At 37.0% G+C, this 134,963-nt stretch overlaps 2 protein-coding genes across 4 annotated transcripts; both read right to left on the bottom strand.

Annotated features, from left to right (window-relative positions):
* Positions 1-38,523: 38,523 nt before the first annotated feature.
* Positions 38,524-112,872, bottom strand: slc6a9 (solute carrier family 6 member 9). 3 transcript variants are annotated; one of them, XM_028472197.1, is made up of 14 exons: positions 112,807-112,872; positions 103,058-103,350; positions 53,934-54,090; positions 50,733-50,864; positions 50,385-50,661; positions 47,281-47,413; positions 47,062-47,196; positions 46,851-46,954; positions 43,312-43,549; positions 43,097-43,231; positions 42,915-43,014; positions 41,662-41,762; positions 40,985-41,155; positions 38,524-39,042 (listed from the first exon to the last, which is right to left on the bottom strand). In XM_028472197.1, exons 2-14 carry the CDS (start codon positions 103,085-103,087, stop codon positions 38,767-38,769), a joined length of 1,989 nt encoding a protein of 662 aa, XP_028327998.1. In that variant the 5' UTR covers positions 103,088-103,350; positions 112,807-112,872; the 3' UTR covers positions 38,524-38,766. The 3 variants fall into 3 exon arrangements, with proteins under 3 accessions (XP_028327998.1, XP_028327996.1, XP_028327995.1); XM_028472195.1 differs by lacking the exon at positions 112,807-112,872 and adding an exon at positions 111,810-111,935; XM_028472194.1 differs by lacking the exons at positions 103,058-103,350; positions 112,807-112,872 and adding an exon at positions 82,690-82,918.
* Positions 112,873-122,190: 9,318 nt separating this feature from the next.
* On the bottom strand, positions 122,191-124,272 carry klf17 (Kruppel like factor 17). The gene is made up of 3 exons (XM_028472209.1): positions 124,081-124,272; positions 122,928-123,984; positions 122,191-122,824 (listed from the first exon to the last, which is right to left on the bottom strand). Exons 1-3 carry the CDS (start codon positions 124,132-124,134, stop codon positions 122,649-122,651), a joined length of 1,287 nt encoding a protein of 428 aa, XP_028328010.1. The 5' UTR covers positions 124,135-124,272; the 3' UTR covers positions 122,191-122,648.
* Positions 124,273-134,963: the final 10,691 nt, after the last annotated feature.

Below are 134,963 nucleotides of genomic sequence, written 5' to 3'. Positions count from 1 at the left end.
TCTGGGGGAGCCAATAAAGATAATTTGTTTTCGACCAGGCCAAGCACAATTTATCTCAGCCTTGAGTTCTCTGGGTCTCAGTATATCCAATATGGTGGCCATTAACTTCCAAGCTGGGCTGTCAACTTCTCCAAGTTAGATTCCATCCCGCGTAGAAGATCAAAAGTTGCTTGCATTTGAGTTTGTTTATTGCATGAGTCTGAGTATTAAGAGCCCTGCACACCCCATCAGTCATGACATGCAGCCTTCCCAAAACAACTGCCAGGGTAATCTGAACTTTGCGATAATCAGAAAACTGCCAGCTCCAATCAGCAGAACACCTTTTATCATAATTCCAATTACGTAGACTTCTTTAACATCTTCAACGGAAATAATAGACAGGCACATGATCCTCCACTCCTTCCAGCAGATCATTGTGTATCCGGCTACAAACGTTCCGTCAGGACAGGCAGGTTCTCCTCTGCCCATTCATTATGTTGAAAAAACTTTGTTGATTGCATTGAGAGACCAGCTGATCAATTTCATAATTTTGGTTTTGGGTAAAGATGCAGAGAGAGGCTACTATTAGATTCTGACAAAAGACAGTACAAGACAAAGGAGCAGCAAGCAAGGACAGATAAGGGCAGGAGGGAGCGAGAGAAAAAGCGTGAAGAGAAGTGATATATACATCTCCTTTTGTTGAGTGCCTATGATACCTTTTGTTTGTTTTCTTTTTGATTCTAACTCTTAAGTGGGAGTATTTGAAAAATATAAAATAAATTAAATATGGCTTATCAACACAGTACATCACAAAGTGTACACGTCTGCCAGATAAAGGCCTTTTTTTATGACTTGGAGTAGTTTTGATGAGTCATATTGTGATTTATCAGGCTTTGTTTAAACCTTGTTTAAGATTATTATTTATTATTTATTATTATTATTATTTATTATTTATTATTATTTTTATTATTATTATTTTTATTATTTTTATTTTTATTATTATTTTTTTTATTATTAATTATTATTAGTATTATTATTATTATTATTCAGGGCTGGAGTGTTCATTTTACTGTTAATGCCATATTATTTTTTAGTTAGCATGCTCCTTGTTTCTTTCTTTGTGTCTACCTGTGCTCGTTAGTTTCCTGTGCTTTCTTCAACTGTGTTCAGCAGGTGTTTCAGGTTGAACTAATTACCCTCTGCCTCTTTGTTTGCCAGTTTCACTTTAATGCATTTTGTCTTGTCAGTCTTGGTTTAAATCGTCTGTCAGTCGGTCAGCGCACTGTTCGATGGAGTGTTGTTGTTTGCTTGTTTGACTTTTTCCTAATGGAGAATTAAAATGATCTTAATTCAACCTGCCCTGGCTGAGGGTTTGTGCATTAATCTAATCGTTCTGCTTTGCTCTAGAGTAAAGGCTCTGCTACGGGGAAATTAGAAACTGATGCATGCCTGTTTTTTTATGGGCCACCAGCAGAATTATGCTTCATTTTAGTTCTTAAAAGCCTCACTTAAAAAAAAAAAAAAAAAACTTGTTCATTAATCTTTAATTTAATAAGTTGTTAGGCCGTGGCCAAAAGAGATGTAGCTGTTAGCAGAACAATAACAGCTGACGGTAATGCACTCTAATGACTGTTTGGTAATGATAATTAAAAAGGAGAGTGAACAAATAGATCAAAGGATAACACTAAGTCTTGCAAAATGGGTTTTGTTTAAAGCTGTTGAAATAGGCGTTCTAAAGTTCTTTTTTTAAAAAGTAATTGTTGGTTGTTAACTTGTTAAAATATGATTAGCTCTTGTTTTATGTCAATCCTCAACTTTTCATTTGTTTTTATTCTCCTTCTTTTTTTTGTCTGAATAAAAGAGTAAAAATCTATCTAATCATCATCTGTTGTACCAGCTGAGCATTGAAGCCCCGAGATATCATTGCTAACACAGAGACAGATGTAATGAGTCACACAATTCATAGTCCCACACTAACCCAAACTAACAACGTCATGGTGATACTGGTTGACAACAATGCCTAACAGCTAAAAGAAAGTGAAATCATGCCCTGCTATTTCTTACTTTGCACAGGTTTTCACAAAGTCCTTATCCATCCTTCCCATACTAATATCACACAATGACAGTCATTTTTATTCACAAATTGTTGAAAGAACTCTCAATTCGCTGAAAGTCCTGCTTTTCTCATCAGTGATTTACAAAATGTCCCCAAATTAAATAAAATATGTCACAAATTTGAGGAAATTTAAAGACACTATGCTGTAGAGACTGATACCTGCTACCCTTTGCTCTGATATTGTTAGTGCCTTATATACTTTATATATCATTGATATGTTAGTGCAAACTAGGGCACATTAATGCTGAAATTACTCATTTAGCCGCGTGATATCTGGTCCACTTAAGATCAAACTAGTCTGTATTTAACTCCTGAACTACAATGAGTTTGACAACTCTATTATAAACTATATCATTTGTTTGACATTTTAAAATAAATTAGTTTTTATGTGTATTTTTTGTTTGTTCTTTTATTTGTATTCTATTTATATATAAGGTAATGTCATTCCATTGAAACTGTTCAATTTAAATTCCTGTTAACTCACTCACTGCCAATGACGTTTAAATGTACGTAGTTTCAAATCCAAATTCAGGCTTGTACTATGATGTAGTGACCAACTGGTGCCATGTAGGAGGCAGCATCGCACCTTTGGATGAGAGATTAGCCATGATTATCACCATTGCTGGGGAGGGAGAAGCCAGGGAAATTGTGCTACGAAGGGATATTTTTGAAGTATCCAAGAGCTCACAACAGTTCACACTCAAGCAGAGCATTTGTGGAGCTAAGTGGGCTATTAAGGGTGTCGCGATCGTGAGAGAAAACGATCAACAAACCGGGCCAAGGAGGAGGAGGAAGTTGGAGGACGGCCAAAACACAGTAAGCAAACTTACAACTCTGTCCCAGACAGCAAAAATAATAATACATTTGCCATCAAAAGCCCGGTTTCAGTGTTGTTTTTGTTGTTTAATTGAAGGAAACTAATGTTATTAAGGTGTCCTTAAAGCAAAAAAAAAAAAAAAAAATGCTTGTAAGTCACTGACAGGTGACTTTGAAGCAAGCTGTTTTAGCTGTTGGAACAGCTCTTTCACAGTGAAAGTGACATAGAGGTTGATATGTGTGAGACAGAGTACTTTATAGTGAATAACCCCAAAACCTCAAAAAATCTGTCAAAATGCTCTAAAATGGCTGGCAGTGAGGGGGGCAACTGTTCTGAAAATGGCTGGCAGTGAATGAGTTTAATAATAAATAACAATACATATTCTTTAAAAGCATCTTTCAAGCGACCCAAGGACACTTTACAATAAACACAATACTGAAAAACAGTGCAATACAATATAAAACAGAGTAATACCAAAAAGAAAAGAAAAAGAATAATGTAGGAGAATTTATGGAATAAGATGAAACATTGAATTACAGAGAATATGCAGATTGGTTGACATGGGTGTTGAGTTGGGTTTCTGGAGTGAAATCCTTCTGAATAATCACTGAGACAACTTTAATCTTCTGAACTTTTGGTCATCAGTTACCAGGAGATTTTTTTTTGTTAATTAATATAAAGAAGGAATGGGCTATATGTACAGTGAGACGTGACGTATTTACGGTTGAAAATAAGACGATGTCTTTCCTGTTACGGCAACGCTAGCTTTCGGACAGTCAAAACATTGAGCCGTCACACTTTTGAAACGTGTTTTACACAGTTTTGTTGTTGTGCCTGTTTATGTGGTTGTGTGTCTACACAATGACATCCAAAAGAACAAGGTTGACCTTCCAAACAAGAGAAGATAGCACATCAAGATATCACTGTGTCTCTAAGTGTACAGCTTCAGCTAGATGTAACTCTGCTTTGAGTTTTTTACTTTCCCACAAGAGGATGGGCTGCAAAAAGTGGGTCATCAACATCCGGAGAGATACTTTTCCAATTACAAATCACACTAGGGTCTGGAGTAGTCATTTTTTGCCAGCTATATGAAGGAGCCATCAAATCCACCAGGGTGTCGGCATTTAAGAAGTGGAGCTACTGTATCCCCGCTCTTTTTGAATGGAATAATTACTCCCTTCCCACCCGTCGTTCTGGTGTTTGGGAGCAAAGAGAGTGATCAGACTCTCCCTCTGAAGACCCCGAGGAGGAAATGGATGTACCTTATCCTGACCACGACTACTGCTCCTCTGCTGAGCTGGGTGCATTGGACTTAGCCCTCAAAGTAATAGAGGAGGTCTGGGCAGCGAACACTGCGCTCTGGAGACAGATAGATCAGATGGCCATCAGCAACAAGTTTGGCTTGGAATGGTTTGTGGCTTCAGATGAGGACATTCGGTTTTATACAAGGTAAGAAATGCTATCAAAACATAGCTGTAGCTATTAAAGTAGCATTAGCGCCTAGAGAAACCCATCTTCATTAAGCTCTGTGGAGCCGAGCTAGATGAGCGTACAATCTGCTGTATGTCATTAATTGTTAGTTTGGAAAGTTCCAGCCAACAGCATGTAAACTCAAGAGACTCGGCCATTGTTATATAATCACAGCACTCCGCAATCGCCTCGTTGAAACGGAAGTTCTATCTCGGTCTTAACTCAAACGCGGAAGTGAAGCATGCATATAGAGGGTTTTCACCGACGTCATTTTCTGGGCAGTAACCCGGATGTTGGCTCGACATGTTGGAGGTAAACGGATGTTGGCACTATATGTTGGAGGCTCACAGAGGTGTACTCTGCAATCGATAAATCACTGAAAAGCTCCTCAAAATGCATTATTGACGCAAAGGCATACAGGGAAGTACTTTGTCTGCAGGAAAGGGCACAATATTTGGAAAAAATATGGTTTATTGGTGGTGTAGATCCATTAGAGTCGACTCTCTCGTCGTGGATCAATGACAACCCGGAGCGTCTTCCATCTATTACGTACCTTGATATCGTCAACTACTTGGATTTCACCAAGCCCATAAACAGCCCATACCCGCCAACTACATCCAGCGGTCTGCGAAGCAGCGGAGCCTCGTACCATCAGTGTCCGCCAGCGGAGGAGACGTTAAGCGGTGTGATCGGAAGCAGGAGCGGGGCTAGCAACTAAGCTAAAAGCTAATCCTCAGGAGAACAAATTGGACTAGCTGAAGCTGGATTTAAATGCAAGACGGTGTTTGCATATACACCAATAACAACTGGTGCAACAACAGTGAGCTTGTCTCATGTCACTGCTCTCCTGATGTAGAACTACTGACTATAAAATGCAGACATTGTTCTTCCTGATTTGTTATAACTTTTGGCAGTCTATAAAACGCCACGTTTTACACTTGACCGAATAGTACAGCCAAAAACACGGCAATAGTTTACCATTTCCTCTCAGAATTCTGGATTTGCTTGTGTGTGTGCTGTTTGTAAACCTGCTGTTCATCTCCAAAATGATGACTTCCGGGTTGATGACCTAGTTGATGACGCTCCGTGAAAACCCTCTAAAGCCCATTATTTGACTGTATAATCTCTTACACGATCTTGTGAATACCTGATCTTCCTTGGTTATTGGCTTGTTGCAACCAACTTGAATAGGTGCATATCGCCACCTACAGTACTAGAGTGTAAACTGTACTGAAGTGCGTAAACTCCTACATATATACTTCCACATTAAAGGATATTAACTCAATGTCTAAGTACCTGATTAGCAGGTAAAGTGCCCTTTATGACAGAAAACAAAGATGGTCACTGTGTTGTAAAATGGACATTGGTAATCTGTCTGTGATTTACTTTGCCTCAGTGATATTGTTGGGTAGTAAACAACACCAAAAAGAGAGAGCATGCAAGCCTCACCAAGAAAGAGACAGGAACTCTTTCAGTTTGAGGCAATGTTGATCACCATGCTGTCCTTTGGTAAACGTTGTTTTGTTTTTTTCAACAGGTTCCGTCAATCATAGACTCTTTATAGACTTATTATGGACAACTTTTTATATTAAAGGGAGGTCAGACTCATTACTGTGTCTTTTAACAGAAGTGACCACCAACCATTATCCCTTCAGATGCCTTGTAGCTCCCAAACCTACAGTAGTTTGACATTAAAAGAGCCCTCTGCTCACGTGCGTTCCTGCCTTTGATTATGACTTTGATTTGATCTCTCTCTCTCTCACACACACAGCAGTTAAAACCCACACTGACCCACATTTACTTTCACTTGATTAACATCATTGTGCCTGTCTATTCTGGGTGTGCTGAAGCGTGCACACGCTCCAGTTGCTGATGCATAGCCACATGTGAAAAAGATTCCATGCCCGAGCAGGTACTTTAGTCTGTGTCTAATTGGGTGTCTTTGTGATGTCGAGCGTGTGCCGCACTGTGTGCATTTGAGCTCAGATTCTAATGATCTCCTCACAACCCCCCTCTAGGTCAGCACTATTTCAACCTCCATCAGGATAATAATTATCACGCTCAAACGTGTGCAAGAGAACACAGCTCTTTCCTCACATCCTGCTTCTTTCCTAACTCTGCCTTTCGTGGCTCCAGGGAGCAGCAATAAATGTTGAATTACAACACACGAGCCATTTGTATGCAAGCAAAGCCCCATCTGCGTTTTATTTTCAACACAAACTGCCCCATAAAGTTTGCTAACAAGTTGTCTTTTCCTACATTAAAAGCCAAAAAGCGTCTCATTTAAGCAACCCCAGAGAACGACGCTTTGGATTGTAAGGTCACGGTTTGCCTGTTAAAATCCCCCAAATCTAGAGGGAAATCGTTTCCCTTTTCCCCTTATTCTGTGAAAACGCACTCAAACAAGTCGCACTTGCATTAGTGCAACTCTCAGACCGACCTCAGAAGATGGAGGTTTTTTCTTGGCTGTTTCCAGGTCTGTGCATCAGTGTGTGTGTATTTTCCTGTCTCTGAGTGTGTGTGTGTGTGTGTGTTTGGATAAAAAGCCTTCATCTCCCTGCTGCTATTCTCACAGGGTTTCGTTGTAATTAGGAAAGTTTTCTTTCTCAACTTCCCTTGTAAATGAAAACACCTCATTCTCTATCAAAAAGCAGCACAAAGCGCACCACAGACCTTTCCGCACCGACATCCTCACCTCTGGGTTTCAAATAGCCTTCCTTTGTTGCCATTTGCTCTCTTTTGTTGTCCGAAAACCTGAAGTGGCAAAACAGAATTACTACTCATGAGAAATGTTGAAATCAGAATACACTCAGACTAAAGGGAGGGAGGGAGGGAGGGAGGCGTAAGCTCTCGGCTTCTGTGAGAAATTGAATACAGCTATATATTGCTTTGTGACTATTACAGACAAAGTTTAAGATACGTCCAACAAGGCAACCGAAAATAACCTTTGACAACTTCATTTACATTCAATCTGGCAGATGGTGACAGAAACAAAAAATACTATTTTACTTCCAGAAAGCAGATACCGGTATTTTATGGATCTACACAGATGATTTCTATTTAATCCTCCTATTATCCTTGGGGACCCCATTCAATGTTCATCATTCAAAAAATAATAGCTGACTTCGTTTTTTTTTTTTTTTTGCTTCACATTTCATGGCTTTTCCTAATTTGTTGGGTACAATTGAATAAGCATAAAATCATCCTGATAATATTTTCTCAATGTGCTGAATGCATATTGCTTGCATTGGTGTTCCTCTGGGGTCAATTTGACCCCAAGCTGTTTTAGCTGTGTAAAAGTTGTCTGTCTGTATGTTGTGTTGATACATGACAATATCCTCATCTTGGAACAGCTCTTTCACAGTGAAAGTAAGAGAGTAGAGGATGACGTGTGTGAGACAGAGTACTTCATAGTGAATAACCCCAAATATGTTACAAAAAAGGAGATAAAAATAAGTAAATAAATATGTTGATGAGAGGAAATGGGGGTTTCCAACATCAATCAATATGGTTCATTTTGTGAGAGTCATGATTGTGAAGCCCAAAGTAGAAAATATTTTCAAGATACTCCAACTCTAAAACTGAAAGTTTGACCTGATTGTGGCACTGCAGGAAAGGTCATATCTTCACCACAACCAATAGGGTTCATACTCTTGCGGTCAGTAAATCTGACAAACTAATATTCAAGACAAACTAACACAAATTTAGAGAACAGGTCAACATTTCATTATTAAGAGGTTATTTATGTATTCAACAAATAAACAAAGTGCCTGACACAAAAACTAGGTCAACAATTTTCTGAAAATCATATTCTGGATACAAATATTCCTGGGGTCAGATTGACCCCACGGGTAAAATGTGTCAGTACTATTTGAGGATAATAGGAGGATTGAATTAGTAGGAATTATACAGAAAAAATGTTTTTATCTGTTTTTAAGGTTTGTTTGTGTTAAAATCCACGACATGCACAGACAGATGTTAGAGAGATAACACTGATTTAAAGCCGGACACCCCACCCCCAACCACACACGCACACACACACGCACACGCAATGAGATTATGTCACATTGAAAATCACGTCGGGCCACGAAAGCTTTACAAAGGGCCAGCAAAACAACAGCTGTAATGTGACAGGCAGACATTTGTTTCACTAAGCACTGTAAGGGATTGTGAAAAACAGGCAAATGGAGCTCAGGAGAGCCTTATATTATTAGGCCGTGCTGTGCATCGCCTCCACACGTACTTTGAATAAGTGCGTTGTCCATCATCCCACGGTTTGGCCTTCACACCTTGACAGCTGTCAGTGACGTTGACATGTGACAACACAGATTAACTGGATTAAACTGATCTGTGGGGGGGAAAAAAGAGGTGTGACCACAGGGGATAATAGCAAATGGTGCTGGTAATGTTTAGAAATAAAAAGTGTAGAAAAAGAGAAGGTGAAAAACGACTGCACATCTGGTTTATTTGGGCAACATCTGCCATTAGCAGCAGGGTTAGCCTATAAATTAATCTGCAAACGCACGTTTTTGGACACGATACAGGAAAATTACACGAGAGACTTTGTAAAAATCAGTTTTACATTGTTAACTGTGCACAAAAAAATAATGAGGTAATTTGGGTGCGAGACGTGAAATGGTAAAAGCTTGGTAAACACATAATGTAGTCGTCTACTGCATAGCAGAAGTATTAAAATTATAGCCATAATGATAATATTTTATCACATCAGAAGTTGAGCCATCACTTAACCTGTTTTGTCTCATGCAAATAAAAAATAACAGCTTTCAACAGAACAAAGGTTTATTGTAAACCCAACCATTAGCATCAGTGTTTATGGTTTCTCAGACTCAAAAAAGAGTCGGTTTTTCTGAGATGCCACCATTTCTTTTCCCTTTGACTTTTGGCTTTGAGTACAGGTTTAAAACATGGTTCATTAAGCTATATTAGCTTCCTCTCTGCATGTTAGTACAAAATATAACAGCCAGTGGAATTTATTTGTTGAGAGATAATCAAAATCTGTGGATTACACAGGCTTGCACTAATAACTGCTCAAACTAAAGTCAAATATTTGTTTAAAATTCCAAACAAATCTGGAGAAATTGGAACCAAAATACATTTAGGCAAAATTAAAACTATGAATTGAGGTAAAACCTTGAAACACCCTGAGCATAAAGTTCTGAAAAAAAATATTTTTACTTGATTTTCTTGTAAAACTGATTTTTAGTTGCATTAATCATGGTACATTTTGGTGACTCTTGATTAAAATATTGAAAAACATTCCATGTAAACAGGGAAAACAAGCTAGCTAAATAAAGTCAAGTCCCATGTCTGTTATATCAACAGGTTTTCATTTATTCTTTATATTGTAAAGAGCGTAGTGAGTTGAAATTAATAATGAATCCTCAAAAGAAAAAAACAATTAAAATACAAATAAAAGAAGACGCAGCAAAAGGAATTATTAATAAGGAACTTTTTGTGAGAAAAAAGTCCAAACAAAGAAATAACATAATACACAGTAAGTGAGTTTAAAGCAGAGATAGGCAACTTTTATCACAGGGCCACTTTGTTTTATCAAAGGGCCACATTATCAACATTCATGTCAGCATTTAGAATAATGACCAATCTGAGCATTAATACAGAAAAAAACAAAGAGTTTTATAGTAATTTTGTGTGATTTTTTGTCATGTTTGTTGTTGTATTGGACATTGTGAGACATTTTGTGCATTTGTGTTGTCCTTTTGTGTCATTTTCCTGTAAAATTTGTGCTGTCATTTTGCGTTTTTTTTTTTTTTTTTTTTGGAGTAATATTTATGTACTTCTGCTGTCGTTTCGAGTATTGTGGGTTTCCAGAGTTTCCAGTCATTTTCTGTAATTTTATATATTTTCCGAGTAATTTTGAGTATTACTGTTGTCCTTATGTTAATTTTTTTTGTAGTTTTTCCTGCAATGTTTAATGTATTTTTGCTTTTGTTTTGTGTATTTTTCTGTCATTTTGTACGTTTACTTTGGGGGCCGCATAAAATTAGTGTGTGGCCCCCGGACCGCCAGTTGCCTTTGCCTGTTTTAAAGTGTTGCCTGGCAGATACTGTATATACAGATTAAAATGATGACTGTCAGAAGGAAGGGTGTCTTCCTTGTTTTTGGATATTTTTGTCTGCGATTTTAGGAAGCCCATTGCTATTGCAGTCGGGTGTTGTGCTTCAGCACCAAAGATCAATACTCTTCCATTATGGTGATGAACGGTCTGTTTCTTCAATCGTCTGCAGTCAAGACAAATTCTCCGAACCCACTGATCCGAATCAGTCAATGTGGGCTTGACAGCCGAACACCTAGGAAATGTGAAAAGTAAAGGCTGAGTGACTGGTGAGACCTGAGCAAGTCCGTTAATCACACAGCCAACGCATAGCATGTACTATAAGCTCACACAGTTACACAATTCACTATCAACACCTACACAACACCCTTTAAAATATATACCACGCATTGACTAGTAAGAACTCACAGAGTCCGAAAATGATCTTCGCTAGCTTCTTGAAAAAAAATGATTGTCAACAGAATCAATTGAGAATTTTATCCAATATTTAGTTTCTGTTTGAACACAAGTGCACATAGTTGTAATATGTAAACATTTTTGCAATATTAATGCACTTATGTATCTGTGGTCGTGTTTATGTTCAACACTTTTGGGGGTTGTTCAGGGTATACGGAAGGTGTAGTGTTCAGGAAAAAAAAGTACGCAGGTATTATTAGTATGATTAGGATGGACCGCACCCACTGAAGTATACTTCTAAGTAGGAGTGTGACGATATCTCAATATGGCGATATATTGTGAGATTTTTTTTGCACGATCAATTATCAATATGCTTGCACTAAGTATCAATTTTATTATTTACTTTTTCAAAACCTTTTGTGCTTTTTCACTAAAATGTGCAGGTACGTCTTCACAGAAATGTTGTCACTGTTTGTTGAAGGAAACAATATATTGTTTACTGGAATATTGCACTATAATGGTGTCACTGGTAAGAGAGACCCTATTTTTTGTTTACAGAAAGCACTATTGAAGATACTTGTTTACATTGGTATGTTGACACTTATTTACAGAAATGTTGCACTAAAATAGTGTCACTGTTCATAGGACACTTTTTCAATTTATTGTCTTTCAGAGATAAAAAAATACAAATTTCACTTAATCTTTTTTTTCTTATGTCATAGATTATCGTAGATTGATTTCTGACCAATATATCAATAATCGCAGTATCATATCGAGAGATAATTGTTATCGTGAGCATTGTATCGCGTATCGTAAAAAAAGCATTAAAAACGAATGGAAAACAAGAAAAGATGCTTTTATTTTGAAAAGGCAATGTCTGATTTTTAGCTTGATGCCGGTCCTCAGGATGATTTTACATTCCACTCGCAATGCATCATGGGGCTGTTCAGTATGACTTGTGTGCCCACCGTGCACACTTCTAAAATGTTCTGATATAGTATACATCTGTGTACTCAATCTTTCCATACTATCCAATTGGAACGCACTATATACTCATTTTGACATCAGTCGTAGTATGAGTAGTACGTTCGGATGCCATTTGGAACACAGTCAAAGACATGAAAAATATTAACTAGGGTAAAGAACAACACAAATACAGGAAGTAAAAAAAACAGAAATGTTAAGAGCTAAGCGTTCATCAGAGTGCCTCTGACCAAGTTTGAACGCACAAGCCTTGGGTTGGAAAGAAGGGACGATAACAACATGTGCTGCTAACGAGCATAGATATAAAAAGAACAAGGCCCTTAATGTGCAACATGTTGTCAGCAATCCCATTCAATACACAAGTCGAGCCTTGACAATTTTTCAGGTATTTTTTTTTTTTTTTACCGGTAATTTAAAAATGCATTAAAGAAGCATATTTCAACAGATTGCAAAGGTGCAGTCTTGCCTTCAAAAACAAATGTGCTTGATTAATGTTAAATATCTCGCTCCTCAACTTGCTTCAGCCTGAAAAAAAATGGCCCTTGCTCTAAATTAATCAAATTTCCCTTCAGTAGAGTCGGGGTCGGTCACAGGGCCAGATTGATTAAAACATTAAAATGTCTATTTAAAAAAAATCACAAAGCTTTTCCCAGTGTGTGCTCTTTAAAGGTTTTAATAAGTCATTCATGTATTTTCTTTTCTCTCGCTCTCTCTCGTCTGCACATGCTGTCAAAGGCCAACGCTACAAGAAGTGCAATCTTCATTCATGTAGTTTCTAAGCTTTGCCATCCTATTCTGCTGTGAAAAATGTATGCCAATAACTACCGTAGATTAGTCCGTGAAACTGGGGACCCCCACTGTACCTGAAGGTGGTTGAACACAGACATGAACAGTCATGTGTAGACAGGACCATCTATAAGGGAGAATAAAGAGGAGAGATTTTTGGGGTCCATCCATAAAGTCAGCAAAATGATGATCTGTTGTTCTATGAATCTGTGATAATAACATTTATTTATTTATCTGAATAATATCCACTGTTATCCAGGGCGTTTTGTGCCATAGTATATAGTCATTTTAAAGATGTAAATCCTTGTTTTAATCAGAAACAAAATAGATTAAAATTGACCAGATTGTGGAAAAGGTGGTGAAAACCACAGAAATCGGTTCAAAGTTAGAAAAACTGTGTCAGGTTCTGTTTAGTTTTGTTATTTAGCCCTTTGGGTCCTTTCAGTTCTTCTGTCTTTGTTCTGTTTGAGTCTGAACTCTTGTCTGTGTTTCAGAGCGGTATTCCATAAATGAGGGTTAACAAACTCTGAGTCTATCCATAAACTCTGGGTCAACATACCCCGCGATGAGAAACTCTGGGTATCTGATTCTATTACACCTGTATGAAGTGGGTCAATCAACCCTGAGTATGTAAACCTCTGGTTACTGACGTGCACGATAAAAAGCCATCATCAATGGATCGAAGATGAGTCGAGCTGCCATGGCAACCACCCGGAAAATAGTGATTTATTCACCGTAATGGGTGAAATAAGCCGGTGTTTGAGGAATATGAGCCTGTTCTAAAGGTGCGTTCAGTCTTCAGTGATTATAGTGGCTTAAATCACCCAGAATTAGTCACTCTTTTTGGTCACTTCATCACTTTTTGGCTTCAGTGACGTGACGAGCGGTGAATAATATGAATAAAATGTGTCTGAGGAGACGTGTCAGCAGCATAGGATGTCTGCATAGAGAGCCCTCCTGTTACACTGGATATTAAGACAATAAATGCCACTTAATATTGCATCATTTATATAGATTTTTAATGTAATATTGTCGCCAGAGTCATCGCGACGTCCTAAAAAATGTCATAAAAAAACATTGAAGCGGGACGCGAACCCGCGACCTATCGCTTCTAAGAGCAACGTCACAATTCATTGCACCATCATATCTTCAAAGAGCTGTGATTTACATATTTAACTGTATAACAATATAAAACAACAATCGAGCCTTAAAAGTGGATTCATTTAAATGATCATCTCCTCCTTTATATTATCCTCAGGTTTTTATTCAGGGAACTTTACGACAGACGTCAGTAGATGTTTTAATGCAGATCAACTTCTCAGTGTGTTTCACTTAATGATCTACATCTACAATGTTAGAAAGAAAATTACCGTTATCACAAAAAAAAAAAAAAGACGTAAAGCAACACAACATTAGCAATGATGTGAACACGTCTGTGGTGTGTGATGTTACTAATGTGTTTCAGATAAAAGTGTTAAAGTTTATTAAAGTGTTCAGAAACGATGTTCAGGTGGGCGGAGCCAGGTAGAAACCCAGGGTTTCTTTGATAAAACCTGCCAGCGACCAGGTTTAGTTCACGGACAATGTTGCCGTGGTAACATACTCAGAGAAGAACATACCTCGCTTTTAGGAATGGGATACTCAGAGTTTAAAAGTGTCAATATTGGAACACTTAGTTTAAACTGGCAAATAATAAGCATGACAAATCATGAAAGTGGTTAAATTGTCAAAAACAAGATTGATTTATATGACAATAATGGGTCAACATGTGCAAGATTAGGTGGAAAGGGTTTATAAGTCCCCAAAATGTCTTAAAGTGGGGGGGGAAGTGCAGAAAAGGCATTGAAATTTGATGGAGAAGTGTCAGAAATGGGAGTAATGTCGGAAAAATGCATTAAAAGAAGCAAAAATATGGCAAGAAAAAGTGATGAAAATAGGTCAACATATGGCAGAAAAATTGTTAAAGTATATTTTCTTAGTTTCTTAAAGGGGACATATCATGGTTTTAAATCCTTCCTTTTTACATATAAATCATACAGTTGTGGTCTATATAAAGCGGAACTGCAATGCTTGGGTCTGAATTCCTCAATATTATAGCTCCACCCCTTTTCTACCCCTTTTCTGATGTGCTTCTGAGAGCAACTCGTTTTGGTGCGGTCTCTTTAAATGCAAATGAGACACTCCATACCCCGCCCCCTCTTCAGGTGACACTCGGTTCAACTCCACCCTGCTCGGCCATTTTTGTAGTTTGATAGAAGAGATACGGCTATGTAGCGGCGCATAAACTTTTTATTCAGAGGTTATTTACAAACTGTCAACAACAGAAGACTTGTCCATCCAGCCTTACATGTTCGAGCCAGAGTCTGACCCGGCGGAGCGAGATGAACAAGATGATGAACCTGCAGAACCCTAACAAGTGAACTAACACAAGCACCGAGCTAACGCTAGCGCCAAGCTAACGTCACGAAATGCATTTTAATACAGTCTTTTCAAAGACAAAAACGTCAAAATGAAATGACTAATGAAAACTTTAGACTTAAATTAAATCACGTAGGCCATATCATCAAGGATCTAAAACGAGCACACAGCGCTAACATATGAAGTACGGTGCAACTGCTAAGCAACTGCTAATGCTAACAAAACAATGACAGGGACGTGTTATCATCACACTTTTTAGCGTTATTTACAGCTTACCGAAGTGCTCTGTTCATCGTCTCCAAAGATAGAAGGAATTGAACCCTCAATCAGACAAAGTCTTTCAGCAAATCCTTCTTTATGCTGGCGGAGGTTGCTGAAGCAGTCATCCTTGAAGTGCTGCGCGCACACAAAAATGACCTTACCCACAGATGTGGGTACATTTCCGTGAAAAATAAAACTCAACCAGGCACTTTGAAAAGGTTCTGATGCTGGGAGACGGTGTAATGAAGCGTGTGGGTTACTACATCCAACAACCCAACATTTTGATTTCTCCTCTCGTAACTTCGGCATCCTTGAGCTTGGACTACAAAATAAAAGCAAGAAATAAAAATGGCGGATTGCTCGAAGTGTTGGACCTGGAGATGATGTACTAATTCGGCAGTTCCGCTGCAAATACTGTGACGTAATAGAGAATAGAAAAATCGAAACAGATTGAAAAATATGAGCAAAACAGAATATAAAGATATCTACAGAGCACCCGAAGAGACTAATTTGAACTTTTCTGTACTTCTAAGCACTCTAAATATACAACAAAATGCATTTAAGGGCTAAAAAAGTGGATTTAGCATGATATGTCCCCTTTAAAGGCATCTGGAGACCCCAAGGTTAAGAACTCCTGCTCTGGAGAACAGAAACCTCCTTACCGAGTTCTTCTGACACGGACATGTGAAGAGATGAAGCGTGCCTTACTGTGTTATTTTAATCAAACCATCCATTAGAGGTTGTACTCCACAATGTTTTCACAGGAGGAATGCAGAGTGGTTGAGCAATTACTGTGTGACTGACAGGCTCACAGCCTCCAACATCCAGCCCTTCCTAAACAATCTAATACGTGAAGCTTAGACAGAGCTCAGATCCCGTGGTGACAGAGAAACGTGGGCAATGCAGAGGAATAGTATTGATTGCTGCTTTACGTAGCAGAGGAATAAATGCAAACAGAGCAGGGCTGTGTGTCATTGGTACTGAGACTGTGGAGAAGCTAATTGCAAATGAAGTGGGACACAGTGGGTCAAAACATGAAAACGCTCTACATGCACTATTACGCATTTGTTTAGTCGCAGAAATTAAGTCATACACCTGTATTTATATACTGTATATACAGAGGTGAAAGTAACGGATTACAGTACTCACGTTACTGTAATTGAGTTGCTTTTAAGGGTACTTGTACGTTTTTTGAGTATAATTCTAAATCCGTAATTTTATTTGTATTGAAGTATGTTTTAAAATATTTAAAGTAATTCATTACATTTCTGCACCCAATCGTTACTGAGTAAATTATAATTGTTTTGTATTAAAATGATCAATGGACATTGTGAAACGACAAAAAATTAAATGACCAGACAACAATCAAATGCATCACATTATAGCTGAACAACCAGATTAAATGTAACAGTTCATAAATGTAGCTGTATTTAGAGCCTGATCATTTATTTTTATGTTTTTTAATTTAATTCATTGGTGTCATTTTATTTAAAAAAATAAAAATAAAAATAATTATACATTTTGTAAAACCTTTTATTTTATACAGATGCCTTTGTGGAAAATAAATTAAGTTCCAATTTTGTAGATTCCGTCTCTTCCTTTTTAAGTTTATACATGAGATGTTTTACTGTATGCAATGGAATCGTGGCAAGATTTATTACCAAAAACAAACATGGGGGGTGAAAGTAACTAGTGACTTATACTTTAAGTACTATTTAATTAAGCTACTTTTGACTTGTACTTGAGTATTTTATGCATGACTTACTTTCACTTGTACTTGAGTACAATTTCAAACAAGTAACAGTATTTTTATTTGAATAGAATATATCAGCACTGTTTATACCTATGTATATATGATGTAAATTACAGAATTAACACAGGTTAATGTTTTGTAATTTATAGCTTCAAATTGGCCATCATTTTTTTTTTTTTTTTGCTAACTGGCAGTTTTCCATTTGAACACTTTTTTTAATGTAAATTAAGAAAATTTAAGACCAAATACATAACTTGTTTGATTACAGTTTTTCTCAATTTGCCAATTTTTTTCTCAATTTATTTCGTTTTTTTTTTTTTTTTGCTGATTGTGTTTAATTACCGTATTTTTTGGACTATAAGACGCACTTAAAATCCTTTAATTTTCTCAAAAATCGACAGTGCGCCTTATAATCAGGTGCGTCTTATTTATGAAATGAACTACTGTGCTTCAACATACTGAACTGAAAAAGTGAGTGTATTGTTCTGTATTTTATGTGTTAAACCTGAACAATGTTGAGAATTATTGTTAATGAGTTATTTATTTATTTTTTATTTATTCAGTTTATTTCCGACATGGTTACATTCATTGAATAAAGTTTGACTTATCTGACTATTTTATTTTGCTTAATGTGTCTTAATAATAATAATAATAATAATTAAAGCCGCGAGCGGCGTCATAGGTTCCGATGAAGCGGCCGGGGGCGGTAACCCACGGTCACGTATACCACTGTTGGGGATTTGGGAATTGGCCTGGAGTTGTAAGCGTTTTCGTATAACGGCGTACTTATCGCGAAGGATTTTCCTGTGTCATGATAGGCCCCTCCCACTTTTCACAGCCTGCTCTATTTGCCATAGCAATGTGCTTCCATCTAATAAGATTCATCCTACAGTGTTTTGAAGTCAACACGACATATCGTCTGTCCGCTACAGCTGCTCGTGTAGGACGACCACAGAAGCGGCGCCCTCTGAGAACGCAAGGCATTGTGGGTAAATTGGTTATCGTTTGTTGTTTAGCTCCGGACAGTGATCGTGTGTATCAAATATGAAGCAGTTTGAACTTTGCATTCTGGAGTTGTAAGTGTTTTCGTATAACGGCGTAGTTATGACGAGGGATTTTTGTGTGTGATTATAGGCCCCTCCCACTGGCCATGATGGGTAATTTGGTCATCGAGCGTTGTTTATGGATGGACAATCATCGTGTGTATCAAATATGAAGCAGTTTGTACTTTGCATTGGAGCGTTATAAGCATTTTCCTATTACAGCGTGTTGATGGCGAAGAATTTTGCAGTGACATTTTAGGCCCCTCCCACTGACCACGGTCTGTTGTTTCTTCAATAGCAATTTGCTCCCCTCTGTGTAGGTTCATCCTACAGTGTTTTGAAGTCAACACGACATATCGACTGTCCGCTACAGCTGCTCGTGTAGGACGACCACAGAAGCGGCGCCCTCTGAGAACGCAAGGCATTGTGGGTAAATTGGTTATCGTTTGTTGTTTAGCTCTGGACAGTGATCGTGTGTATCAAATATGAAGCAGTTTGAACTTTGCACTCTAGAGTTATACGCGTTTTTGTATAACGGCGTAGTTATGGCGAGGGATTTTTGTGTGTCATTATAGGCCCCTCCCACTGGCCATGATGGGTAATTTGGTCATCGAGCGTTGTTTATGGATGGACAATCATCGTGTGTATCAAATATGAAGCAGTTTGAACTTTGCATTATGGAGTTGCAAGCGTTTTCGTATAACGGCGTAGTTATGGCGAAGGATTTTCCTGTGTCATTATAGGCCCCTCCCACTTTTCACAGCCTGCTCTATTTGCCATAGAAATGTGCTTCCATCCAATAAGATTCATCCTACAGTGTTTTGAAGTCAACACGACATATCGTCTGTCCGCTACAGCTGCTCGTGTTGGACGACCACAGAAGCGGCGCCCTCTGAGAACGCAAGGCATTATGGGTAAATTGGTTCTCGAGTTTTGTTTATGGCTGTACGGTCATCATGTGTATCAAATATGAAGCAGTTTGAACTTTGCATTCTAGAGTTATAAGCTTTTTCCTAGAACGGCGTCCTGTAAATGCTAACCGTGTACATGACCTTAAATGACACCGGTCAAAAACACAAGGCATGATGGGAAATGTTTCAAAGCAGTCATGACCAAGCTTGGGCACATGTCCTTTGTGTGAAATTTGAAGCTGATCGAAGTTTGTGTGTCAGAGTTATGGAGATTTGGAATTTTTTGCGTGCTAACGAAAATTAGCATTGCATTTTTGTGGCGGCGCCACGACCAAACCGTGACAGATACGAAAATTCTTTCGAAAACTTTTCATCTTCAATGGGTCCTTTGTGGTGTTGCCAAGTTTTAAGCGAATCGGATGAATCCCCTCAGACTAGTTAGCGCAGATGCGTTTCGAGGGCGAAACGCCATTTTTGACCTTTGACCCAAGATGGCTGACTTCCTGTTTGGTTTTGGGCGGGGTCACAATGTAACTTTTTGCTCATTCTGGGGCGAAGACTACATGTGGCGATTTTCGTGCAAATCGGTCAGACCTGGCGGTCGTGTGGTTCCATCGTTTGTTTTGGCGGCTAAAACGCACGCTACACGTGCGTTTTCTTTCTTTTTTTTTTTCACGCCACCAAATTATCAAATTTTTCGCCAGGCCTGAGGTGCGTGCAAATTTCGGTGAGTTTTCGGGCATTTTTAGGGGGTCGAATTAGCGATCAAAGGCGGGCGGGGTATAATAATAGGAAATAAAAGCGAAAACAATAGGTTCCTCTGTCCCATTCTGGGACATCGGAACCTAATAACAAACCGGTGCGCCGTATGTATGAAAATAGACCCAGTCAGACCCATTCATTGAGAATAGTCCGAAAAATACGTTAAGTGTTTTAGACACGGATGGTGTTTTAGGCCTACGTTTGTGCAGTGTTTTGTGTTTTTGCTGTTGGCTGTTTTGGAAAAGAATTCTTAATCTCCCCTTCCTCTATCCCTCCCAACTCCCTCTCCCTGGTTTCTCCCCCTCACTAGCAGAACATTGTCATGACGTAATGTCCTTGCTCTCGTTTCTTTTCTTCTTTATTTTGAGTTGGTTGAAGGTGCACGTTCCTCTCACTAACAATGTTTATTAGTTCAATGTTTCATTTAGATTGTTTGGGTGCTGATGTCATTTTGAGTAGCAGGTGAGGGCTCCACCTGTGACCAGTAGGCTATAAAGCCAGGCTGCTGGTCAGTCACAGGAAACACAGAGCTTCTTATTTTTTACACCAAAAATGGCTTGGTTTGAAATAATTGAATGCAAATTGAAAATAAAAAGGTTGTATCAACACTTATTTCTTCTCATGTAAAGGTTTTTCCCCCTCTCGTTCCTGTTTTTAGATTAAGAATGCAATGTCTTGTTCACCTTTGACAACAAAAAAGATTATTAATCTCAATGGGATTTTCCTGGTTAAATAAAGGTAAAATTAAAATACAAATAAAAAAAAATGAATGTCATCCAAAGAGCATCTACACAAGAGTATACACAAGGAATAATTCAATTTAAATAGCTGTCACCTCAAACGACAAACTCTTCCTCCATTATTTTATTCCCTCTGGTTGTGTTGTTAAATATGTTCGTAAGATTCATAATTAAAATATTTGTATTAAAATCTAATCTTTAATATCCTTTGAAGTTTTTCCCCATTACTTGTATATCTATGAATTTTCTATCCTTTTTAAAACATCTGATTGGTTATCAAGCCAGCATAGTTTTAGTTTGTGATATTATTATTTTTTTATTTATATATCTTAAGGTAGCAACTTTAGGAATAAAGAAACAAGTATTACTGTGGGAGTTTCTGTAAATGTTCAAATATCGTCTGTAGGTGGAAGGCAAGGTAAAGCTTTCAAGCATTGCTAATGTCATTTAAATTGCAGCTTCCACTGCAGTTGATTTATTATGTTTTTTTTTAAACCACATTCAAATTGTAGGTTTGTCTACCACGAGGATTAGGTTGAAGGTCCCGCTGCATCATCCATCACAAGCACAATAACACTGAGTGATGGCACTTATTGTAGATGTCATCTTGTAGAAAGCGTTTAAAAGAAAAGCATGTCAACCCTTAACCTCAGGCCTGACAGATTAATCTAACATCACACTGTCATTTACATTTGCCTGTCAGATCAAATCCCCGAAAGCAGTGGTTCTCAACCTTTTCAGCCCGTGACCCCCATAAAGATTTCAGAGAGCGGGGACCCCCACTGTACCTGAAGGTGGTTGAACACAGACATGAATATTGAAGAACAGTCATGTGGAGACAGGACCATCTATAAGAAGGAATAAAGGAGACAGATTTTTGGGTCCCATCCATAAAGTCAGTAAAATGATGGTCCATTGTTCTATGAATCTGTGATAACCACATTTATTTATTTATTTATTTATCTGAATAACATCCACTGTTATCCAGGAAGTTTATTATTTGTGCCATAGTGTATAGTCATCTTAAAGATGTAAGTCCTTAATCAGAAATGAAACGAGTTAAAAGTGACAAAAATGGTGGAAAAAGTGGTGAAATGGGATTTAAAAACCACAGAAATTGGTTAAAAGTGATTAAAAAAAAGGGTCCAAAGTGTCAATATTAGAACAAATAGTATGAACAATTACTTTAAATTGTGAAAGCGGTTAAATTGGCAAATATAAACATGAAAAATATTTTTCATTTGAAGCCCATTTTTGCTTATTTTAACACTTTTCTGTAACTACACCAAACTAGCCATATTTTAACCTATTTTCATAACTTTTTGCCATACTTTTGCTCCTTTTAATCAATTTTTGCTTCATTACTCCCATTTTCGCCACTTCTCCATCACATTTCCCTGCCTTTTCCGCACATTTCTTCCACTTTCAAGACATTTTCGGCACTTTTAAACCCTTTCCACCAGTTTTCGCACCTATTGTCATATATGTTGATCCATTGTCACTTTTAATCTCTTTTCACCATATTTCATACTTATTTTTGCCAATTTAACCACATTCATCATTTGTCATGCTCATTATTTCCCCATTTAAACTAATTGTTCACACTTCTAAGCCAATATTGACACTTTGAACCCTTTTTACCGCTTTTTCTGACTGTTTTTAGCCACTCTAATTTGCAACCTTTATGGAAACGGGTTTTAAAAATCTCATTTCAGCACTTTTTTCACCATTTTTGGTCACTTTGAACCCATTTTATTTCTGATTAAAACAAGGATTAACATCTTAAAATGAATGAAGAATGAATGAAGATATACTTCCTGGATAACGGTGAATATTAAATAGGTAAATAAATAAATTCATAAATGTGGTTATCACAGATTCATAGAACAATAGACCATCATTTTGTTGACTCTATGGATGAACCCCATAAATCTCTCCCCTTAATTCCCCCTTATAGATGGCCCTGTCTCTTCAATGTTCTTCAATGTTCACGTCTGTGTTCAACCATCTTCAGGTACAGTGGGGGTCCCTAGTCTTTGGAACCTTTATTTTGGTGGTCGAGGGCTGAAAAGGTTAAGAACCACTGCCCTAAAGAACCAAAAGATCATAAGGAGATTGTGAATGCAAGAATGCGAAGTTGTATTTAAAGTTAAGTTACGGTAAAGATTGCTGCTCAGGGTTAAAATGCTACCTTAAAATCAGTAAATCACAGCCGGATAATTGATCGTCTGACATGAGGGAGAGCGATATTGTTCATCTATTTCATTACTCCGCAGCTTGTGTTTGATGATGTGATTTACCCCTAGAGTCACTCTCGCTCTCCAACCTTGTGAGTGTAAAGTGAAAGTGTCACGGCCGTGGATGTGTTGTTTATTGCAGCTGACATGAAGTGAAGGTTGCCCGCTGTGACCCTGAGTGGAAGCTTGTATTTCACCTGCGGTTTAAAAGAGAGCGTGGTTTCCACACAAAGAGGAGTCACCTTTCAAACCCAACACAACGGTGGCAGCAAAATTACTTCCTGTCAAAAATGAATGAATAAACAAAGTGGAGAGAGTGTCCTTCAGCCAGCCTTGTCACGCAGGAACACGCCGCTGCACTGTTGTTCTACAGACTATCAGTGCTGGGAAGTGTAACGGATTACCGTATAAGGCGCGCTTAAAATCCTTTAATTTTCTCAAAAATCGACAGTGCGGCTTATAATCAGGTGCGCCTTATGTATGAAAATAATTTGTCAAAATGTTTTAGTACAACTTTGGTAAACTATGAAGCTGCACCACTTGATGGATTTTTGGTGCTTCAGGGCTACCGTAGTCAGACGCCTCGTGGAGTGATATGTACCTGTACTGTGCTTCAACATACTGAAGTGAAAAAGTGAGTGTAATGTTCTGTATTTTATGTGTTAAACCTGAACAATGTTGAGAATTATTGTTGAGTTGAATAAAGTTTGACTTATCAGACTATTTTGTTACTTAATGAGCCTTAATAATAATAATAATAATAATAATAATAACAATAATAATAACAAACCGGTGCACCTTATGTATGAAAATAGACCCAGTCAGACCCATTCATTGATAGTGCGCCTTATAATCCGATGCGCCTTATAGTCCGAAAAATACGGTACATGTAACGGCATTGTGTGATCAGATTACACATTATGAGTAACTATAATCTGTTACAGTTAAAATAGTTTGTAATCGGATTACAGTTACATTGTTAAAATTAATGGATTACATGACGTCACTTCTCAGTTTCGCAGGTTTATTCACTCAACGTGGCAACGCGATGCTTCTCCCAGAATGTCAATATAAAAAACCTATTTGCGTCGGTCACTCAATCTATAATGTAGAGTGTTTCCTTACAAACCAAGTCCTCCATGATGTGCTAACATGCTTTGTTGAATAGACTAGTGGACTGCACACTACATTTAAAACTGATTATAATGAGTATGTGTTTTTACCAGTGATGTGCTGTGAGCACTAGGGTTGGGTAGGCACCAATGTCAACACCAATGACAATTCCATATGTTTCTGCTGGCAAGTGTTAATCAAACAAAATCAACATCGTAAAACAACATTAAAAACAAACAATTATTTAATATAGCCTCCATACTCTCCCAACAAGAAATATCTCATGACACGGCAGCACATCCGTTGTTTGTGTTGGAAACACAGAAACACGGAGAAAATGACAACAACAACAACTTAGAACAGCCTCAGTGAGGAGCATCAACAAAGTCAATCCTTCCTTTTGTACCATTCACTGTGAAAAGTATGAAACATGTTCTGACCTTACCTTTGCTGAAGGTCTGGTAGCTCAGGTGTTGGTCTCCCATCTTTTAAAAGCTGTCGTTTTTACTCAAAAAAATTTTTTTTTATCTTCTCTAGCGCTGTCATCCTGACAGTAGTGTTATCCCGCCCACTAGCTAGAGAACGTAGCAGCGGCCACGCTGTATCAATTCACTAATGCACTGTGAACTTACGTATAGCATTTAGCATTGCACGGTTACGTCCAAAGGCAGCGTAGAGATCTGCCTTTGGACGTAAATGGTTGTCATCTTGGGGAACTGACTGCGCATGCGCAAACACATAAAAACACGCTAAGGGAACAGAGGCAGAGCAGCAATGTGCTTTTGGGAGGGGGTGTGGCCTTACAGCGGAGTGAGACTGTGCAGCGTCTCTGCTGTACCAGGAAATAACGATGTTTATTCATTTAGGCTATGAAACGCACAAAATGCTGACACTTTCAAACTTATATAGGTACTGTAGGCTATTTGAAATGAAAAAATAAATAATTTATAATTATATTATAATTAAAAGAAATAATCAAAATATCAATTCACCCTTGGGTAGGCACTGCCTACCCTGCCTACCCTGACTGCGCTTCACTCCTTATTACTGCGTAGTGTAATATCACCATCTGCACCTATAGAGGATGTTGTATTTACAATAGTCATTTATATTCTTCTCAATGATGGCTGCATTCCTACACTTAAAAAAATCTAATTTAATGTAGACGTAATCCAAGTAATCAGATTACAATCCTCAGATTGAGCAATCTAAGGGATTATATTGCAAATTCCATTTATGGGCATGTCATTTGTGATCAGTAATTGATTACATAACATTCCCAACACTGCAGACTATGTACGAACATTTAAAGGATTAGAGTCAGAAGTCACATCTCCACACCTGTCCTCTGTGACTTTAAAAGCGAGGGTGTTCTTAGGGTAGGGCAACCTTCGTCTCCTGCACACCTGGGCAATAATCATGCTATCTAATCAGCATCTTAATATGCCACACCTGTGAGGTGAGATTATTATTAAGTGCTCACTATCACAGATTTAGACAGATTTGAGAAATAGGTCTTTTGTGTATGTAGAACATGTTCTAGATCTTTGAGTTCAGCTCATGAAAAATGGAAGCAAAAACCAAAATGTTTATATTGGGAGGGTCAGAAAACCAGTCAGTTCCTGGTGACCATCATTTGCGACACATCTCCTTCCCATAGAGTCGACCAGGTTGTTGACTGTGGTCTGTGGAATGTTGGTCCACTCCTCTTCAATGCCTGTGCCAAGTTGCTGGATATTGGCAAGAACTGGAACATGCTGGCGTATACGCCGATCCATAGCGTCCCAAACATGCTCAATGGGTGAATGTCCGCTGAGTATGCTGGGATGTTTTTCAGCTTCCAGGATTTGTGTACAGATCCTTGCAACGTGGGGCCGTGCATTATCATGCTGCAACATGAGGAGATGGTCGCGGATGAATGGCACAACAATGGGCCTCAGAATCTCATCACAGTATCTCTGTGCATTCAAAATGCCATCAATAAAATGCACCTGTGTTCGTTGTCTATAACGTACACCTGACCATACCATAACCCCACCACCACCACCATGGGCCACTCCATCCACAACGTTGACATCAGCAAACCGCTCACCCACACAACGCCACACACACTGTGTGCCATCTGCCCTGAACAGTGAAAACCATGATTCATCCATGAAGAGATCACCTCTCCAACGTGCCAGACGCCATCGAATGTGAGCGTTCACCCACTCAAGTCAAATTCTTTGGTTATGCAAACCGATTGTTGGCGATCATGGAGGTGAACATGCTGGATGTGGAGGTCCTGGGCTGGTGTGGTTAGTTGCACGTGGTCTGTGGTCGTGAGGCTGGTTGGATGTACTGCCAAATTCTACTGCCTTTGGAGACGACTTATGGTAGAGAAATGATGAATCATGCTGTTTAATCAGCATCTTGATATGCCACACTTGTGAGGTGGGATGGTTTATCTCTGCAAAGGAGAAATGCTCACTAACACAGATTTAGACACATTTGTGAACAATTTTGTAATTGTGTATATACAAAATGTTTTAGAACTTTGAGTTCAGCTCATGAAAAATGGGAGCAAAAACAAAAGTGTGGCATTGTTCAGCATATATATATATATATATATATATTTTTTTTTTCAAAACTTTTCCTTTTTAACTCTAGTTTATATATAATCTTGCAATATAGATATATAATGAAAGATTCCCTGCTCTTCATCCTTTGTTTAAATGTAGTAATAGAAGTAAAAGTAACACATAACACTCATTTGTATTTATTTGTTGCTAACAGTTTTGTCCTTTTAGCTTTACCATTCATCCCAAAGTTCTATACCTCCATGTTAGAATTTGGGGTACACACAGGAAAAGACACTTGTCGATACATGATTCTCTTCTCTAATCATCAAGTAAAAATACATTTTCCTCCCAAATTCTACATGGAGCAATCTTTGGAAAAAGTCAGAAAACCAAAGTAACAGAAATTCAGGAATAGCCAAAGACAAACCATTACAACGAATAACAATAATGACTTTCTTATTCTGTTAGTGGAAGAAAGATGGAAAGCACACGAACATTTTGTCCTCGATTAAAGTTCAAATCAAGAACCATGAGCGAGTTTGAGGATTTGAGTGAGTTTGACACATTGCCAAAATGAGCTGGTTATGCGACGAGGTCAGAGCATCTTTGAAACCACAGCACTCCTCCGTCTGCAGTGGGCGGAATCCATTAAAAGCCATTAAGAGTAAGAAGAAAAAAAACTGAGCTACTGTAGCTGAAATTGCAGAAATAGTTATTATCAGTTCTGGTAGAAAGCTCATAATAGCTGTGGACCAGTCAGAAGTGGGGGTGGGGGGGTAGTTGAGTACTTTAACTTGAACCCAGAACAATTTCAGAAAGTGGCCTTTTCTGGTGACGCATTATGTCTTCTCAATCACATACTGTATATATAGCCAGGTATCCCATTGGAACTGGTTTTAGCTGACTGGTTCTGGGAGTACGATGGACATTTTAGGACAGGGGTCACCAACACGATGCCCGTGGGCACCAGGTAGCCCACATGGACCATGTGAGGGGCCCTCAGGAGCTCTAAAATCTGATTTAGTTTCCAGGATTCAAACTCACAAAGATAAATACAGAGGACAGATGTAGTTAGTACTTCGTAGAGTTAAATACTGCTGCATGTGATCAACTTTTGGTATTAAATTATCGTCTTTAAATGTTTATTTTCACTGTAACATTGTGACAAATGTTTTTAAGTGTTGCAGATTTGGTGTATGAGTTGTGGTATGTTATATATAATATAATATCTGTAAAATATGACTTAATTGTTACATTTTACAAATGTTGTATGTTATACAAACATTTTTGTTTGTAGCTAGTAAAATAGGAAGATGATCATTTTCTAAGAAATGTCATGAAAATGAAACAATTGCATAAATTAGGAGACGTTTCTTCAAAGAACCCCAACAACGTAGTATTTGAGGTTTATTTTCCCAAACTCACCTGTTTTTTAGAGTTTTAGCCTCTGTGACTCTCTGAGCAGTTCTAAAAACGGGCTGTTTTAAGGCCTGCTTATGCATATTCATGAGTAGGCGTGTCTGTAGAGGCAGAATTTATGCCTCGCTCTTCAGTGATCACCAAAGCAATTTTCTTTTGCTATCCATTCACTGCACATTACAGTAAAACACATGGCTATTTAAAGGTATAGAGGAGGATTATGAGCCATAGTTGTTGAAATTTCGTTGTCATTGGATCATCCAACTTGGTCCAGATTTAGCATATTTGGCCCAAAAATAGTTGTTGGATATAGTACTTCTCATTTGCGGTAAGTAGCTAAATGGTTTTAATGCTTTTATTTGGGCTCATTTGGACCATATTAGCAAAAAACAGGAATAAAAGATATTGCAACAACCAAATCTACAAATCCAATCCTGGTACAAGTTCACTACAAAGGTTCCCAGAATTAGTTATTACATTTTGAGAAGGTAACATCTAACACTTTTACTGTGGCTCAGTGGTATAATGGGTTGGGGGTTCGAATCCCACTCTATCTGAGCCATTGTTGTTGCGTCCCTGGGCAAGGCACTTAACCCTCCTTGCCTCATATGAGTGAGTATGAATCAGTGATGTGCCGTGAGCACTAGGGTTGGGTAGGCAGGGCGTTGCAAATCAAGACCACTAATGTCAACACCAGTGTCAATTCCCTATGTTTCTGCTGGCAAGTGTTAATCTAACAAAATCAACATCGTAAAACACCATTAAAGAAACATAAATATTTAATATAGCCTCCATACTCTCCCAACAAGATATATCTCATGACACGGCAGCGCATTTGTTGTTTGTGTTGGAAACACAGAAACATGGAGAAAATGACAACAACAACAACTCGGAACAGCCTCAGTGAGGAGCATCCACAAAGCCATACCTTCCTTTCACTGTGGAAAGTACCGACAATGTTCTGACCTTACCTTTGCTGAAGGTCTGGTAGCTCAGGTGTTGGTCTCCCATCTTTTAAAAGTTGTCGTTTTTCCTAAAAAAAAAGTTTCTTTATCATCTCTGGCGCTGTTATCCCGCTTTTAGCTAGAAAATGTAACAGCGGCCACGCTGTATCAATTCACTAATGCACTGTGAGCGTACGTATAGCATTTAGCATTGCACGGTTACATCCAAAGGCAGCGTAGTGATCTGTCTTTTTACGTAAATGGTTTTCATATTGGAAAACTGACTGCGCATGCGCAAACACATGCAGTATTAACACAGGCTGTGGAGCCAGAGGCAGAGCAGCAATGTGTCTTTGGGAGGGGGTGTGGCCTCCTTCTGTCTTACAACGGAGTGAGACTGTGCAGCGTCTCTGCTGTACCAGGAAATAGCGATGTTTAGTCATTTAGGCTATGAAACGCACAAAATGCTGACACTTTCAAACTTATAGGTACTGTAGGGTATCGGAAATTGAAAAATTATTTATAATTATATTATAATTAAAACAAATAATCAAAATATCAATTCACCCTTGGGTAGGCACTGCCTACCTTGCCTACCCTGCCTGCATGTCACTGCTTATTACTGTGTAGTGTGATATCACCATCTGCACCAATAGAGGATGTTGTATTTACAGTAGTCAATTTTATTCTTCTCAATGATGGCTGCATTCCTACACTTAAAAAAAATCAAATTGAATGTAGACATAATCCAAGTAATCAGATTACAATACTCAGATTGAGCAATTTATCTTACCACCACCGGTATGACTGGTGTGAGTGACTGGTGTGAATGAATAATGGTTTCTGTACGCGCTTTGAGACCTTTCAAAAAAGTGCTATATAAATCCGAAGTATTATTATTATTTTTATTATTCAATCAGTTAATTAACTAATTTACAAAATTCTAACAAAATTCATCATAAGACGTATGGCAAAGATGTCTTTTCAACTATATTTTGCTGCGTGGGTGGCCCTACCTCATGTAATGATTATATACTCTCCCTGTGACTAAAACAGGCTCATTTATTGGCGGCGTAAACTTTCTCAGGAATAAATTGTTACCATGGATACGGCAGAGTTGGTCGTATTTTTTCCCCCCCAGGAAAACACACATACCCATATGAGCCATGTGACATCAGGGGCTCATGATAATGAGGCATTTTCGTCATCTGAATAATTTGCAAATGTCACATATTGCTGCAGCTGAGTCATCTTCTTTTCACATAGCTTTCATTCAGAAGATTTGTTGGTTTGTTTGTGCAGAAAGCTTTAAAAAAAAAAAAAGAATCAATCAGCTTTTGTGCACGAGATTTTTACAACCAACACTGCAACAGTGAGATAACAAATGCTCAATGCTCACGCACAAGCCGGCAAATATTAGATAAAGGTCAAATGTGTTTTGTGGACTAAATATGCCAGCTGGATTTTGTTGTTCTGGTCTTTTAGATTTCTGGGTGTGTTCCCACTTTTGAAATCCCTCTTTGAAAATGTGAAAGGCTTGTTAATAAAAATAAAAAGGAAATAATATTCTGTGTCTGTGGAAAATATTTGACTTTCCTTTTTTAAAACGATAAAAAGATTTTTGTATAATTATCAAATTTACCTCCACTTAACCTTATAGACAAGGCACGTGTATTTGTATAGTGCATTTCATACACAAGGCCATTCAATGTGCTTTAATGATTAAAACAGAAAACATTAAATACTTAAATACTATACTTGTATTTATCTGTGTTGCATTTGTATATTTGCAAATTTGTATTATATTTTGCTGAAATATGTGCACTTTTATTTAATCCCTATTGAATTACCAGGTTTTTAAATTATTATTCATTACATGTTTTTATTTTTATTTTCTTTGTTTACCGTTTCTTCTTTTCATTCGAAATATTTCTGGAGCCTCTGTAAAGAAGTCATTTTCGCCTGGGATCAAGAAAGTATTTCTGATTCTGATAAACAGTTTAAAAACCAATGAAAGCATGAAACGTGAACTATGGTTTAAAATCAAGAACAAAAAACAAAAACAAAACATAAAATCAATAATAAAAGGTTTTAAAGTCTCCCTCTCAGGCATAAGCAGTAGAGAAAGAGTGCCTTTAACTTGGATTTAAAAAAAGTCAGTTTTACACTGCCATCTAACGGTGAAAAGCAATATTACAACTAAATTATGTATTTATTTGAAGTTAGAAATGTATTAAGAACATTGTTAAATGTTTTTATTAGGTACTTAACATTTAGCATTTGCTACATAGAAAAGGAAAAGAGAAAGAAGTAAATCATTTCACAAACTGTCGAATGGAGTCAATCTTTGTGTGTTTAAAGGACAATGTCAGTACAGTTTAAACAAACCTCAAGACAAAATTGCTTCTAACAGGAATTTAAATTAATAACATTTTGTGAAATATTTCACAGTCAAAACATCAATGGGATTTTTTTTAAATTTTTTTTAAGAAAGCTTTTATTGGTTTTATTATTCAGCAAAACATACAGTATGTACATTGTTAGACACCATAGTCATCCTTAAAACCCATTCTTAGGGCTCGGGTAAAAAAATCGATTAATCTATTTTCGGTTGAATGACCTGATATTGATTCATGGAATCCTAAAATCGATCTTATAATGCAGAGTTTTTCCAACCTTGGGGCCTCGTGATTGACAGCAGCTGACCTGCCCACTTTGCGTAATTTCTAAACATTTAGCTTTACACTTGGTGACCGATTTAACGTTTAGATTTAGATCTAAATTTTACATTTACATTTAGCTTTAACATTTACATTTAAATATAAATGTATCATTTAAAGATACATTTAAATGTTAGATTTATTTTTCATGTGTACACATTTTTAACAATGATATAGAACATGATGTTTTACATGAATTTCAGTCTCAAATGAAAGAAAGAAATTCATAGCTAAATGTTAGGGAAGAGAGCCTAAATGTACTCTTCCCTTGCAGTCATAACACCCCCTTTCACAATAATAGGACAAAAGTGATCTTTAAAATAGATTTTATTTACCATTCTTGTAATTCCAACAGTTTACGATATACAGCTGACAGGACTAAAGACATTTCAATGGATTTTGGCCCTAAAAGTTGAAGAACAAGAAGAACAGACGTTGGTTAGATTAGATAGATCGACGGATACATATGATAGAAGATACTAGAAGAACTGGCTACTCGTTTCACATTGTGCTTGTCCTCTCCACTCCTCCCATGTAACAGGGTTTTACATCGACAACAATATCACAATATCATTCAGCCACACCGCTGAAGGTATATATTCACATGATTTTTTAATGTTTTTTTTTCTTTCATTTTTTCAAACTGGAAGTGTGTATATATTTGATATATCCTGTTACTTATAAAAAACAAGTGATTTGTTTAAAGTGCCTGCGACATTGGGATACCGTGCTTTTACATGAGCAGTGCTATTGGAGAGGTAATGTTCGGTCATGGAACAAAGGCGGGAATCACAGTTTTCTTTTACTTTGGGTGACAGGTTTGTGCAGTGGCTTTATATACAAACAGGCTTTCAGTGTTGAGCTTCATGTTTGAGATGATACCTTGTGCAAACTATCAATCAATTGTGCCGCAAAAAACCTCAGCTGCCAGATAATTAAGACTCTAGAAATAGTATGAAATAATTGTCCTGAAATCTGACTTTAATGATGGTTTAAACCAGATAACAAGTGAGAAAACCTGGTGTTTTTGACGATGTTTGCTTAAAAATAGACAACCCCAACCTCCCAGCCAAACTAGCCCAGGCCATGGCACATTAAAAACACAGTGATATGATATGTAATGTATGAGCGTTGGCACTGTACTGTGAAACATACTGAGAAAGTTGTTACAATGCCTTTAAAAGACAAACAAGAAATACATGGTTAAGTGTGTGTAGCCGCTGACTACAACAGAGCTCACTGTAAAAACTACAAACTAATAATTCCTCGTAGTTCAAGTTTTGATCCAAAGTTTTTTTTGTTTGTTTGGCAATGCTTTTTTTTATTATTATTTATCATTAACTGGCTCGATTACTGTAACTATGACTACACCTTAAAAGGAAACCAAGAAGTGGTGTCACTAAACATGGATGAACATAGATTAACCCTCCTATTATCCTTGGGGTCAATTCGACCCCATTAAGTGTTTAGTATTAAAAAAATTGGGGGAGACAATATCCTTATTTTGGAACAGCTCTTTCACAGTGAGTTACTTTTGTTTTTGCTTCATATTTCATGACTTTTTCTAATTTGATTAGTACAATTGATTAAGCAAAACATTATCATGATGATAATTTTTGCAATCTGCTGAATGCATAATACAGGCATTGGTGATTCTCTGGGGTCAAGCTGTGTAAAAAGTGTCCGATAATTTTGAGTTGCGTGCCAAAGTAGAACTGATGTTTACTGCACTGTGGAGGGCGGGGTATTAAAATAAGTAAATTAATCTATTTATGAGAGGAAGGGTCACCGACATCAATCAATATGGTTAATTTTGTGAAAGTTGTGAATGTGTACTCCAAATTAGAAAAGATTTGGATGAAAGATTTTCAAGATACACTAACTCTTAAACTTTAACCTGATGGTGGCGCTGCAGTAAAGGTCATATCATCACCACAACCAATAGGGTCCATACTATTGTGGTCATTAATGTCAGTAAATTTAATGGTGGTGCTAGAGAACAGGTCAAGGTTTCATTATCGAGGGGTTATTTATGTATTCAACAATTTTCTGAAAATCATTTTCTGGAGGCAAATATCCCTGGGGTCAGTTTGACCCCAACAGCAAAAATGTGTTGGTAATATCTGCGGATAATAGGAGGGTTAAAAGCAGCAGATAAGGTGTGTGGTTTCCTTCTTCATTTAGTTTAAAAAAAAAGCAAGAACAAATGCATTTTTTCTTCTTCTTAAGGATTAGCAGAATAGGACTTTTCTAGTTCTGATGAATTAAAAGTACATGGACATCAATAGACAATACACCTGCTCTACATGCAGGCTACAGCAGTAAGAGCTACTCAACTACACACAGAGTACATGGTACACTTGACGTAATCCACGTCGCATTATGAGAAAAAGTCACAAATCAAAAACAACCGACACCCGCCCACCAAAAAAACATATGAACCCCTCGCCGCACACGAAAGTGAAGAGTAACAAACACTTACACACAGTCTGATTATATACTTGTTGTTTTTGCTTCTTTTTTTTTTTTTACATTACTGTACAAATGGGGAGGGGAGAGAGAGCAATGCAGGGCCAGCAGAGATTGGTGAGGTCTGAATATAGAATACAATAGCACGGAGGCATGGCAGCTAATCTTTACTTAGAACTACATGAGCGCACAAGACAGGATATTACAAACAGTTCCGAGCTAGCGGCTGTTCCAAGGTAGACTGCAAACATTACAATTCTCGCCATTCTCAATGTGAATAAACTCTCTAAAAAGACACAATACAGTAAATTTAATGAGAAAAATGTAGTAGTCCATTGTTTCATAGAGCAGCAATACTTGGATTCCAAACAGACTACAAGTTAAGGGGTAAGGATACACCACCAACGAGTACATTTGCATTATGTGCTTTTGATGAAACTGTGTGCTTCATTCACCATGTTCATTGTGCTTAGCTTGATTTACTACATCTTGGGCTCATGTGCAGAACAGCAGCCTCTTCACATTAAATACTGTGTGTTTGTCAGCCTGTTGATCTGTGTCAGTTTGGCTAATGCTACTATTGTGCTTTACCACTCCATCTTCATCTGGTGGAGCAATGTAGTAAGTTCAAAAATAAAAGCGGGTTCTCAAACTAAAGTTTGAGGGTCTATAAGGAGAAGTAGAAAATTAAAGAATAGAAGCGTAGGGATGTTAGGCATCGTTTGAATTTGAACGATTACGGTTCCGATTCCTCGTTTCGATTCCAGTCCTTTTGAGAGGCATTTGTACAATGTTCATGGTTGCGCAGTATTGCTTCTGGTGGATTCTTCTTCCGGTTGGCGGAATTTGTACCGAAAGTAAGAATCAAAATGTAAAAATTTTAACGACTCCGGGAGAATCAGAAAGTTAGTCCCCGCACCAATTTATACGTGATGCCCAACCCTAGTTTAGCTGTAGCTAGTATACTAACACATTATGTTTTAACAAGTAACTCAGTTACTGTTACTGTATGGCACATTACCACTTTTTTTTTTTTTACTACATATTGGCGAATTAATTAATTTGTGGCCGTGCAACAAAATGCGTTGTGCGCAAGTTTGTTTACGTTGAAAGAAAAAAGAACCCGGACTTTAGGTAACAAATGTGCTTAAGCATGGCACAGATTGCTTAGTCGTGTTAGTGCAAGCGAAGGCAAGTTCCTTCAACTTTAAATAATTTTAACTTTTTTTCTTTTGTTGAGAACAAAGAAAAACAATTGTTGTTAAATGTCAACAGTTTCTTGACTTAAAATGCTATTTTTCCTGCCAGAACAAAAAAAAATAAATCTCCAATCTGTAGACCTACCACTGAACTAGAAGCTAAAGGAGAACCGATGGATGCTAACGTACCATAATTTGAGCCACTTCATCCACTCAACAGCACAGCAGCTGGATTTGAACCCAGGGACAGGTTAGCAGCATGGCGTATGCTAAAGGGTGCATACAACTGATACATAACTCTTGTAACGCAATCATAATGACGATAAAGATGTGATGTAAATGCAAATGATTGGAAGCTGTAAAGTTGATCAACAGTTTGTATTATTGTCCCTACAGTAACAGTAGTGAAATGAAGGCTAGGAGGGCATTAGTTGGCAATTGAAATATTTTTTTTAAAGAAAAGCATTTCAAACATTACTCTTTGATTTCAATAATCAGCTTTGTAACTGAGTTACTTTTTCTTTTTACAAAGTAACTCGTTACATATTTTTGAGTAACTACAAGGATAGTATATACTTTAAATACTATACTTGTGGTGCAAGGAGGCTCACTAAACAAAAAGTTTGAGAACCACTATCTGTCTTGATTTGTGGGATAATAAAGTTTTTTCCCCATGCTTTAATGATGCTGTGCTTTAACATTGTTTCAAAATGTCTGTAGTATATTTATGTTTACACAATGGTTAAAGAATACACAAATGCAGTAGGCCTACATCATTAATTTGAACAGTGTGCTTATTGGATGTTGTGCAAAGGGAGATGCTGAATCACATCTACAAATTAGCAAAGCTTAATGACTGGGAACGGGAATAATCGCTAACATTTAGCTATAGCTCAAGATTAGCTAATATATTAGCAGGAAACAGGAATAATTGCTAAGGATTAGCCATAGCTAACGATTAGCTAACATATTAGCAGGAAGCAGAAATAATTGGTAATGATTAGCTATAGCTAACAATTAGCTAACATATTAGCAAATCAGCAGGTGAAATTGTCACCGTCCATGCAGCTGTTGTAATCTTTTGTGCTCTCACTGGTATATCCTAACTTTTTTTTGACTGCAAACTTAAAAAAACTTCAGCACACAATGCAAAACAGTGCAAAGTTTGATCTGATGCAGTTGCCCAAAGTCTGTCTTGCCCATGATAATAAAATTTAAAAAAAGAACACATACTTTGTCAAGTTAACAGGAGTTCAACAAACGATGTGAGAGTAACAACACAAAGCTGTTGAGAAAGTGGAAAACGAAAACCCTTCAACACGTGTTTGTTCTGTCCTTCACCAACAACGCTGGACTGAATGTTTTTGCTCGCAGACAATCCTGTAAACTAAAGAGGCCCCCGTTTTAATTTCTTCACACCCTCCAACAAAGAAAGAACAATAAGTCACAGTTGAGGAATGGAAAAGACGGTTAATAACGATCCTATATATTATTTGCACAAAATAAACATTATCTCATTTGTTATTTACTAAGTTACTTTACAGTAACGAGAGGTAAAAACGTAGACTTCTACTGATATAATACTATGTAGTTACATATAAACTACGGAGGTTAATAAAGTTTATTCAGTTTTCCAAGCAGCTTCTTCAGGCTGCTTTTCCTCTTTTGCTCAGTTCCATCACTGTAAACCTTTTTTAGTTTAAATACATGAAGGCTAGATTGGTAAGTTACACATGATAAAATAAACAGCAACTTTTCACAACAGACCACATTTAAGAAATGTATGTGAATTTTTTAATGTTACTTTTGACCAAAATTACAGCAATATTTGTGATATTTTTTTCTCGTAAAAATATAATCTAAATCTAAATGTTAAATTTACATTTAAATCTAAATGTTAAATGTAAATCTATTCTGTCTATCGTTCTGTCAATGAGCTTTTATTTTGGTACTTCCCGTGAATTTGCATATTAGCTAAATATTTTTTCACCTGTGACATTTAGATTTAACATTTAAGATTTATAACAAGATTTAAGATTGATATTTAAATGTAACATTTCACATTTAGATTTATTATTTAGATTTAACATTGACACTATACTTTTACAAAAAAAGTAAATATAACATTTCACAAATATTGCTGTAAATCTGGTGAAAAGTAACATAAAAAAATTTCACATACTTTTTTTTAAAAATGTGGTTTGTTGCAAAAAGTTGCTGTTTATTTTAGCATGTGCAACTTTACAATCGACGCCCCATATTCCTCTGTATACGCGGCTGACCCCCAAAAACATGGACAAGCCTCAGCTAACTTAGGTAATGCTTTTGGTAACATGTTGGAATGGAGCACACCACCATTATTACACACCCCATGGGTGACGCACACTGAAGAATAATCCTCTCAAACCCTGGTTCAACTATCTTAAGATGGATTTCATGAGAATATCTGGAAGACTTCACCATCGTGTACACCTCTGACACATGAAGTTGCATCACATAATTTTGTGTGCGATGGATAGATTTTCTACCAGTGAGAAAAACAATGCAGCTTCAGTCGCTGTGAATAGGTTAAGCTAACGTGGCTAATGTTCCCACAGACGAGGAACCGCAAACTTTACCTCCACACTGACCCTGAGAAATGGGCATTGGGACCTTGTCTATGAAAAACAAAGATCTTTGTTTGTGTGGATGCAAAGGCAGAGATTTACAGCACAGTTTGATGTTTCTCTGCCCATTTAAAGCAGCTTGAGTTGGGAGGAAAAGTTACTAAAAGAGGGAAAACTTCTGCCATAAATGTCTGTTGTTAAACATTTGTGCTGTGTAGATTTGTATTTTGAATAAAAACAGCAGCATAAGAAGAATAAGAACGGGCTAAGTTTACCTCGTGAGGTCACTGTGTGCTGCAAAGTTTACAGTGTGAATCAGTGTATTTCTAGCTAGATAATTATTAATATTTCCCCCCATCTTTCACTATGAGCTGACTGTAAATGGCCAGTACAGTTTCCTCTCACCAGCACCACAATGAGTCTCCAGCTGTCAAAGCTGCCACAGAGTCACCCATCCCTAACAGAACCAGTCGATGGATTAAGGGAGAACAGTGTGTGTCGATGCACGCATGCACAAAAACAAACACATGCAGCGTCACAATCCAATGGAACTGCATATGAAGATGACATTTACAAGTTTTACAAAAGAAAAAAATGAACGGAAAAGCAAACGGCATTATTAAATTATGTAGAAGAAGAAATTAACAACCCACCCATACACACGTATCAACATACATACAATGTTTGTTTTTTGTTTTGGAACTGACCAATTTCTTTTTTCTTTCTTCATCCGTTCAATCTTTTTTTTTTCTTCTTTGTTTATCTAAAGACAACACACTGATAGACAAGAGATGATTAGGAAAGATAATAATAAGCCCTTACAATATGTAAAGGTCTCCAGCGAGTGGGATCTCCCCCACAGATGGCTGTGGGAAAGAAAGGGTGAGGATGGAGGAAGAGGAGGAGATACTGGGGTTCAGGACCTCGGTGGCGCTGACGTGTGTGTGTGTGTGTGTGTGTGGTGCCGTCTATGCGCTGGGGTTGGGGCTGTTGTGTGTGTTGGTGGAACCGTTGCTCCCCTGGATGGTGACGCTGATCTCATCCTTCTCTTTTTCCTTTTCCTTCTCCTTTTCTTTATCTTTCTCTTCCTCCTTCTCTTTCTGCTCCTCTTTCAGCTCTTCTTTCTCCTTTAGCGGACGTGCTTCCAAGGTGTCGTCGGAGGCCATGGGTGCATAGCGGCCTATCCGGTGCTCCTGCAGGGCGGGGCCCCACTTTGGATGAGCTCGGCATGCGTACTTCAAACGCTGAGAGAAAAATGGACAGAAAAAAGAGGAAATCAGAGGGGAGGAACTCCAAAAATGTATAAGCACGAGCTCATGATTTGATGCGATAAACAATATTGGGCTCATGATAACGATACGGTTATCAATGACTATATATCTCGTGAAGTCGTTTTACAAGATACAGTATATCGTCTCACTTTTACTTATTGTTCTTGGTGGCAAGAACATTTATAATAATAACAATACATACATTTTATATAGCGCTTTTTTGGACACTCAAAGTCGCTTTACAGAATTAAGGGATAATAATTGATTCATGTCTTTTGTTGTAATCTCTGACTGAGCTCGGAGAATAATCACTTTGCAGACAAATGAAACCATTGGAATTTCAAAGTAAGGCTCCCGAAGACAAAGGAGGGATGGCTTACATTCAAAATCAATGTAAATGACGCAACATCAAGTGACTTCCCTTCAAGCAAAGCGACTCGCGTGAATCCAGCAACTCAGTCGCTTGAAAAGAGTTGCTGGAAGTCACTCAAAGTTGAAAATGTGGAAGTTTTCAAGTGACTTCAAGTGATGCTGTGTCGCGACATCCAGTCGCAATGAGTTTCACCTTACGTCACTCCCCGTTGTCATTGTCTGTAGAGCCAGAGGCTGCAGCGAGACGGCTATACATTTATTCAACTTACTGGGGCCAAAATGAAAGAGACATACTCCTTGAATAAGCCTTTTAAATTCTAAGTATATTTTGACTAAACTCATCCCTTAGTAACTGTAAGTTGATCATTTAAACCGTAAGTACAAGTGGCGCTGTCTATGATAAGTGCTGTAAACGTATGGCCTCTTGGTACAGCAGCCCTCTCAGTCCTGCCTCCCGTTTTGCAGACACGTACTATTCACCCGTCGTCACGCTACTGGAGCGATGAAGCGACCAATAAGCGCGACTATGTCTAAGCGACTCATCGTGGGTCGCTGAAGTCGCATTCGGTGTGAACGCACCTTAAGTCACACACCATAAAATACCTTTGCACTGGTCAAACTGACTTAAACACTTTAAATATGAAAATACATTTGAGGATCTTTAGGTAAAGTATGTTAATGAAGGATCTAGGGAGGGCTCAAAGTGTGTGATAGGTTCCTTGTAAACTGAATTAAAAAGAGGCAACGATAAGAGGAGAAAATTCCTCATCTTATTTTATACATTTTTTATAATTTTGATACTTATTATAAAATATTTATTGTTTTAAAAAAACTGTATGATATAAACTAATGTTGTGCCGATACTGATACTAGTTTCGGGAGAGGCCCCAATACGACACTAAACGGCGAGCATCGGTATCGACAAGTACTAACTTTTAACACACCGACACCGTGTTTTTCTCTCTCCCAACTCTCACTGCTGCCCTGATAGGGGTGTGGTACACAAAGTGAGTGAGCCAGACCAGTTGGGAGTGAAGTGAAGTGTCCATGTAGAAGGCCCGTCTGATTTGAGACCTGCCCATCCATAGAGCTGGCCAGCGGAGAGGGTAGATGGCGCACACGAGCATGCGGCACCATGGGCCCCAGGGACAGCAGCACAGTCAACAACCCACCCCGTGGCAACCCCCGAACCATGTAGGCCCCACGGAGCAAGGCACCCAAGGCATAGAGGGGCACCAGTCACACTCCCCAGCCACGCAGCAGAGAAGCCCGCACCAGGGCCAACGCAGGCCCGCACGGCCCCACAATACAACACCGTCCACAGGTAGGCAGCCCCGGCCCCCTCGATGAGAGAGGACGCCATCAACCGGCCAACCCGCCAGTCACAGACCGATAAGCAGGCGAACCCAAGCACCCCCAGCGGACGGGACAGGGAAACAGAGAGCAAGAGGAAAAAGTGGAAGAGAAACACGCAGGCCAACTCTCCAATTCTGAGAGAGTTGGTGGTTTGGTGGTCCTCTTGTTAACTTTATGGAGATTGTACCTCTCTGAATGTGGCTCCTGGTGACCGAGAGATCTTGTAAATGGCGTAAATGGGTATGCAGATCACAGAGGACAGAGCCATGCAGAAGCCAATGCCCAAGGACCATCCGGGGTACACGTAGTCATTGTAAGTGATGGGCTTGTACTGGATCACTGTGAAGATCAGGATAAACTGTGGGGAGACAATTAAACATTTAAAACATGTTTTTAATTCAAGGTTATTCAAACATTATCCACCCCATTGGTTTCACAGAGCAGGGATAGCCCTCAACAGGTAAAATCAGATACTATCACAACATAATCTAAATTAAAAGTTTAGTCCAAACCACTGTACTGGTTCCAGTATGAGCCCCGAAGGACTGATCATTCATATGAGTAGTGAAAAGAACAAAAGCTCTTAAAACCTGACCAGTAATCCACAACAAAGAATTTCTTGGTCGGGCCCAGCAGCTTAGTGGCCCAACACAACAGCACGGCAAATACCATTGATAGCAGCTGTGCACTTCTGTTTCCCAGTAAGAAAAGATTAGCTTTTCAAGATTTATATTGAAAACAAATCTGGCAAAACGGATTAGCGTTGATGGCAGCCAAAATGTAGGTCAGGTCCCTTACAATGAGTCAGCAGATTGTAAAAAACCCCTTTAATCAGCATAACTCAGCTGACGGATGGTAACTTACGGAGATGATGAGGGGGGAGATGAATCTCCAACAGACTTTGAAGAAAAGAGGAGGAGGGAAACCAAGCATCATCTCAACATCTTTGAAGTAGTTCGTGTGACCTGCATGAGGTGAAAAATAACTGTTTTAGCAATGATTACAAGAGTTGTTCCAATACAGATTTTTCCAGTCTGATCTGATACCGATAATGCAACCTTGGGCATTGGCCGATACCAATATTGAACCGATACGATATCATCACAATTTAATTAACAATAGCTGTGTTTCCATTACAGATTTTCACAAAATAAAAGTAATAATAATAATAATTGCAGAAAAAGTGTTTCCATGGCGCTTTTGCAATACATTTCAATATCAAAACTTCTGAAAAACCTGCCCATGAAAGCATAAAAACTGTTCAGCGATATTTAAGTTTTTTTTTTGAAATTCAGGGGTTTCCATTACCAGTTTTCATTGAGCGATAATGATTTTGCACATTTCCAAAGGCAGCTAATGATATTCAAATCATACATACTTTATATAGTCAGCAAATATAGGCATGAGAAAAACTGACATAAATGTTAACCTTAATCATAACAATATCATACAATTAAATAAAATTAAAAAAAACAATATAGAAGACCCTAATAAATAACACATAAAACAGTATTTCCCAAAATGTATAAGCCCATGTACCCCTTAGCCTTTATTTCTTATCATAAGGACCCCTTAGCTCATGTTATACGTTATTCAATTGTGTCTGCAGGCTTGTCTAAACTCAATCCTGTGTCTCATCCAACATTAACCTTGAATTTCCTTTTTATTCATTTAATCATTTCTGATGTTTTTCTCGTTTTAGAATTCGAATTTTACCTTTGGGTGTAATTAAAAAAGTTGTGCCATAAAATCTTATTGATGGATGACAAAAAAGTATGTGTGCATGTAAAAAAATGTGTACCTCGTGAGAGGTGTTCAAGTACCCCTCGGGGTACACGTACCCCAGTTTAGGAACCACTGACCTAAAATAAATGAGGTATAGGAGACTTTAGATGCAGGCCGATATATTCTTTTTTTTTTTGCTGATATCGGACCGATATGTTATCACTATCAGATCAGGACATCCCTGATTGCCAATACAAATTAAGTTGTTCCTTCTTCTACACATATATTGAATTTCTTTTTTAATGTTGCTTCACTGACACTAACTGAAGCCACCAAACCCCTTATAATATAAATATAAATAACTGAGACATGTTGAGTCTGTATCTTCTTACCATAGACATACATGACGCAGATGCACATGATACAAGAGATGATAACCAGTGAGAAACTAGCAGCGTAGTTGTCCATTAGAAGCAGCCAATAGATGCCCGCCTGTACACCATATAACACAGAGCGTTATTGTTAGAAAGCAGAATGAGCTCCGATGGATGATCTGTGCTGGTGTGGGACTTACTCGTGTAGTCAGTGGAACTCCCAGGAGAAAGCCAACGATGGCCACAGACAGTGTGACCACCGTTTTGTTTCTGATTATCCAGTCTGTGCCGATCTCATCCACGACAGCCGTTACCAAAGTCTCAAGCAGACAGAACTACAAGAGTAGGATGGAGAAAGATGAAGGATAAATCAATCACAGCTGCACTTTTTAAGCTCACAGATGTTCGTTCTCACCTGAGTTCCCAGTCCAAGAAGGATCAACATAAAGAAGAAGAGCAGTGACCACAGCGGAGAGATGGGCAGCAGAGTCAGAGCTTCTGGGTATGCCACGAACGCCAACCCAGGGCCGTGGTCAGCAACCTCTGACACGGGGACATTCAGGTGATGGGCCATGAAGCCCAGGATGGAGAAAATAACAAAGCCGGCGTACACGCTAGTAGCACAGTTGGTGATGCTGATGATGATGCTGTCTCTGTTTGTGGAGATAAGAAGGACAGTGTCAGTTGTACAGGCCATTATTACACTTTCTGCCCTAAAATACTTTTTAAAAACTGATAGTTTTATTTATGAATGAGAACGATGACTGGTGGAAAGAAGGACAAACAAAGACTGTAGCCTGGTGTTGAAGTGTTAAAGCTTTATGGGTTTTCATATTTTGTTTTAACAAAAACAATTACTTCCTGATTCCTATTAAATATCTATTTTCTGTCTATATGATAAATGCTCTGTATTTGAGCAGCGATCATCCATGATCGATTACAGCTGCAAGTTATTGTGTAGTCCTGCTTTTATGTTTCCACGGTGTCAGTTAGCATCTCACTACTGACAACATAAAATGTACTGTGTACATTCTAGAAGGCAACAGAATTATCCATCCATCCATCTTCATACCCGCTTATTCCCATTTAACAGGGTCGCGGGGGGCAACAGAATTAATTCATTAATAAAACACAAAAGAGAAAACCTCTAAACAAAAATTGTTGTTAAAATTAAACATTCAAATGCTGGGATGTTAATTTTAAAATCAAGGTAAAGGATCATTACAGTGAAAGAACATTTCATTCTGTCCAAATTCAAAAATGTATTTAATATTCTGCTGTGCTTTAAAGATTTTTTTTTTTTGATAATTGTGATTTTCATTCAAAATAAACACACAAAACAATAAAAATTAAAAATAACATAACGACGAGTAACAATTACTGCAAGTTATAGAAAACTAGCAGTGTGTTATCAAACAGGGTAACTGCCATTTGTTGATTTTAGTATCAAGATGCTTAGTAATGAACAGCCTTTTTGGATACCAGGAAAAACTCTTTACAGTGTGCTATCATTGAAAAGTCAGACTTATTCATGATCACAAATGTGTAGAATGTCTTTCATTGGGTCAAATTGCACTGCGACATGTTTTTATGTTGTTATATGTTTTTATGTACTATGTTTTATTGTGACTCCCCATATCTTTGCACTCTGAATCACCCCTATTCAGTGGTTATCATACGGTACACCCCTCATTGGCTAGTGTAGGTGACGTGATAGGTGCACCACGTGACTTAAAGTACCGTCAGTTTTATTTTAGCTCATATTTATTTTTAGCCATCCCACTAACAATTTTATTAACCCAAGAAATACCCTAAAATGTACATTTTTTTCATATATGTCTTTTTAAAGGTGAAATTTGCAGTGTTAAATATGTTAAAATGAAAAAATATATATGACAAAAGCGGGATTCGAACCCATGGCAGCGGAAGGAAGAATTCTGGAGTCAGCCATCCTGGCACGGTGATAACACAGGCACATTACGCTTATTTGTAAAAGATCCGGAATACGTATGTTTCCGTATGAATAGACACTTCGAATAAAGTTGATTGAATTACCTGTTTACAGGATGATTATATGTTGATATATGTATCTTCTTTTTTTTTTTAATCGATCCTTACAGATAACTGAGATGTATTTCTTAATTTTCCACATTTTTGACCTGGGAACTGGTGCACTTTGTTTTAATCATGCAGCTGAATGTCCTTCTTGGCTTATTGCGGTCTACAGTCTTAACGCTGCAGTTCCATGTTTTCACCAGTTGGTGGCGTTAAAGGAGAGTAGTTCACATCTCCACAGGGAAGGCACTGCAGAACACAAGCTGATTAGGCTGCAGTGCAGCTGTGTGCTCAGATAGCCCTACCTCCAGCTGCTGGCAGGAGAACAAATTCTATGTTCAGCCTCTGACTGTCCTTCACTCCATCAGTGCATGTGGACAAGTGTAAACGCGACGTTATCCTCTCTTTAATTCTCATCTACAGGGTTTTTCCTAATCAATTACATTCTCCTGGGCGTCTTGTTTCCTCCCTCGGTGGTAAAACACAGTGCAATCGCTCTCTTAACACAAATCCCAAACATGCATTATCTCTGTAAACCTCCTGTCACACCTTTCCCCCCATGTTCTCTTTTGAGGCCAAGTGCTAAGCATTCTTTATCACTTATGGTATTTTTTTCCCCCCATGACATACCATGTGTCCTTTAACTTTCTTTTACTGTTGATAAAAGTATAAACCAAATCTTAATATTACTCAGGTGTGGGTTTATGCTTATTTGAAGCAAAAAAAGAAAATATATGTCAAACGTAAAAGGCCCAGAATGCGCTTTGTTTTGCATGTTTGGTTTAAAGAAGGTGTAAATGTAAAACATAATAATATTTAAAAATAATATCATATACATTGTATACTTTTAATTATATTTTTACATTTCCCACACTATCAATAATTTAACCTCATCTTATACTCATTACTGGAGGTAATAAAACAAAGCCATGCTAATAATCTGTTAGCTTATGTTTAAGGCCTGGGATGATGTGAGCCAAAGTACAGAGAGAACAATCACGCTAGCACAAGGAGAACATGCAAACTCAGCACTGAAAGATAAAGGTCCACCAGGTTTATCCACTGTACATACTGGGTTTGAAGTATAGTAACTGATCAATGAAACTAATTAGGCTTTAAAATAGAGCTGAGCGATATATCAAGATTCAAGTCATGTCAAGTTTTCTATTTTGGCGATATAGAAAATTACAATATTTAAATGTACAATCGACATATTTACTAAGTGCAATATTACCCATTACTCATTGTAAAACAACACATTATTTATTATCTATTATTTATTGAATTTCCCCCCCTTAATTTTCCTTTTTTTTAATTTATAATTAGTTTTCTTGCTTGCTCTTTGTGTCTTTGGCCACTGTAATATGGTAAATTACCCACTGTTGGATAAAATAAAAAATAATCTAATCTAATCTTATTTTATATTAAAATACTTGTTTTAGGAGTCGCTATTTTCAGTACTTCTCAGAACAGCAGGAAAAGCACAGTTAAATGGATCACTGAGTGTGTCCTAACCCAGACCGTCCCCTAAACAAGCCACACTAAAGAACTCACTCACACGTGCTGTCCCTTATAGGAGAAAAAGCCAAAAGTGGTACATATTGTGCCGTTGTTTGTTAATATAAGTGCCTGTGTCACATTTTGCATTAACAGATTTAACCCTGAATTGTCTTTCTAGTAACACTTTATTTGAATTAAAATGATCCAGATTTATATTGTAGATCGCCATTTTGAGAAAAAATATTGAAATATGAGTTTTGGTCCATATCGCCCAGCACTACTTTAAATCTGTTATTATTTCAGTTGGATATGATAAAATAAAGCTTGTGAACTCAAATGAAAAATGAAGTAAAAAAGTAAAAAAGTCATTTTTCTTCATCCACTTTCTGGAAAGCCTACCTGAAACAGTTGTTGTGGAACTTATTGTATGAAGCCATGGTTATGAGACCACCCCAGGCACAACCCAGGGAGTAGAAGATCTGCGAGGCAGCGTCTCCCCAAACCTTCAAACACCATCGGAAAAAGAATCAGAGCAAGGAAGGAAAACACTGATCTCATCATTGTTTCCTTCCCTTTCCTCTATATTCACTCATCTATATATCATCCATACCTTTGCATCGAGAACCTTTTGCCACTGTGGAGTCAGGTAGTACTTAATGCCATTAATGGCTCCATCCAGAGTGATGCCACGGATGAAGAGGATGGTAAGAACAACGTAGGGGAACGTGGCTGTGAAGTAGACCACCTGCAGACACAAATTAAAATTCATCACGTGCAAAGTGGGTTTATGTAGTCCAACTATGTGTATGTGTGTGTGTACAAAGCTGACCTTTCCAGAGGATTTAACGCCCCTGATGAGACAGAGAAAGACGACAACCCAGGATATAGCCAAGCAGCCCAGGATGGGAAGCCGGACCTCTCCAAAATTTCCAATGTCATCAGAAATGTTCAACACATAGTGTCTGTAAGAAACACACGCATGCACGCACGCACACACGCACACGCACACACGCACACACACACACACGCACACAAGTTATATTTTATATTCCTAGTCTGATTTGAACAGATATTACTTCTAATTGGCTCATTTCATTTGACATCATAACACTAACTTTCCCATACTATAAAATGAGTAGTATTTAACCCCTTCGAACCCCACCCCCTTCTCCAAAAATCACATACCCATAACAAAAGTTTTTCAAAGCTTCTACATGACCTACATCGCTAATTTCTTTTTCAGATTGAAGTAGGACCCTTAGCGATTACAGATGATGTGAAATTTTGGAAATATATGATACTGAGTGAAAATAAATCATGGTTGGTTTTGGTGGTGACGGTGGCGTCACGAAGCTGCGGCGCTGCTCGTCACATCTAATATAAATATTTGAGTCCTGCAAACACGAGGGGCATGTTTGAGCCCACCTTATCTCACAGGTGCATGTCGATTTGGACCTGGGTGTCAAGCACTAAAACGGAGTCCAAAGAGGCTAACTTGTGTAACTTTGGCAAAACAAAACATGCTGCAAAATCATTCTTGGCATGACCACACTAAGGCACACACCTCTGAGTTAGAGATGTCACATGATTTTTCTATCTGATCTTCGAGCCAAAACAAAAGGATATCAAGCAGCCTTTTCCCCCCCATTACTAAGCACAATGAAATCTTCAATGTATTTTGGCAATTTGAGATTTTTCGTCACTTTAAAGGTTGACCTAGAGGACAAAACTCGATCCATCTGTCAGGTGGATTGTTCAGCTGTACGTATGTGAAGAAAAGTAACATATTGGCTTTCATTTATCAACTTTGCGTGAAAATGGGTGCATATTTGAGTGCACATTTGGTCGTATGACAGGACCAATGTGTGATTTATGAAAGAATGGTATTTGACTAATCCCAGCGTATAAATGATCGGGTGTTAAATAAATAAATCCGGCAGCTGAATTCAATCGTCATTAACTTGTTACACACTCCTGTTTCTGAAGCCCCGCCCACTGAGGTCAAATAAGAAAATAAACTTTTCCAAGATGAAAATAGGCATCTTTACATCTGAGGTGGAGCGAAACAAAGATTAGCTTTTTGAACGTGTGAAAACTGGACTTAAAGGAGTCTAATTAAACGCTGTTGAAAGAGGATCAGCTACCGAGCATGTGAAGTCTGCCCCCCTGTGTGCGCCAAGCAGAGATCCTGGAGAAACGCACAGAAATATTATGTTTATATCAACCTCAGGTGTAGGCCCTCTTGAGGCAATAAACATTATAGTAAAATATCACCATTTACCCCCAGGGATGCGCTGTATGGAGAAGATAGGACCTCATTCTCAAAGAGAGCAGCGCTGCGTCCCCTGTGTGTGTGCGTACTGGGTGAACCTATGCACTATGGTAGCAGAGTTTACCAGCAAATCAAATTTTATGCTGTTCCAGAAGCGGGTCCGCCCAGTCTCAGCCAATGAGATTAAACTTACTTTTTCTGATTTGTCACCAGTCCCAGTTGTTGATCAGCTTAAATATCTTGGTCTATGGCTAGACTCCTCACTGTCATTTAAAACTCATATACAAACTATTACAAACAAAATTTCTTATCGCTTAAAATTGCTTTATCAATCAGTTAATTGTTTTAGTTACTCAGTTAGAAAAAGGATAATTTTACAATTGATTCTTCCCATTATTGATTACAGTGATATTATTTATCAAAACACCACTGCCACGATTCTCCAACCACTTAATGTCACTTACAATAGTCTGTGTAGATTTATCCTCCGCTGTCCCTTCAGAACTCACCACTGCCAAATGTATAAACACTTGTCATGGCTCTCTCTGGCATCTAGACGACAGCTTCACTGGCTATTATTTATATTTAAATGTATTAATTTAAGTTTTCCTGATTATTTAAAACAATATATAATTCCTTTCAGATCGTCATACAGTTTGCGTCATGCTGATCAACCATATCTTGTAGTCCCTAGAGTCAAAAAAGTAGTCGGTAAATTTTCATTCAAATATAAAGCTCCATTTGACTGGAACATTCTCCCATTATCGATCCGCTCTCTAACCTCTGTGTCTCTGTTTAAAAATGCTCTTATCCTCCATCTCCAGAATATCTGTCAGTGTTTTTGATTATAGGCTATGTAACCGAAACCTTTTTTATTCATTTAATCTAATGAAAGTTTTTACTATCATTAGATAGCTACTATTAATGATTAATGATTTCACTATTATTACTTATTTATTTTTGTATAAAATATTTACTGTTTTGAGCAACTGTTAAATGTATACTGTGTGTGTGTAGGTGTGTATGTGTGTGTGTCTATTTATATTTTGTTGTATTTATTATGTTTGAAATATTGAATTTTTGTATTGTCTGCTCTGCTGTATCTGTCATTTTATGTAAGTTGAGGACCCCCTCGAAAACGAGATGTTCCATCTCAAGGGGCATATCCTCCAATAAATAAAAAAAAAAAATAAATAAAAAAAATTAAACCTGGGTTATATGATATTCCCTGAAAGGAAAATCAAAAAAGTGGTACCAGTAATAACGTAAAATTCCTTTTATTTTGTTTATATTCTTTTAATAATCCATTTAGATCTGTTCTGAATGTTTCTCTGCTTATGCTTAAATGACAGCTGAGACTTGTTTAATACTATATTTTCAGTCTCAGATTTTGCTGTGCTGCAGCACAAATCCACACATTCATATACGAGGTCAGACCTGACGTAAGATCTGATCATACCGTACACTCACGTCAAAAATGATATGCTTGATAAGCTTGCGTGAATTCGGTCGAACGCACGTTGTACACTCAGTTTTGAATGTATGAATGGTTGATAAATGAGGGCCAATGTGAGACAATTTTTTCGAGAAGAATCAAAGACTTAATATCACAACTTGAAAAACAAAGTTAACTTAAGAAGGGTTATGGTTGTGTTTCTTACTTCCAGTACTCCTCACTGGGGCTGGTTCTCTTGGAGCGATTGACCGCCTCGGACACTCCAGCCACGAGGCTACTGGTAACGTTAGCCAAGCTGCCGTTGAGCTGGGACCCTGAGCCGACAACCCCGCTGCAGTCTGGTGTGTTCCACGGGTTGTTGCAGTAAGTCCACGGCAGCAAACTCGTCATAGACATAAAAAAGTAGTAGAAGGCAATGCAGATGACCACGTTGTAGTAGATCCCGATGTATGTGGACACCACCATCATGCCATAGCCCACACCTGGGGTAAAAACAATGATACGGTTAAACAGTTTGCCTTACACATGGCCTTTAATACAGACAAACACTGACCTTTGAACATAGGGCTGATCTTCCACACACCCAAACATCCCAGACTGGCAAACTGACCAAAGGAAAGCTCAAGAAAGAAGAGAGGAATGCCGCAGAACACCAGCATGATGAAGTAGGGTAGCATGAAAGCACCTGGAGGAGGGAAAGCAACGATAAACGTCATCAGTAGGCAAAGGTGAAAGTAACTGATTACAAGTACTCACGTTACTGTAATTGGATACTTGTACTTCTTAAGTATATTTCTAAATCAGTAATTTTATTTGTACTTAAGTTTGTTTTAAAAGAAGTAATTTGTTACATTTCTATATCCAACCATACTGAGTAAATTATTAAGAAAACTGATACCTTAAACCACAGTACTGTACCGATTTCATGTCATCAGTTTATGAAAGCACTTAAAACATAATCCATTTGTACTACATTGTTGCAAACAACATCAGGTGGGATGTTTAAATAAGACTTGAGAAAATAAAGCCTCCAAATAAAAATAAATAAATAAATAAAGTAAAATAAAATACTCCATAAGTATTGCCATAACAAAAAAAATTAAAAAAAAGTCGAAGCTGATTGGTTCGGCGATTGTTTCCATTTGTATAAGGGTCTATAGGACGCAAGAGGGACTTATATACATTAATGTATAAGAATGACCACAGGCCGTAGACCATAGTAAAAAAACTAGTTCGGTATTTTTTCGTATTTTAAAAGAATCATACATAAACATAGATTTCTCAGAAACACTGGATATCAGTTTTAACAAGCTGATGTGAGCGAGTCCGAGCCTCATTTAAATATGTGTTTCACTTATTATTTACTCAGTAGTGGATCAAACTGTGGCTTTACGTTGGACATAGTATGAAAATAGTTGGACATCACTGTGACCAACGTGGACAGAAATGAGAATAAGTGTAAGGACAGATGTGAATGGGAACGCCCACATTTCAGGGCCACTCCACCCACAGTGCTTAACTGGGATGGAGGCGTGTAGTGACTGACTTAAGTACAGGGGGAGAATAGTGCGCAGCCCAAAACAGCGCCGATGCACAGCTTTTCAGACTTTCACGCATGGGAGAATAGACCTTAAAATATATATATATATATTTTTTTTTCACATTTATTACAAATGAACAAATAAAAAAATAGATGAAAATTAATTAACAAAACTCAACAGAAATCTCTATAACATTTTAAAACGTCAAGGGATAGGAAGAAGCCAAGGCTCGTCAAGTCCTACCCCATTAACAAATGCAAAATCTAATAAAATAAACTCAATGAACAATACAAATACATTTTTTTTCCTGAAATGCATGAACTGTAATATAATAAGCAGACAAATATTGAAGATCATCTGTGGTTATGAGCTTCTGTGAGTTAGCACAGAGGTCAGTGAATGGCCACCTGAGGCTGTTCAGTCTCTGGTGGGTCAAACTGGACAAGAAAACAGATACTCATCTACAGGGAATATACAAATGTGTGTGTGTGTGTGCGTGTGTGTGTGTTTTCACTATCTGTCCGTTTGTGAACTCGGCCGGCACAACCAGCTGATACGCTACAATACTAGAATCTTATCATTGCTTCTAAAGCTCGGTGCTGTGCTATCTGCAGCTGCTCTGGAGCTCATGTATGGGCGACATACTGGACACCCAGTCTCTGTATGGGAATCCAAATATTTGCACTGTAAACATCTGGAACTTGTTCCAAGGAAGTTTTTTTTTAAACTGCATAGTAAAGGGAACACATACAACTGTATGAATTTAGAGCACATTTGGCGACATCTAAAGGAATAAGTGCCATGACTGTTTGCTGCACATCAGCAGCACCTGGGTCCATTCTTCGTGCTCCGGCATATTTTGACAGCGTTCACAGCCCAATAAACAATGAAGCAGAACTGGATGCTTTCAATGGTTGTTCTGAGAACGTAGACACATGTACAAAGAGTGTGAAATGGTGCAACTTCTAATTGTGGAAGTTTGTCAAGCTAAGCCCCAAATATAGAAAAAATTTTTAGTTTTTCACGATGAGAAATGGAAATAAAACTTTTTTTCAGGTTCAGTATTTAAATTGATTGTTGGAATGAATTCCAGTAGTTCGGTTACTGCCTGTATGTTTGCCCAGTAATGTAGTGGTGACTTGATTAAGAAAAGCATGTTTAGACCAGTCATTTTTAGTGCACGTATCAAGCTCAAAACCCGGCCTTTTGCCTTAATAACTGTTTAAATTGCCAAATAATTCACTTGTAGATATCTCGGTAGGGCTGTGCAAAATGGACCAAAAATTCATATCTCGATATTTTTCTCAAAATGATGATATACGATATAAATATTGTTATTTTTAAATCTATGAAGTCTTACCAGGAAGAAAATTCTGGGTTAATTTTGCCGATGCAAAATGCCAAACAGACATATTTATTACAGCTGCACAATATAAGCCACTTTTCGGCTTTTTCTCCTCTAAGGGACAGCACATGTGAGTGAGTTCTGTAGTGTAGGAATGGGTTAGGACAAACTCAGTGATCCATGAAAATCGCAACTCCTAAAATGAGTATTTTAATACCAAACAAGCTATAAAATAAACATATATTGTTCTAGACGATATTGTAAATTTCTATATCGCCAAAATAGAAATCTCAATATATCTTGAATCTCGATATATTGCCCAGCCCTAATCTCGGTCATGCTAAAGTCATAAATTCATTGAAACTCCAGAATATTTGCAGTGGCTGCTATTTTTTTGAACACTCAAATTTTCTAAAATCCTGCAATTTCTCACAAACAATCCAACAAAATTCCAAAAAAAAAACCATTTGTGACAAAATGGAGATTTTTTTTTTTAGTTGAGATCCCACAGTCATACGTGGAAGTGAAAACTCGGGAACAATCACGTTGAACTTGATCTTGTTTTTTAACCCGAACTAGAAATTAAACTGCTCTGTATTGTTGCAAAATAATAATAGAAAAAATACATGTGAAAGAGTATCTTTAAAAAGCATAGAGGAATTAATATGCTAGGGTTTAATTTGTTCAGACAAAGCTTTCAGGCAAGGTAATTAGTATCAAATAAATTAAACTCTAACATACTATTCAAAAAGAAGACAAAATTAAGTTGCTGGAATTATATATAATAATTAAGTTGTGTTTTTGAGGGGAAAAAAACTACAATAATAGTGAAAATCACGATGAATTGATGACTCTTTGTGCAACGTACCTCCTCCATTTCTGTAGCAGAGGTAAGGAAACCTCCAGACGTTACCCAGGCCCACAGCGTAGCCCACACTGGTGAGGACAAACTCAATCTGGTTGCCCCAGTTTCCTCTTCGGGAGTTTTCATCCTTCTTCACCGACTCTCCTGGAACTGCTCCGTTCTGCAACAACAATCAGACAAACTATTAAGATAGTTTTTTTTTTTAACCTAGGGGTCATTGGGGTCACCTGGCAATAAAATGGGGCCACCTGAAAATTCTAGTAATAACGCGATAAAATAAAATACTGATTAGAATTATATTTCAAAATGTATTTATTTGTCTATTTTGCACAATTGAAAAACAATACAAAGTCGAACAGAAATAGATACAAAGCGCAGGAAGAGGCAGTACGCTAAAATAACTAATATTCCTTTTCAAATAAAAACACCACACACAATCTCAAACAACTGTATTCTAAACTTAATATAAATCTCGTTCAAATAAAATGCTGGATAAATAATAACTGAGCTGGCAAACCTTATCACTTTTTGCACTAATAGTGGCTACACTGTATTTGTAACCCAGTATAACAAACATTGTAGCAGAAATTTGGATTATAAAAATGGGGTCCCGACAAGAAAAAAGGTTGGGAACGACTGCTTTAAGGCGACTTAAACAGCAAAAGGTGTGAAACAAGAAAACCATTATGACTGAGAAGAGAATTTACACTCCGAATGACCTTCCTGAAGTTATTTATTAAACTATTACTTTCATGTAGTAGGAAACACCATCATAAAATGCAGGAATTGATTTAAGCTGATAAACATTTTTTAATGTTTTTTCTCCTCCAGATCAAACTTCAGCATAAGGTGGGCTTGCTGGAGCAGACTGGATGTAAAGTGAAATCAGCGCCTTAAGAACAGCCCATAAGCATTTGGTCGTGTCGTTCTGATTTCCAGCTTCTCCTTCTCTTCTTACCCTCCCTCCCTCCCTCCCTCCCTTCATCACTCCCTCCCTCCATCTGCTGGCATCAGATGGTTCCTCTCTCCTGACCTCCTCTCTAACCTGAGCTGTGTCTGTCTGTGTGTGTGTTTGTGGGCACACATGAATGCACTTGGGCCATCGCAGAAAAACCCTATTTAAGTAAAGCATGAACGAGAGGAGAGACACATGATCAGCTGCTCATTAGTAAGTCAAATATAAGCAAAGATCTGGGAACTTGAACATGTACATTAATTCAATGATAATCTCATTTAATGTAGCGTACACAGCAAAGGAAGCAATGATGCTAAAGTTTATCTGTAGGAATGACTGACCTTGTTTATAGTGATTAAATCCTATTAAATCCTATATTCCTCATGTAACCACTGAGGTTAAATAATTCAATGTTATTCAGTCAGAACGCTATGTGAACACTATATGACAGACAAGGGCAACTAGCGGCCCACGGGCCACATGTGGCCCTCAGTCTAATTTTGTGCGACCCCCAAAAAAATGCCCAAAAATTGTATTTCAAGAAGTTGGAAGGAATATAAAGCCCGACATAATACACAAAATGACTTCCAAAAGACAGAAATCGACAGCGAAATGCACAAAGTGCACAAAAAAATGTCCAAAAATACTCGAAATGACTACAAAAACACAAAAAACAACAACGCATTACAGAATAGCTCCAAAGACACACAAACTGTCAACAAATATGCAAAAAAATGACAGAAAAATACAGAAAACAACAACAAAAAATACAAAAAGTGAGCCTAAAAATGCACAAATCGACAACAAAAAAGCAGTAAATGACAGGAAAATCCACAAAATTACAGGAACAAAAAAATTACATGAATAAAAACTGACAAAACAACAACAAAACAGACCAAAAAAAAGACAAAACCCTTTTCCCCCCTTGTATTAATGCTCAGATTGGTCATTCTTCTAAATGTTGACATAAATATTGATAATGTGGCCCTCGGATTCGATTCAATCACATTCTTGTGGCCCCTGCTGTGATACAGTTGCCCATCCCTGCTATATGACATTGTTATATATAAATGTGCAAACTGTAAAAACACCATTTTTTATTTTGGGGACTTGGTGCCTACTTAATGAAGCTCGTAAAGTGAATGTGCAGCACTTTGGTTGAGATTAACATGAATATGCTGTTTCAAGCATGTGCAGACTGTGCACAGTGTCATGCATTTACGTGTTACCTTCATTCATCCATCCACGCTGTGTTATCTGTGTGTGGCAGAGGCTGCTTTCTCACTGATTGAACAGTCCTGTATTTTTAAGATGCTTCAAATCCGACAGGAAAAAATGGGGAATGCGAGTCTTAGAAAGGCTCCAGTTTAGCAGTGAAATATTAGAAAAATCAAAGATGGACTATAGAACACTCTGTTACTTGCTGATTAATTTCCAAGAAACTGTGTGTGTGAATAAAGTTTGTTTCTAAATACCTTAGTAGCCTTTATTAGGCCAGTATATTCAAGATATAATTGTAAATCTGTATTAAGATGATTTTTTTTTTTACAAATTAATATTAACTTTATCCTATGATGACCATTTTATTTATTTATTATTTTTTTATTTATTCAGTTCATTTCCGACATGGTTGCATTCACAGAAATTCATTTGACATTCAGAGCAAAATCACATCATTGTTTTTTTTCTTTTTTTTTTTTCTTTATGCCCAAATGGACATAAATAGGCAGCCTTGCCTCTGTCAGTCTGCCATAAGGCAGCTGTGGCTACAATAGTAGCTTACCACCACCGTGTGTGGAGTGAAAAAATAATGCACATCAATGTAAAGGGCTTTGAGTGTCTATGATAAAGCGCTATATAAAATCTGATGCATTATTATGATGATAAATTATTATAATGTCGTATCTTAATAAAATCTTAATTTTATGAGATTAAAGTAATAATATTTCAAGAAAAAAAAAAATTATGACATTAAAATCAAAATACATCTGTGTTGCGTCGCCGGTCACTCGTGCGTTACGGAGAATATGGAATATATTTAGTGAGATTATATTGGAGAGGTCGACTTCAGGGCTATCGGTATTAGTTGCGTTCACTTCAACAGGAAATCCTGAGTGCTATACCATTATGAGTTTAAATTATGACTCTATTCTCTAATCTATTCTTTAATCTTAAAACATTATGACTTTAATCTTGAAATATTACGACTTTAACCAATAAAAATTTTGACTTTATTCTCAAAAAATTATTAATTTATTCTCGAAATATTATGACTTTAATCTCATAGTGCTCAGATTTATTTTAACTTTAATGTGGGTCTAATACGCCCTTGTATGTATATACGACAGCGTATACCTTTAATACTTATTACTTATTTTCTAGTGTGGAATGTTATAAAAAGCTTAATCGAGTGATATTACTCAGATAACAATAGTCAGCAACAGTAGGTATGAGGAGAAACTGACCTATTTACAGAAAAAAATAAGACCCTGAGTAATAACTTTAATAAATTCAATAAAAAACAAAAATACATATTGTTAAAGTGCAACATAACCACTAGTTTAATTTGTAAAACAAGAGCCCCCATAGTGACAAATATCAGACCTCCTCAATGAATATGCTGCCTACAGGATAGAAGACACTTGTTGGACAAGAAAACAACCATCAGCCCAATTTGCGCTAAAGTTGTGCTGTTTGTCTTTGACTCTGGCTGTGAAAGAAAACAAAGAGCATTTCCTCGGTCATCCTCTTTCTCTGAGTCGGGCTAGAAGCTGCAGGTGGGGCCGAGCTTTGTTAGAGGGAATATGTTCAGGGTGAACTGAGACAAACACTGACCACAACATAGATTGTGCAAGAGACGACCCCCCCCCCCCCCCGACACACACACACACACACACACACACACCACAGTGAGGCCGGATCGCTGCAGGGTCACACGTCACGACATCTTAGCCTGGAACTGTCTTTTGAAGGAAAAAGGCGCAATGGGGACAGAATGCAGCTGTGTGTGTGTGTGTGTGTGTGCGTGCGTGCGTGTATATGTGCATGTGTGTATCAACACAAAAGTGTGCTCAACCAGTCAAGGAGAAGATTGATTTCTTGGAATAGCAATCCTTTTTGCACACACACATACGCACACACGAATGCTGCCTCACAGCTAGAAGAATGTGAGCGTTTCTTTGCAGGAAATGCAATTTTGATGGAGAAAATAATTTTGAGCATATCAAAAATTTAAGTCGAAATGTCGAGAATAAAGTTGAAATATAATGTCGGGATTAAAGTGGAAATTACGAAAATGAAATTACGTGATAAATTTGTCAAAGGTCTGCTAATGAAGTCAAATCTACGGAAGCTGGCGAGGGCCAATTCACCATATGACAACCAGCATTGGGAACGTTTACTTTAAAAAAGTAATTAGTTATTCACTACTTGTTCCAAAAAGTAACTGAGTTAGTAATTGAATTATTCTATAATAAAAGTAACTCATTACCAAGGAAAGTAACTATTTGCGTTACTGTTTTATCAAAAAAAAGTTGCTTTATGTCAAAGAATTCAGATTTTTTAGATGCGTGTGTCGTTGTGAGGTGCTTCATTAAATTCGAGTTGTTTACAACGGATGTCGACAAAGTCTTCACTCCTGGATATAATGTACACTTCACATGCATGTTCTTGCCTTTGACCACAATTAATTTAAAGTGTTTGTTTCATCACCTTTAAAAATGACAACTTTTCATCAGACTGCTCCACGCTCGCCATCTCTGCTGCTTCATCAAATCTGTAGTGGTTGTGTGTGTGGTGCATGTGCTGGCACATGTGTAAAAACACTGGCTCTGATTGGCTACCATGAAACATGACGCCGCCTTAGCCAATCATAATCGCTTGCCTTGTTTTTAACCCACCTCCTCACTACAGCTGCGTATAGAGCCAGGGGTGCTTTCGGATAACAGTTTACTCAATCAGTGCATGTAATACACCACATTGAACGTTAGTAACGTTAACGGCGTTGTAACGGCATAAAAAGTAATTAGCTAGATTAAAAAAAAAAAAAAAACAGTTACCTAACGCCGTTATTCCAAACACTGATGACAACAAACAGCAGATCGTGGCCGTACACAGAATGCAGTGTACCAATGTATGCGTTAAACTAACAAAATTGGGTTTTTTTACAGCTGATTCTTTTTTTTTTAGCTCACAAACATGGCAATGTAATCTCTTTAAGCACTTTGAAACCAGTCAAGTTAGGAAGAGGTGGAGTATTCAGTCCGTCTGTGGCTATTGAGGAGCTACAGACACAGATTAGAGACAGTTTTGATAGACTGTTGTCGTATATGGTGAATTGGTCCTAGTCGGCTTCCGTAGATTTGACTTTAACAGCAAATGTTGGACTTTTATCACAATATTGTATTTTGAGTTCATTTTCAAAATTTCAACTTTAATCCCGTCTTTTCAACTTTAATCTCAACATATCAACTTTATTCTTGATTGGCCCTAATCTGCTTCTGTATCTCCCTGAACCTGAGTGCAAGCCTGCACTTATCTCGTCAAAATCATGTAAATTCGATTATCATAACAATGAATTACTTTTCTGAGTGAACGAACATGCATGTAACTGTAACTGTATGTCTTTGATCCTTGCAAAGTGTTATGTCTGCATTCAATTCATAGTTATTACTATTTAGTCCAAGATGGATTTTGGAGTTCTATTGTCAGATTCATCCCAAATGCACATTTGTCACAAAATCAAAAAAAAATAAAAATGAATTGGCACAAACATGCTTGATGTTTCAAAACACTCCTCAACTTATATTTTATTTTAACCTGAGGCCATGTTTGTGTTGCCTCACATTAAGACTGTACTAACCCAAACATGCTGTTAAACGTGTATCTCATAACATGCGGCGAAGAGCACTTGTAAGACTTCTTTGACACTATTTGCATACAAGAAATGAACCACAGCAAACAAACCTTAGAAATAACCTTTACCAAGACAATGTTAAAAATGGCATACTCTGTACTATGGACTACAAACTCAATGAATATATATTGTCAAAGAAGATGAGGATGATGACCGTTCCCACTGAAGTATACGTCCAAGTTTCCCAAGATGCATTTCGAACCTACAAAGACAAAAACCTGAAGCACACTGAGGCTAAATATCTCTATTGATTCATCACCTTTAAAAGTTCTGAAAGCATTTTAAGTGAGAAAGTGACCAAGTAGAATATCAACATCTAGTCATTTGATCCATGAAACTTATGGAAACACATTTCATGGCGACATTTCTGAGATTTTTGGAGATTGTGATACTGACAAAACTTCCGGTTAAATTTAAAACAAGAGCCCTAGTTACAAAAACGTTATAAACTAAAGGAATACAAGAAGAGATGCTTTTGTTTTGAAAAGGGAATGTTTGACTTTTAGCTTGAAGCCGGTCCCAGGACAATTTTACATTCTGCTCGCAATGCATCATGGGGCAGTTGAGTTTACTAGTGTGCCCACTGTCCCGATATAGTATACATCGGGGTATTTCTCACATACTCAATCTTTTCATACTATCTAATGTGAATGCACTACATACTCATTTAGAAGTCAGACTTAGTATGAGTAGTACGTTAGTATATAATTTCGAACACAGACTTAGACCCCTAACAAACAATGAGTTTCAATGTAATTGTACATTTGCTAAAACATCTTTTCAGGCACTTTAAGCCTAAACCAAGTCAGAGTCATTGATTATTATTGTTATGAGCAAGAATTTTTTTTTTGGGACCAATCGTGAATCAATCGAAGTTGAACTCAATGCAAAGTGTGACCCATAAACCAGTGAAATGCTTGCCTCATAAAATCAATCAATCGGTGTATATATATCGTATGTGTATTTCTGATTGCTTCTCTGCTTGTGTCTGCTCTCTCTGTCCAGGTGTTGTAGCCTGTGGTGTTGGCTCCCAGTACCCCCTGGTCAGTCAGTCAGACAGACCCCACTCGTCTCTCTCTGTATCCCTTCATCCTTTTACTTTTTCATCACGTGCTTCACTGGGACCATCTGGGCTTTATATAAGACCACACACACATGCCTCCCCCACCCCTCGCTCTCCTACAACTTTTGCTTCTTTTTTTTTCTGTCTCTCTTTCCGGTGACTGCATTGACTTTACTAGCTTTCTGACTTCTATCACAGCTACAGAACTAAAATGAGACTAAAATGCGTCCAGTCATCTCTCTAATAAATCAAGGACGTTTTGCGTGCACGTGTGTGCGCATCTGTGTGTTTGTGGAGCAAATATCTCTCCAATGCCGTGTCTGTTCGATCTGAAACGTTTTTGACTGCTTCCACATAGGTTGAGTGTGTGCATGCATTATTTTGGACTTTTAATTTTATTTAGCCCAGATGGTACATTCATGTTTACCCAGAAGTGAAACCTATTCAGCTTTTGACCTCGGTGTGAGGGGGCGCAAGCGCACCGATCTGTTCATTTACAACCTCTAATAATCGGTAGAAGATGACCCTCCTCCAGTCCACAAAATAAGGTCGGTCTGTTTTTTTTTTTTCTTCTTCTCAAGTCTCACGCATTGGGTGTGAGACACACATTTCAACAACCTGTGATGGAGGATGCATGCACGCACACACACACGCACACACACACACACACCTCAAAACACGATCTCACCACACATACGGTATTTATAATAAAATATACTAAATGGGTAAAATACACCAAATGAAAAAAAAATATGAAAATGAATCAAAATACAGAAATTTTTTTTTATACAAAAAATACACAAAATGACAACAGAAATGCACAAAACTACAAAAAAAAAAACAAATTTATCATGTGCATGTCTCACAGAATTAAACCAGGGAAATCTCACACACTATTTTACTTTGCACCCACAAATAAACCCCTTTATAACACTACAGAGTATGCACACCTCTTTGTACCTCCAACCTTAAAACACATACTCATTTGGCCATAATTGACAACTCTACTTAAGCTCCCACTATATGAATACATACTTCCGACGGGCACTGTACTAACCTCTTATTCCTTTTCATCGATTTGATTGGATGATTGCTTAACCAATTGATGTATATATCGATCTTGGTCGATTTATCGTTACAACCCTAATAGGTAACCTTCTCACTTACAGATGTATGGTGTGCTAATTTTCACCTATTTCATCTCATATCTCAAATATGAAGTTGACTGACTTGTGTAATCCTCTTAATTCATCTTAATCTTCAAACTTTTGCTGATCGGATCTTATGATTGACTGAGAAAGGCAACATCAAATATTGAGATTAGAGCTGCTTGGTGTAGCACAGATCACAGTGTGGACGGAGCAAGCTTTGCATCCCCTGTATTCTCTTGCTTATAAACTATGTATGTTTGGATACATTAAAACATGCATAAAAAGGACAATGACTTTATTAAACGAACCAAACCAAATCAAACATTTCACGTTTCTTGTTTGCACGATCAGATATCAAAGTACAAATAAAATTCTGCATGTTTCATGCATGTTTTTTTCTTCTTGTTTTAATCAAAATATTCCTCATTTCCAGTACCTCTGTGCTAGGAAATGCACACCAGGCCAGTAATGAATTCCCCTGCATTTATAATCTTAAAGTCAACTGATTAGACAGACTGTTAAACTCCAACACACTCTAACAGTCTGTCAGCCAGTTGTTGACAACAATCTGAGTCTGTAACTGTGTTCTGTCAGGCTGACAGTAGAAAGACTGCCAGCTCAGTGCTGAATGCAAAGAGAACTGCTGATCTACAGTATGTTATACAGGCTCAGGTTCAAACTGGGGGTGATTTAAGGTGAGTTGCTCTATAAAAGGGCAAATGTAAGTCGAGGTAAATATATACTGTATGCCTTCCTGTTTGTCAGCAGCAATTGTTGTGGCCAAAAAAAAGTTTATGGTGCTTATAGGACTTCTCTTCTCTACAATGTACCTCATTGGTTTGACCTTAGATATTGTTTAGGGGAGTGGGATTAAAGTCGCTGCTTTTAATGCTTTTTTTAAAAGCAAAGAGTGCATCTAAACTTTAGAGAGGGATTGAGTATTTCCATACACTTTGGGGCTACTTTGACAGGCTGCAGCACAAACCTGACAGCTGCAGCCATGTCTGTAACAAATACTGTTCACTCAAGCAAAAACGTTTCCTGCAGGACTCCCTTTCTTTTCCTTTAGAAGATGCGTTTCCAATATTCATGGAAATGCGTAAAATCTAAATAACACAATAAAAACTGGAAAACTGCAAAAACCTGAATTAAAAAAAAAAAAAAAACACTCAAATAACACTGAAAGGTTTTGATGCTTTCATGAAGAGGTATTTCAGATGTTTTGATATTGAAATGAGTTGCAAAAGCGCCAAGGAAACACTTTTTCCGCAAATACACGTCACAGAATGTGATGTATCTAGTCACATGACGTGAGGTACCTGGTCACATGACCACTGCTCTCAGAGAAAACGCGGTACGTGTAAACAGAAGAGAAGACCGAGACATTTCTAAGCATTATACTTGAAATTTATTACTGCCACATTAGACGTGAAACAACAAAGGAATACAGAGTGTTATAAGGAGGTTCTGAGCATCCGTCTTTCTGGAGCGAAGTCTCGCGGGATGAGATTTCAAAGCGCAATTATACTTTGTCAAAATTTATAAATTTCCCTTAATTTTGCGGAAATCTGTAATGGAAACCCAGCTGGAGTCGCAAACATACATCAATTTTCAGGATAAAAAAAGAATATAACATCCGTTGCTAAACAAGTCAGAGTTTAGTGATGCGATGAGCTCTCATTGGTCTTATTGATATTCTACAACTGTTTAAGATGCATTTCATTTCCTACAGTGAGGAATCTTTAATGACGGCTTGATTATCCCGTCATCTTTTAGACAATTAACTGCAACTAATGTTAGGTAATAAATTGTAATGATTAATAACGGTATTAAACTGTTATGGCTTAGTAATGCATTAACTAACATTAATTAAGGGACCCTTATTGTAAAGTGTTACCATAAATTACTAACCTTATAAACCTTTTAAATAGTGACTGCTAACCTAGCAGGACATCCTTATTCATGAGTTGAACTTATAACAAAGACAGCCATTGTAACATTTCCCATTAGTTGAAGCCATCCAATACAGTATTGTTCCAATCAAATGGGATTTTTCCAAAAATCTCAATTCAAACAAAAAGATTGTTTGCATTTGCTTTGCTATGAAGTTGTATTTTCTTACAGTTTAAAACAGCTACTTCAACATTAAAAGTCTAGCTTCTAATGTTATTAGGGGTGTCCCGATCCATTATTGATATCGGTCTAATATCAGCCAAAAAAACAAATATCGGATTTTATCAGACTGCATCTAAAATCTCCAATATATATATTATATTTACTCCATTGTAGAATACTGTAGATATTATGTTGAAGGTTAAAATGTATGTAACCAATTGGTTAATAATAAATGGGTCAGTTTTTCTCATACCCACTGTTGCTTCTCTGTTTGAGTAATATCACTTGATCAAGCCTTTTCTAACATTCTCCACTACAAAATAAGTAATAAAATTATGTATGATTCGTGCTGATATCGTATCGGATCAGTATCGGTCAATACTCAAAGAGGCAATATCGGTATCGTATTAAAAGTGAAAAAGTAGTATCGGGATATCTCTAAATGTTATAATTAATGCAATTATTACATTTCCATCAAAATAAACAACGCAGTATATGAAGAATGTATAGTATCCCAGAGGCTGTATGTTTACTCATTGAGTGCATTCACGTCTATAGAAGTGAATTGTGTTTTTCGGCTGGGGTTGCTAGGAGACAGTGTGACAAAGCTCTCCGGTGAATATCTAACTTGTACCATGATGTAGTGACCAACTGGTGACATGTAGGTGGCAGCAGCACACCTTTGGATGAGCGATCACCCATGTTGGGCAGAGCTCAGAGGGAGAGGAAAGGAGTCTACAAGACACAAAATGGCGCTACAAGAGTTGATGTTGAAGTTCCCAGCAGCTCACACTCGACCAGATCATGCGTGGAACTAAGTGGACTATTGAGTGTGTCACGATGATGAGAGAAAACAATCAAAAAATGGGGCAAGCGCAGACACTCAGCATGTCTGGGAGGAGGAGGAAGTTGCGTGTGGGGAGAATGACGGGGGAGAGACTTGGAGGACAGCCAAAAATACAATAAGAAATCCATTCAACTCTGACATAGATAGCAAAATAATAATAATACTGTTGCCATCAAAAGCCTGGTCTCAGTGTTATGTAGTTTTATAGAAGGAAACCAATGTTGAGGTGTCACTAAAGCAAAAAAAAAAATTGCTTCAAAGTCACTAATAGGTTTTTTCAGAAAAAGCCATTTTCTCAGCTTTTTGTCACAAACTGGCGATTTGTGTGAAACTTGCCTCTATTCAACTGCTTAATACGGGAGAACGAAACAAGCTAGAAACAAAATTCTTTTTTCTGATTAAAGTAGAGACTATTCTTTCAGAATCAGCATTTTATGATTGTCATAGTACATAATATTCTGTGCGTCTTTAAAAATTTGTCAAAATGCTCTAAAACGGCTGGTAGAAATTTTAAAAATGGCTGGCACTGAATGAGTTAATTGCCTTATTTAACCTTAAATTGACTGCTGTGACACTCCAGATGTGTTTATTATTCCCACTTGTTGTGCAGCTGTGCCTTTGCAGATTCTCTTTCTGAGCTCAGGACATTCCGTCAGCACCGCTGCTTTAGAACAAACCCTGTGTTGTTCATCCTCTGGCTTATTTCTTTGTCTTTGAAAACATTCATCAAAGACAAACATGATGTGATGTTGGTGGACACTGACACTGACAGGAGTTCACAGCGGGACATTGTAGTCGGATGGCCACAATGAAGACCTCTCCTTTGTCCTATCATAAGACTTGTTAAAGGAAAACAATGGCTCTAACATTTTTAATCCCACTGTGCGGAAAGCTAATTTGTGTAATCTGGAGAAATAGGGAGACAACAATTGAACAACTGGCTTTTAACTGACCGTGAGATAACTTTTCACATTTTATGGTGAGAAAAAAAAGCTATTTTAATTTAAACCAGGGGTGTCAAACTCGTTTTAGTTCAGGGGCCGAATACGGAGCAGTTTGATATAAAGTGGGCCACAGATTGTATGCAGGAAAACTAGTCATTTCTACATTACTGCGCCATAGTTTGCACTTTACTGTATACATAAAATAGAAAATATGTAAGAATATAGAACATATCCAAGCAAGAAGTGATAAATATCAGTTCCAACAGGATTTCACTTATATATTGTGATCAATTTCTATTAAATTAACAGAAATATTATGTCATAATTTGAGATAAATCAAGGATTTTAACACTAAAAATTACTGCAATCATGTGATATAAGCACCGGGAAAACTGATGAGCCCCTGCAAATATTGTTGAGTTTCATTTACACAATGATTCAGATTTTCACTGTCATTTTTACTTTATCCTGCGGGCCAAATTGGATGCTCCAAAGAGCTGGTTTTGGGCCCCTGGGCCATGAGTTTGACACCTGATTGAAACCATCTTTAAGCTTTACTATGTATGAGATGTTGATAATGTTTTGAGTAATACACATAACTTATGTTTGATACCGTTGCAAAATGTCTTTCTCTGGTTACTCCACTTTCTCCACAATCAAAAACATGGTTGTAAGGACTTGTCATGGTTCGAGAACTGAGACTCAAATGCAACCTCTCAGGTCAATGCACAAATTCACTGCACACTTCTACCTATCACAATCTCAAATTTCATCATAATAGAATAAAATACACTAAACAAACTAAAAAAACAAAAACATCTGTCTGTTCTAGGGGTTACATTGTGGAATAATGTTGATAAAGAAATAACAATTAGTGACACTATTTATTTTTTTAAAAGAAAATGTCACAATTTATTTTAGAAAGTTATGTGAAGCAGTAGAAAAGAAAATACATGTATATATCTTTTTCTTTTTTTGAAAAAAGGCAACTCAAATGTTCTTGCTGAATGCTTACATTTCTTGTGTGCATTATTGAGAAAGGCAACTTGAATGTTATGATTTATGTTGGGCATATACTGTAAGCATTTTTGCTTCTGCCTGTTTCAGTCCTGTTATATATTTTTGAATTGTGATTTGCATTTGAATATTTTTTAGTTAGACTAAAACAAAGTTAACTCTTAAAAAAACAAGCCAGAAAACAAGCCAAAATGATCCCTTGACAAAAACAAAAAATCAACTGTCGGCATTTTATTTTTATTTTTTCATCTTTTCCATGCCAGCAATCATTCCCCCCCGGTTATTCCCAGTGACACACATAAGCTCCCCTTGCTCCACCTATGCAGAAGAGTTTAGTAAACATGTCTGTCTGCATTGACTGAATCCACTCGGCTATTATCAGACAAAATGCCCACCGGATCCCCCAAAAACAGCCCAGCTCAAAGCTCTCTTTATGAATGGGCTTTGAGGTGAGAGTAATAGGCCTAAAGACAGTGTGGACTGTGGCTTCTCAACCTGCTACCACTGAGGCCACATACCAAAAAGACGCCATTGGGCAGGGACTGAATAAATCGCCCTCCACGGCTGATTAATTGAAACCAATGGACGGGGTGTGAGGAGAAGGAGAGAAGAAGAGGAGGATGAGAGAAAGTCAAGTGCAGTCGGAATAACGGTGGAATAGAGGGGCCGCCCCAGAGCTACGGGTCACCTACACACTGTCATCTATGTATTGATAGATCCATTGTTTGTCACTGGGACCGACATCTGTGGTTCAAACAAAAGGGCTCGGCTACAGTTGCATTAAACCACTGTTGCATCCACGTACACAAAATAACTTTTAAGTACAATTGAAAAGTTTAAAGGGCCCATGTTATGCTAAATCAACTTTTCTGTGCTTTACACATCATTAAGTGCTATTTGGCCTTCATACACAAATAGCACTTGAGTGTTTTTTTCATTGATTCCTTCAATCGTTAGTTAGAGGGTGATTTGTTCCTTAATTACTGCAGGGCGAGCCCAAACATCTCGCTCCACTTTGATGACGCGTTCCCAATTTAATGACGAATCTGAGCTAGAGAAGCCGCACCTCCAGGAAGCTCTCTGCCATGATTGACATGTAAACAGACACGCTCACAAATGTGAGCATTTCAGCGTCCTTCGCGCAGTGCTATGTATGTATTTTCTACAGTCTATGTATTAACCGGTCAACGCCCCACCCCCACGCTCTGTCTCATGTTTATAAAGCAGCATGAGCTTGGCTACGGAGTGGGTGGGAGGAGGGCGGGCTGTCCTCTGGCCCTACGTCACCGTGCGGGGAGGAGGAAGTCAGTGTCCCGTCTATAGACACACCCACTCATGAATATGCATAAGTAGGCCGCAAATCAGCCTGTTTGTGTAGAAATGCTCAGAAAGTGACTTTTCAGAGGCTAAAACTCTGGAAAACAGGCGAGTTTGGAAAAATAAACCTCAAATACCATGTTTTTAGACTTCTTAGAACAAATGCAGATGGGTGAAAAATAGCATGACATGGGACCTTTAAGATAAGTTAGCAAGAGTGGTTAGTTACAACTAATTTAGCTCATGTTTGCCAGAGGGGACAGGGACATGAAAGCAAGATAAAAGATAAAAGCAAAACTAGTGGTTACCAAAGAGTTAGAATATCGGTAATGTTTGAGAGTTCTTTTAAGTCAGGCATCTGTAAATAACACTAATAAATTACAGCCAGGGATCTATACTGTTAGATATAAACAAATGCATTGCAGTACATTAAACTAGACATTGACAGTTCAAAAGATAAACAGAGCAAAAGGAAAAATACAGTGGCAAACTTGCATAATGCCTGTCTATGTAAGGAAGTGTACACAAATCCCAAAAGAGAATCTGAAAGAACAATCAAAAATTCAAAACTATATGTAAGGGTGCACAGCTAAATTTAACTTTTTACATTTTGACATGTGTCTTTAATTATTTCAGATTGAATGATATTTAATGCACTTTAGTTATAAACTAAATCGCTAAATTCTGATCAGAAATCAGAGCAGTTCTTCAGCCAGTTTGAAAATGCTTGGGAGCACTCGACTGCATCAAACATTTGTCAGAGTGACCAATGTAGTTGTTTTGTTTTCCCTGATTTTGACGTCAATGCTCTTGGCACTTGGCAACGATGAGGACACTCACTGTCTTGGTTGTCATTAAGTTGGCGCTCTATATTCCATACTGTCTGTGCAAAGACTGTTGATAAAGACATTCTGGTTTTGACTTCTTAGAGCATGTAACAACCAAAATTTACCAGAAAAACACAGTAAATGAACAAGAACGCTGAGAGTGCAAACCTCCACCAAGTTTAGAGGTACTGTAGCTACAATACCTTACGGATCATCCCCAAAATCAAACGTGTTCTTCCTTTTGACACTGTCAGCTCACCAAATTTCATTTAAATCCTTACAGAACTTTTTCCGATATCCTGCTAACAAACATCCACAACAGATGAACGGAGATACATATGGAAGGAACAGATCAGGCTGTCAATTTTAACCCTAGAGCACTATCGATGGCTGATTTTCACCAGTGCAAACATATTTATGCGGAGTTCCAGACATGACATGGTGAAAAAAAAAGTAATTTGTGGCCACAAATTAATCTATTTTTACCATATTATGCCTGGAGCTCTGTATATTTACACTATTTTAAATACTGTATGTTGCATTAATCTGTGTCATGGGTCTCTGAGTAGCATCGGAATCGTCTATGACGTCTTTGAGGGTGTGGGTGTTTGGCTACTCCAAATTATGCCACATTAAGATATTAATTTGCTATGGTGGTCTCAGTAGGTAACAGACAAAAGGAAATCTCAATAGCGATAAAAGGGGAAAAGTGGGGTGATTTTTATCTGATATAATAAGCCCATTTGTCATTTATTGTCATATTTTGATGGCAAGTACTTTTTATTATGTGTATTATATAGTGTAAAAATCAAGCGTTAGCGTAGAAAGCTAATGCTGTGTTGAATGCTAACGCTAATCTGTTCATTTCCCTGCTACAGCTTGAATTACTGAGACAATCCCTCCCTTTTCCCTGACAATTGTGCCCTCCAAAGAGTGCCTGAAATGGATTCAAGACAAAATTGACATACAATACAACATGTCCCTCCTCACTTAAACACACTGAAGCCTTAAACTTGTGGTCAAATGGGAGATGCACCAAAATGACAAGCAAAATACATTCTAAATATTCATGTTATCAACTATAATAAAAACATTTCTCTGGGTGTCCTGATTTCACTGTTTTAATTGGTATTTATTGTGTAGTTTCAGTTCTCTAATTTTACCTTGAAATAGTTTCCCATAGTGCGCAGCTTCAAATATCCCTAAAAGCATTACGAGTTCCTAACTCCTCGCTGTGATACTTATAGCCCCAGGGGTGCCACCATAGATTCCCTAAATGCCTCCAATGGGAAGAGGGCGAGTGTGATAGCTTTGTAAAAGGGGAGTGAGGATAGGTTGTTGGGGTGTCACTCCCCTGGGGTGAAATGTCATCTGGCTGTTTTATGAACTTGGATTTCAACTTCCTGCGCTAACAAAGTGAATGGCAGTGTGTGAGACAACAGATGTAACAGTTGTGTTTATGTTTTCATTCATTTAACAGATAATCTGAGCCACGTTTGATGGCATGTGATCAAGAGACAAAACCAAATCTCACTGACTTTACACGATCAATTTTATCCATCCTTTTAGTACCAAGAAATTCCAGAATATCAAACTTTGGGGCAGGTTTCTGAAACATCCGGAGGAAACATTGCCAGAGGAAAATGGCAAAATGCGCGCATGGCAAATGTTTTTGTATCCCTAAATAAACAAAACATGCACTTATTGACGCAGCTAGTGTGCTAGCTAAATAACTACCTGACTGATTTACTGCTTATCCCCAGACATCTAAAGTTCCATTCAAGTTATTTCAGAGTAAAGTGAGACAAGTGAGTCTTTTTCATTGTTCATTCATATTAGAGTATGTTGTTTAGGGTGACCATATTTTGATTTCCAAAAAAGAGGACACTTGGGCTGACCTCGACATACTGAAAAATTACTCAACGTTTTCTTGAATTTACCTTGTCATGGCAAAATCAAATATAGTAGATAAATATGTTGTTATTGTCCTTAAAAACTACATGATAGTGCCTGTAAAGAGTTCAAGCCCTGGGGTGGTGTTTGCAGGTTCTTCCCATTGGGCGTGGGTTTCCTCTGGGTACTCTGGCTTCCTCCCACAATACGAAAACATGACTGTTAGGTTGATTGGAGTCTCTAAATTGCGTGAATGCAAGTGTGAGTGGTTGTCGCTCTGTGTGTTGCCCTGCAATAGACTGGCACCCTGTCCAGGGTGTACCCCCATCTAGCACCCAGTGGGGGCCAGAGATAGGCACCGGCAGACCACCACCACCCTGAAAAACAGGAACAAGCGGGTCTGAAAATAGACAGACGGAGGGCTGTAAAGAGCAACTCTGTAGCTTTCAGAAACTGGTGGAAGTTCGCAGAAAAAGCAAATATTAGTGGTTATAGTGTTTTAAAATAATGTGACGTCACTGAGATTTTTTCGCTATGTTGTCGTGCCGTAAACAAGGGGGATTCAGGGACCATTGGAATGTTGTTTTTTTTTCTTCCAAAAAATTATATTCGGGGCTAGGGAGGCAAGGTTTATCGATATCAAATCACAATCCAGGTTTTAACTACTGCAATAACGTAACCTCGAGAGGCTGAGGTTTTTTTCTTCTGTCTTTGACATTGAGTGATGAATGATGAAGCCTTGCAATCTCAGGTTCAGCTGGAACAGATAAAAGGTCTGTTTCCATAAAGCAGATCCTAAAGTGTTACGCTCTGTGTTTCCTCCAGAGGAGGGCGCTGTCCACATAAAACCGAATACTTTTGAAAGTAGATTAATGTGTTTTGTTCTAATGTTTTTGAGCAAGAATATGTTGTTTGACAGTTTACAAGCAACATGACTTCCTTCACTCATCATTTTAGCAAATATGTATCAATGTATGAATCAGATATAAAGATCACAAATCGAATCGCAATCGTAATACTGGTCCAGAATATCTCAATTAGATTTTTAGTCAAAATCATGCAACCCTATTCGGGGCTAATTAAATATTATCTGGGGCTTTGGCCCTGAATAAAACAGCCTAGTGACGCCACTGCTTTGGGGGGTGACTGTGTAGTTCTAGTTTACAAATAAAAAAAAAAAAAACACTTTTCTATTTTTTTTTTTTTTTTAAGTAGGAGGTCATAATACTGTAAAAGCATAGGTGATCAAATTGAGGTAATGGAGAAGCGGGGAAGAAAAAAGACGACTACGATTGCAACAAATGCTGAGTGTCAGCGGAGGGGTGAGGTGCAGTAATGCCTGATGTGAGCAGACAGGCAGCCCAGGTTGAGCCATGTGCATCCATTCCTCACCCTCACCCTCCGCCCTGACTCACTTGTTCACTCATTTGTTTAACAAGTTCATTTGTGCATGGGCCCTCATTTGGTATGGCTGTCAAGTGATGCGCGAGACTGGCCTAGGGATCTGTTGGCCCTTGCAAGCTGTTCACCTGCATCCCCTACACCACCAAACCTCCCCCCCTCGCCCTCAACACACACACGCATGCACACACACACGTACACACAGCTATACAAGCGGTAGACACTGCCTGTCATGATGCCAACAGTGTGGCCTATTGCTGTGTAAATACTGGGATCAAGCTGCCAAATTTCCACATCAGCTGTGAAACAGACATTCACAATATATTTTTGGCTGGATATGTTCATCAACTTGATAGATTCTATATAAAATGAAGTTTTTCTGTCAAACTAACACTGACTGAATAAAAAAATAAAGTCGTAACAGATCTGACCATGGTTCTTTTAAACTTGTTATATAAGACGAATAAATATTTTACATTTTCTGGATTATTCTGATGATTTGGAATCCAGTTTTCACAGTGCAACGTCTGTCACGCAGTCTCAACATTGATCGTTAAAGGTAATGTCCGATTCCTACTTATCATGAACTGGTGATTGATTAGATTAATCACTTGACGTTTCAAGCTGTTTGGTTCATAGTATTTACAATGATCCGAATGTAGAAGACAACGTTAGGGTGTATTATTCTATTATATAATGTATTAAGGGCAGTATTAGTGTTACAAAAGATTGATTTCTTTTAAAGCAAAACTTTTTGTTTGTGGACATCGGACTAATTAACTGTACTTTTGCAGTTTATCCTTAAATATTATTATGTGGACCTATTGATAGAATTGGAAATATGCATGCACTGACTGCTTTCCACAATTGATTATTAAAACCTATTATTTCACCATTTTGAAAAATATCTGCTAAAATACAATAAACAACAAGTAATTTATCATTTTGTCCACAAATACAATTATTCACTCCAACATTATTTATAGCTTGTAAAATAAGCAATAGTGCATTCTTCCAATGTCCACTGTTTGTTTTGATTTTTTACTTATGGTGAAAGGATTTTTTTTTTTGTCATAAAAAGTAAATTAATCCTGTACCTGTAATGCCAAATAAGCTCCTCCTATTGAAATAGACAAAGTATTGCCACCGGAAACACTAAATACCAAAAAACGGACTAAAAAAGAACAGTAATTTAACTAATAGACAGAGACAAGTTTCCCTCCTGCAGCAGTACCACAACAGCCAGTTTGCATTGCTACATCTCTCCTAAAAAAAGCGGTGAATGGTTTTGCTTTTATGTTTGTTGAACTCATGCATTTTGCTAAAAATAATAAAGCTTTAAGGAGAAATTAAAAAAAATGAAGGAGCAAGGAGCTGCGTCTGACATATAAACAGCTTCAGACAGAATCACAGACTACTTCAAACAGGTGGTCTGGAGCTACGAGCCAAACCAAGTGTTGCTCAAAGGCAGTTGTCACTACCATCATCATCAGGTTTGAACTACATTTAGTTTAATTACTTTCCTATCCAATAGGAAGGGATAGACATTAGACTCTTTTATCAAACGGACGCATTTAATAAAGTGAGGATTCAATCTACGACAGCAATCAAGGTTTATGCTGTAATAAAACATTAGTGATCTACAATTATGTACAATGTAAATATTGTAAATCTAAAGAATGAATTTACTGTTTTAAGGTCAATTTAATTCAGATTTAGCGACAACAAATAGCATGAATAACAGTATTGAAAAACTATTTATTTATTTTTTTTAAGGAAAATGAATGGATGCAAAGAATGAAGGTGTATTCAAACATAACTTATCTAAGAGCTTGCATGAAACACAGCATTTGTCCTTTTTCAGTAACTAAAATTGATAAGTGTTGCATTGTAATTCTGTAGGTCCTCGGCAGTTTCCCCTCCTGGACCCTGACGTGACCTTTACATTCTTTCTTTAGATATTTTTTGCCAGTGGGTGGAAACCCAAGCAGTGCTACTTACGACTGTGTGACCCACCCACGTATGAGTAAAGTTTCACCATGCTATTCCTATATGAATGAACATGGTGAATGGAGGTTCTCTTCTGAACTTTGAACTTCTGACCCGTGTGTATTTGAGGTTTCAGTCTGGCTGTTTTCACTGACCTTCCAGATCGTCTGTAACTTTAACAAACAGGGATATAATGGTTACGTTTCCTTATTGTTGGGGCATCCATGTTTTCACAAAAACATTTCACTGATTTCTTACACGTTGCATATTCCTCACAACCAAATATAAGATTTTTTCTTTGAAACAAAGCTGATGCAGAGAACGAACACATCTGACCTTAACACATTTTTTAGACATGGGACTTTCTCATTGAGCACCCTGCCAGGGCCGGTCTCCAAGGGTCCACCTTTGGGAAAACCACCTATAACATTGGAAGCAGCATTTAAGATGTATAGTTATTTTTTATTTAGTAATAACATGGAAATCCTGATATAGGGACTTTGATAAAAACACGTGTATAATAAAATGTATCCATTCTAACAACTTCTATACTGAATTTTTGTAATCAACTATCTCATTGACCACCCTGCCGGGCCAGTCAACAAGGGTTCAACTTTGGGAAAACCACTTATACCTGTAATTGAAAATTGTATTTAAGGTGTATGGTGAGTTTTTTTTTTTTAATTCGTAATAACATGAAAATCCTGAGATAGTGACTTTAATAAAAAACATGTGTATAACATTAAAATGGGGCGATTCCTTACATGTGAATTTCTGTACCTTGGTGATATAGCTTTTGAGAATAAAAGAATAAAAAAATGAAAAGTTAGTGGCCATATTGCTAGTGGCAGGTAAAAAAGCCATCAACAGATGATGGTTGGGGGTGGATTCACTGACCATTAATGATTGGATCAATATTGTTCATAAAATTGACATTATAGAGAAACTGGTCATTTTCCCTCAGAGGGCAAAAGTTGAATACATTCTAGAATTATTCAACTTTTGCACTCTGAGGGAAAATGACCAGTTTCTCTATAATGTAAATTTTGGTAAAGATTTTGGTTCAAAATGATGGAATAAGCAGTAAGATCAGATTTTAATTGACAATATTTCTTTTTTTTCTTTCTGTTCATTTTATTCAATAAAAGACAATGGCGATAGGACCAAGGAAACTCTGTAAAGTTGAGTGAGAATGTGCTTATCCTTGTGTTTTCCAAATAAAAGTCAATAAAAATGAATAAATTATAATAATGCACCCATACCAATAACTTCTATGAATTTTCGTAATCAGGGTTAGCCTGTCCTAGCTTACTCAGATCAAAAAGGCATGTCCATCAGAGGGCTAATCAGAGGCCCACTTATAGCCTAGCATAAAAACTGTGACGAAACCTTTCTATACTCTTTGCAGTGAAGTGTCTTTTAATACACTTTTAATTTAGAGGAGAAAAAATCCTGGCTCCCCTTGCTTCCAAGCCTTTCTGTTGGGTGAAGATAACCAGAGACACTGTGTGCAGCTGATCTTAAAATGTGTGTTATTATAAAAATGTGGCTGAGCAAACATCTCAAGTATTCAAGCATTTTTATTCAGGAAGTCAAAAATCAGCATCCAATCGCAGGGCTTAGTATTGCAATTAACTGGCTATAAATCCACACAACAAGCCAGGTGTACACAAAGGAAAATACATATGTACAATTCCAAAGAAAAGTCCTAATACCATTATAATAGAAAACCAGATGTGCAAATACACATTCCAGCAATTTCTCTCCCTCGTAACTCATCTCCACCATCAGCTGATGAGCAAAAAACTCACCTTTTTACATCAATTTGCATCCATCATCACTCAAACACCTTATAATATAAGCGTTATCAGTTCACTATGGCATATACGTATGTGCCAGACATGCAAGGCAGGTGTTAGCCCCACAGCAGAAAGAGTGAACTTTTCCACCACAGGGGAAAAGAAAGAGGGCACACAAACAGACCCATAAATTCATCTATTTCTGACACTCTTTATCCATTATGTGTCTGTGCCCTGGCTTTGTGATGTAGGAAGTCAATGCAGCTACTTTGTATTTCTGCTCCATAAAGCACAACACCTGCTTCCAGAGCAACAAACTTTGTATGTGCCGTGCGTGTCGACAACAGAAAAAAAAAAAAAAACAGAGAAAGCATAAGTTCTGCATATTGACAATTAAAATACAAGGTATTCATAGATAACTATAGACAGATTTGACATCTCAGCCGCTCCATTGTGGTATGTACATGTTCATGGTAAAAACCCAAGGGAAATAGAAACTGGTAATTTTGAGTGCTGGAGAGTGCAGCAACAAAAGTCAACAACAAGGGTTCACAATTTCTGGAAAAAAAAAGGATGAACTTGTAGCACTGGTTTGTAACCTAGAACCAAAAGTTGCCAATGCTCCTTCAAAGCAAGAGCAGATGTACAACAACTTGCTGGTTATAGATGGCCTGAAACTGCCTGATCCCCATTGGGATCTCATTGACAGATTGTGGGTGAAAGGAATGTGCAGACACGGAAACAAAACCGTGGTGACGGTAGTTTGATAATGAGGATTTGGTAGACGTTTGTCTGAAAAAATCAATTTACCAAGATATCGTGATATTTCACCGCATGATTATCGTATCAATCCAAAAATGTAATCTGTTTTTTTTTTTTTTAACAAAGTTTTTTAACAAAAAAAACATTTAATTGCTCTAATAGCACGTAAACGCCCGGTCACTAGGTGTCAGTGAACCACATCAGACCTTGTTAAACTAACTCACTCCTCAATTTTTTTCATAAAACATACTGGGCACTTTTAGATATGGTTACTTTTTTTTCTCAACAATTCAAGAACTTAACAGAATCAGAATCTGTTGTAGAAGCAAAAGTTAAACTTTTTTTAAACTGTAATTTGATAAACATACCACTTGTTTTGATATTGGTATTTGAATTACAGTTGGTTACCAGTTCTCACAAGTTTGAAAAATAAAAATAAAATTGTATTTCATACCATTTTGTACTTTATTAGTAAAATTACTGATATTTTGTTATATCGCAATGGATATCGTATTGTTTAGTATCGGGATATATTATATCGTATCGTCAGATTCATGACAATGGACACCCGTAGTCTGAAGCAGTGTTCATTTTGTGACTAAAAATTTTCGTCATCATTGTCGTCAACTCCATTTTTTTATGTGACAAACTAGACAATGACTTAACTATAATGTTCACAAGGGACAAAATCCAATTAGAACTAAGTCTCTGTGTTGGAAGGTGTCGTATCTAAATTTTTTTGTTGTGCAGAAGGCGGGGCAAGCTAGAAAATTACCCAATAGGAAGATTGTGTTTGCTTGACGTGGTCTTATCAAATATGTCTGTGTATTTACAAATATTAACACCATCCAATATGAGATTGATAAATGGTGACTAATTATTTTTTAAAAAATGACTATCTCTGTAACAGATTTAGTCGACAAAAAAAAAATCTTAATGCTGTTTAATTGACTAAATCTAGACGATAACTGAAATAGCCCTGAGGACAACATTTTAGTCAAAAGCAGTGGCGGCTCCTGACACATTTCTCAGGGGGGGAAACTGTTCTGATGATGCCTAAGGTGACCCGTTATATGGGAAAATTAATCAGCAGCAAGACAATTGCCATATCTTATTTATTTTCTGGTCAACTTACATAGCAATACCAAATGTAACATCTGCATGGAAAAGTTATATCCAGGAGCGTTCAACAAATAAAATTAACTTACAAATGAAGATCAACAGAGAGATAAACAATGTTTGTGTGTGTGTGTGTGTGCAGACAGAATATATAACTTAATGTAGGCGGTCCTAAAGACATAAGGTATATGACACCATATAAACAAACAAATAAAAAAAGGTCTAACAGTCAAATAATGTTGCTACCTTGTTTAGTTACTGTCTGACATCCTTCATCAAACTGTGAAATCTTAGTATTTCAGACGTGTATATCAATAACTCATAATTCAATAACCTTGAAGTCGCTCAGTTTCAGAAATGTTGATGACCCCGGATCCTAAGCAACATTAGCAACTACACTTAAGGTCAGCTATTAGACAGTCAGATGGGCATCCACAGAAACAAATAAAGAAACCAAGAATTTAGAAAAAATCTGAAGTCTGATATCGATTTTATAAAATGGGAATGATTGCAGAATACAAATATTTTTGTCTATTTTCTAAATGATTGTTTTGTTTTTTTTACATTATTTAGTGTGTTTGTGAGTGAGTGTATTATGGTAAATGGTAAATGGACTTGATTTTATATAGCGCTTTATCACCACACTGAAGCAGTCTCAAAGCGCTTTACATATCAGCTCATTCACCCAATCACTCTCACATTCACACACCAGTGGGACAGGACTGCCATGCAAGGTGCTAGTCAACCACTGGGAGCAACTTAGGGTTCACTGTCTTGCCCAAGGACACTTCGACACATAGTCAGGTACTGGGATCGAACCCCCAACCTCTCGATCAGAAGACGACCCACTACCACCTGAGCCACGGTCGCCTTATCTGGCACTACACATCTTAGAAAGATCAATGAAATTGTACTGGGATTAGTAGATTATATCAATCAAAAGACTATAGAACTACAGAATAAAAGTTGAAATAGGAGCATTGTTACATATAGATAATATTCTAAAAGTCTGTCAAGTTAAATCAGTGACTGTACAATGATGTCATTTAAATAGTATTAATATATCAAATCGTATCCTCTTTAACAGTAGAAGGATGCCAAAGCTGATCAAATGCACTCGTCCAGCAATTACCAGATCCATTAGGACGCCTTATTACTCCAATTATTAGTGAAGCATGCCTTAAAATTACACGAGACCTCCGACTATTGTCCCGATCCAGCGAGGTCGATCTACCACTGAGAGGAGAGAAGTGACCCATGGAATAACAGAAGAAATTAAGGTGTGTGTGTGTGTGTGTGTGTGTGCGTGCGTGCGTGCGTGTTGGAGACAGAAGACCAAACTGCTTTTCAGCCAGAGTTATTATTGTTACAAATTAGAGAAATATGTGAAGACAGTGGTTGTGATTAATGGGAAATGACAGTGATGAAGGATGGGTGACAATTAAATTAAACATTTTAGATTAGAACAAGCCCCCTGTCACTTTTCCATTTGGGTCCAGTAAGTTAATTCTCAGAGGTCAAAGTTCAGTGTAACTGCCATTTTAGCCACACCCTCTTCTCATCCGTACCTGAGAATAACACAATTGATGCAGTGTTTATTACTAGTTCCTGTATTAAGATGCAAGATTTCAAACTTGACAAAATTGCATTACAGCATATTACACTTTGACGTTAATTTTGTAATATTTACGTCATAGTTTCCGTAGATCGCATTATTTCACGTGAATGAAAACGACATCAAAATGTCTTGATACTTTCATTATGTTCACTCAGGACTACTGTAAATCTAATCCAAACTAAGTGTATTTATTGAAAGCTATAGACTAGTTCCTTGGAAACCTTGGACAAGAAAGACGACCAGATGTGTGACAAATATTACATTTAACAATATAGAAGAAAAGACGGTACATATATTGTGTGGTGCGACTATCACCTTCAAAAAAATAACAAACTTGAAGCGGCCTCTGCAAATTTAAGTATTACATTTTATGCACCGACCGCTTCCGTTAAAACCTGTCAACATTATATCGTATTTTTTTCTCTTTATGTTCGTACAAAATCTGCTAATAGTGTTTTTTTAACCATAATTGGGATATTCCGTTGAATCAATGAACAGTGAATTTTCCTTAAAATAATATTTGAAAATATTTAAATATTTGATTGAACTAGGCATGGTGTCGAAGCAGCTTTGGAAAACAATTCAAAGTGATGCTAAATTATTGATAGTACACTTGTTCTATTGAGTTTGATTTTGGCACTAATGGCACTACTGCTTAAATAGTATGCATTTTGTTGCATACTATATCAATTATGTTCACATACTAAGGACATATGTCTGTATGTATTTCGAAACCCTAATGTTATTCCTATTAGATTGATAAATGTTCATTGAATCTTTTTTTATTTAAATAATTTAGCGATTCAGCATTCTACATAAAACCATTTTTGTGTAACTCCGGTGCTTAAAATTGTTATGTAGTTAGCCCATTTGTCCATTGTCTATTAGATTTTTGACAGAAAAGTCTGTGTACCATGCCAACCATACCAAACACTTGGTAAACAGACAATCTCAACCTTTCAACATCTGTTGCAAAAAAAGCACAACCCAGACCTCAAGTATTCAATTAAAAATGCCTGTTACTTAATTCCAGCCTGCTGTAGTTGTGTTTTAACACATTTTTCCCAAAGGTCCGAAGCAAAGGCCATAGTATGAGAATATGCTAGACCCTGATAAGCTTACTGTGTATCCCATACGCAGTAAATGTTTCTGAGGCGGATAAAAAAAAAAGTCACTTAAGGTGATGCCGGTTTAAACAGACCAATGTGGGGTTTCACTAAACACATTTATTTTGAAGAAACAAACTCACATTAGATCTGTGTTAAATAAAAAGTACCAGAGGACAAAAATAACCATAACTTCTACTCAGAGGTGTAAAGAGTACTGATATGTCCTACTCAAGTAGAAATACTGTTACTTGCTTGAAATTGTACTCAAGTACAAGTACAAGTAAGTCATAGATAAAATATTCAAGTATGAGTAAAAAGTAGCTCAATTAAATAGTACTCAAAGTAAAAGTTACTAGTTACTTTCACCCCCCATGTTTATTTTTGTTAAGAAATCTTGCCACGATTCTCTTGCATACAGTAAACATCTCACGTATAAACTTAAAAAAGGAAGAGAAAAATCTTGCACAATTGGAACTTAATTTATTTTCCAAAAAGGCATCTGTATACAATAAAGGGTTTGTCAAAATATACAATTATTTTTAAGATAAAATAACACCAATGATTTTAGTTCAAAATGAAAGAAAAAAAAAATCAGGCTGAAATAACTGGCATTCAATGTTATTTTGGCACGGTGTGTTACGTTTAATCTGGTTGGTCGGCTATGATGTGATGCATTTGTTGTCAATTTTGGTTTTTCACAATGTCCGTTGATCATGTTAAAACAAAAAATAACAATTTATTCAGTAACGATTGTGTGTTGAAATGTAACAAATGACTTCATTTGTTTTAAAATGTATTTAAGTACAAGTAAAATGACTGATTTAGAAATATACCCAAAAAAGTACAAGTACCCATAAAATCAACTCAATTACAGTAACATGAGTACTTGTAATCCGTTACTTTCACCTCTGCTTCTACTAAAGGTTAGTAGAGGTTGGGCTCATCCATGCTTTCTAAATCCACCATAAAAATGTGCATAATAGTTTGTGTTTGTGTGTGTTGTTGCCTACAAAACTATAGCGCGCTGACTCAGCCTTGACAGCAGCAGTCGGAAACAGGAGACAAGGACTTGGCTAACAAGGCAAGCCAGCAGCAGGGTTGGACGCACACACTCAGATAAACAAAAAAAGCCCCACCCCCCTTCACACATTCTTATACACACACCTTTTGCTGCTGCAATGGTAGAAAATAACGGTATATATAATTGCGAGGAGGAACTAATTGTTTCAAAGTATTTAAAAGTCAGCTGACAGGATGTCGGATGTATACGCCAAACAGTGGAAGAGAGTGGAGGAAAAGGGGGCATAAATATAAGCCTTTTCTGGACACCTCTGCTTTTCTTTTCTGTCACTCTTTTTTTCCACACACACACGGCGGACCAGCCCACTTCCTTACCAACAACCATCTCTCACGACGCTGCCCCGGACTTCCCACTGCAATTACTTATAAAACTTTTCAGGGCTTTCACACGTGGTCGGGTTTTTAAAGAGCTGCATCCCCCTCCTCACGTGGTCTGGGGGGTATTGAGTCGTCACAGACCCACTGAATGATCACCGAAAAATAAGGCGGCGGAGACAATAGCTCGTCTTGATGAATTCAATTCTTTCAAGACCCTTTACCGTTGTCCAGGCAGCTCCAAGCAAAACAATTGTTGCTTTGATAGTCCATTAAACACACACTCCCTGAATTGCTCTAAGAAACTCCCTTTAACTACTTCCGAATCAGGATCTAAAGATGATATACATCTGACCGGAACTTAGGATATTCTAATGCATTCTTATTGCAAAGAACTCCCCTGCGTGAGTCTCAGTAAGCCAATATGTAATACCCTTGAAGAAAGAAGAAACCGCACCACACTCACATCCATTGCAAGTAAAAACACTTACAAAAAAAGACAACGTGTAAAGCTGGAACTGACCTGGTCTGCAGTGGTAGCTGCAATGGTGTTCGGCTCGGACATGATTGAATGTTGTGACCCAGTGGTGCTTCTCTGCCGGCTACTTTAGGCTCCTTCATTCACACCTTGCCCTTCAGTTCCGCCACGAAAGAGGGGGGAGAAAACACAGTATACCCTCCCTTTTGCCCTGGCTTGATTAATGTCTGAATTACTTTCACCTCATTTCATCTGATGGAGCTCTGCTTCCTCTCCGCCTCTCTTGCTCATTCGGCATGGTAGCCCACTCTCTGCTGTCCCTCTTTCCCCCCTCCCTCTCTTTTCTGATTCCAGCTCTGCCTCCCCTCCATCCGTCCCTCGTTTGCTTTTGCACTCTTACTTTTTTACTCACCCCTCCCTCTGGTTCTCCTCCCAGTCCTGTACTTTCTCGTGTCTTTTTCGCCCGTCGTATTTCCCCATTTCAGGAATATGCTTCCGTCCGCTTGTTCACCTCAACATTTTTACCCAAGCTTTGCACAACAACTGTCCACCCTTCCTAAAAATAAAGGAGACACAGGAGTGTTCACCAGTCCTTCCACCTCTACAATGAATGGCTCGTTGTCAATCCAGCACCTAGGCTGAATACAGAGCAAGGAAGCGAGAGAGAGGGGGACCCATGGTGGTGGCGACAGGGACGGGGGGTGTTAAACTTTCAGTTGAGCTGGCTGGAGTAAAGTATGGGGGGGAGGCTTGGAGGACCTGTGAGTTTGAGCAAAGCTCTCTCTCTCTCTTTCTCTCCTATCTCTCTCTGTGTTTCTCCTACCGGATTAAAGCAAGAGGACCAACAATGTGAGGTACCCACAAGTGAAGGGCCCACATGGCCTCCACCGGACTCCCTGCCCCTTCCTTCTGTTTCTCTGTCTCTCTTATTTCTTCCGTTTGTTTTCAGGGGCTGCTACTGCAACTCTGCAGACCACCAACAACTTCCCTTTCAGGAGTACTTGACTCTTCCAAATCCTCGTTCGTCTCTACACCCTGACATTGCCAGCACCCACCACCAACCCCAACCACCCCCCTCCACCATGTCACACCAAGAACCACAGTGATCCTGAGCCCTCCTTCTTTTCCTGTTCCATGACAAGTTCACAGCTACACACTTTTAAATAGAAACTGTCTGAGCCACTGTTTTGATGCGTGCATTGTGCCACCTTTTTGGCAACAGATGGGTAATAGCTCCACACAACAGAAAAGGGGAAGGTGAAATAGAGAAAAACTGTAAAAGAACAAAACAAAACCTGTTTTCACAATAAGGGCTTGATTGAGAGGATCAACAACCCCATTACTAATGTGGCACTTTGTGTGACAGTGTCTTTCAGTGACTGCACGAGGTGTGAGTGATGTCTAAAGTTGACAGCTGACTGGCACACAGCCTAATGGTTGTTTGATAGCCGGGGACAATGGATGCTGCCGGTTGAGTGGAGGCCCTCCAGTTGTGTTTAACATGAGACAAGTGACACAGACAGGATGTCATTCATTTGTCTATCAATTCAATAGTACTGGCCTCTCACAGGAGAGGTAATAAAAGAGTGATTAGCATATACCCACACTATTCGCAGCTCTAAGACTGAGTACTAAGGACAAAGACAAGTGCTCAAAACAAATGCATGCGTTTGCAGATTTGACGGTCACAATTACTTAAGCAGCACTTTGCAGTTTGCCATTAGGTTTTTTTTTCATTTACAGTCACTTAAGTACTTGGACATTCTTACTTTTTTAGAAAGTGGGTACTTAATGTACTATATGGCAAATCCTAATTAATACCTTAATCCTTTATTTACCATATTTTTCTTTTGAGAAAACAAAATCTATTTTAACAGCACCTGCATTAACATAACACCCACATCTCCAGACAAAAACAAGTGAGTGGGTTGGTTTGACAGGTGCAGAACAATAATGAAGGCCGTTCTAGCTTAAACGAAAAGCACACCTGGCCTGTCCAACATGAAGAAGTGTGGCACTTTTCAAACATCATGTGCAGGTGGGCCCAACCTAGTAACTGTCGACCATGCTAATAAATATAACTATAAAAGCATCTGCTTAGGAAATTCTTTACACCCCAGATAGCAAACGGATGTGGGCCACATCTTGCAATGATCCAGCAATTTTGCCATTCTTTTGGCCCGTACAAAATAGATGTGAGCCAAAATTGGCCCACATATGAAGCTACAAATGTGGCCGAGTTATTTTGAAACATATTTGGGCCATTTTAGGCTGAATTATAGCGTTGACTAATCTGGATGTGAGCCAAAAGTGGCCCATATATAAGGTACCATATCTATTCGGTCTGTCCTTGGCCCACTGGGCCAGTTATGGACAAGAATAATTTTGCTATCTGGGCCTGTAGATTTGATGGTATCAAAAACATAGGAGTCTCTAAATTATTTGCAAAGAATTGATGTGATTGTTCCAAAATTCTGTACATGAAAAAACGTAAACAGAAAAATGAATGAATGAATGAATACCTGTCTGCTTTTTATAGATTGCAGTCAAGATTCATGCCTTGTTGAGCAGCAGAACTAGTTTTATTCAGCAATCCCAAAATCACAGAGAGCTGTGAAAAACGACTTTAACCTGTCAAGAACTGCACAATGTTCAGTAATAACTGCTTGCACTGACACCTGCTAAGTTAATGAGAGGCTCAGTGGTCTGGGAAATCTTCTCAGAACAATCTCTTCATCGTCCTCCAAAAACTAGAAAAGAAAATGGTAGAATTGAATCTTTCTGCTGCTAATTGCTGCTCCCTTTGCAGCAGTTATCAAGACATGACGAGCTGCAGGGTGTGTAATTAAAACACAATTCACTGCCTGACAATTTACCACCCACTTTGTCTATTGCCAGGGTTATCCTCTCAATGGGTAAAATTCTTGGACGAGACAAATATACTTCTGCAAGTCTAAAACACATACCGTATGAATGCTGCACACTTACACACACAATACAAACATATCAAACACATTATTAGTTGTATAACTTGATCTTTTAAACCCAATTATCCTGTGCAGAACTATTTTAATGTGCATTGTACTAGTTTTGTAGGGTGAGAAATAGTGCATCGATTACTTGGCTCTAACTAGAATGTAATGATGCTTCAACACCAGGATAGTCATTGGGTTATTTTGGTGGGAAAAGCTGAACATTTCAGCTGTTGTTTACTGTTGCTAATGAATGAATACCAATATGAATCCTGACCAGGAAGATGTCCAATAAAAGTTTTACAGATCAAGTATTCATTATCAAACATACCTTTTATTTGTGTAGTTTCTCGGCTGTTTTTTTTTTTTTTTACATCACATTGTGAAGCCAAGAAATGGTTGTAGACAGTAATAGAAAATAATGATCACAGTAATATTTTATTTCCAACTATATTGAAGTGTACTTAAATAAATGCATCTGAACATGTCCAGAATGCTATTATAACAATATATCTCTCTGTCCTGACCAAAAGCCATCTGTTGGTGTTCAAAGAGTTTATTAAATGAGTCCTCTCTCTGCAGCATAACTTTAATACTGTATTAGAGGGAGCTGTAGACATACTGCAAAAACACTTGTGTCAAGTTGAGGACTATTTTGTGCATCTTTAGTTATTCTGACCATCTTGTCTGTAACAACAGCAGCATGTCAGCGCTTTTAAGTCAGTTAGCATTTACTTTTTATCTAAGTTGTTTACTTGAAGAACACAATTATTTTAGTCCACTGAATCTTTTAAACATTACAAACTGATTAGTTTTCCACCAAGGCTCATGTCTAACTTCCCACATATTGATATAACAGGATCCAATCCATGCTAATTTATAGTGCAATTCAGGGTACACTATGAATAAGATGCTACGGTCTATCATTAGACTAACACAGAGAAACGGGCAAGGTAAGAGTCTATGACAAAGGCACATTGCCTACTATGAATGTGGTGTGTGCGTGAGTGTTGGTGGTGGTCGGAAAAGCCGAGGTAAGGCAGCCTTGTGTCCGTAAGTGGCTACGACTAGGCCTGGGCAATATATCAAGATTCAAGAGATGTTGTGATTTCTATTATGGCAATATAGAAAATTACAATATTGCCTATAGCAATATATTTTTATTTTATAGAATATTTTGTATTAAAACAGACCTTCCCCTAAACAAGCCACACCTTATGAGAAAAAATATTGAGATATGAATTTTGGTCCATATCGCCCAGCTCTAGCTACAATAGTAACTTACCACCATTGTGTGTGGAATGAAAGAATAATGCAATGTAAAGCGCTTTGAGTGTCTATGAAAGGTACAACATGAATCAAATGTATTAAAATCAAGTACTGTAAAGGATGTCATTATACAACAGATTCATGCAAAAGAACAACAACAATGTGTGTGTATTGTGTACCCACAGGGATATTGCTGCATTTAACTGGTTTTTCAGAGTGTGCACACAAATATGTTGAAGATGAGCGGTTTTCAATGCAACAGAAATATAGCCCAAGTACTTATGCAAATACATATATTTGTGTTTCTTTGAAAAGTGTTTTGTCCTCTCAGGGCCTCCTTCCTTCCTTCTACCATTGCACACCTGAGTGCAATCAGCACTCAGATAGAGGGAGGAGTATATAAGAGGGTGGGGCTTTCATTTCATTGTCCCATTTCACACTGCACACAGAGTCAGAGGCACTGGTGAGTAGTTCCCCTGTGCAGTGCCACAGCTAATATTGGTGAGGACCTTCTGCCTCCATTAGTTTTGGTTCACTCCTCATGCAGAACATGGGTGCTATGAATTGGTTGTGTTTTTGTAAGCCTGGGTTCACCTGTTCTTTAAGACACAACTTTTTTTTTTTTTGTTTATATAAACTGTACAGTGCCTGTCGGAAATATGTATTCATGGGGAAGCTTAAGTAGAGTTGTCAATTATGGCCAAATGAGTATGTGTTTGAAGGTTGGATGTACAAGAGGTGTACATACTCTGTACCCTGTAGTGTTATAAAGGGGTATATGTGTGGGTGCAAGGTAAAATAGTGTGTGTGATATCATGTGCATGTCCCTCTATGGGACATGCACATGATAAATTGATAAAGTTTGCACCAATGCGGCCAATTTTTATCAACCGATCTTCGCGTTTTTACGTGCATCGGCCGATGCAGGCTACTGCATTTGCCAATCCGCATTATTTACAGAGCAGAAATATTTTTTACTTGTTCTACATCTCCTGTTTTTAATGTTTAAGTATTTTTTACTTGTCGATCTACCTCAACTTTGTTCATTTCAATAAATGTTCATTTTTTAAAAAATTGAGACTCGTACCATCATCGTGTAATTTTTATGATGTAAATTGAGGGAGCAAAAGTAGTATCAGCTCCAAATACCGGCAGTGTGTATCGGCAGTAGTATTGGCTCCAAAAATCGGCCAAGGCTGATGGGGGAAAAAAAAAAAAACAAAAAAAAAATTGGCGTCGGCCCTAAAAAATCCACATTGTTCTGTCCCTAGTGTGGGACTCGCTACCTGTCCATCTCTCCTTCGTGGGCTCACTCACACACACACACGCACGCACTTCAGCCGCCCACATGCATGCACTGACTCACATCAGGTTGAAATGCGTGTCTCACACCCAATGCGTGAGACTTGAAAGCTTTGCTAGTACATCAGTGTGAGTGCGGCTACTTAGACGGCCCTCCCCCCTCTCTGGTCTAACCCTCCGTCCGGTGTAACCCGTGATGAAAGAAGTCCACAGGAGCTCAAAACTTGTGAAAGAGCCTTAAACTATCTTCCTCCCTCTCACTCGTGTGTCTGCTTCGCTGTGTGCGTGCACATCTGGTGCTACTCCAGGTCTTCAGCGATTGGTTATGGCCGTACACGTGACTCTCGCTCACCAAAGTGATTGACTCTCGCATGCAGCAGAGCTGTGCAGTGATTGGCTCTGCTTTGCTCACGGTAGATGATTTTATGAAATGATTCATTAAATGGACTATTTCAGTCCAAACAAATCCCACGTTCCACAGCGTTGAACTAATTTGTAGCTATGTAGCAAGTATGAGCTCTGTATGTCCCTGAACACCAGAGATATTTGAGGCACAGGCGCACAAAAACGCAGCGATTCCTTGCTTTAATAGGGAGATGCTACATTTGGCAGGTGTAAAAAAAAAAAAAGGGGAAATACATTCTTAAAGACAAAAAGCCTGCATCTAGATTTCTTTGTTTGTGAAACAGAGGGATATTTATTTGAGTAATTGCTGTATTATGTTTGGATGTTTAACACTAATTAAGCAAGAACAGATGTAGCTACTAACAAAAACAGGTTGTTTAAAGCCTTACTGTTTTTCCTCTGAAAAATATGATGGGTGGTGAAAAAAGGTTGACTATTGTAAAGCCAAAAAAAAATTATTCATATGTGAAACCATTCAGCCTAGTGTTAAATAGTTTTCCTATTACCTATTAATCGGTGCCAACTGCAGTTTCGAATAGAACCCAGGTGCCTTTTATTAAACAAGCAAATATTGATGACCATGAAGATAATAGGAAGCCATACATTGAAGGTCATACCTGAGTCTCTGATGGCAACATTTACTATATGTCACCCAAAGGCCAAACACAGATTGGGGTTAAGGAAGCAGGCTTGTAATCGGAGGGTCAGCAGTTCAAACCCAACCAGGGTCATCACTGTGGGATGTTGAGCAAGTCTCTTAACCGTAACTGCTTGTGTTGTACGTCACTTTGGATAAAAGCGACCATATCATGCATTTCCATAGTATTTTTCCTGTTAAACGGGTGGCTGAGGGTCGAGCAGTGTGGCTAACGTTACCCTTGTGACATAATCTTGTGTAATTTTATTTAAATTCTGTAAAGCAGTTGTTCCCAAACAGAGGGTACCCCTAGGGGTACAGGAGCACATTGCAGAGGGTAATCAGAAATAATTAAGGAATATTCCTAGTTGCTTTTTAGGCTATATTTTGGACACATTTACCACAAACTAACAGTACTGTTGCTCAATAGAATACTATGTTCTTGTTATTTATTGAAACAGGGTTATTTTATGCTGTAGATGCCATTTTTATCACACTTCTGACAATAGGAGACAACAATTAGCTACATTTTACAAAGGAAAATATATTTACTTTTAGTAATCACATAAAAGTTGTATTTAAACTTAATTCCACTTTCAATTCCACTAATTGTTTTGAATTTGTAGATTAAGCCTTAGGGAATTAATGTTTGAGGCACATTTAGAGGTTTAGGAGAGTTCACTGTTCTATAAATAAAAAACCATTTGAAATTATGGAGAGGGTACTTTTGTTATGAAGAGGGGGTACACATATTTTGATGTAAATGAGATACAAGGGACAAAATATTGGGAACCACTGCTTTAAAGCATATAAAATGTAAATTAAAAACAGCAGTTGCCTCCATTACCCTATTTACCACGTTTGGTATGATTTCAGAAATACTGAAAATATGATGGAATGGAGAAGTGTAGTGACGCAGACTTTATGAGGAAATGGGTAAACCCTAGGGCTGGGATAAACAATTTTTTTTTTTTTTTTTTAAACGATTAAGCTAGTGATTATTTTTTGATGCATCAATTAATTTGACATGTCATTTTTCCAGCTCAATTCGATTATCTCCCCATTAATTTACTAAAAGTAATTAATACATGTACTGGCGCCCTGTCCAGGGTGTACCAGCGCCCTATGACAGCCGGAGATTGGCACCGGCAGACCCCCGCGACCCTGATAAACGGGAATAAGTGGGTATGAAGATGGATGGATGGATGGAATTAATACATGTTGATTTACATATCTAAAATGAAATAAATAAAAATGCATGCATTCCTTAACAATGCAATTTGTGTATTGCTCTTCAACTCAAAATTCCAAAATTAAGTTCAGGAGGAATATAAAGTACAAAATAATGCATTCAGAGTCAGCGGGAGCATTCATTAAAAAAGAAAAAGGCAGTGGGAGCCGGCAGCCTGTCATGGCTTACTGAAAAAAGTGCATCTTAATTCTTTATTCACATGAAAATAACAACTTAAAGTAATACACTCTGCCACTCACATTATTCTTAAACTCAAAATTCCAAATGCTAATAGAGTGCCATTCCAACAAAAAATAAGACAAAAATTGGAAAATTAACAAATAAATATGGGGTTTTAAATGTTAATTTTTAGTTAAAAAAAAATAATCAAAATGATGAAAATGTAAATGATCTTGATTAGAACATGAATTGAAAATACAAGGGTCAATCTTGGTCCCACACTAGGGGGAGATGACACAAAATGATGAACTATAGAAATAAATTCAGGTTCCACTAAATACTGTTTTATTTACAAAATCTGATCCTTTAAAATATGTGCTGTCACTCATTCATTCCATCATTATGCTCTATATTAAAGTTTGGGAAACACTGGTGTAGAGCAACTTCTCACCCTGACTCAGGAAAATAGCAAAGCTTTTTTTATTCACATTTTAATGACGCATCTGCTGCTGCTGATGTCACGGTGGGTGTTTCCTCCTTGTCGCGTTGACACGCTGCCGTCCGGTCACACCCGGAATAAAGGACAAGGGTTACGGGGAACAGCTACCTTCGACGAATGAGTGCGTGCCTTCACTGCCTTGCGATTTTGAAACTCTGAGGAGCCACTCATGTTAGTTATTCTCCGGCGATGCCATCTTTGTTTTGGTCAGACGACGCATCGGCTCACACATGTTGTCCCGGCCCTAGTGAACCCCGAAACGCAGTTTGGGACATTTTGAAACGAAGGCCCTACTAAAGAAAGAGCCAACACTGTGGTCCAGTAAAAGTTGTTGCACATCTCTAATATAACTAGCTGCTGACTTACCAGTATACTATTCATCTTTAATTAACAATATACTGGTCTTGCCTGCTTGTACCAATCCCTCACATTACATTTATATCCAGTCAAGCTCCATATTTACTAAATTCCTTGTGCAAGATTAGGCAAGCCAGTGGGTCAGTGAATTATGACCTTAAGTTTCTAATTTTAAAATATACAAAGGTAAATTAATGATTACGTTCACCTTGTAGGTGATTAATAGTTACTGCAACAACCCAAGCCTTATTCATATTTTAAAAACGCTTCACAGCTATTGCGAATAACTTGTAAAGGAAATACATATAAGGTGTACACGTACTCAACAGGATTATTTGAGAAGGTCTTGTGTAAAAAGGATTATTTTTCTGGAATGTGTAGAAGGAGAAGCTGGAAGTCTAAAGGTGAAAATGCTCACAGGCTTTTCAAAAAAAAAAAAAACGGATTTAACAGTTCACAGTGAAAAGCAGGAAAAAAAAACATTTGAAAGATGTAAATCAAACATGAAAACAAGTCTGAGAAGGAAAACAATATCTGATTTGAATTTTTCAGTGTCTCATTATCTTTCTCGTGGTTTTATCTCTTTCATTCAAGGTACTTTTATCTGCTCTCACAAATAAACTCAAATATCACGGCATATCAGGCCTCTTCCAGGCCTTTCTAGTAAGCAGTGAGAGCTTTGTGGTCTTAAAGGCCAGCAAACACAATTAATACTCAGTGGAAAGTTAGACAGCTCAACCATTAACAAAGTACTTCGGTGGTTGTCAATCACATTCTGGGTAGTTTCTGTTTTAATTAAGTCAGATTAGATTTCAAAGAGAATATGATTTTTGTCAAAGTACAAACAATATTTACAACAATAATTTCATAATCAATCACTCTGAAATGAACACACGGGGTCCTAATTGCTACAGGCTCATTGATGTAATAAGGTTTAAAGCTCCATGAGATCACAATTGGATCGTTTTAACCAAATATAAATAGATAATGTTGGTATTAATCTGAGTCTTTTCACAGGGCGAGTGTATGCAAAATAGCTAAAATTTAAATATCTTATTTACAATTGCAAAACATTTTCTCGAACCTATATATTGGGGGCTTGTCCTGACCCGTGACAGCACACCTTTTATTTCCCTTTGTTTTTTTAATTTACTGTCATTTTCTATTTAGCGTCAGCCAGGGTTGGGGTCAATATTTTTTTCCAATTACAATTAAATTCCAATTATTTCTTTTATCTTCTGAAATATAACTGGAATTACTGGTCCTGAAATAAAAAAACCTAATAAGTTAACATTCCTCCTGTGGTAGCTTCCTGTTAGCATTTCTAATGATAGCGGGTTCTAAACCGGCTGTTAAATACACTAAAAATAAATATCATCTAATCTATTAGGCTTCCTACTCAATGAAAATATTGGTTTTAATATTTTTGATGAGGGAGTCAAAGCCTTTTATTTTTTTTTTTATCAGTATACCTCTAGATTTAATTTTTTTTAAAATGGTATGATGTGGGAAAGCCGGATATCCCGCTCTAGCCAAGTCATTGTTGTTGTGTCCTTGGGCAAGGCACTTTACCCACATTGCCTCGTATGAATATAAAGTGAGTGTTGGTTGTGGTCAGAGGGACCAATGGCGCACTATGGCAGCCTCACTTCTGTCAGTCTGCCTCAGGGCAGCTGTGGCTACAATAGTAGCTTACCACCATTAAGTGTGGCGTGAAAAGATTATGCACGTCAATTTTAAGCGCATTGTCTATGATAAAGTGCTACAAAATCCAATGCAGCATTATTATATGAAATATATTTTAATAACCAACTACATAGAACTGTAACATGGTTGACCAGTTTAGCGTTGAATTATAATTGACAATTTTTATAGAATTTTCATGGCAATTACAAAGTCAATTATCAAAACTAAACTACAATTCAATTATAATTATGACAGCAACAGATTTTTTAAAATTAGTTGTAATTAGGCCATAATGATAATTATCAATTTAACAATTAAAATTGACCCCAACCCTGGCGTCAGCTCATAAAGAAAGTATTCTAGCTTACCTTTGTCATTTTATTAAACAGCTTCTTGTTACATGCAACACGTCACGTAATAAACCTCTAACTGGCCTCTACTGATTAGTGTCTCATCAAAGCAAACTAAACTGGTTCCCTGCCTCACAGCATGGCGTCCTGCCCTTTGAGGACCATGAATTCACCTGCTTTTATACTCAGCGTTTAACCTTAGTGTGATCCCACAGTCACGTCTGTCCTCATTACCTTCACTAGGGTCTGTATAACTGCCCCTTACTGCAATTAGGTTAATATCTCATTAGCTCTCGTTAGCTCAGCATCCCCATGATGGGACGTCTGGCTGTGAGAGTGGCCTTGAATTAAAGGACGCATCAATACCCTAGGGCTGCACAATTAATCACATTTTAATCGTGATCACAATTTTGGTTGCCACGATTAAATAAATTTGATCGTCTGTAATATTTACAGTACATTTAAAACATGGGCTCTGCACTCTATCATAAAAAATTCTTGGGTTAATTTTTCTTGGTGTAATTCTTATTTAAAGCTTCATTATTCACTGTAAACATATTGTTTGTTTAAAAGTAGTGTAACAGGGGCGGTGTTTAGCTCAGTGGGTAGAGCGCCCGCCCCATGTACAGAGGCTATAGTTCCTCACCTGCAGCGGGTCCAGGTTCGATTCCGGCCTGGGACCCTTTCCTGCGTGTCATTCCCTGCTCTCTCTGACCCCCTTTCCTGTCAAGCAACTGTCATATAAAGGCCACTAGAGCCAAAAAAATCCTTTAAAAAAAAAAAAAAAAAAAAAAGTAGTGTAACAGAAACACAGATATATTTTTTTTTTCCCACACGTTAAGTAATTGTGATTATCATTTTTGCCATCGTTCAGCTCTACAATACCTATGACTCTCACTCAGGCTTACCAGTGCATGTGTGTAGACAGGAAGTAAAAGTAAGGCTGTGCAATTAATAAAAATTTGATTTTGATTACTACACTCAACGATAACAAAATTAACATGATTGAGAAAAAACAATTATTTAAAAAAAAAAAAAATGTTTTATTTGCTAAACAAAACAAACTTCTACGATTTACAATATCTACAAAGAATAAAGCTTGAAAAAAATGAGAAATCGATTATTAATACGGAGTTGTTTCATGCTGCTCTCAAAGCTAACGCTCTAGCCTGCAGGCCAACACAAGGAAACTTATTGCTAGCGGTCTTAAAACATGACAGGAGAAATGCAGCAAAAACGCTTGGTAAACAAGCAAGGCAAGTCAAATTCTCTTATATGGGTGGGCAATATGGGCCAAAACTCACATCTCAATATTTTATCCCAAAAATGTGATTATTTGATATAAATCTTGATAATTTAAATTGAAATTAATCTGACCAGAAAGACAATTCTGGGTTAAATTTGCTCATGCAAAATGCCACAAAGGCAATTTTCTTTTTATTAACAAACAGCTGCACAATATGTGTTACTTTAATATTTTAAGGGACAGCACGTGTGAGTGAGTTCCGTAGTGTCTTGTTTGGATTAAGCTCTGGGTTAGGATGTACTCAGAACATGTAAAGCTCAGTTAGATGATCACTGAGCAGAAGAGAGAGAGAGCAGCGACTCCTAAAACAAGTATTTTAATAAAAAAAAATCTCAATATTGTCATTTTCTGCCACCAAAATACAAATCTTGATATATTAACCTGGCATAAATGGAAGGGTAAAAAGGACTGTTCTACTGTACAACCTTTGGCTTAAAAAATAAAATGATTAAGTTACATTTTAGTTGACCATATTTAAATTTTTAAGTTATAAAAAATAAAGAAATTTTCATTTGATGTAAATTCCCTTAGCCAATACAAAATAAACTATACAAATATGTATATTGATAAAAGCGATATTGTAATTTTCCATATCAGCAAAATAGAAAACTTGAATATCAATACATTGCCCAGCCCTATTATCATACATGGGAACACTTTTGGTTTGATGATCTAAAGCAAAGACAAATCACATGCAAGAAGTGTTTTATTTTGTGCGAAAGTGAAAATACTTGATTTTATTTATGTTTGAAGAATATATTTAGCATGATTATTTTTTGGATAATCGAGCAGCCCTAACAGAAAGCATAAAAAAATAATTAGTAAATGTTTATTCATGTCGTCCAGCCGACCTTAGATAGCCAGGTCCTGGGCACCCATGGGACAAAGACAAATGACAGAAAATAAGACAAAAGCAGAAAAAAGTGAAGAGAGATTTTTTTTTTTTTTTTTTTTTTTTTTGCAACGCTTGGTTAAACCTGAAGTTTCCATGATAATTTTTCCGCCCTACCCTACAACACTCATCCCTCACTACATTAGCTGGGAGGACCCCAGCTGTTAGTCAGTATAAATAGCGTGAGGCATGGGCTCGGACCCCCAGGGAGAACTGGGCTCATTGGAGGGAAGGCATGGGAACAAATCGAGCCGGAAAAAAGCACACAACATATACACATTTTGACAAACATATGGGACCTTTGCTGGGGAGGAAAGTGAGGAACATGTGAGAGAAGTTGGCCTCACGTGGCAGAAGTCACTGTCGCGCTCAAAATGTGATGAGTGCGCGCGGGTGAAAAAGTCCCAAAGGAAGACTCGTTTTATCCTTCAAAAGATAAATAACACTGTCCAAGGTATCGCAGCTTCACAACTCTCTGTCTGTGGATACAAATGTAGCATCAAAAGCCCTAAAAACCTCCCTGTTCACTTGTCTGTAAACTAGTTCCTATCTAGCAGTCTAAATACTGCCTCTGAGTACTATTAAAATATAAATATTTCAGGCACTTAACTACAGAATGCTTTCATAACTAATAATGTTTATATATATATATATACTGTATATTTGTGGATATCACATGTTTAGGTCTCAATGTCAACATCAGACAACAGATGGTTTAAATTTGTACCATATTGTTTAATAAAAAAAAAAAAACTCAAAACAAAGACCATTTACACATTATATAATGTTCTTTATATAATCTGCAGTTTTATAAAATTAAAAAAATGCTGACATATTATTCTTAGTGGTGGTACTCAATTATAAAGTTAATCTAATAATTAATCGCCTAACAATATTTGACACGAAGCAAAGTTTTTCCAACTTAAATGGAATTTAAGTTGGAAACTGAAACAAAGACAATAATAAATGAGCTTAAACAATTGTGTTAATTTTCATCACGGAGTGCAAACATAATGTGCAATATGAATAAAGAATATTGTGATGTGTAAACTTAAAGTTACGTAAGCTATATATTATTCATGCTTTTCCACATTTTTTTTTTTGTTAACTTTAAAAACAAATTTATTCTTGTGTATTCAAAAAAAAAAACAGGACATTCAGTAAATTCCAGAGAAGTGTTAACTGAACAGTGCAAAACAGTGATAAGGAAATAAATAGACCAACTGATGAAGGTGATGGATTAAGTTTGTTTTCCATCCTGGTTTGAAACACTAAAATTAATGTCCATAAAACACAGCAATGACTTCTCGGGTTCTCCCGTTTCTTATGTCTGTGCATCAGTATTATGGGTATACCGGGAACTCGTGAAATGAGAGGTTCTGCGTTGTTTGGAGTGCGAAAAAAAAGATTAACTGCTTTTTTTTTTTTTTTTTTTTTTTTTTTTTGTGCGTTATTTTTACGCCCTTGTCCTCTGTCATGTCCTCCCGAACAATGCAATGCTTAACTTTTTAAAGAGTAATGCATGCGTACATCTGACATATGCAGGCATGCTATTAAACCATCACATCCACACACCAAACCAAGAGTTTTGGTTCAAATGCAACAAATGGCTAATATATAGTTCTGAGACAACTTTTGAAAAAAGTTTTAAAAAAAACATTAAAAATGAAAACAATACTGAATGAAACTGGCAGGATTTATAGTCCACCTGTTGTGGACGCCATGTTAGAATCCGGTCCATAATTTAACCCGATTCAGAGGATGACAAGAGAGAAAAGTGTGAAGCCACTCTCTCAGACTTGCTTGTGTTTATTGTAAGGCCTTAAAGGGAGGTGTGTGTGTGTGTGTGTGTGGGGGGGGGCATTAAATCAGAAAGACATTTTCAAGCTGAGTGGGTTTTCCCAATGAAATCAAAGTGTGTGTGTGCGCGCTAGCATACACAAGACGTTGGTTGGTGGTGAGTTACCTTTTCAAGAGTGCCCAGCAGTGGACGTGTTTGGCATTTCAGGCTCTTTGTCACTCAATTGTGTGTTTGCCACAGTAGCATCCGTTAGGTTGGCACTGGTTGTTACCGATGCTCTGTGAAGATACTATTGTTTTTCTTTTTTTCCCCTCTCATTTTCTATTATTCCACTAGTCAGGTGAAAATACAAAAAGCAGAAATGAAGCCTGTCTTCATTGTCCTCCACCTGCCCTCAGAGCTCTTTCTCTTTTTCTCTCTCGGTTCACATCTGTTGGATGGCCTCTCGCCCCAGGGGCAGTCAACACGGTTACTGAGCACTGCTGTTAACTCTACTGGCTGACTGGCACATCAATATGGTTCTTACATAAGTTCATAAAGAGTCACAATGTGAAATTAATCTGTAATGATTAATTGTTGTTTTTCTAATTCATGTACTATAATACTATGTTAGTATTTATATTTGTTCTTGCTCTTTGCTCATATGTTGCTGCAAATGTGAATTTCCCCTCTGGGGATCAACAAAGGTGTGTTCTATTCTAATCACTTACTATTATCTCATTCTATGTTAAGGTTTTCATTTATTTAAAAATGAAAACCTTAACTTTAAATGAAACTTTTCTGGAATTATCTCATTTGCATAGATAATCAATAATTATTGTGGATTTTTATATTTCTTTAACATTAGAGTATATATTATATCACTATTAATTAGAGAATTACAGTTTATAATCTGTCACCTAGATCCACTTATTCACAGTTGAGTCGTAAGGGGAGGTGGAGCCTATATCTGAACTGACTCCACCCACAATGTTGGGCATCATCTTCAGGCTGTACCTGTCTGTTACAAGACCATTAAAAAAAACAATCACTACGTCAAATACACTCCATTGGTCAATCTGGATGCCCTTATTAATCTAGCAAACTTGGAGTGCTAGCAAATTCCACTAAAGCACTAAACTACCAACATATTGTAAAGCTATTATAAAATAAATTCCACCCACCAGTACATTTGTTTGAAGACAATTTGTTCATTACACACTACATATAGCTGTTAACAGTTGGATTTGTGTGAAGTATGTGTTTGTTGTGATATTTGAATACTTATGAAAGGTTTCCTTAGGCTTGTGTATTGATTAAGTCCTAGAAGAACATACATTGTACCTTGTATATATATACATATATATATATATGTATATATATATATTTTTTTTTTTTTTTTTTTTTTAAGCACTGCAAATATGGTTATTAACAAATAATCATTGTATTCAAAGGTAAATTTAGGATTTGGTATTACATGCAGAAGACTGTGCTGACAAACTGATTTACACTCAACTAAAGCTGCAACTTAGGTTAGTCTACTACAAAACTAATCATATCTTTTAATTTTGTAGACTAGTCACGATTATTTTTCTGTTTTGAAGCGCACATTTTGGACTGCTTTTTCAGTGCCCCTGCTTAAATCCTTCCACCTGTGAAAGTGGCCCTGTTGTACTGTGACAGCATGTTTTACAGAGAGGAATTAAAACGATGACATAAGACATGCATTTGTAGTGTAGTTGTTATATTTAAAACTCATTGAAATCATGACATAAACTACTTTAGCACTGACCACACATTTAAAAAAAAAAGAAGTGTGAACTATTCACTGCTCTTACACTGACTTGCTGTGAAGAGATGGCAGGTGTGTGTATATACTGTATAATGCAGTGACCATAAAAGGCCAGCCTAAATGATGCTGATTCATTGATTAATCAATACATCTCTCTAAAGTCTTTTGTAAGGAGTTTCCATGAGGAGTAGGAGTGGTAATTGGAATGCATTTAAATTCTACTTTGATCCACAGCCAGTGTTGGGTGACCTTTTCTTCCATCTGGTGTTGGTAATGATGGAGGTGCAGCTGTGGTCTGCACAGCCTGACATAAGAACAACGCTCAGCAGACAAATAAGCACAACTTCAGTTCAGCACCTCCTCTTTCCACATCCTGATGCATACCTTTTTAAACAACGGTTATTCAACCACCATGAATGTAAGAGACTGAGTAAGCAGTAACTAAGGAAGGGTGAAAAGAGACAGCGAGCCGTCCAGTAAAACCTGGTGCCAGGGCACCATCTGCCCATCGGCTAGGTGGAAGTGGGGCCTTCCAGAGCAGTCAAAGACATTGCAGAAAGATTGAGGAGATGGGGTTCCATTTAACTGCTGGGCGCGAGTTGGACAATTGAGTTTGGTCAGAAACAATCCTGGCAGAAGGCTACCAGCAGAGCCAAGCGGTAGCAGGAAGCGAGCGTCTTGTGTGTCCCAAGATTTACCATGACAGGTCCATCTACCAACCATCTGGGCCCACATAAATACCAACTTTCCAAAATAAGTGTACAGGAAACAGAGGGTTTTTTCAAATACTAGACATGATTTACATGGAATCGGCAACAAAATAAACTTGGATACTACAGCGAAGATGGAAAAGTGCAATAAAATATTATAAAAGCCTACAAAGTGAATCAGAATACTAGGTTTATTAAGAACCTTTAAAAGTAGAGTTGGCTATCGATTGGTCCCGGGAATAACTTTCAGATTGTCCCGGAATCGTTAAAATGTTTAAATTTCCATTCCTACTTCCGATACCAAGTCTGCCAACCAGAAGAAGAACCCGCCAAACACCAACGAAGAAGAATCCAAATGTATATTTATGCTGAAGTTTATAGATTTGATATTTATATAGGAGTTGAAAACAGCCCAGTGAGATATTCCTAGTAAAGTTAATAAAAAAGTAAAAAGTTAATGGAATTCTACTTCACGGTGAGGTTCAGACTATTAAACCAGAAGGACCTCTGGTTAGCTAGCTGATTTAACACATTTTGACCCTGCCTCTTTGAAGAATCCAAATTGGGAATCGGAACAGGAGTTGTTCAAATTCAAACAATGCCCAACCCTATTTTAAAGCATATGAAGATGCAGATGGGCTTGTCTTTGTATTTCAGTTAATGTAATTAAACTTATTTTGTCCATGAAATCTCAAAACATTTTAAATAATAAAGCAAAATAGCCAGAAAGTAATGGTTCTGTGTTAAATTCCTTGGTGATAGTTGAGAACATAAGTGGATTGCCAAATTAAATCAAGACAATAGAAAGGCAACAGTGAAAACAAATCTAACTACAAAACACTAAAAACCATGAAGCTGATGAGCAACAGCATGCAATTAATGTCCCTCGTATGAGAGGAGCAGTAGACCACGGTCAACACGAGTGAGAATTCAATTGTAAATGGACTTAATTTATGTTGCACTTTAATTACCAACTAGTAAATAGTGCCAAAGTGCTTTATAAAATCATCCATATTCGCCCAATTACACACCAATGGGACAGAGCTGCCATGAAAGGCGCTAATCTACCATTAGGGTTCAGTGTGTTGCCTCAGGACACGGTGACACATAAATGGATGTAGCCTTGGGATGGAACCCCCATTCTCTCTATTAGAACCCTTTAAGTGGACCTAATGATCACTGTGAGACAGGTTTTTTTCAATCAGGTTATCTGCCAGAACTAACAACGTTTAAACTCCTTAACTTATCTTAGATGTTCGTCGCAGTAATCTTATCTTAACCAAGAAGGCAGGGAAACATTTTAAGAGCAAGATTAGGATTTCATCTTAAAGTCACCTTCGCAAGCAGGCAGAGACAAATATCGCTCTGCTCTTGAGTTACAGTTCAGACAGTTCTCATGCATTTTAACAAGGTTCAAGATCTTAAAGAAGCTTTCAAAATGAAAAAAAATATAATCTCTGGGAAAAGCAAGACTTCAAACAAGCAAAAATGTCACCAGAAAGAGAGAGACCTTAGAGTTCATGTTTATCACCGTCTCAAGACGGACTGAGAGACTTTGGGCAGATAGGACGGAGAAGAAATGACCTGACTACCAATGATGCCAAATCTCTATTTAAAGGCTGACAAAGTGAAGGCCTGCCATTGACATTTCTTACCTCTTGGCCTCATGTCTTAAACTGCAAATCCAAAACAGTCAGAAACCTTTTTTTTTTTTTTTGGCAACTGTTGCAGCTTTCAAATTACTGATGAACAGCAAACGTGGTGAGAAGCAAGAAACTTTGATGGCAGCATGTTTTTATGAGGTTTGTGATTCTTTGGCTCTGATGGTGAGCAGGTAGCACCAACATGTGTAAACAGCAGGAGACGACAGCTCAGTCTCTTGCACCAGCAACAGGATGATTAGGAGGGAATCATAAAGAGTAAAACCCAATAAATGAATGAGTTCCAGCAGAGAATGGGGGAAAAACCTCTACCACTTTTTAGTGTACTTTTATGCAATAACGACTTTTGGAGTGAGTGATTATGAGATACTGTGAGATGCATGCCACTCACTGTCATAGGTGCATTTTAGTCTCATCTAGGGATAGCCAATATATCGTGGTTCAAGATATATCGAGTTTTCTATTTTGACGATATAGAAAATGACAATATTGTCTAGTTTGATATATCTATGAATAATATTAAATACTTGTAAAATAGAGTACAGTTGGTGTCCTTTACAATTGTCCATATCTCTGAGATATATATATATATATATTTTATAACTTATTTTGTATTAAAATATGCGTTTTAGGAGTCATTTCTTTCTAAGAAACAAGCCACACTACAGAACTCACTCACACAAAATGACTATCGTCTATATCGAGATATATCTATTACACAACTATTTAATATTATTTGTGGAGTACAGTCAAACAGCGTCCTTCTTTACAATTTTTACATGTATTATAATGGCTTATTTTGTATTAGAATACACGTTTTAAGGGTAGTTTTTCTCTACTTCTCAGAACAGGATACAAAGCTCAGTTAGATGATCAGTGAGTGTGTCCTAACCCAGACCACACTAGAGAACTCACTCACACGTGCTGTCCCTTATAGGAGCCAAAAGTGGCACACATTGTGCAGCTGTTTGTTAATAAATGTGTCTGTGTGGCATTTTACACAAGCAAATTTAACCCATAATTGTCTTCCTGGTAAGACTTTATTTGAAATAAAATTATCAAGATTTATCGTATATCGGAATTTTCAGAAAAAATATTGAAATATGAGTTTTGGTCCATATCGTCCAGCCCTAACTCCAGCAGAGAACTGGAGGGAAAACCTCCCAGTGAAGATCGAGCACTTTTAAGTGTCATTTTAATGAGTGATTGAGATACTGTGAAATTTGAAAACAAGGTCTAAAACCTTAAAGATAGAAGGCAAGAATGGCACAACTAGTGCCCACGCACTCGCTGTCATAGTTGCGTTTTAGTTGCATCCTTGAGTTTTATCATCTCATGATGTAACAGCGTGGGCATGTGGTCACTCAGTGAAAGTAAAACTCACCAGGATGCCAGCAAACCGCTTTTCCTCCATCCTTCAGGACCTTGGGGGCAAAGATCCTCAGCCTCGCTCTTTTCTCTCTCTCTCTCTTTCTCTGGGATGCACTTGTCCACTTCTGGCTATTAGTTTGCAGTTTTCAGAGGTAGCCGAGATTTTGCTAGAGTATCTTCACCTCGCCGCGTTGCTCTCTCTATTCTCCGTTCTTCCTCTCGCCTCTTCTATATTGTTTGTGAGCGTAGCTGGAGTGGCGTTGCCGCTTTGTGTTAATTCTGCCCTAATCCAGAAACTTTTCTATGCTGTGAAAGGAACACGTGACAGGCAAAGAGGAGGGAAGGAGGAGAAAAGTGAGGAAAGAAGGGGGGGGGGGAGGCAAGGAAACACTTTTTAGTTACTTGTCCCTTTTTAGTCCAAGTTCAAAACAGTTGCCGAGTCTTCGGACACGACCTGCTTTGAGGTAAAGCGTGAAAACACAATTAGCACTTTTTTTTTTTTTTTACATTGGCTGGACTTAACAGAAAATGTGACTTCTGAGGTTCCGCTTGGAAAGGACGGGAAGAGATCATTTAGAGAACATGCAGTAAAGATTTGCATTTTGTGGCGAAGCAGCTGCCATAACAAAGTGCCCTTTTGTGTAAAGAGATTAACTGTTTGGGCAGTCTAAATGTTTCCCTTTGACAATTGCTGTACCAAGCCAGACTGGGGAAAGCACACTCAGCCAGGAGTTAAAAGAAATATATGTTGGTTATAATGGGTACAATAGTAAGAGATGTGTTGATTATTGTGAGGTCATGAACATAAACAAATTATTTAAGGACCTCTTAAGGGCATAGTTTTCTTGTTCAATTATTTTAACTTGAAAATTATTTCCCATGGTTATTGTAAATCAGGGGTGTCAAACTAATTTTCGTTCAGGGCCAAATACGGACCAGTTTCAGCTTAAGTGGGCCAAAGATTTTAGGTGGAAAAAGAGAAAATGTAACATTAATTTTGCATTAAGTGTATCAGTCCCTGCAGAATTTTCACTTAAATTTGCATGATTTGGGTGAAATTTTGTGGAATAATTTGTGGAAAATATACCAGATTTTGGGAAAATTTAGTTTTTTTCAACAATTTGAGATGAAAAATGACTGCTGTCATGTGATCAAAGAACTGGAAAACTGAGCTCTGCAAATATTGTGGATATTTGGAAGGACTGAGATATCTACAACTGAATTATTTGGTAGCCTACAAACTGTTTAATGTTTTTTTTTCTATCTTTTTATACTTTCTTGAGCAGCCCTGCAAAAGAAAAGGGACTAGGTAGCTAAATATAGATACAGTTCAATGTCACACACACACAAAACATGCATATCGCCTGCCACATGTGTAGTAAGCATGGAGACTTGAAACAGCCTCAAGACATCCATCATATACAGCAAGCTGCACACTTAGAAAAAGACGTGGAGACGCTATAGTGTGTTAAAGTGACTCTTGCCATATCAAGACAGAAATTGAATGCAGTTAAACACAACCAACTGACATAGAAACCAGTTTAGATGTGAGAAACTATTAAGTCTTAAGTCTACGATTTTGGCTCTGTTTCACTTATCAGCTCCACTAATGTACGCAACCTATTGGGCAACACTAAGAGGAGGGGTGTTATTACCCTTGTTTTGACCGACCTGGTGCTAATGCCTAGGTTAGCACCAGAAAAAGAGTAATCTCAGTAGACGGCATAATGAATGAAATCCCAAAAGGTTGTTACATAATATAAACGTCACTTTCGAACTCTGCAAACACAAACTGTTACAAGAAAAATAAGTTTAAAAAAACTGACACTGTATGAGGAATTTAAGCACAGGAGAAAGAAAAAAAAAAAAAAAAAAAAATACAAGATATAGTCATCAACATCCCCCGCCAGATTGGTTTTCATTATAACTCACAACCTTTTCCTAAATGTCCTAAATCTAAGAATGTAGATGTATACATAAGAAAATATTGTATAATATAAAATTACTAACTACAGTATATCTTAAACGGTTTCTAAGAAAAGCTGTCCCCTTTGAAGATACCTCGAACACAGTATAGAAAAACGGAACAAGGGCAATAATTCTAGAAAAAATAATTGCACACTTCTCATTTTCAAACTCCATCAAAGTATTCTTACCCTGAAGCCACACACCAAATTTGGTTATCCTATCTTGAACAGTTTCTGAGAAAAGCTGTCCAATTTAACTTGGACAGAAGGCGCTCAAACCTATATCCCCCTTTCCACGTTTTGTGGCGGGGGATAATAATGTCTTTAGCAGTGAGAATACAAATACAGGAATATAGAAATACATTGATGGCTTCTTTCACAAAGCCATTTTAGTTGCTTTTATCCAAACTCTGAATAGTTCAATTAAAGCAGACAAAACAGTTTCTAAGAAACAGATTAACAAACACCAATGTATACCCCAGCAGAGGTTGACCTCTCTTATCTTTGCAAATGTACAGGGACCTTGACCCAGAAACATCACCAGAGACAATAACAATCATCCACGATGCTCCGAGTCCTCACATACGCTTACAACACACTAAACGCTCAGCACACAAAGACAAATATTACAAAATGGATTTAGGATGGAAGGTTATTAATAAATTCAAGTAATGCGTGTTACAAAGGTTGACACTCTTCCCAAACTGTGTTTTTGAACAATTCATTTCATAGTAAAGATGATCAAATTAATTTATCACTGATTTGAATAGACATATTTGACCAGCTGGAAAAGAAACTTATTTCTAAGCGTGATCTTTAGTGGCGATACAGATATTGAGGTTTTTACAAAGCTGATATCCTCGGATGTGCACACCTATTTTTTGGTGGGGTAATTGAGGAACCAACCCCCTCATAACCGAGTCAAATTACATAAATATTGGTCAATTACCGACCAGGATATATATATATTTTTTTTTTTTTCACCAATGATAAGGGAAATTTTTTTGACTGATCCAGAATCAGTATAATAATCGGGATCCTCCCCCCACCCCGGAAATGTAATGGAAACGTCCATAGCAAAAAGTCTATATTTGGTTAAAACTTCCATTAAGTACTTTTAATGTAATCCTGCTTGAAGTCAAACAAAAAAATGAACGTCAGTGATTTTTTTTTTTTTTTACCTCCTTGCTGAAGGTAAAAATCATTTCTAATTGATTATTTAAAGGGTAAATCACATGAGATAGTGTAGAAGAAATTTCAACTAGGGATAGACCTATATGGCTTTTTTTAGGGCCGATGCCGATACAGACTGCCGGTATTTGGAGCTGATACTACTTTTGCTTCCTGAATTTACATCATAAAAATTACACAATGATGGTACGAGTCTCAATTTTTAAAAAAGGAACCTTTCTTGAAATTAACAAAAGTGAGGTAGAATGACAAGTAAAAATATTTAACAAATATTAAAAACAGGTGCTGTAGAACAAGGACAAGTAAAAAAATATTTCTGCTCTCTGTAAATAAGGCAGATCGGCAAACGCAGCAGCCTGCATTGGCCGATGCCGATACACGTAAAAAATCCAAAAATCGCCCGATAATATCGGCTGGCCAATGTATCGGTCTATCACTAATTTCAACTGATATTTGAAAACCACTATGGTGGAGCTTTAGTTTTTTCGCTTAATACAAAGTTTTTAACAACAATTCATCAGTGGTCACGATGAGAAACAAAGAAATGCCGTGATAAATCCATCTACATAACTCGATTCAAGATGCATCGCATAGATAACTGATTCATAATCTTAGACCCTAGAATCCTAATTGAATCAAATTGCGAGGTCCATAAACATTCCCACCTTAAGTCTTTTTCTCTCGCGTTTATACATCACCAAGAATCAAGCACACTCGTCTCTCAACATCCTCAACCGTTTTTCGTCACATTTAAAGAACTACTTAAAATGTATATTTTAATCAAAGGTCACAGTGAATGTCTTCTGGTAAAAAACCAAATATCCAAAACCACATAGTGCCGAGTCATGTGGATACCACACAGTAGAAATAAGCTATCAGAAAGGATTAGTTAGTTAATCATAATGATCTCATTGCTGGATGGATTGATCAAAGATGAAACTGTGCTTTGGTGTCCTCTACTGGTGGTTAAAGATTATTATTATTATTATTATTATTATTATTATAGGCTAAATAGAACATTTAAAGTCAGAAGAACCTTTTTTCACAGGCAGTTTTGTGTGCAAATACAAAGGACTTTTTCACTGTGAACATAATGGGATTCTTATACCTTTTTTGTACTGTGATCTATACCCTTTACGTTGCTGTCAAATGTATTGAACTAAAAAATAATAATAATTAAATAAATACAATATTTTTCAATGTTTACATAAATAGGGATTCAATGGCTTTATTAGGCTGTTGTTTTTAACCTATGAAACACTTACAATTGTAACAATATACAAATCTTATAAAAAGTAAAGTTGGATTGATTAATTGAACAAAAAGTGCATTAAACCTGTATTCTTTCCCATTGCTTAATGCTCAACTCCTTCTCCCCAAACCTAATCTTCCATGTTTAGCTCAAAAATATCTGGCCATACCAGCTGTCCAGACATGTATACTGCACAAAAATAACACAGCGTTATCTGACAGCATAATCTGTGAAACAGACCAGGGGAGGGGGAAAAAAACGTTGGTCATTGCCACTAAAGTATACTGCAGAAGGTGCAGATATGTAAAACTCCATTTGCTTAAGAGATTTTTAGTTTTGTATTAGATCAAGTGTGATCAAATCCAATCCCTGCACTGGAAAGCAGCTTGTAAAAACCACCAAAGATTATCACTCCTGCTGCTTTAACAATACAAATGTCCTGTTATTTTATCTAATGTTAACTGTCATGGTCTCTGTGATGTGTGTATTTTGTTCTCAAGCTCATTGTAGATTCCTCTTTTAGTGAATGTTCTCTCCACTCAGTCTCTGTTTATGGAGCTATATGAATAGCTTTTGGGTTTCGACTTACTATCTTTGTTAGTTCTTGTGTCTCAGCGCTTTCAGGTGTTCCTGCTTAGAAATTGCACACTAAAGTACTATACACTACAAACTCAATGAGTATATACTACTAGTATGATTAGGATGGACCGTTCCCACTGAAGTATACTATTTAGTTTTCCAAGATGCATTTCAAACCAAAGACAAAAACCTGAAGCACACTGAGGCTAAATATCTGTTGATTCGCCACCTTTAAAAGTTCTGCAAACATTTTAAGTGAGAAAGTGACCAAGTAGAATATCAACATGTGGCCATTATCAGAGCAAATAGTGTCTCTGGATGGCATTACTCAGCACCACAATAAAAAACTTAGATGTTATCTTTGATAGTGACTTATCCTTTAATTCTCATATTAAACAAATCTCTCCGTAATATCTCTGAAATCAGGATTATCTTGGCCCAGAGTGATGCTTAAAAACGAACCCATGCATTTGTTACATCTAGACTATTATTGTAACTCCCTACTGTCAGGATGTCCTGACAGGTAATCCAGAATACTGCAGCCAGAATACTAACAGGTACAAACGGCAGAAAGCATATTTCTCCAGTATTGGCTTCCTGTAAAATCTTGAACACAGTTTAATAGTTTTAATAGTTTTAGTATCATGTTTTTCTGCAGTCAGTGCCTTCTCCTCGCCCTTCTCTCTCTGGTGTCGTGAAGCTGATGATGGCAGTTCCTGATCTGTGGTTCACGGCTCAACTAGTCTAGGACACTGATATTCTATCTCTCCATCCTGTTCTGTTGGTCCTTCTGTTTACTAACCACAACCAGCCAAGGCACATGGCTGCCACCTCTGAACCTGGTTTTTCTGGAGATTTCTTCCTGTTAAAAGGGAGTTGTTTCTTCCCACTGTCGTTAAATGCTTGTTCATTTGGATCTTGTTGGGTTTTTTCTTTCTTATTATGAATTTCATATTTTGATAAGCGCATTGAGACGACTTGGTTGTAATTTGTGCTATACAAATAAAGTTGAATTTAATTTAATCGCGAAAACACATTTCATGCCAAGATTTTCAGAAACCAGCCATTGTGCTACTGGCAAAACTTCCGGTTCACTTCAAAACAAGAGCACTATTTACAAAAGTGTTTAAAAAACAAAACAAATGGAAGACAATTAGAGATTATTTCATTTTGAAAAGGGGTTGTTTGATTTTTAGCTTGAAGCCGGTCCCAAGTTGATTTTACATTCCGCTCGCAATGCATCATGGGGCGGTTGAGTATAACTAGTGTGCCCACCTCCAGGTTGAGTGAAGTCAGGTTTTCTTGGGTTAGCTTTACTATGTACTTTGTTGTTTTGGTTAAATTATCATGGCTACATTTATGGGTGTGACTCCTGTATGCTGCCTCCATGCTCTACATCTGGGTCCTCCAACAACTCAACTCGTGACAACAACTTTGTTTAGCGACTTGTGTTTTTGACTTATAAGTAGTTTTGAATACAATTCTGCTAAACCACAACCATGTTTCCATGTGACCTGGTATGCTGCTGCTGATCCATCATCTTGTTGTTTAGTCTGTTGTTTAAATACAAATGAAACACCAATGATCTTTATTTTTAACCTTTAGAACTGTTTCCATTCAAATAAAGAGATCCCTGTTCTTTCTAGATGTAAACCCTAGCAGCAGCAGCAGCAGCAGAGGAAGGAAAGCACACAGAGGTGTGTAGTTAGGTGAAAGAAATGCTCTACTGTCTCTGTGTTGGGGAATATGGTGGGGAGAAGGTGGTATGACAGTTAAGTGCTGGAGCTGCTATCATTCAAGTATACACGACGTCTGTTGACATACCCTACTTTTACCATTCACATGGGCAACAAAATCTGGTTATATCACAGGTATGTACTGTATATACAACATCTGGAGCCAAGTCTCAATTCACAAGTTAAACAAGTAAAGATAACAAAAAGAGTAATAAGATTTAAAAACTGGTAAATGTGGGAGTTTTTGGCAAGCACTGTTTGTTTTTCTGCTTCTTTACATTTTGGTCACTTCTTAAATTGCCATAACTTTTAAAAAGTAAGTGTTTCACAGACTAGTGTGAGAATACTGGTTTCATGTAAGGGGATATAATAAACCACATGAAGTATATTTGAAAAGTGTATAATCTTAACATAATTGGTTAATTTAACTGTAAAATTATTATCTAAAAACAAAGCTATTGGTGATAGGTAAGGCTACTACCAGTGTTGGCACAAAGTCAACTATGTACAAAAGTCAAATAACAAGTAAAAGCACAGTTCCGCTAACTCATTATTAATGACTATTAGTACTGTCAATCGTTTCTAATGAAGGCCAGCTGTATTGATAAGAATGCACTTATTTTTTGTTGTTTATTTTGTTTTTTTAGAGGATTGTTTTTTTTTAGTCGATGAAAATGATCTGAGTCGATGCATTGTTTATTTTGTGTTCCTAAAGCTCTTGGGTCTCATTTTCACTTTTCAGCACCTGGACTAATATTCTTGAAGTACAGCTACCCTAATTTACACTACAGAACTGCTGGCTGGTTACCCGAAGAATAAATAGAACAAAATATATGAAAAACAATACAATAACAATTTGCATTAAAACAGAAACGTAATTGCAAAAATATAATAAAACTCCAAAAAAATTCAATATGAATGATTACTTAGAAATGTTGTACTGTTATTTTTGCTTCATGCTCAAAGGAAGCTGAATATAATATTGAATTATTTGTGCAAGAGTTGTGCCACAACCTATTGTGGGGGGGGGGCTCTGGTTGAGTAACATCACTTATCAAGCCTTTTCTCGCATTCCACACTACAAAATAAGCAATAAAAGTATGTATGATTCGTGCAGATATTGTAGTTGATTAATATCGGCATTGATCATTATTCAAGGCCGCAATATCGGTATCGTATCGGAAGTGAAAAAGTTGTATCGGGATTAGGGACATCCCTAATAATAATGACAGCGTAATGTCAGCTTTATGTATAAAACTTCCAGTAAAGCGTTACCAAATGTTTTTATTAGGCTTTTAAGTAATACCATTTTAAAAGTTCATTTGTAATATAATTTATTTTTAACATTTTGTTTTGTGTAATGAAAGTTTAATTGTTATGGAATATATATATATCCTTTATTCTCTATATATCCTTTATTTATCCCTCATCCTTTATATTTATCATTATTATTATTATTGTTGCTGGGTTGTTCTTTGTTTTTTTTCCTTTATTTTTTTTTTTTTTTTTTTTTTGTTTGTTTTGTGCACCAACTACCAAGACAAATTCCTTATACTGTCCTTAAAGCTGTACATGGCCATTAAAAACATTTCTGATTCTGAATATTTTAATACAGCTATATATTGTTTATATTCTTTCATAAAAGACTGTAGTTTACTTCAAGCCACTTTGGCCTGATTAAAAATGATAGGTGCTGGGCTGCAGAGCTGCAACTTTGACATATGCACGGAAATGGCTTTGACTGTCAGTGTCTCGTCACGTTGATAATGAGTGAGTATGAATATAACCGTTTCAACAAGTCTGTGCCACTTGGTTTTCTCTCTCTCTCTCTCATTGAAATGAATGAACGTCGGCGAGACATAAAAGGTGAATGAATTCACTTGAAGCATGAACACGTGTTCCATCATTCCCGAGCCTCCACCAACCCTCTGCTGCTGTAAGAGCGTTAAGACACGCTACAGTCAAAGCTGGGACTACCACACAGTTAGACATATGGGAAATTATCAGCCTATATGTTTTGCCATAAAGGGTCTGTCTTACCGTGGAGGTGAACCGACCATCGCCTTTGAACGACGGTGCAAACGGGGCTTTTTCTTTCTTTCTTTCCTCCAGTCAATATTGGGTTAGTTATTGGAAGTTGCATCACCTTCTTTCGGTCAAAGCCAGGGCAACAACTCCTCCTTAAAGCCCTCCCCTCATTTACTCTAAAAACAGGCGGGGGGCGTAATGGTATGGCAACATGTGAGGGCTGTCCATACACACGCGCGCGCATACCGCATCAATTCTCCATACCCCGCACGTGCATCTTTAATACCTTGCAATTACCCGTTTATTCTTCACCTGGTCACAGTATATTCACTATTAACCAAAACAGCACGCCCAATTAACACACACACACACACACACACATATATATATATATATATATATATATATATATATATATGTATATATATATATATATGTATATATATGTATGTGTGTGTCCTTATTTGATAATTATGTCTAACTTGACACAGCTGCAGTCACTTCACATGATTAAGGTGTATAGTAGTAATAACATATATGGACCCGCCTTTGTCCCACACCATAGAACACAACAAAGGTGAAGGTGCATGCGTGATTTTTTCCATGCCGCAACCATTCCGGATCCCTTCAATCGTTCACATCCGTGCGTATTTACAGCCACTTTATCCAAAAAAAAATGGAAAGAAAAAAAAAGGGAGAAAGGTGCGTTTTCATTCATAATGCAGCAAAACATGTGTAGTGGCTGTCCCGTGCATAGGTAATTAATTAAAGCTGCAGACAGGTGTGGTTACAGTGCAGTTTGCATATAGTCACAGCCGATAAATAATAGCTCCAGGCTGCGGGGCGTGCACAGACAAAAGAAGCATCAATAATAAGGAGTGTGTAAATGAAGAATGGAGGCAATAATCATGAAAATGGCGCACTTTTTTTGTTTTCTTGCTTTTTTTGATAGTTATTTTTTTCTCTCCTCTCCCTGCATGCAGACCCAGAGGCAGACATCAGACATTACCTTGGTTGGTACTGGTGCGGCCAGGTTGGAGGGTCGGTTGGGGGTAAACCGAGGAGAGGCACCCACATATGGGGAGGCGGTGTCAGTGAGAGGAGGTGCTGAGGAGTTTGGTGAGTTGGGGAGATTCAAGAGGTGATATGACTAAAACAAGGTACTTGAAGAAAAGTAGTTCCACCTATTTTCATTTGACATATACACCTATGCATACAACTTTACAGCATTTCACTAAAAATATCATTTTATTTAGTTTTTCAAAATCAAAGATTCCCAAAGTGCTGGTTGTGGCCCCCTTTTGGGTCGTGAGATGTAATTTTCTATCTAAAAATAAAAAGTGAAAAGATTCGTAATTAAATTTTCATTTAGGTTCTAAAAATACAGATACATTTCTATAAAAGTGTGCAAAACTGTTAATACAAGGTGAGTTGATTCACAGACATTCTTCTATTTTCTATTTATCATACATGCATTCAGTCATGTATGAATACTGTTAAGGTGGGATGATATATATCCTGCGACAAGATATAACAATATTAAAAAGCCAGTGGCTATCCGTACAGTTGCCGTATCAATATACCAACATTCTTTCCAGACGCAGCACCCCTATTTGGCCAGACATTAGCCAGTTTAGGTCACGTGACCAAGATTAAACCTAAACCTAACCTTTACTCCAACCCCTAAAAATTGTTGCGATATTGGGTTATAACCAAACCCTAACCCTAAGGCGCTACATACTTGTACTTTGGTAACCGTACCAATAGCACCGGAGGTTGTCCGTACGGCAATCGTACAAATAGACACTTTCTATTAAAAACTTCACTATGCTGAGGGTAAGAGACTAATACATTTTGTAGGTACAAGTTTTCCCTAGTAGATTTTTATACAATTACAAGATTACAATTTCATTTAGCAAGCATACACTTTTATATAAAATGTGCAAAATGAGCAGTTAGGGTTAAGGGACTTGCTCAACATCTCGCAGTGATGGCTAAGGGTGTAAGAAAAAATAGATTCAGCGTTGTATCGCAATATTTCACTGCGCGATTATCGTATCGATCCAAAAAAAATTGATTTTTTAATCATGTTTTTTAACAAAAAAAAAATGTAATTGCGCTAACATATGCATAGCACATAAGCGCCCGGTCACTAGGTGTCGGTGAACCACATGGGACAGTTTTGACAGTTGGATAATCATACCACTTGTTTTTGATATTGGTAGTTAAATTATAGTTAGTTACCTTTTATTTGTTCTCGCAAGTTTAAAAAAAAATGCAATAACTGGTATTTCATACCATTTCGTACTTGTGAAATGTGTAATTATTGATATAGTGATATATATTGTATTTTTTAGCATCGGGATATATTGTAGGCTGTTGCTATAGTTCCAGACAGACCCAGACCTCAGACAAACCTGACTATAGTTCTGGCACTTCCTGTGCGCATGCGCAGTAAGCCGAAAGTCAGAAGTTCCGTCACTGCCATCATGTAAAGCACATTGAGTTGCCTTGTGTATGAAATGCGCTATACAAATAAATTAGCCTTGCCAGATCCGACCCTGTCACTGCCGGACTCGTGTCCTTCTTGCTATAGTTCCGTCAGTTTTATTTAGCCCTCGCCCTAACCCAGGAAATACCCTAAAATGTTTATTTTTTTTCTTCGTATATGTATTTTTAAAGATGGAATTTGCAGTGTTAAATATGTTCAAATGAAAGTACTTTTGTTCAGAGAGAGATAGAGAGGATGCAGGAAATGCTTACAACAAGACAATAAAATAAATGAGTGTATTTACTGAGGAGTGTGTTTTAAAAGCCAACAGGCATTTCCTGATTTAAGCAAACTCATCTCAACCAAACAAAACTCGTTGTTTAGTTTTTGTCTCGACCCACTACTTTTGAGTTCTGACCTTTTAACGTGTAGTGCTGTTGACTCAGGCCAGGGTCCTTTGGGTTAGGTAAACAAAGCTTTGTGGGTCTACATAGCTGAGGCTCCTTGACAAATACATACACTCACATCACATTTATACACGTACTCAACACAGTTTAAGGAGAAGCAGTCATCGACTTAATAAACGTTGAGACCAATATATCTATCTATTTTTAATAATGGAAATGTTTTTTTCCCCAGTACATCTTTGTTGTAAATATTAGGAAAAGCTAACAAAACTTCTTGTTAGTCCACTTTATAAATATGAGTGCTGAACAAAGCTGTAGTACAAGCAACTTCAATTGACCTTTAATTAAATAAAAAAAAAGGATATACCATGTATTGTTCTCTTGTCTCTTTAATTCTTTCAGATGGTAACATTGAAAGACAGTAGAAATATTTGTCTAATGCGTAAATATATGGAAGGACTTTGATTACAAGTACTTACGTTACTGTAATTGAGTTGCTTTTATGAGTTTTTTGAGTATATTTCTAAATCAGTCATTTAGAAGAAGCAAAGTCATTTGTTACATTTCTACTCCCAACCGTCACTGAGTAAATTAGTTTATTGATTTTAATTTTTTATTTTATTTAAAAAATTTTGACAAACCTTTTGATTTTTTTTACAGATGCCTTTGTAGAAAATAAATTAAGTTCCAATTGTGCTAGATTTGGTCTCTTCCTTTTTAAGTTCATACATGAGATGTTTACTGTATGCAAGGGAACCGTAATAAGATTTATTACCAAAAATAAACGTGGTGGATGAAAGTAACCAGTAACTTTTACTTGAGCTACTTTTTACTTCTACTTGAGTATTTTATGTTTGACTTACTTGTACTTGAGTACAATTTCAATCAAGTAACAGTATTTCTACTTGAGTGTGATACATCAGTACTCTTTACACCTCTGCATATTATTCAACATTGGCCTAAAGGTTGCATTTGTGCAATGAGTAACAAGAGACAGTAAAAGCCTGAAGTGATGTTATCTGTTTGAATAAGTTGCTCATCCGACCCGTTTCAGTTTCAGGTCAAGCATGATTGTGAACCACTGGTATCTTTACCAGAGGTTATCACCTGCAACTGCCTCTAAAGTAAAAGGGGAAAAAAACATGTTACGTACGATGTGATGTGTCATCATCCCTACAATAGTTTATCACAGATGTAAAACAAAGACTGTTGATGAAGGCCTACACAAAGTAATAGGGGTGTGCATTGCCATGAATCTGATGATATGATACGATTCACGATGTCCCGATACTAAAAAAAAAAAATACAATATACATCACAATATAAGTAGAAAATGGTATGAAACAAAATTGATTTAATTTTTTTTTTTAAATTGCAAGAATGAATATATTGTAAGTACCAATATAAAAAACAAGTGGTACATTTATTAGGGTTGTTCCGATACAAATTTTTCATTTCCAATATGATACGGATATTGCAGCCTTGCGTATTGGCCGATACCAATATTGATCCGATATCAGCATGAATCACACATACTTTTTTTTCTTCTTCTTTAATAAAAAAAATCGGAGAATTTGGAAATTTGAATGCGATATCCGATATTCGTTTTCAGGCTAATATCGGAACGATATCCGATATCGATATTGGATCTTTAGTTTAACTTTTGCTTCTTCAACAGATTCTGATTCTGTTAAGTTCTTAAAATATTTTCTTTCTTTTTTAAAGTAACCATATACATCTATAAAAGTGCCGAGCATGTTCTATGAAAACAAAGTGCAATCAACTTACAAGCTACGATGCATTGAGGAGTGAGAGTTTAACAAGGTATGACACCTAGTGACCGGGTGTTTACTTGCTGCACATATGTTAGAGCAATTTATTTTAAATTTTTTGTTAAAAATCATGGTTAAAAAAATTGGCTGGACATTCTTTGGATCGATACGATAATTGTTTGCCTTACAAAATAAAAAAATTAAAAAAAATGAGCTGAAGTACCTGAAATACCTTTTTTCAATAAATTATGGAGAATAAATTGTCATGGTGGTGCGTTAATGCAAAGTAATGACCAAGATTGATTCATTAATTATGACTACATAACAAATGCAATGGATGAGTTATGTAACTTAAAACTTGTTGTCTGAAAAGTTTAACTTTGTGAATATCTTTTACAAGAATTTAATTTTTTTTCCTCTTTTTTTATTAACTAAACAAAAACACACAGGGTTGTCCCTATACAACTTTTTTTTTACTTCCATTGAAATACTATGTAATACCTTTAGTGCGACCTTGAGTATTGGCTGTTTAGTATGTATTTCTGCTGGTATCCCATGTGATCTCTACCAGCAGTTTTCTGATACCGCTCCTGTTTTTATTCTGTCCGTGGTTGTTTATTTTGACTACGTTGTTGGTGCAAGCAATAGAAGTTGGAAAATTGTTATTGTAAAAGTCTATAAAATGATTATAGACTTTTCCATAAATGATGATGCCAATCTGAGACATGTAATGTACATTTTAATGGAGCAGTTGTTACCTTTTTTGGGTCGTGACCCTATTTTGATATCCAAAATTTCTGGCAACCACAAGATTACTTTTTGATAATGTTTGTGATATAGTGTTACGAGCTCAGATATTTTTTATTAGATTTATACATTTAAACTTGAGGAAATGAAAGTATAGAATACAGTTGTTTGAGATTTGTCGATGGTGTTTTAATTTGAAAAACGAGAATAATCAGATTTTCTTTCTTTTTTTTTTTTTTTAATCATTTACTAGACATTTCAGTTGATCCCATTTGAATTCTGGATGACCGTATGTGGGGTCACGATCCCAAGGTTGAAAAACGCTGACTTGCAGTATGCAATGAAATGTATTCTTTGTTGTGATATAGTTATTTTTAAGGTTTAGTCTAGCTTCAGATGTCTATGTACCGGCTCATTAAACTGCCTGTCCCTCCCCTCCAGACTCACTCATCCCCACGACACGATTAGCCACGGATTGGACAATTAGTTCTGATTTAATTTGAGTCTTTAATAGCTTTTTCATTAAGTTTTATTTTCTTTGATCGAAAACCGATCCCTTTCACTCATCGTTTTTTAATCTGCCTTTGCTTAAAGTATAGTAGACGAAAAGCTATGATTACACGTGTGAGTCAACACTGCTTTGGGAAAGGTGGACACAACCATTGTCTCCAGAGGACAAAGGCAACGCTAAACTTGTGAGGTGTTATTGTGATGATAATTGGTGCTGGCCTGTTTTCAGTCGGTGGGATTTATAGGACGTGTAATTGGTTGTGAAGCTCTAATCAGGTTTGTGTGTTGACTGAGTGGTGGGCAGTAGAACACCTGCCTTTGTGGCCTCCTTAAAAGCCTTTTCCCTGTTTCATGACCTTTATGCTTGTGTTGTTGTTTGCTATAGTAGAAGATTTAAGTTGAAAACCGTTTGAGGTGCCCTGGGTAGCTCTAGTCACCAATGAGCTCCATCTAAAATCTGATTTACTTTCCTGGATTCAAACTCACAATTGTAAATAAAGATGAGAGATGTAGTTAGTACTAAGTAAAGTGAAATACTACTGATAAAGTGTTACTATCAAATACAACCCTCGGCCGAAGGTATTGTCATCAGTCTGTCTGTCTGTCTGTGTGTAGAGTGGTGTAGGTCTTTTAATGCATTACCCACCAACCATTCTCCCACCAAAACATTGGTACTATGGGGGGATTTCAAGTAAAGAAAAAAAAATACCGGTCGGTTGATTTTTGGCAAAAAAACGACTTTTTTGAGAATTTTGAAAAAAACATTGTCGTGGACTGATTTTAAAGAAGCAAAGGAGGTGGACCATTGATACCTTGCTGTAAGGTGACATTCACTCAGAGTTCTTGATTAGTGACAAAAAAAAAAAAAAAAAAAATGTTTGTCACAGAAACTACTACGTAATAAATTCTATGCATAAACAGGTGAGTAATCATATTTAATAATGTTTTGTTCTCCCACTGGTATTATAAATGTCACAATAAATCAATGTAAATTATTTTTCGTGACAATATTTTGAGGGTTTTTCAAATGTCAGGCCGAGGGTTTTCATGTGCGGGCACGTTATGTTTAAATGTTTATTTTTACTGAAACATTGTGACAAATATTTTTAAGTGTTGGAGATCTGGTGTATGGTCGGTGGTATGCTATATATATATATATATATATATATATATATATATATATATATATATATATATATATATATATATATATATATGATACATTTTATAAAAAATCCACCTTGCGTTTTTAAAAATATAATAAAAATGAAACAATTGCATAAATTAGGAGAAATAAAGTGTTTCATGTTGAAACCTCAACATTTCCTAACTTCTCAAATCCTCATTATCTTATCATATAGTTAAAGTGTAGAAAATGTAGTAATTAAGAAGCACCAACACAACACTCACTCACACACTACATTCATACTAGGCAATGTGGGTGAAATGTCTTGCCTAAGGGCACAATGACGGACACCACTGGAGCGACTGTCCCCCACTGTATGAATCTATACCTTTCCTAAAGGATGAGGAAATCAATAGCATTGGATAGTGCCTCTTAGCATACAATTCCACATTTCATCTCTAACATACTGTACACGTGACACATGAACACAACAGATATGAAAGAGACTAATCAACAATCAGTATTCATTGCTCAAAAAACATTATCTACTGTCCAGTTTTTTGAAAAATGTATGCACGATTTTTACATTTATAGGCTTATTAACATTAATATAGTCTTATTCATGCTTATATCATCTGTTTATATCATCAATACAACCTTGTGTTATGAAAGTTTCACCACAAAACAAGGACAAACAATGCTCTACCAAAAACTAAGGAGGAACATGACATATTAGAGAGAATCTAGTGTGTAAATGTGTTCTTTCCTTGAGTCTATTTAGTAAGTCAAGTAGAGTCAATTCATGTAAAAAGCACATTTAAAAACAACAGCTGTGGGGACCATGTTAGAGTGTAGCATTGAACACATTTCATAGGGCCTAATGTGAGAAACTCTGAGGCTATTGTGTCCTCTAGTGGCAAAAAGAATGGATTCAAATAGTAAATAGTTGGAGCAGGAAAAAAGAACCCATTTAGCTTTTAAAGTTTTTTGAAAACTCTGTAACACTTATTATTGAAGTGCTTGTAATAAACCGTAATAAGCAGTGATTAATCTCATAATAAGGGCTTTTTAAATTATTATTAACACTACTAAGGCTATATACGCGTTAATAAAAAGCTTCATCAATATGTTCATTAATGTTATGATGATTATATAAATGAGCTTCTTTATAAGGCCTTATTAAATGCCTAATAACATTAATAAGGCTATACACTGTAAAAAAAAAAAAAGATGGCTTTACTCAAAAAAAGAGAAATTATGCAAACGTGTTGCTTTAAAAAACGAATTAATGGTGATAATCAAATATAATTGATCTAATTTAACATGAATTGTTTTTTTATGGCAACAAGTTTGCATATGTTTTTAAAGTAAAGTCAGTGTAATATGTTTTACAATGTATATGTTGATTTAAAAAAGCAGTAATTATGTTAATAGGTTTCAAGGCTTTAACTACTTATCAACATCAATGAGATGTTTATTAACATTATTAATACTTGAGTAATGATGTGAATGCCTCATAAAGGCTAATAAATCATTTTTATTATGCCTTCATTGATTGTTAGCAATGCTGGATTTAAAGTGGGAACAATAAATTATATGGATCAATAAAGTCATCCTTACAAACACAAATCATTGCTCTCTTCTGTATTATTGTTCAAATTGGCCATTACCCTCAGTGCTGACATAAATATTAATAATGTGGCCCTCAGATTAGAAAATCACATTTTTGGTGAGATTAAAGTTGGAGTTTATGGTTAAAAGAAAATCATGAACATTTTTTCAGTAGTAAAACAAACAGCACTGTTGTTTACCTTTGACACATTGATAATGATTTGTTTCGCACTATTTTTCAGTAAAACAAAAAAAAAAAAAAAAAGAAACTTGTGATGGGGCTGAAGTGATCTGACATTTGCACTAAACAACCAGTAGGTGGTGATATTTGCCAAATTTTTCCCAATACCTAAACATGAGCTCAAAGACACAGAGAAGATTATTGTAAAGTTGAGTAATATTTCATCAACGGTGGTGAAGAACAAAGTCAATAATGCATGATATCATATAGCTGCCATTTACCCAGTGATAATAACTAGCTTTTAAATATGACAGTAGTATCTTTGTAAAATACACATTAAAATGATATAATATAAACTGCTTTCAATGATTTAATTTTGTGTTAAGCATCTGGAAACTGTACCTGGAACTTACTCTGAATTAATACAAAAAACAAACCAACATTTCTGAGAAAATATCTCATATTAAATGTAAATGGTCACTACTAATCTGTTATTTTAATGCTTTAAAAACTGATTTGGATTTTTTTTCCCCCTTTATTTCTGCTGTGCTGCCAAACCCATTATGATTGTGATCTGCTTCTAGCAATGAGTGACTTTATTGATTTTCTACCATTCTTTTGTCGCTAAAGCTAGGCCGTACACTTAGACCTCCTTTTAGCCTTTTCTCAAATACTTCACTCTTTATATTTATTTACGCTCACTCTTTGTATTATACGTTTTGCATCAAAAACATTTATGGTTGGAAGTTTCCTTGTTTCATTTGGCTTTGAAGTAAATAGAGGCCCATTCTTCTTCTTGTAGCCTTTCCCTGGAAAATGTTTATTGAGGCAGTGTTTTTTTCTTCATATATATTTTCAATGATTTACATAGCTAGGTGGAGCTACTGTATAAGTAAACTGCTTAAATGTTGATTGATCAGATCTAATGAGTTGATGTGTCTGCTTGTATTGAACCAAAAAAGAGCAGAAATGTCAAAGCTTGGTTGACCCACAGAGGGCGCTCTAGCACAATGTTTTTAAATGTTCTGAAAGGAAACAACACCACTGCAGCAGAATGGAACACAATTTACCACTACTGGTTTAAGGTAGACTCTGGAAATTTTATGTCACTTTTATGTATTTTTTTTAAGCTCTGGCTGGTTTACGTCTAAACTGAAAGTCCAACATTCTCAAATGTGTGAGACAAAATTCACAGATCACAAGACACACCTGCATGAATTCAAAGAAGCGTGGAGAAAGTGTTTGCCGAAACAAATGTATTAGTTGTAAAAGTATGTTTATTTCTAAAACAATTTCTTTAGAGCGAACTTATACATCTGAGCTTACATTTAGGTTTCAAGTTCAGTTCAACTGTGGGTTGAAACATAGTTCTTCATTTTCAAAACACATTATTTACCTTGGAAGAAATACTTATCTAAAGTTTTGATACTGAGAAGATAGCTTAAGTTGAATGGAAATTCACTTTTTGCTTGGAATATTAAAAAATAGGCATTAGTACCAGGGTATGCATTCACAACCTTAATAAGAAATAGATTTTTTTTTAAAAAAAAAAATAGTCATTTAACCCTGACCATATGTTAGTATTAATATGATGTAAACACAGCAAAATATACACAATTTACATATTTACAGAATATGGGTCCTGCCCACTTTAAGCAAATTACATCTGGTTAAGGCACGATAACCAATCGTTTCTTTCAAAAAAAAATAATAAATGAACAAACAAACAAAGGCCCAAATAATTAAATGGACAAAATAGAGAAAAAAACAAAACAAAACAGGAAAGCAAAGCCTTCAAAAATCCAGTTTCTATAAAACATCTTAAGGCACCAAAGCTTTGCGATAGGTCGTGACCTTTTTTGGCAATTCAAAGTCACCATCTTACACATATTGAATTAGTGTTATTGCAGACAAACAAGGCACTGTTATTTATCACACCAGTTTTGTGAAGAGTCCAGTTTGTGCTTCTTTTGATGAATCTCCATGAGGTTGGAGTGAGTGAGGCCCTACATGTGCCTCTTCATATGTAGAGCCAGGTGGTCCGATCGAGAGAACGCTCTCTCGCAGAGGTGACACTGGAACGGTCTGTGGCCAGTGTGTTTCCTAAAGTGACGGGTCAACTCATCTGACCTGGCGAACTTCCAGCCACAGCCTTCCCAGTTGCAGTGGTATGGTTTCTCACCTGAGAGATTGGAAAACAAGTGTATAAGTCACATGTGATGGAAGGAAAAACACAGCAGACTCACTATACTGAAGATAACTCTGGTTTTAAGTGATGTTCTTACCTGTGTGTGTCCTCATGTGGGCTTTGAGGTGAGAACTTTTAGTATAAGTCTTCCCACATCCGGGGAACTCACAGCTGTGGGTAGCAGCTCGTTTTCTGGCCCACGGCCTGCGCCCTCGCTTCTGCTTGATGCTCCCCGTCTCATCCTGTGCGTAAAACTCCAAAACGGACGGAGACGAAGGCGGTGTCAACAGCGTCCCTTGCATAGACATGTTATGATGCTGCTGGTGGACATGGGCGGCCACTCTGAGCATCCCATAATGTCCCTGCTGAAACTGTGGCACCCTCTGCTGTGCGTACTGCGTTGGATACGCCGCGTTATTAAAGTACTGGGTTTGGAGATGCTGCTGGTGAACTGGGTGATGATGATGGTGGTGGTGGTGGGGGCTTCGTTCACAGTCTGTGCGTCCGTGGAGCAATGTGTGCTGCATGGGATGCGCAGTGAAGCCGGGAATCAAGCTGGCAACTGCAGCCTGGTGGTGCGTAAAAGCCGTAGCAGCAGCAGCAGGGTGCATGGAGCGCATCTGGTGCTGTGCGTCGACGTGCACCTGCTCTGACATCATACATGACTGTCCCACAGGCTCGGATTTGAATTTGTATCCACGAGGAAGAGGAGGTGGAACTATGGCCGAGTTGCTTGCCAGAAGTTGGGTGTATTCCCGCCCGTCTCTCGCCTCATCCTCCTCGGACCTTTCCCCCGGGTAAACCAAGTCTGATGTGAGCAGCTCGGCCATCAGACTGCTGGCCGGGATTGAGTTGGTGAAACTCAGCGTGTCATGGTAGCGCTGCGCTGTCATGTCGCCGCTGTCTGGCACTGAAGCTCCGCTGCAGCTCTCCGGTGACTCCGGCAGGGAGTACGCGCAGTGCTGCTGCTGTTGCGGTGGAGAAATGTCCTCGTTGTTGTTGGAACTGATGGTGTTTGAGAAAATGAACTCCAGGTCAACAAATTTCCCCAGTTCGTCGTCGTCTTTGGGGGGCAAAGCTGGAGACTGGACGATACTGAACTCCACTTCAATGAGCGAGTTGTCTGCGCCACCTGTTACGCACGGCTTACACAGCTGTAAAATAACACAGAAATAGCGTGATTATTAATGTTACTGTGAATTCAACAATATCGAAATCTGAGCACAGAGAATGTAAAACAATCTATTTACAGTTTCCATCGGCTTGAGGCTTGGAAAGTGTGCCACGGCTTCGGCAACAGCCATGCTGCGCGTTCTGACGAAGAAACAAACAGTTTAAAAAGCTCCAAAACAAGTCGTAGAGATTAGAAACTATTCCTCTGTGTCCATGGAGAGCTGCTTTGTTCACACTGACGGTTAAGTAGTCACAATTGAAGATCAACCTGCAGGGCTGACGTCTATTATAGGTCCTTTACGCAGAGGGGGTGCGGCTTCAGCACTTACACACACACACACACACACACACACTAAAATACTTACTAATTAATAGAATAGATTTGAGGAATCAAAATTTTACATTAAAAAAGTGATAAAAATAATCACTTAATTATTTCTTATATTTAAAACACATTTAAACACCTTTTTTTTTTTTTTTTAACTTTTGATATTTCTTTTGGGTATTTTACCCGTTATTGTAACTTTTCTAGTAATGAATATCAATATTTTCCTCAAAATTGAATGATCAAGTGAAAAAGTCTACCATTGGGAGGTAAACAAATATGTCCCATGAGATGAACACAGGGGGCGTCCTTAAACTGAAGTAAAAGCGCTTTTTCCAGTTTCATTTGGTTACAACATAAATTAGGAAGAATTGGCACACGAGCAGCCCCAAATATACATATGCACTCAGTGAAGTTTCGATGTTTTGTTTTTAAATTATTCACAGTACTCCATCAGTGTCCTGCTGTTCCCTCAAACACAGACTTGCTCACACGTTTTTTAATTTGCCCTCATTTGATCCCTGCTGTTAGACACACACACACTGATGTGGAGACGCTGTGTTTCGTTCTTCAGGTTCATGGAAGAACCGGTTAATCTAGCACTCAGCTAAGGACGACCTTAATAAACCCCCACACGATGAGACTAAACCTAAAGGAACTTAAATCATTATGTGTTAATTTAATTTATTTCTTATGATTTATGTTCTCCAATTTTATTTTTTTTATAGCCATTTAGGAATCATAGTTGGGATTGAAATTATATAACATAAAATTTGATTTGTTTGAAGCATAAGCCTCTGTTACAACCCCATGACAGTTCATTTTATTAGTAAATGTAATAGTTTAAAAATTCAAAAAATATATTCAAAAACTGATTCAATATATGAATAAACGCTCTTTATTTTTTATGAACTTTTTTCCTTTTTAATAAAAAAAAATGACTGACTTCTTTACCCAGTTTACCAAGTGTAAGTGTGATGATCCGTATTTGGTTTTTGCTTTTTGGTTAGTTTTTGTTTCATTTTAAGTCACACACCTGATTTCTATTCTAAAAAAAAGAAAAGAAAATAGAAGACATTCAAAAACTAGAGTAAAATACATATAACTACAAGACATATTATATAACATTTTTCATTTTAGGTAAATTGAATTAAATCTAAAACCAATATTAATCCCAAACCATAAACCAAATCTAATACATTTTTTATTACTAATACAGACGTTTCTGGCTATAGGCAGGCAATTGTATAAAGCCCCATGAGCCTCTTTTGAGAAGAATGAAAATGACTTGTCTTTATCCATGGTATGCTTTATAATAAATGCCATTAGCTGTGGCGTAAATAAATCAAAATCTTTGGACTCCAAAAAACACAAATGTGTGGCATCAGCACACAGGTATTCTGGGAATGATTGACAAGTACCCATAATGAATCAGTTTGTGAACCATTTAATGGATTAGAAATCTCTTTATTGACCAACGTGGGCCCCAAACAGCATCTTGCGTTGGACCCCAACAAAGCTAGAAATACCTCTGATAACCAGTGTAAATGATAAATGCATCAGTAAAGCCAGTGGATTCAATCTAACTAATTGGATATGGGATAGAATAACCTAGAGGTCATCAAACAAATGTATTATATCAAAAAAATATATGTGCTTGTACTAATACCTAAAATATTTTTCATTTCATGTTTTTTTCACGGGCGATGAGAGCCTTACTTTAGAGCCATTATCAGGGACCACCATGTCATAAAACATGTAGCTACCTGTACGACCTGTACCTTGGATATGACGATTTATGACATCAGGTATATACTGAAAAGCCAGAAGGCACGAGGAGTTTGTTGCCTTTTGTCTTGTCAAAAACACTTTCTTTAGTTCTCAGTCCTAAAAGAAAACATCTTTTATTCAACAAACGACACAAATGCATTTTTCAAGATATGTTTCTCTGCACAGGTTAAATATTTTTAACTTTTGTTGTGTTATTGTGTGCTGCTATTATATTATCTGTTGTGCCACAGGACTTTTACAAGGCCAGTGTGTTGTGAGTTTAACAATAAATACGTATAATTTTTGTTAAATGTTACCTTTTTTGAATTTAGAAAGTATTACTTTATTAGTGGAGATTCTGGAAGTTTCTCTAAAGTTTACCAAGGAATCAAGAAAATTATTATTAACCTTAGCAAGTAAATATTGCTACAATTAATGAATTAGATTTTGTTTGATGTCGACTCTAAAGCCCAGAGAATTACAACAAAGCCAAACGTCTTCTTTGCAGATCCTTCTGGTTCAGCTCCTGCAGGTGCTGTGAGAGAAAAGGCTCTGCAGCTCTCTGCTTATATACGCTGTTATTTTTAACTTAGCTGAGCTTACGCAAAAGAAAATCCGGTTCAGTCTGCAGGCCAAACTGGAAATGGACTCTATTTCCTGAGGAAAAACTTCACACCAGCTTCCTCTACTTTCACTCTGCCGTCACCTTTGGTGGCTTGGACGGATGCAGACGGCGAGCGTCTCCTGACCTTTAGCTCTGAAACGCTCCCTTACGTTCCTATTGCAATGACACATTACTACTTGGAAAAAAAACCTGTGAGTTCACAGATGACTATTGTGCTCTCAGTTTGTATAACTTTAAAACAGACATTCTTTAAAATAGTGCTAAATCCCTTGTCATTGCATTTGCAATTTTATCCCCCAAAAAATATCACTTAAGATTTATTTTATTTAATTTTTTTAAATGGGATATGTATTACATTTTTTTAAAATATATGGGATTGTAGCCAGAGAGCTAATTCCCATCCCCTGTCCCATTAGCACACGTGTGAAACTCAAGGCCCGGGGGCCAAATCCGGCCCTTTAGACCATCCAATTCGGTCTGAGGGAGAAAACAAAAAAGGTTGCGTAAATTACCAAATAATTCAGTTATATATATCTCAGCCCTTCTAAATACACAACTTTAATGGAACTCCACAATATTTGGAGGATGGCAATTTTGCCCATGCTTTTAAAATGACTGCAGTCATTTTAAATCTCAAATTGTTCAAAGGACTCAATTTCCCTGTAATTACTTCTTGTAATTTCTTGAAATTAAATTTTAATTAGTCACAAAATCAATGAAATATTCAAGGAAAAAATCCTGCAGGGACTGATATTTGTCACAGATTACTTGGATATTGTCAGTTCCTTACATACATAATGTATAATTTATACGTCAAAGTCTGCCTAAAATCTGTGGGCCACTAAGAACAATAAGATCTCACTACTTTATATTTGGCCCCTGAACTAAAATGAGTTTGACACCGCTGCATTAACAGGTTGGTGTTAGCATAAAACAAACATTGGTGATGGAATAAAACACACAGAGCAGAGGATGTTAAAAAAGACAGGTAACATACAATAACCATGAACAATCTACGTGACGTATAGTGCAGAGATAAAAGATAGACCTAAAAAGTTAGGAACCATGACAATTATACATCATTATTATCCTCCGCCACAAAGTGTGAAAGGGGGATGTAGGTAGAATTTCAGAATCAACTTTATTGACCAAGTAATGTATTGAATACACACGAGGAATTTGTCGTGGTGAACTCTGCTCTCTCTGATAGTGTAAACATTAAATAGTAACAATCAACTAGAATAAATACAAATAAATAAAAAAGAAGTATAAACATAAATATAAAGAGTAGTTAGACTAATAATAACAATCAACTAGAAAAAAGAAAAATAAATAAAAAAAGAAGTGTAAACAAATATAAAGAGTAGTTAGACTAATAATAACAATGAACTAGAAAAAAGAAAAATAAATAAAAAAAGAAGTATAAACATAAATATAAAGAGTAGTTAGACTAATATGTGCAAACTAAATAAAATAACAAGATAATAATAATAATAGTAATAATAAAAATAATAATGAAATTAAATAAAAATACAATAATAATAATAAGATAATAGTGCAGTAGTGCATTGATGAGTAGTGCAGGTGAACATTTAAATCAAAATATTATGTCCATGAACATAATGGCTCCGTCCGTTCATGCGTTCGTCCGTCCGAGTTAAAGGGGACAGCTTTTCTCAGAAATTGTTTAAGATAGGATAACCACATTTAGTGTGTGGCTTCTGGGTATCAATACCTTGATGGAGTTTCCAAAATGAGAAGCGCACAATTATTTTTTCCGGAGTTATTGCCCTTGTTTTGTTTTTCTTTACTGTGTTAGATGCATCTTCAAAGGTGACAGCATTTCTTAGAAATTGTTTAAGATTGTTAATAATTCTATAATCTGATGTGATACAATTTTTTTATGTATACATCTCTTAGATTAGGGACATTTAGGAAAAATGTGAGTTATGACAACAAATCTGGCGGGGGATGTTGATGACTGTCTTCTTATTATTAATACTGTTGTTATTGTATTTATTGTCATGATTTTGTAAAAATAAAGTAATTATACAGTATAATAATCACATCTTGTTAGTTCAAGCAGCATTAGTTGAGTTTGGATTTGAAACAAATTCTGCATTGATTTTGTGCTTTAGGACACAATTTTCAAAGTTGTGTGTTTCTGACGGAAGTTATTTCGTGCCATTAAATCTTTTTTAGTTTATAAATCCCATTGACATGGATCAGTTCCCAATTCATTCCCACAAATTTGTGCCATGCAGCATAAAAAAAATGAGGAAATCATGTAGCCTTGCACAAAAAATCCCATCAAATAAACAAACTGTGATCTAACAAAGTAGCATATGAACCAACATGCTGCACACATGAAGATGTGATTTCCACAGGAATCGAACAACATTTTTCAGATACTCAGATGCCCAATATTGATGCAAACGTATGCAGTTTTCTTGCTACTTTTTAACCATGGAGCTTCTTAGTTGCCGTGGCCCTAGTGTGTTTGTGGAGGGTTTTCTATTGGTTCACCCTGAATGTGTGTGGTACTGTAGAATGTGTCACAATCACAGAATGTGTCTGTAAATGAAGAATCTATTCCTAAAGTGAACAGTGAAATTAATTTAATATTTATTCTGCACACAGTTCATAAGTTATTTTTGAAGTGTGGGCTGCAATCCCACAGGTAAGTCATAAATATACAATAACTTAGGGATGGGCAACTGTATCACAGCAGGGGCCACAAGAATGTGATTGTAACTGATCCGAGGGCCACATTATCAATAATCACATCAGCATTTAGAATAATGGCCAACCTGAGCATTAATACAGAGGAAAAATAGTTTTGTCTTTTTTTTCTTCTTTTTTTTTTTTTTTTTGTGTTCTTGTAAATCTGTGTATTTTTCTGTCATTTTCTGCTTTTTTTGTTGTGGATTTGCATGTTTTTGGGGTCACTTTCTGTATTTTTCTAGTTGTTTTCTGTATTTTCCTGTCATTTTGTGCAATTTTGTCGAGATTTTGTGTGTTTTTGGAGCTTTTCTGTAATGTGTTGTTTTTTGTGTGTTTTTTTCATTTCGTTTAAGTGGTTGTTTTGTCTGTCTTTTGTGTTTTATAAGTTATTTTGTGTATTTGTTTCATTTATTTTGTGTACTTTGTGCATTTTGCTGTCTATTTGTGTGTTTAGGGAGTTATTTCATGTATTATGTCGGGCTTTATATTCCTTCCAACCTCTTTAAATACAATTTTAAGGTTTTTTTTTTTTATTTTGGGGGCTGCACAGTCGCCCATGTCTCCGATAGGTGATCAGTTTTTTTTATTGTTAATTCACATAGTTCTAACATAAATGCTATTTTTGTGTTCCTGTCTAACACAGCCAGGAAGAATCTACTTAGCAAGACACACACACACACACACACACTCAGCAATTATCCTCTATCACCCACAAAGTGAGGGGAAACCCAATTGTTATCTTAGATAAATAGGCTGCCGTGCATGGCATGGAAAAGCAACTTTAGAGATTTGAGGGAAGTGCGACCACACTGTGTAGACGGGCCAGTTGGTTTCTCGAAAGATTTGAAAGGAAGATGGGGAGAAGGAAGTTTGAATGAATGCAAAAACCAGCAAGGAAGCTTGTGGGAAAGAGAAGCAGCAATAACATTAGCCGGTGGCGCTCCAGCTTTAATTATGCATTTCCTGATGGTGAAGTTTGACGCCTGTTGGTTAAAACAGGAAGACGCTCTAGTCTCCATCTGACCTGATGCTGCTCTTTAAAACCATGTTATTTGCCAAATTCTGTGAGTCTAAGAAAAGCAACTGTCCTACAGAAAAGCTGCGGCTTCTGTGTTATTATTCTTTTTTTAAACAGAAAAAACATTCAAATGTGTTGATAATCGTCATGTACTTTGTAATAAATTCAAATCAAAATAGAAGTGATGAATCTATTGCTTTTTTCAGTTGGTAAAGCTCAGTGTGGCTAAGTGGTTTAGTAGCATTTAGCTCTAATGTACGCATTAACAACTACGGTAACTGTACGCATAATTAGATCAGGGAGCGACAGACTGTGGCTGATTTATAAGATCAGGATCAATTCTAATTAAGGTACAAGTTTGAAATGTAGCAACACAGAACATAACATTTTTTCACCAACAAGTCCATGATCAGGTTTGGTGTCTGCATTTCTGATAATAAAAAAGATGTAAAACAATAACTTGATTTTCCTAAGGTTTTTATATTAGTGGTTCTCAGTGTTTTGGCTCATATGCCCCCTTTTTCTTATTTCTGAAACCAAGAAAACTATTTTAAAACAACTACAGAATATAATGATGGAATGAACTAGTTATAACACACATTTAAAAAAAAAAAAAAATCATCTCATTTTGTAAATAGCTGGAAAGAAACACTATTTAGTGCAGTGGTTCCCAACCTTTTTTGGACCCATTTTGATATCAACAATTTCTGACAACCCCAAATCATTTTTTTTTTCTAGAATTAGTGTTTGATCATGCTTGAGGTCATTTTTTTAAACTGCATTTTATGATAGAAATACAGTTGTTTAAGACTGTTTAAAAAAAAAAAAAAAAGAAAAGTAAAAAATCTTTAAATTTTTTTTTTAGAAATTTCAGGCGACCCCATTTAAACTCTAATCGACACTACATGGGGTCCTGAACCGAAGTTTGAAAAACACTAATGTAGTGGCTCGTGAATAAATGTATCTCACGCCTGAGGTGGGACCAAGACTGACACTTCATTTGTTATTTTTTCTCTCTCTCTCTCTCTCTCTCTCTCTCTCTCTCTTTCTCTCTCTCTCTCTCTCTCTCTCTGTGCCCCCTGTAGTTTCATCACGTACCCCTAGGGGACACGTACCCCCATTTGAGAAGAATTGGTTTATCACATACATCCGAACAAATCTATGCAAAAAAAGCTACTCAAAAACGGCATGATAAAGAACACAATTCTATTGATAGTAGCAGATATCGTGTACTAAATTACACTGTAAATAGCGCTTTGATATGACTTTTGTTGTATTTAGCGCCATATAAATAAAGTTGAATTGAATAAAGGTCGCCCAGTGTTTAGTCCTTTACCTAATTCACATAAGCGTGTAAGAACCAGCTTATTGTGTCTTTGTGTTAGCCTGTGTCAGCAGGTCAATATGTACTTTCTTTTATGGGTCAATGACATATAAGGATTTCACTGCATTATATTTCATAAAATGGGCATCATCGGGCAAGGTTTGCATGAAAAATATGCGAATAAATATAGAAATACTTTGAAATCTTATACAGGACTATAATAGAACTAAAACAGGGCCATAAATCAGTTTGAAAAGATTTAGAGTAATTTTTTTAAAACAGCGGTCATGGCCAGATGGTCACAAATTAATTTCGTAAGTAACATTTAAAAATAAAAATGAGTGCATGGATACTAAGTTACTATATATTTGGTATATCTTTTTATGCGCTGAAACCTATTTTAACTAAAAGAAGTGCAGTTGGACAGACTTTTTAACTTTATTTATATAGTGCTAATTATAACAAAGCGCTAATACCCTTATACAGTTTGAAACAGCAGTATCACTATCATAACCTGGTTTTAAACTAGGAACCTATAGGAACACAATATGGAGGGTTTTGATTCATAACGACAGCATTACAACATGAATTAAACTTACCTAAAGACAATAAGCTAACATTAATGTGAACACTTAAATACAAAAACAATAATGTTAAAAAAGGTAACACCATTTTTAAGATACATTTAAGCACGTACACACACACCTTTTGCTGCAGTACATATATATATATATATATATATATATATATAAGCAAGTTTTTTTACAACCCTAAAATCATAGTTAACCTGGTTGGATTTTTAATCATTTTTATTATTTTATTTTCATTCGCACATAATCATCTACACACTTCATACCTTTCTCCAGAACATATCAAACGTGTGTATATAACGTGCTGTACCAGTTTAACCAGTTATAACCTTTGAGTAATTATCATTTGAATTAGCTTATTATCATCATGCTTGTACATTATTAATATACTCATGAATAAATAACTTATACCTGCTTTGTTATTATTATTATTATTATTATTATTATTATTATAGTTTATAAGACCTCTGTCTAAATGACAAGTTATAAATGATCTAGAACACTTTACCCCATTTCTAGATGGCACTCCTGGCAAATCTAAACATTAATAATAATAATAATAATAATAATAATATTAAATATGATCATGTTTAAAAACCCTTTGTCCTCCTACAATATACTCCTGTATTTATGTAAAAATGTCCAAATAACTTATCATCCTTTTGCTCCAAATATAAAGAAAAGGCCTTTTGAAGATGGACTTTTTGTTTTTTATTGATTTTGCTTTTATTAAATTTTGTGTCTGTCAAATTTTAAATCAAACCTTCTAAAGCCAATATGAGTCTTTTCATGACTCGGAAGATGGATATGACGTAATAGTTATAAGAAGAAAATCCTGCTGAAAGCATCTAAGCTGAAACCTGTGAAACTTGTTTCCCTCTTATTTTCTATTTTCACCTCTCTGTCAATAACAGTTATCACACAATATTACAGGGGACACAATATACTGACGGACAAAAGACGTGTCACTTAAGAAGGAAGGGGAAATGCATATAATATGATCTGTTGACGGGTGTCCATGCAAGTGCCTATGGACAATAAGCGATAGCTTCCTATCCAGTTTGGCTGTTCCACTTGGCTCATCTGTCAGTAGCTAAGCTGTGTAGCTTTCTCGTCCAGCGATGATACTCTAACCAGACTTGTTACGACGACGACACAGACTCACATCTATTGTTGTGCTTTTTCCAAGAGGCATAAGGAAAACTCACAATACTATTTTGGTGTCAGTGTCAGTGGTGCTCATTTCTTCATAAGTGGGTATTAAATTACAAGAAAACAACCTGCCAGTTCTGTTATTTTTTTTACAGTTATGGGGGGCAGATTGTAAAGTTGTATATGCTAAAATAAACAAACTTTTTATAACTTACTTTTGATCAGATTTACAGCAATATTTGTGATATTTAGATTTAACATTTAGATTTAGGTTGAATATTTAGATTTGATATTTAACATTTAGATTTAGATTTAATATTTAACAATTAGATCTAACATTTAGCTTTTAACTTTAACATTTAGGCTTCGATTTAACATTTTATTTGATATTTTACATTTAGATTCAACATTGCCATTGAATTTTTACGAGAAAAGTACATTTCACAAATATTTTTTCACAAAGTTTTTTTGAACATGGTTTGTTGCTAAATCTTACGTTTAGGCGATTGTTCAGTTGTATATGCTAAAATTAACAGCAACCTTTTGTAACATTTAGCAACAAATTAGTTACTTTTGACCAGATTTACAACAATATTTGTGATATTTAGATTTAACATTTAGATTGAATATTTAACATTTAGATTTAAAGTGAATATTTAACATTTAGATTTAAAGTGAATATTTAACATTTAGATTTCCCATTTGGATTTAGTATTTAACATTTAGATTTAACATTAACATATTTTAACGAGAAAAGTGAATATCACAAATTTCACAAATATTGCCAAAAATCTGGTCAAAAGCAACATGAAAAAAATTCACATGTTTTTTTTTTAAAAGTGATTTGTTGCAAAACTTTGCTGGGTTTTTTTTTTTTAGCATAACACCACAATATAAAAAGCACAGCATTGTTGTGAGACCAAACAATTTTTTTTCAAAATAAAAGTTGGCCGTAATGAAAAAAATCACAGGCCATTTAAAGCTCCCTAGACTTGATTTCAATCCACAACTCATCCAGTCTGATTCACTTATAAAAGCAGCTACAAATATAGTCATAGAAACAGATGAGAAATGATGTGGCCGACTCTGAAATACCTCACGTCTTTGCTTCTGTCACGGGCCAGAGAGAAGCTAAAAGCTGCTGCTGGTGAGGGAGAGGCCAAAGGGTAATATATTGTGTGTAACACTGTGTATTCAATGTCGGTGTCCTGTGGGGCCACCCATGCAGACCATAAATCTGAGTAGGAAATGTTCTGTTATTCTGGGATTCTTGTTGCTTCGTGCTAATGTTCTGTTCGCTCATGAATACAAAAACTAGCGCTCATAGGTTATATGGCTAATGTTTTATTTGCATTGTCAATAATAAAGGTTATCAAGTGTTACACGGCACATACTTTCAGTACCATGATCAAGTTGGATGTTGATCATCAAA

Source organism: Gouania willdenowi, chromosome 17 (genome assembly GCF_900634775.1).
Source record: "Gouania willdenowi chromosome 17, fGouWil2.1, whole genome shotgun sequence".
In the NCBI taxonomy this organism is placed as follows: Eukaryota; Metazoa; Chordata; class Actinopteri; order Blenniiformes; family Gobiesocidae; genus Gouania; species Gouania willdenowi.
Note: the sequence above shows the minus strand (reverse complement) of the source record. Positions and strands in the feature narration are given on the sequence as shown.

Bases quoted from the DNA above. Each gene is read 5' to 3' on its own strand.
- slc6a9 (XM_028472194.1), bottom strand. From the start codon at position 82,731: ATGTCCGAGCCGAACACCATTGCAGCTACCACTGCAGACCAG. The intron at 50,865-53,933 runs GTACGTTGCACA...TCCCTCCTCCAG, and splicing joins CTGCTACAGAAATGGAGGAG to GTGCTTTCATGCTACCCTAC. The intron at 41,763-42,914 runs GTAAGAAGATAC...CACCTCATGCAG, and splicing joins CTGCGTCATGTATGTCTATG to GTCACACGAACTACTTCAAA.
- klf17 (XM_028472209.1), bottom strand. From the start codon at position 124,134: ATGGCTGTTGCCGAAGCCGTGGCACACTTTCCAAGCCTCAAGCCGATG. The intron at 123,985-124,080 runs GTAAATAGATTG...GTTATTTTACAG, and splicing joins GCCTCAAGCCGATGGAAACT to CTGTGTAAGCCGTGCGTAAC. The intron at 122,825-122,927 runs GTAAGAACATCA...CCAATCTCTCAG, and splicing joins CCACATGAGGACACACACAG to GTGAGAAACCATACCACTGC.